Source organism: Schistocerca gregaria, chromosome 1 (assembly GCF_023897955.1).
Source record: "Schistocerca gregaria isolate iqSchGreg1 chromosome 1, iqSchGreg1.2, whole genome shotgun sequence".
NCBI lineage: Eukaryota > Metazoa > Arthropoda > Insecta > Orthoptera > Acrididae > Schistocerca > Schistocerca gregaria.
The window spans coordinates 164,497,546-164,641,724 of record NC_064920.1 but is presented as its reverse complement, the minus strand read 5'-3'; the positions used below and the strand labels follow the sequence as shown (position 1 = coordinate 164,641,724).

Below are 144,179 nucleotides of genomic sequence, written 5' to 3'. Positions count from 1 at the left end.
GATAGTGCTTCCCCTGACAACTGTGAACTTATCTGTGCATCAGAGAAACCTAAGGGCTTTGAACTTCCACGACAGCTGTGGAAAAGCCTAAACAGAATCCGAACATGACATGGACTATGTGCACACAATATACACAAGTGGGGAAAGCTTCCCAACCTGTAACTGTTGGGCACCTAGTCAAACAATACAGCTCATCGCCCAGGGCTGTGAATTAAGAGCCTACCAGGGTAGTCGGACTGACTTCTTCAACGCCACACTGCCCTGTCTCGAATGGATGGTCAATTTGGACGTCAGAATTTGAAGACTTGTGTAACGCAAAATATCTGCTGTGATGTTACATTTATTGTGTTTATGTATTATATTTTATCTGAGTATGTCTCCTTCACTTATGTATTTTATAGTGTATTTTATCATATAATTTTATAATGTAAGAAGTGTAAACCATGTGTGTAGCGCCATACGCTAAATAATAAATAAATAAATAAATAATGCACCAGGCCTACATTTCGCTTAAACGAACTTATCCTCCTCGCTTCTTGTGTATGAAGTAACTGTCCGGTCCCTTAACACTTTGTGATTATAGTGGGATAGCGGCTGCAACGCTTCTACAGATAAATGTATATGCACTCACACAGTCCGCAGTAGGCTGGGGGCGAACAAAACTGTGCATGTTCACATGTGCCTGTCACAGATGTCACTTCCAACTTGTGTAACTGCCGCTACCACCCACTGCTCTGCATTTTAGGGACAAACTGCTGGGATAGTGCACGAATAATTGCCATGTCTGTGTTTGTGTCTCTCCCAAATGCACCATAGAGTACTGCTGTGATAACCTCCATACAGCTTCTGCCGCACAGCTGAACAGTCCAGTAACGCTCAATTCTGTAAAGGAGAGAAATAAAAGAGGCTCCCCCTCCTGCTCCACTTCTGGACGCAAGTGCAGGTCACTGCCTGTGACCACTGTTCTCTGTACTATTTAAGCAGCTCCCCCATATAACTACCACCCACCACCCTCCCCACGCTCCCCCGATTCGTTCACGCGCTCAGCGTGCAGGGGGCAGAGAAGCAAGGTGTCTACCGCTTCAGCTATCCTCTATAAGCGATGGACATATATCAATTAAAAAACTGTAGTCTGATTAAAATTACTTGATAATTGATGTCTGTCACTTGCTGATACAGTGTTGCCACATCAGCTGCTGGCTGCCACTCGATTAAAAGACACACACACACACACACACACACACACACATCAGGTCACTTTGCAAATGCTCTTAATTCAGCAATGTTGGCAGCAGCCTTAATGAGGTGCGACTGAAATGCGTGATGCTCAGTCGGCAGCTAATTTTTAAATGGTCGATTACTGAACTGGCAGACGTCATGTTTTGTAGCCCTGAATTTAAACTCGTGCCCTAGCCTAAACACAAACTTGTGTTGTGCAAAATATCCGAGAAAATGGAGTTCAATACTCTGTGGCAGAACTAAAATCATGATCACTTTCTTCATTGCGATTAAAGTTAACCTCTACGAGCAAACTCGAGAGGGAAAAATTTGAGCTTCAGTGCTAAAAGTAAACCACAATATCTCGCTAACACGGTTACCAGGACCTGTAAGTGCCCTCACAGTGACTACACGAGCCACCGCATTACCATCCTATGAGCAATCCTGATTGATACTTGACTGCAGATTATAGGTGACACAGACAGATTTAAGTAGAAAAACAAATTATAGGAAAAAAATTAGAGGAAATAAAAAAGTCAATACAATTATGAAAGTACGGAGCAATGTACCAGAAATAAAAAATACATTAAACGAATTAACTGAATAAAATAATAATCAAAGCTTTTTGATTAGAGTTAGAATTAAAAAAGATTCGTGTATTTGACAACATTTTAATCTACAACTTTCTACATGTCTAGTTTATACGCTAACCAGTATGCTAGTGCACTACGCTACACAAGTGTGTTAGGTATTTATGATTGTGGTGACCCAGTCATAACGATGAATTGCAGCCGTCTACAATTCGGTTTCACGGAATGTCATGCGAATATTTCATCATTTGTGCGTGTGGGTGTTGTTTTTGATATGGCTATCACGTATGATGAAACGCGAAACAAAAGGGCGAGACCCAGTATTCGGGATCCAAATATATCAAGAAAGAATACCGGACAAGGAACTGGAACGAAATTGAGCAATTGTGGCAGTTTGGCGACAGCGAACGATTCGAGCGTGACGCTGAGCGCTCTGATTGGAGCAAACCAGCTCCAACGCGTGAAGGATCTACTATCAAGTAGTGTTAATTGGACTATGGTAATGCGCCTCCTTCGATTAGCCCTAAGTATTCTAGCACGCCACATGTGCGCGAATTTGTATCCTTCTGGTCGCTTGTAGTACAGCGATAAACTTTTGCCATGCAACTGCAGGTCTAGCACTTGATTGTGTTTCCAGAATGAGATTTTCAGTCTGCAGCGGAGTGTGCTCTGATATGAAACTTCCTGGCAGATGAAAACTGTGTGCCAGACCGAGACTCGAACTCGAGACCTTTTCAAAGAAATAAACGTCTGGAGTTCGAGTCTCGGTCCGGCACACAGTTTTAATCTGACAGGAAATTTCACTTGCTTGTGTGTCACATCTGCTTCCACGGATCGCTAGTACACTGTGCGGTAAGTCAGCCACCGGTCTTAAATACGTTAATAGGACTACAAATCCTGCACACTGTCGTCGGAAGAATTAAATGCAGTAAAACGCCTAGCCGTAATCATCTGGAGCGAGCTGAAGAATACACATATGCCAAGTTCAGGTTTTTGCCGGAGTCTTAAGAGAAGCAAGCAAAAAAAAAAAAAAAAGAAAGAAAGAAAGAAAGATCTCAGACTGACTTTGTGCAGCACGCAAGCGGCCGCAAATCCCGTCCGCATGTTAGCTAACACTACAACTCGAACTGAGTATAAGTACTGGTGTGTTTCTAAAAGACGTATGCGCTCTGCAAATTGCTCCAGCTGGAATATGATAAATATGCATGATTTTGCGAAGCAGTTGCATCAGTGTAAATAATTCTAGGGAGAGTCTGCATGTTGGAAGCTCTGTGACACTGTTAGAATCGTATTATGCCGCTATGTTCCATTTGAAAAACAATGCGATGTATTTCGCACAAAATACTAAACATTCAACAACGACTCTGACGCTATTATGACATCAAACATCTAGTGTAGCGATCACAGAAATACGATAAAGCTTATTAAAGCTTGTGATGATGATGATGATGATGAGGTCCTATACTCCGAAGAGCGTAGGGGATGATGTGAGAGACCAACACCACCGTCTAGGCAAGGTCCTAGCGGAGGTGGTTTGCCATTGCCTTCCTCCGACCGTAATGAATGATGATGATGATGAAGACGACACAACAACACCCAGTCATCTCGAAGCAGAGAAAATCCCTGACCCCACCGGCAATCGAACCCAGGACCCCGTTTACTCGAAGAGAGAACGCTGCCGCAAGACCGCGAGCTGCGGACATTAAGAGATGTACAGGGACGTGTTGATAGACATTCATTCGATATCGACGAACTGCAGATCTTATGCACCAGATTTACTTTGTTCAGTCATCGTATACCAAAGGTGAAGGCTCCTTTCGTCTTTAAAAAAACCTGTATTTGGCATACCGATCATAGAAGAGTTTAGGGTATACAGGCAATCGTTTTTGCATAACGAATGTGAGTGGAAACGGACTCGTAAAGTGTCATGCGGACGGGAGAGCGGTGTACTGATCACATGCCAGTCCATGTCCGCATCCAGTTATGCCTGTGGGCTGAGGATGACACAGTGGCCAGTCGGTACCGTTGGGTCTTCATGGCCTGTTCGGGCGGAGTTTAGTTATTATGCGAGTGGAAAAGGGACGAAGCAATCAATAATACTGCTACCACATAATCCACACTGCGCAGTTGTTTGCGGATAATGTACTTAGATGTAGGCTCCTGTCTACAGCATGATTGCGAAACCAGTAGACTATAACGATTTGCATAGGTCTCATGACTGGTTGGAGTTGGAGCTGAATGTACATGAATGTAACTACTGAAACTAAAATGCCCAAAGAGACCTGTTACTGTTTTGTTATGTCATTGACCACAAATCACCAGAAACAGTACGAATCGTAAAATATCTGGACGTAACCATCTGAACGGTATCGAATTTCTTCCTGCACATTAGTTTGCTATTTTTTCTTGTTGTGAAAGCTCTGTACACAGCCAGTGACGGGTAGAGGGAAGGAAACCTTCTAACTAATGGAACAGTGCTGTGGCATCGTGACGAGATTTCGAGTGAATTAGTAGGGCTCTGTGACTTCGCTGGGGATATCTAGAACCAGGTTTACTCATCAAATTCAGGTTGATGCAAATGGCGTATATTGAATCCTGGAAGATCCGTGCATTCTGACAAAAAGGAGACCGAGAGGTGATCACTTTACCGCTTCTTCTAAGAGTTATTTATAAGTAGACACATTGCGCTCTCCTACATACGTCTCGTGGCTGCAATGAGAGAATTAGGAACTAATGTGAAGGTTTTTCACTGAGGGACATCCAGCAGGAGAAGTTACGTCTTTTCGTTTTTTCTCGATAAATATGTTAGGGGAGGATAGGAAAGAAATAAAGGCGATATTACTGCTATGTTGTGCATCTATATATCGATGGTAGAAGTGTTTTTAGTGGAGGAACTGTTAAAGGCGAGAATATGGGGTGGAAAGCTGTGTCGTCCACGAAGGATCAGCCCTCGTTTATTAAAGATTTTGGTGGTCTACCTGTAATTAAACGGCGCTGTGAAGGTACTGAATAAAAGTCAACCGGCTTTTTAAAATATGTCTTTTTATTTTCATATAAAATGTGACACTGGTTTAGCACAACCTGATAGCGATGAGGATCCACTCCCCTTTTTCTCTCTATTTGCAGTCACGCACGTACAGGACCTGCAACATGCGGTCGAGCATTATCCTGCTAAAATGTAGGGTTTCACAGGGACCGAATGAAGGGTAGAGCCACGGGTCGTAACACATCTGAAATGTGACGTCCACTGTTCAAAGTGCCGTCAAAGTGAACAAGACGTGACCGAGATGTGTAACCAATGGTACCCCATACGATCACGCCGGGTGATACGCCAGTATGGCGATAACGAATACACGCTTCCAAAGTGCGTTCACCGCGATGTCGCCAAACACGGATTCGACCATCATGATTCTGTAAACAGAACCTAGATTCTTCCGAAAATATGACGTTTTGCCATTCTCCTGTCTGTGATGCAGCGTCAAGGGTAACCGCAGCCATCGTCTCCGAGCTGATAGTCCATACTGCTGCAAACGTCGTCGAACTGTTCGTGCAGATGGTTGTCGTCTTACAAACGTCCCCATCTGTTGACTCAGGGATCGAGACGTGGCTACACGATCCGTTACAGCCATGGGGATAAGATGCCTGTCATCTCGACTGCTAGTGATACGATGCCATTGGGATCCAGCACGGCGTTCCTTATTACCCTCCTGAACCCACCGATTCCATATTCTGCTAACAGTCATTGGATCTCGACCAACGACAGCAGCAACGTCGCGATACGACAAACCGCAATCTCGATAGGCTACAATCCGATCTTTATCAAAGTCGGAAACGTGATGGTACGCATTTCTCCTCCTTACACGAGGCATCACAACAACGTCACACCAAGCAACGCCGGTCAACTGCTGTTTGTGTATGAGAAATCGGTTGGAAACTGTCCTCATGTCAGCACGTTGTAGGTGTCGCCACCGGCGCCCACCTTGTGTGAATGCTCTGAAAAGCTAATCATTTGCATATCACAACATCTTCTTCCTGTCGGTTAAGTTTCGCGTCTGTAGCACGTCATCTTCGTTGTGTAGCAACTTTAATGGCCAGTAGTGTATATAAAATGTAGTGAATAAGGTTATGGAATTTCTCTGCGGCACAACATTTCTGACAGACAGACAGAGAGACATGCTTTTCTCATGCAATTCACGAATGATTCTAACTGCAGACGAGAAACAAGTACGCTTGGCATCTCCTAGGAGTGACAATGTATATATCTGTCCGACACGATAGAGATACTTAAAACGAGGGGGGGAGCCATCTGCCATAACTGGAGTGTAACTGGAACACATTCTGTCGGAATAAGAGAAAATAAATACTGAGACTGTCAAACTGTAATTGAACGTTAATTTATAAGATGTATGGAGCCGTGTACCTTTGAAAACTTGCGCGACTATGGAACTAATTCCGTCAGTTTGAGAGAACTGATGATGGATAGACGCAGGGCAAGTCTCGAGAAAGACGTGGTAAACAATACTTGACACCTCCGTCCAATGGCTCCCATGCTTAGGACATACATTCAGCAGAGAGCAGTCATGATAAAATGCCATTTAGGGGTCGTTAGAGAATGCGCGGATAATAGTCACTTCCGGTTCACCACCGCGAGGCTCCTCCGAGCCCCGATGCATGTATTGAAACCAATGAGCAAATACAGCTCTCTTCTCAATTTCCATAAATTTTGTCTGAATATCAGAATATAATCCGGCCATGTTAGCTGAACCACCACATCAATGATCTTGCAGGCAAATCAAACCGTTTTAAAATTTCTATAAGAAAATCAAACAGAGCCTTAGCTTGGTAAGTTGTGTTGAAGATAGTTCTAGACAATAATTCTTCTACTTCTAACAAAGCATCAACAAATCTTATACAGACACTAAATTACTCTTTGGGTGTGTTGTTTCATTGCTGTGATTGTAAAGTACTATGCACTTTTCATATCATCCAACAAGTTTCTCCCTCCCACTAGATGTTCGAATCCTCCCTCGGGCTTGGGTGTGTGTGTTGTTCTTTAGCATAAGTTAGTTTAAATACTGTGTAAGTCTATGGACCGATGACCTCAGAAGTTTGAACTATTTTCTAAGAAGTGTATGACCTAAAGTAGCCAAAATTTCATTTTGTACATCATAGGATGTCCATTTATAAATAGCGCGATTTAGACATGTTAAAAGTTGCTGGTTATCTTCACATTGAAGGCGTAAAAAGCTGTGCAAGTTACAAGTTTCATCAGTATGCCCTCGTATTGCAAACTTCAGCACAGCAAAGTAACAGAAGGAAGATATGATTTTTAGTAAACAGCCTCGGTTTTGTTCCATTTGTGTAAGATTTTCGTATGAAACTGGCTAAATACAATGACACTAATTTGAAGGACTTGAATTTCAACACAGCTTTTCTCTGGCAGGTTGATGTTTCATGCACTTTCAACCTTTATGACCGTTTCTTCCTGTTCGAAAAACCAATTTCGATTAAAGTTTTTTTCCTTAACCTTATTATAATCCATTGGTGGCTCCATGAGGGATGACAACTGCGATCTTTTTTACGCTGGAATAGTAATTTATGTTATTGCCACACTACCGTCAACATCTTTGCCTTCGTTTTGACACACGGCACCACCAACGCTAGGTCTTTGTTCACCATGACAGTGGCGGCTGCTTTACAAGTGCACGTGAAGACCCTAACATTTGACCACTTGCGGATTTATTGGTTATTTTTCTTTGAATTGTGTTACACGTGACACAGCTGCGGTAATCTGAATGAAATATTAGGCACTCAACTCTACCTCTTGTTTTTTTTTTTTTTCTTTATTGTGATTTCATTCCCCTGCCCTGTCAGAGGCACAATCTCCCGCTCTTCAGCAGAGTGACATGACAACTAAAACAAGAATAAAATTCTACCTATAATAGGGCGATAAAAAAGGGAACATAAAACACAGTAAGGGAAGATAACAGAGGTAAAAATACACTGACAGGGAGACGTTCATGGGGGCATAGTTAAAAAAGTCACCATAAAGTTAAAAAACGCAGTTGGCGAGTCTTAAAACACAAAGAAGACACTGAATTTACATGCACAGGTTAAAAGTCGGCCACAGTATTATAAACACTCCATAACGCTGTTCCTTTAGACTCCGTGAAACTTGGCCTCAGAGTAGGGTCCACATCTGTTCGGTTACGCACGTTTTCAGGAACTTTTGCGCATGCGTAGCTGGCATGACGTAATCGCATGATGGGTCAAATAAACACAGATGTGATAAATACATGAGCAGATCATTGCGATGGCGTGCGCAGCCAACCCTTAACTACAAGTTTATGTCAATGCCACTAGGTGGCAACACACTGTGGCAGAGGTTTATCTTCACTCGCTTGGTATAAATCCTGCTAGATGGTAGCACTCAGTACATAGTAAAATTAGATGGGATATCAGTGTATGTCGTAATTATAGCGACAGAAAAACCTTCTTTGTGGGTTTCTGAATGAGTTACAATATATTGAGTTTTTGTTTTTATCTCGCAGTAATCGTTTTGTATTCCTAATAGAAGAGTAGGCTTGTCTAGTGGGTTTCTTGTACCTGTGGTCAAGCGACCATGTTGGGAGGCGTTACTACTTGAATTTAACCGTTTCCTGAAACGGTGGTTTGGGTTTCAAGTTAGTTGTTCACTGTGCATGTAGTAGTACGATCGACAAACAGTGAATGGTCTTTCGTGGGCAGTGTCAACATGAACTCTGTTGTCTCTTTTAAGCGCTAACAGAAAACTGAATTACGATCAAGTTAGCCGCAAAGGAACTAGGGCCTCCCAGACTAGATCTGTTGATCGAGAAAGTGACGAAATGAAATAAGCATGGCTACAAGCAATCATTTTACGAAGTGTACAATGCGCATAAGTTGTTGTGTGGGCGCAACGAGAGAAATGCACTGTGTTATTTCCCATGTCTGATTTTTCAGCCCAGAAGTTATTTCGTGGGCTAATGCAAGTGTTAAGGATTGTACATTTGTCCAAAAAATAATAAAAAAGCACGAAAACTCCCACTTAAACAAAAATGCGAAACTGAGAGTAGCAAAGGTAATACAATATTTTCTTGCTCCAAGTTGTACTTATAGTTACGTACAAAACAACAAAATTGCAAAAAAAAAGGTTCAAATGGCTCTAAAAACTATGGGACTTAACATATATGGTCATCAGTCCCCTAGAACTTATAACTACTTAAACCTAACCATCCTAAGGACAGCACACAACACCCAGTCATCACGAGGCAGAGAAAATCCCTGACCCCGCCGCGAATCGAACTCGGGAACCCGGGAGTGGGAAGCGAGAACGCTACCGCACGACCACGAGCTGCGGACACAAAATTGTATCAAAAACAATTATGCACATTATTATTGACAGTGGCTGCAGTTGTATAAATTTGTTCGTAATTATAAATGTTATACAGTAGATGCAATTTCACGTTTTTCAAGTTCATCTGAATCTAAATACTTGTGAACACCCAAAATTTATACTCACGAGACGCCATTGACCATCACAAACTTTGGCACTTTAAAGGCACATTTTTAGCCATAGCACGTAAATCTATTTTTTTTAATCAGAAAACCCTGTTTAATAAAGCATGAAAGCCATTGCAAGTTATCTTGTGTGCGGTCGCATGTGGTGGCTGGTGAGACACAGAAAGGATATCTAGTCTTTTGTTAATTACTTCTTCTACTATCTGTTCTGGAATGGAGTCGAGGGAGAGCTTCGCGCGTTAAACTTTTTAATTTTATAAAAATTCACTGCGTACTGCAGGGCGCATACTAGTAATCATATAAGGATATTTCCACTGCGCACGGACGAGATGCCGACATGCGGATAATCAACAGACCACTAGTGATTAATTACTGAAGTGCACTATGCTACTTACATTGGGAATACAATATTATGGTTATGATTAACGCTATTGTGATTTCGTTATTTGTTTAATCCATGGTCTTAAAATTTCAACATTATAGGTAAACTGTATTTTCAGTATTTATCTCATTTTAGCTCAGAAATAAAATGGCCCACAAACCTCCTTCTTACGGCGACGAAATTCTCAAAGTATATGTCCGATGCCACCTTATCATGATTTAAATATATTCACTGATTTTTAAATATTTCCATCCATCTCAATTCAGTTCAACAAAAATTATTAAAAAATACCAAAATAATATATATATATATATATATATATATATATATATATATATATAATTTACTGCACCATTATCATTTTTCTTCCCAATTATAACATGTCACTATTAAACTGGCCAGTAAGGGGCGACTGACTGATTCATAATGCGACCGAGTCGCTGCAACACTAACTGGCCACCGACGTTGCCCACATTGTTCCGTATTGGTGGCGTGCAGGGCAGTATTGGTGCACACGCCTGAAACGGTAAGAACTTTGGACATGCAGGTCGAAATAGCTCGTCACGTGCAGAGGTTAGAGCAGTAGCGGAGATGAACTCGCAAATACATCGTCAAACCGGCATCTTTCTCGTAACTGATCATTACATACCCTTAAGCAAAAATGTACATAGAGGTTTAACGGATTTCCTGGTAAAGAGGGAGGGGGGAGTGCAAGTTTGAACTTTTGCGACGAGGGGGCGGGAGGAGCAATGATCCTACTCCCCGAAGTCGGTGCCTCCAGCAGGTAGACGAACATGTAAATTTTTACCTGACAGTAAGACAATAACAGAAAACTATAATACAGATAATAATATTACACTATTGTTATATACCGCCACATAAGATAAACATGTATCACACGCCAATGAAGATGCATTGATGTATAAAACGAAGTGGGGCGCATATAGTATAAAACAAATTGCCTTTCACTCAGCTGCATAGACGACCACATTTCCAAGAATACAGAAACATAAAAAATGTCGAACATACAACGTTTGTCATTAATTTCCAGCTTAGAGTTCAGCTGAAAGAGGGACAATACAACTACAGGAAGATGTGTGTACTTACTCCCTCCAGCCGAGTGTACATCGGTTTCATAGAGAAACATATCACGAATTACCATGACGTTTTCGTGAATTCGCATCTGGAGGAAAAGGATCAGCTATTTTGATGACGAACACCTTCCGTTTGTTTTCGAAGAGCTTGGGTGCAAGAATAAAAACTCGGAAGATAGCGTTCCGTTTATGACATTACTAGGGAGGTTTTTCAACCACGAGTCTTATTCTTGGGTATTTTACGTAAGATGGAGTCAATGCCCATATTACTCTCGGCACTGTTGTATGTACAGTTTCAACTTGCAACCGAGATATGAGCCGGCTTTACTCGTGTTGATAAACGCTATCGCGCAACAGCGCTGTGCAACATGACCACTCGTCTGCAAAGGGCAGTCGCCTACATACAAGTGGCATTACTCAGCAATCGCTCTCTGTCATTCGCTTAGTACGGCAGCGCCAGAATTGAAATGCTCACTCACAAAGTAGTTCCACGTAGTTCTTTATTTTTGTACGAGCACAGTCAATGAGGACACCCGAGGGGAATTAGTAAGTGTGGCACAACGTAAAAAAAAAATTAATAGCCACTTCTCTTACGAGAAAAACAATAATTGTTTAACATACTCCTCATACTTATAACATACACTGACGCTACGAGTAATGAAGATAGGCGTGGTTGTGCCTACTGGTGTCACAGCGTGAAAAATCTGTGCTGCCTTATGAAGGAAAGATTATGGCAGCTGAGCTTATGGCTACGCCACGATAAGCTTTTATATAGGGTGTTTCACAATTCAAGTTACACACTTCTAGAGGTTGTAGAGGGGTTAGTAGATCAACTTTTGCATAGGAACCCACGTCCGGAAACGGTTCGTTTCCATGTTAGAAGTGAAACAAGAAGTATACATTTCACTCATATTTATTGCGATATTACAACAGTTGTGCGATATGACGACCACGATGTTCGGTGCACGCAGTGAATCTGTACAGTAAGTTCGCTTGAACTCTGTCCAGCATGCGTGGTGTAATCCGTGAAGCTAGATCTTCCTCCGACTGGAGTGGGGTCTTGTAAACAAAACTCTTCATGTGGCCCCACTAGCAAAAGTCCAAAGGGGTTAAATCTGGGGATCTTGGAGGCCAAGCATATGGTCCACCTCAACCTATCCACCTACTCCATAGAAAACGTTTAGATGGTTTCGGACGTGAACTGCAAAATGTACTGCCGGGTCATCGTACTGGATCCACAAATCGTGCCAAATTTCCAATGGCACATCTTCCAAAATCTCCGCCAGCACTTGTTGCAGGTATATCAAGTACCTGACACCCGTTATGTGGGAAGAAGGTTGTACGGGCCAGTCAATGACCATCGCAGATACTTGCTCAGACATTGATGGCGAAGATGTGCGTAAATTGTAAGGTGTCAGGCAAATCCAACACCTTCCATGAAAACCCTGACATGATAAGCAAATCCAGTAGTATGTCACATAGCTCCGAATAAATCGTGACATTAAATTAACCAAAGTAATACGAGTAACGAGTGAGCAAATGAAATACCACAGACTAACACAAGAATGCCTAAATGCATGTTATACCTTCCCACCGTGAGACAGGCGCAGTTCCGAGGGGAGAAACGAGAACAGAAGCCGAGAGCAGAGCCGTGTTAAGCTAGAAGGCCCTACGATAAGGGACGGACTTGACACCAACGTCGCCAGCTAACCACTAGGGCCACACCACCCGTAAGTTTTAGCGTGAGACTTTTTCGCGTCTCTGTTACGTTAGGACCACCCCCCAGCTCTTGTTAAAAGATAGAGCCCTCCAGAAGAACAGTATAGATCTTACGATAACGCTAAAAGGACCACACCAGCTGCGAGTTTTAGAGTGAGACTTTTTCGCGTCCCTGTTACGTTGCAAACTTTAAAACATTGCCCCACCACGAAAAGTATAACGTTTCTTATTGGATAGACAGATTTTTTGTAGGCGGAGGTTAAGGTTAACATTGAGACCATTGAGATGAAGACACAGCCAGATAGTTTTTTTTTTAAATCAACTTCGGTAAATGGTAGCAAGGAGAAGTTAGGAGAGGTTTGTTAGTTCCGAGACGGCGAGCTGGATGGCTGCTTCGCCGGCCGCCGCCCCCTTGACGAGCACCAACAAGGTAATGAACGCACGCGATGCCGCATAACAGCGCATAAAGCTTCACTCAGAACTGCATAAGTCTCATCTGTTACACCCCCTTTTTGCGTAATACTAGTGTCGATCGTCAATTAAAGCTCATGGTGTTCACATTTGCCAATTGAAGGAAAAATCTGAAACGCGATGATCTTTCTGTTATATAGTTATTGAGAAGCCACATCAGCTACTGTAATTTACGACAAGTTAGATAAGTAATTAAAGATAATTGAGGGTCACTGTAGACCATTTTGATAGTTTTCTCTTTTGTGAAACTTAATTTAAACCTAGATTATAGATGTGATATGGCATATGTCATCCTTCGATCCATTGTAGAACTTGGAAACCCATTCAGGGAATATTCGTTCACATTTATCTTGAACGCAGTTGGAATTTACCATCCTGTATTAAAACACTTCCTTTTATCAATAGTGCAATTTATAAACAATGTTTTGTGAGTAGTATAAAATTTACAATGGTAAACTTAACTGCTTTTTCGACGTTATTTTACCAGCTAACTAAAAATAGGAAAGCCTTGAACCCCTTCCACTAAATTTAGTTAGTATTAAGATTCTTTTACAGGCAGTGCAGTGGAGCTGACGCTGAGATCATTAAGTATTTGGTTATATCATCGCTAGTGTCACTGAACTCTTCTTAATTCTACATGTCATGTGTGGTCTGGCGTCTCCTTACCATGAATGTTAGAAAATAATCTTGTACACGTGGCTTTGGGGTTTTCTTGATCCCAAATGTGACTATTTCGCGGGTTCAAAACACGTTCCCCGGCGAATACTCTTCATTAGCGAACAAAATTCGCCTTGGAAACTGAGGAAAATCCACGCAACAGTATAAAAACCAAGTACAACAATGGACATGTGGAACAAAATCCGCCGGGAGCATGGCGTGTACCTTCTGAGAGTGATAAAAGTGTGGAGGTGCTGTTCATGCAGAACACGCCAAACAGACGAGTGACACTCATGCAAGTCACGTGCAATGGTTCGAATACTCTTCGGTGGGTTCTCTTCAACTTGAGGAAACCCCTTCTCTTCCAACACGATAGTGCACCGCCTTCTTGGACCACCACAGTTTGCCTTATCGTTTCTGAATTTCTTATTTTCCTGCATTCATTGTTTCACTCTGGCAAACATGCGATGAGAAGAAGTCACACGATTTGGAAAGTACTTGTGGTACAGACGTTGAGCTTCTCTTCCGTTACGGCAAACTTTACCATAAATCAACAACATACCGGTGTACTCTGCGAACGTATACTCAGGCATCCTGTTATTGCAGTACCAGGCAACATAACGTCAACTGACGCATTACCACGAAGCGTGAAAATAAGGTAGATGAAATCTGAGGACATTACGTAACATGGCGTCTTCGTACCATTCATGAATGTGGGTAGCCGTAACTGGCAAACTGCGTAAAAAACAGCAAGCACACGACTGAGTAGCTCTTGTTCTCCTTGTAACATGGAAACGAACCAATTCCGGACATGTGTTCCTATGTAAAACTAGATCTACAATCTCTAAAAGTGTGTAATATGAATCGTGAAACACCCTATACATAAAGAGAGCATCAGATCGCTTTTCCCTCTGATCAGCGTCTGAACTAGTGAGATGTCTCTTCCGTGAATGAAACAATCATTTAGTGACATAGGTCACCAGCAACCCCATATTTAAAGTCACGACTGGGAAGTAGGGTGTTACCATGAGCTGTGCAATAGTTCATTGCTATATTCCTAGAAATAAAACGGCAGACAAGCGACAAAGCAGTCACTTAACGACGGAGAAGAGGATGCCAACAGCATCTATCCGAGCAGATACGATGTTACAAGTCAACTACAAAGAATTTTGTTCAACATTCCATATTCTCTGCCGACTTTGTTAGAGTGCTACTACACATAAACGGCTCTGCAGTATGGGTGTCCAACCCGCGTCCCTCATACGGCCCAAAGCTAGAAACGAAAAAAAATTGTTCCATTTATGTAAGGTTATGATCAATTTAATAGTTTCAATTTGAAACGATGACCCACGTAAGCTAAAAGATTGGACACCCCTGCTCTAGCGCCTTACATCTGCCTCACACAAAACCACCAACACACACGTTTTATATAGTGTTTTTCAACTTCAGCTTAATAAGTAAATTACACATTAAAAGGTGAACGGTACTTCATTTATTTGGCCTCCACAGTGTGTACTCAATTTAGCCGTCCACACATGTTGCTCCAATGTATACTGAATTCTATGGAACGAATATATGAACGGATATTTACAGATATAAGGGCACAAATTGCCACAATTTTGTCCACCATAAATTGTTAACGAATATATTTACAAGTAAATGAGACACTTTTGATTTATCAGTTCATAACATTTCTGAAATTTCATCAAAAGCAAGACACAAAAATGAAATATCCATACCATTAAAACCTATAGATTTTCCCCCATACTCTTTTGGAAATTAACAATCACTTTATTTATGCGAATGTCTTTAGTAAACAAAAAAGAAGAATTTGTTTGAGTCAGCTGGTATCTCATACTCAGTCCCACTGTTCACATTCAAATCTGGGACATGAAAGCAAGATGTCGTTTACATCAGCTTCCTGTTCAGAATCTCAGTTATATGCAGGAGAACTGAAATTGTTGATTCGATGTAGATGGGGAGGAAAAGAGGTGTGGCTTGAAGTGGAGTCGTATGAGCGTAGAAATCGTTGATCGCTCCAAATGTATCCCCCTAAACCACGACTTTGGTGGAATTCGTGGTTGTAACACCGTACAATAATCACCTTTCTTTTGTTGGGACACGTTCCACATCTCTTGCCATTGATGTTTTCGTGGCTCTTGACCTCACGTACGCAGTTTGTATACGGCAATTTCAAATCAAGGACAGTGCCTATGGAAGTAAGTTGCTTCGCCAATTCATCAACTTCCTCATTATAGCAAATGCGAGCGAGGGAATGTAGCCATATCAAATGGATTGTCTGCTCCCTCCGTATAAGGGGCACATATTCCGAAATCGCATTGGTCGTTTTATTCCATCGCCGGTGCTCAATACTATTAAGGACGCTCTGGGAGTCAGAGACACGATTAACATATTTGAGAATGAAATCGAAATTAGAAACTTGAGTGCTTCCAAACGAATCACTGTCTCCTCCGTAAAAATAGTAGCGCTCTTCCAAGCAGATCGAAGGCTTTCCTGACTTGTAGCTGAGAGCATAGAAAAGCTCATTCATTATACTCCTCTTGTGCAATTTTGGCTCCATCGATATGCATTCAACATTAACTAGCCACTGACCTCCAAAGAGACAAATAAAGCTATAAATTATATCAACACTTTCGGAGATGGTCGTCTTAAAATAATAGACAGGAATCTGGCAGCTGAGTGTGTCAAGATGATTTCAACTAAAGGCAAATGCGAAGCACGTCGAATAGAACATATGATAGGAAACTGAGCGTTACAGCTGGTACAGAAGGACGGAAGTTTATTCCTTCTATAGGATGCAGTCCATAATCGGTAAATACAATCTCGACTTCCATAGACAAAACTGGACATGAAAACTATGCCTTGACTGTAAAATTTATCTGACAATATTTGGCGTCTAATGCTCAAGTGCGTATTCCGTGCCACCACTAAAAAGACATTCGTGGGCGCCAAACGCAAGGCTCCAAGCCAGAAACATTGTGATACAGTAGACAAAAAATTGACATGTTCCACATCCACGAGGATCTCCTCATCACGGATCTATGGAACGAAAAAGAAATCTAATCTCTATCTAATATAACCATAATCTTGTCGAGATCGAATAATTCCTCAGCACATACACTCCTGGAAATTGAAATAAGAACACCGTGAATACATTGTCCCAGGAAGGGGAAACTTTATTGACACATTCCTGGGGTCAGATACATCACATGATCACACTGACAGAACCACAGGCACATAGACACAGGCAACAGAGCATGCACAATGTCGGCACTAGTACAGTGTATATCCACCTTTCGCAGCAATGCAGGCTGCTATTCTCCCATGCAGACGATCTTAGAGATGCTGGATGTAGTCCTGTGGAATGGCTTGCCATGCCATTTCCACCTGGCGCCTCAGTTGGACCAGCGTTCGTGCTGGACGTGCAGACCGCGTGAGACGACGCTTCATCCAGTCCCAAACATGCTCAATGGGGGACAGATCCGGAGATCTTGCTGGCCAGGGTAGTTGACTTACACCTTCTAGAGCACGTTGGGTGGCACGGGATACATGCGGACGTGCATTGTCCTGTTGGAATAGCAAGTTCCCTTGCCGGTCTAGGAATGGTAGAACGATGAGTTCGATGACGGTTTGGATGTACCGTGCACTATTCAGTGTCCCCTCGACGATCACCAGAGGTGTACGGCCAGTGAATGAGATCGCTCCCCACACCATGATGCCGGGAGTTGGCCCTGTGTGCCTCGGTCGTACGCAGTCCTGATTGTGGCGCTCACCTGCACGGCGCCAAACACGCATACGACCATCATTGGCACCAAGGCAGAAGCGACTTTCATCGCTGAAGACGACACGTTTCCATTCGTCCCTCCATTCACGCCTGTCGCGTCACCACTGGAGGCGGGCTGCACGATGTTGGGGCGTGAGCGGAAGACGGCCTAACGGCGTGCGGGACCGTAGCCCAGCTTCATGGAGACGGTTGCGAATGGTGCTCGCCGATACCCCAGGAGCAACAGTGTCCCTAATTTGCTGGGAAGTGGCGGTGCGGTCCCCTACGGCACTGCGTAGGATCCTACGGTCTTGGCGTGCATCCGTGCGTCGCTGCGGTCCGGTCCCAGGTCGACGGGTACGTGCACCTTCCGCCGACTACTGGCGTCAACATCGATGTACTGTGGAGACCTCACGCCCCACGTGTTGAGCAATTCGGCGATACGTCCACCCGGCCTCCCGCATGCCCACTATACGCCCTCGCTCAAAGTCCGTCAACTGCACATATGGTTCACGTCCACGCTGTCGCGGCATGCTACCAGTGTTAAAGACTGCGATGGAGCTCCGTATGCCACGGCAAACTGTCTGACACTGACGGCGGCGGTGCACAAATGCTGCGCAGCTAGCGCCATTCGACGGCCAACTCCGCGGTTCCTGGTGTGCCCGCTGTGCCGTGCGTGTGATCATTGCTTGTACAGCCCTCTCGCAGTGTCCGGAGCAAGTATGGTAGGTCTGACACACCGGTGTCAATGTGTTCTTTTTTCCATTTCCAGGAGTGTAGTAAGTAAAGTACTGTAATGTGCTCCTCACCACACACGAGTGCAAGAGTGTATTACATTTAACTCTTCTTCATGCCAGCCTTGATAGCTGCGGATCATCGCGGCAGGTTGGTGACGGAACGGGCCCGGATTCAAATGGCTCTGAGCACTATGGGACTTAACCTCTGAGGCCATCAGTCCCCTAGAACTTAGACCTACTTAAACCTAACTAACCTAAGGACATCACACACATGCATGCCCGAGGCAGGATTCGAACCTGCGACCGTAGCGGTCGCGCGGTTCCAGACTGTAGCACCTAGAACCGCTCGGCTATCCCGTCCGGCGCCCGGATTCGATTCCCAGGCAGGTTGATGATTTTTTCCTCTTGGAGACTGGGTGTTGTTCTGTCCTTCCGTTCGTATCGTCGTTACTGACAAGAAAAATCATCTCCAATACATTGTCGCATCTCTTTCCATTATTGAGATGGCTGAATGAGCCCACCCGAAAGACAACAAAATGAAATAAGAAAAAAAAGACCTTCTTTACACTTAGTATCAGTGGTCCGGATGTGAGGCGCCCAGCTTAGACGAGAGTCAAAGATCATTCCTAGGAATCGACCAAGAGATTTATTTAGAAAGTGTACTTTCTACGCGTGGCGTCCGCATCAAAGCGAGCAGCACTCGATTTGTAAAAGGGATGATCACCAATTTTCTCAGCCAAAATCTAAAGCCCGTTAGTTGAAAGCTGTTGATCGATGTGTTCTGTGGTAGTGAGTAATTCCGTGTTGGTCTGAAGATAGGACTCGGTAGTGGAATAAGCGCATGCATCGTCTGCATACTGCAATCTTTTAGCGGGGAGAGAGGTGATTCTGCGTCCTAAATCATAAGTACGATGTCTGTTCAAAAAATTCCGGAACTTTAACCAAAGAATCTGTTACATTTACCTCTTACTTATTGTGCATGATCATCTTCGAAATGCTCTCCTCCACAATTGATGCACCGCTCCTAACACCGTTTCCGCTTCTGGAAGCAGTCTTTGTACGGCTCATGCTGGATCGCGAGAAGCGCCGTCTGCGAATTTTCTGTTATCTTTCGTTGCAAGCTTTTCAGTGGGGTTTTCAACTCTGGAAATAAGAATAAGTCCGCAGGGGCCAGGTCTGGAGAGTACGAATAATGGTGCCGCACAGTGATTTCGTCTTTTGTGCAATAGTCACGCGCCAACAGGGATGAATGTGCGGGTACATTATCGTGACGCAAGAGCCATGAATTGTCTCGCCGTATTTCAGGCCGTTTCCTTCTCACATCAGTCCGGAACCTCGCTGCTGCTGCTACGGTCGCAGGTTCGAATCCTGCTTCGGGCATGGATGTGTGTGATGTTCTTAGGTTAGTTAGGTTTAGGTTTCTTTGTTACTGTAGCTAGTCTGCCAGAAGCGATATGCCTCTAGGTGTGTATCTTAAAGAGAGTCATCGTTACTCCTGCCAGGTGTTCCTCGAGATTGCTGATGTGTTTTGCCTGGTGACAAGGCATTGGCTACCTTAAGAGAATCAAGTTACTCCTCCCAGTTGCTCACCTGATGACCTCAGATGTTAAGTCCAATAGTGCTTAGAGCCATTTGAACCATTTTTTAACCATGTGGCAGGAATTCATGATGAACTGATCCTTCAAAGTCAAGGAAAACTATCAGCATGGTTTTGACATTTGACCTGTGCTGACGAGCTGTTTTTGCTCTTGGAGAGTCTTTCTCCACCCATTGTGAAAACTGAATCTTTGTCTCTACATCATAACTGTAAACTCACGTTTCATCAGCAATTCTGATTCTTTGTAGGAACATCTTGTTCTCGTTTACGCGATCCAAAAGCTCTTCACAGATTGCGAGGCAATGGTCTTTCACGTCTTGAGTCATGAGCCGTGGGACGAACTTGGTGGCAACACGATGCATTCCAAGATGCTGTGTCAGGATTTCACGACATGATCCAACTGAAATGTTGTATTCTTCTGCAATCTCTCGGACAGTCAGTCATCGATTTGCATGCACAACTCTGTTGACATTCGTGACATGATCGTCATCAGTAGACATGGAAAGGCGTCCTAACGGGAGTCACTTGTAACTTCCGTCAGGCTATTTTTAAACCATGTGAACCATTCATAACACCAAATAGGACTTAAGCCCTCATCATCATTGGGTTCCTGCATCATTTGGTGTGTCCCTGAGTTTTCCGCAAAATTTTAGGCAGACACATTGCAACTCTGACTCCGACATCTCGAAATTCGCAAACTGTGCGACACAATGTTCTGCTTAATACAGCACTAGACAATAATTAACAGACATAGAACAATGAAACTTATGCTGGCATAAGATGTTGCCAGCGCACCGGTTCGGCAAAGAGGTTACAAGAAGATCGATAATAGACGCTGAATCAAGCGAACCTGTCGGGAGAGAGGCCAAAGACAGACTCGCAAGTAATTCGTCGCCAACGCCCTCTCGAGTATTTAGATTTCCGCCGCGGACCAGAGGCTCAGTCAGCCAGAGACAGCCACAGCCCAATCGCAGAGTCATTCGGAGTCGCAGTATTTAGCTCAGAGCCAGTCAGTACGTAGTGACCTGAGTAGTGTACACAGCGGGACTTGTACTTCACCTGCAGTGAGACTAACGTTGACTATTACAGAAGAGCTTGTACCACAACAACTTGCTTTAAGATAAATAGCTCTCTGTTTACATTAATAAAGAACCCTGTTAATGCATGCGTGCGGTTTTGTTGTAGAAAGAGGATACCGGCCACCAAACAATATCGTCTCCTTGCTTCTCATGATACAAGACACTACAGTGGCAACGAGACGACACGAAAAAGCTTCCGACAGTTACACATTAACCACAGGCGTTTGCAGGAATGCCAACCGCATATAGTACGTACACAACCCCTGATGCGAAATTACGAATCTTCCGGAATTTTCTGGACAGACCTCGTATACAGAGTATACAAATGCGGGCTTAAACTTGCACGTTGTGGCAAGCCCTGGGACACATGGAAAGGTCCGAGCAAGTAGCCCTTGACTCTGGCGTAGAGTGCTCTTAGAGCGACGACGGTATTGATACCATAAATCATACTACGACTGTTTCGTTTGAAAGGCCGTAGTGATATTCTTAACAAGCGAACACAGATTGCCCATAACCCTTTGCCTTTTCTGAACCAGTATTATTACTATTCTTTCCAGTGTTTCTGCAAACAATGACGACAAAGCGATCGGTCGCTAGTTAAAGGCCGTATTTCAATCTTTCCCACTTTTCAGAACTGGAACTATGACTTGTGTCTTCCGTGCTGCCATGAATTTGTGTTTCCTCCAATATCTATCAAAAACGTACAAGAGCAAATCTTTCGCTACCATGGCCAGGCTTGCAAGCATAGAGAAACGAATAAAATTAACAGCAGGACAACTGTACTCATCGAGTTCTTGTTGAGAGTAAGGACGAAGCACGGCATGACGTCGCTCATCTTCAACAGGTGACGGAATACTTGGGAATGGAAACGTGGGAGGAGCTAGCTGATCGATAAGAGTCCTCTAACCAGGCGTTGGTAGTAGGAACAGGGGAAGACAATAGGCTATTTTTAAAAGCTTTTGTTTTAAACCAATTGCTTGACATGCTGGTTGCTTTATTAAGCGAAAGTTGAAACGTAACAAAATTGTCCTTTTATTTTTTTTCAGTAAATTTTGAAGCACGTTTACTCCTGGCCTTCTGAAGAAGTTCTCCACAGTAGGATTCTGGCGATAGGTTTTCATAACAAGACTGCGTTTTACAACTCCTCGAAAGCATTCAGGATTCCGTGAAAGAAGGGAATACAGCTTCATAACAGTGAACTCCTTTTTGTTAGGAGTGCTGACATCCGCAGAGCGTCTTCTTCCCGTTAATCACAACGCATGTTTTCGAGTGTCCGTCGAACTGTGCCGTTATACAGAGGGGTCCAAAAAAATGTATCCACTGTTTAAAAGTCATTAGCTAGCAAACTATTTGATGGAGATGCCTCATCTTAGGTAGTGTAATAGTTTGTAGTTCCGGCAATCGTCACACAAGCGTTGTATTGCGTTATTTTGTTTTGTCAGATGATAGTCGCCAGATAGTCAGTGTTTTGTTCTTAGTTGCACCTAGTTACTCGAGTAAACATGGCTGGCGCAAGGCTTACATTCGATGAAACGAAGTCACTTCAGAAGTGTTATTTTAAGTACGAAAACATTAATGAGGTTCAACGGCAATGGCGAAACGAGTATCAAACAGAGCCACCGACACGTTTAACGATTCGTCGTATTCGAAACAAGTTTGAAGCCGAAGGCTGTGTTAAAGATGTACACAAACGACGATCTGGACGACCTGTAACAATAAGTCCAGCTAACTGCCGTCGTGTGTTACAACAATTCACTTGCTCACCACAGAAGTCTGTGAGATAGTGTGCCCGTGAAACTGGAGTGAGTCGCTCAACTGTTCGGCGAATTTTGAGGACAGCAAAGTGGAAGTGCTACATCCCACGATTGCTACACGCAATGAACGAGGAAGACCCAGATCGTAGAAACCAGTACTGCGAGTGGTTTACTAACATGGTGCGCAACTATGAAGAGTTTGCACAGATGATTGTGTGGTTGATGAGGCACAGTTCAAACTCAATGGTATAGTAAATCGCCACAATTGCATCTACTGGGCCACCGAAACTCCGAACGTCCATGTAGACAAAGCCGTGAATTTGCCAGGAGTAAACGTGTGGTGTGGGTTGTCTTACCGGGATTTGATTGGGCCATTCTTCTTTGACGGCACAGTTACCGGTGAGGTGTACCTTCAGAAGCTTCAGACATCCATTTTACCTGCCACCCGAGACTTGTATGTAGACAGAAGAGTTTACTTTCAACAAGATGGTGCCCGAGCCCACTACCAAAATCGTGTTAGGGCGTATCTCCACGAAAATCTACCAGGAAGATGGATAGCCCGTAGAGATGCTGTGGAGTATCCACCACGTTCCCCGGACCTAACTCCTCTGGCCTTTTACCTGTGGGGAACACTAAAGGACGTCGTTTATCGACAAAAGCCACGCACATTGGATAAACGTCGAGAATCCATCGTACATTCATGTGCAAATATCCGACTGAACATATTGCAGTAAGTAGTTCGTGCTGCAGTTCGGCGGCATCGTTTGCGTGTGGATGTTAATGGTGACCATTTCGAACACCTACAGTGATATCTTTAAGCTGGACTTTAAGCTACACTTTCACCAAGAATGAGTCAACTCCGTCAATTAGTTTTAAACATTGGATACATTTTTTGGACCCCTCTGTATTTGTCCCAAGTGGCTTCTGCAATTTTCCATTTCCTAGTAGAGCAGCATATCTGTGTAGTATCAACGTTTATATTAATATGGAACTGTTCTAGGAGATGACAGGTTTACACCTATTGCAGAACGTCTGCTGAATATACGTGAATATACCATACTAAAACCTTCATCAGTGACTATCAATAGCTTATTATCTTCAGTACCATTCATCAAAGTCCTGCCATGTCTCCTCCCCACACTATTTTATGGAAACCCAACCCTCTACCTGATCTAAAGTGTGGCTAAAGTTGGCTTATTAAGTGTTGCCAGTCATCTTCCACAATACTGCCCACAGCTCGTGGTCTTGCAACAGTCAATGGGAGGCACTCCAGAAGACCACACCTCCCTCTCACCTTAGCAGCGCCCTCACTCTGGGGTCAATATAGTGTCGAGCACGCAAGAGTGTAGCCCCATTTCCTGACCTCATTTGAAGCAGTCAGCCTCACCATGTAGAACCAACAAGTTGTCTAAGTCCGGATGAAATGGTACTGTTGTTTAAGTCGAACATAGTACCTCAAGAAAAAATGGTTCATATGGCTCTGAGCACTATGGGACTCAACAGCTGTGGTCATCAGTCCCCTAGAACTTAGAACTACTTAAACCTAACTAACCTAAGGACATCACACACATCCATGCCCGAGGCAGGATTCGAACCTGCGACCGTAGCAGTCGCACGGTTCCGGACTGCGCGCCTAGAACCGCGAGACCACCGCGGCCGGCAAGTACCTCAAGAGAACAGTATGCTACATACTTTAGCAAGTGATGCTTTCATAGTCAATGACTGTATAAATCACCAAACACTCTTGTGGCAAAGAAGTGTGTCAAAGTTAAATATATCTTTTATTCATTTGTATGACAAAATGATCAAATATTTCATGTGTTTGATGAGCTTTCGCCAAAGCAATCAAAGAATCCTCAGTTATGGCTGGACGAAAGTAGTTTCGTCTGGTCATAACAGTTGTTTCTTACATTGAGCGCATATGGTTGATGTGGTAACGAATGGTTCACCAATATAACAATGGCATCCTTCCTAGTGAGATGGTCCTCCCTTATAATGGAATAGTTTTTAAAATGAACAGTCACCTGAGACTTGAACCATGTTTCGCATAACAGGACTATATCAGGCTCTTTGCAAGCTTTCTTTGTTGGGAGTAACAACGTCTGTAACATGTAATATCTTTTCGACTAGTTCAGTGTGAACTCGAGGCTGTCGTTGATTCTGTTCCTGCTGACGTGTGAGCATCAGGCAGATAAGGAGTCTGGCTTATAGGTGTGACTGAACGTTGCGTGGGGTACAGGAGGCTGTGTTACTGAAGCTACTCACGTACATTACCGTTTGCTTACTTCCGCCTGCCGACGGTAAGGTCGGTGAGCGGTGCTTGTCTGCTGAGGCGCAACCACACATTGGTTGCTGTCTCTTCTCCCGCGCTGTTGACGCTACATGCTGGCGGGCAGCAGCGGAAAAATCGTGTGTTTTGAAAATCTAGAAGACAACAATTCGTCAGAGCAGCAATGATCAGCGTAGGCGTAAGAAAGAAATGCTGTCCCCGAGGATGCGTAGGTTGGCATACGAACAATAGCCAGAGCTTCCCTGAAATCAATTTAAACATACCATTTCAGATGAGAATACCTAGAGGTTGTACCGAGATCTTCTCATCAGAAATAGCTAGAAATAGGCCATTATTAACCAACATGCTACAGCATATCACTTCCCTCTACATACTACAAATTATTTTCACCACGCTCATTGTATTACATTTTCTTTTTTGTTCTTTGACACTTGCATTATATAAATTATATTCTCATCAACTAGATCGTAACAAATTATATGGAACAATTTTAACAATTGTTAAGCATTCAATTCGCTGTAACCTCAGACAAATCTTTATGTATTATGTTCTTTATATTATTATTAAAAAAAGCATTAACAACTGTATACCAATGAGATTGTAACAATGAGAAGTCTTTCCTATTAGATTCAGGAGCATTCGACTCACCTTACATTTCAAAGCGGTGGGTTACTCTGTACTGTTAATGAAATAGCCGGCCGGAGTGGCCAAGCGGTTCTAGGCGCTACAGTCTGGAACCGCGCGACCGCTACGGTCGCAGGTTCAAATCCTGCCTCGGGCATGGATGTGTGTGATGTCCTTAGGTTAGTTAGGTTTAAGTAGTTCTAGGGGACTGATGACCTCAGATGTTAAGTCCCATACTGCTTAGAGCCATTTGAACCATTTCAACACAAAGGTGATTATTCTGTTAGGTACACAAATCGCCCAAACGCTCTTCTGTAGAACCAAGTTTTTATGTGCGGCGTTTTGGAACGTATAAGTCGCTGTCGCATGCGTACCGGTATACTCTATACAGATAGTTATCGTATCTCCCTTGTTCACACTATACTGTGACCTGATTCTAGCATTTGGACCTCTTCGGTTTTAAACCCTCCCTTCAGTCTGGTAACAGCGCCTGTGTTTCGACTAATTCCGTTGTTCTGTATGGCTTCGTGGCAGGTTTTGTCATATATACTGAAGTAACATCGCCACATGTACTGCAGTCACATTTAAGTATTCCTTCAAGGTTGCTTTTTAATGTTGGTTTGCTTGAAGTATTTCTCTTTAGTGTCGCTTTGCAGCCAGCGAATGTTTAAAACTGATACCGATACACAGTATGTTTAGTAACGGTGTGAGTGAGGTTATTTTTAGCCAAGGTTAATCCTTTCATTCGGAAGCCGCTGTACGTGTGTTTACCCCACAGCTGTTGGTCCAGTTGGCGGATGTTACAATTGCACGTGTAGGCGTGCGTCAAAAGCCGCCTGTAAATGTTCTTTACTGGGTTTTCGAGTCTAGTTCCCTTCATTCGTTTCGCTTTCGGATATCGTATTTTGTTTTTCGATGAATCTGTTCAGGCTTTTCTTTTGTATTTGGTCTTTCTCTCTCTCTCTCTCTCTCTCTCTCTCTCCTTTTTTTTTTTTTTTTTTTTTTGTCCTAGTGCTCCCGTAGACATTATTCCTTGTGCACCTTCTCATTCTTATTTGGGTGCTGTCTGACTCGTTGTCATCTGAATCATCATTAAATGATAGTGTGCTTGATGGCAATTCTGGTGTTCGTTTTTCTGTATGCTGTGTATAAGACTACTGTGCCGTTTCCATCTCTTTTGCGCTGATTCGTGTGGTCGTTTTTAAAGTTCAGATCACTATGGTCTGTGTCTTCATCCGAATGATCTGCTCTCTGTTGATACCAGATTATTTAAAGAATCGAACTCCGGTGTACAAAACACGACGTCTGATTACTTTTCGAATGGGTTAATGTGAAAATATTTGACGTTAAGTCTAGAAAAGGTTTGAAACTATACTTAGTTTGTTGGAAGTCACTAAGTGTTCCCATTATTACGCGCTGGATGAATATAGTCTGAGTAAATTGCTGTCCATTTCAAGAAAAAGCGTATTTTTTACGCATCTCAATGTTTCCTACCTCATTTCTCCTGAACTACATGTCATACTATTATTTAGTATGGCGGGTAAATTCACTTATATGTTTGCTAAGTGTGTTACGATTGCGACCAGAGTTGGTAGCACAGAAGTAAGAAATTAAAACGTCATGCCTCATGTTGAAGTATTACTGGGCTCCATTTTAAACAGAAGATAGTTTTTCACGCATCTAAATGTCTATGACATTATAATTGCTGAACTCTGTTCTACAACGATAGGTACATTCGGTGGTATATGTAGATATTGTCTGCAAACTGTGGTGCGAATACAGGAGGTAATAAAGAAGTAATAAATTAAAAGTCATGTCTTATTCTGAAGTTTTCCTGCAAGAAGACAAAATGTAGTAAGCGATAACCTTTTCCCCCCTTCATATATTTTTTTTTTGGGGGGAGGGGGGAGGGAGATACCAGCGAGAAAGTATCGTAAAGGTTTGGCATTATGTGTAGAGTTTATTGGAAGTCGCTAAGTTCTCCGTTTTCAAATACTATATGAGTAAAGTCCGGGTATTTGCGTGCCATCACTTACGTTGCCGAAAGACAAACACACAGCTACTAACCGTAATACTTGAATTATTACGTTAAACTTTTAACGTAAGATTATGCCTCTTGAAGAGTAGATTATGACAGAATTTTAAAGTCTTGAAACTGGTCAATAATTGCGGGAAGTTGCCCCTGGTAGCCGTTAGATAGGCAACCTGAAACTTGTTTTAGGTTGCGGGACAGTCAGTTATACAGACAGCAATAATTCTTGTCGTTGAAACCTGCGTTTTTCTGCGTGGCAACTGATGATTCTGTTCTTCTCCTGGCATGATGTTTGGCATTCCTGGTCATTTGTTCTCTTGCTGGTAGTCAGTATACATAACTATATTTTCTCGTCAGGTTGCGTTGTTTCTGCGACCGCGTTTTCAGTACTAGCATCTCCCAGCATATTTGTCACACACGCAACTGGTCCAGTGTACTTGGCGGTGTTACTCATTGTGTTGCTGTAATTGTTTTTGTTTTCTAAGGCAAGACACTTTTCTGCTTTTGCACTTCCGAGCATCACTGTTCCCCTGCTGGGACTGATTGGAGCAGGATGTTCTTCTTCTACACCCTCCACCAATCGTCGATGTACCATTGCGCCTGGCGTAATTAACAACAGTCTGGTCACGTGGCTACAGGAACACTCCGTCACAGTATGAGCTCAGCTGCACAGTGCAAAAGTGCACGATTCCCCGCCATAGACTACGAGAGCCCCACTCACTGTTATATATGAGGACGTGGCTAGAGATTTTTATTTTGAAAATCATGACGCCATAGTTTTATTATATCGCATGTCTTCTCCTCTTGTATCAATTTATATTGACACACAGTCAACATAGGTTTAGAAAAAATCGTTCCTGTGTTATTCACATGCAGTGTTGAGCGCTATTGACAAGGGATTTCATATCGATTCCGTATTTCTGGATTTCCGGAAGGCTTTTGACACGGTACCACACAAGCACCTTGTAATGAAATTGCGTGCTTGTGGAATATCGTCTCAGTTATGTGACTGGATTTGTGATTTCCTGTCAGATAGGTCATAGTTCGTAGTAACTGATGGAAAGTCATCGAGTAAAACAGAAGTGTTTTCTAGCGTTCCTCTAGGTGGTGTTATAGGCCCTTTGCTGTTCCTTATCTGTAAAAACAATCTGAGCAGCCGTCTTCGGTTGTTTGCAGATGACGCTGTCATTTATCGACTAATAAAGTCATCAGAAGATCAAAACCAACTGCAAAACGATTTGGAAAGGATAACTGAATGGTGCGAAAAGTGGCAGTTGACCCTAAAAACGAAAAGTGTGAGGTCATCCATATGAGTGCTAAAAGAAACTCGTTAAACTTCGGTTGCACGATAAATCAGTCTAATCTAAAAGCCATAAATTTAACTAAATACCTAGGTATTACAATTACGATCAGCTTAAATTGGAAGGAACACATAGAAATGTTGTGGGAAGGGCTAACCAAAAACTGCGTTTTATTGTCAGGACACTTAGAATATGTAACAGGAGACTGCCTACACTACGCTCGTCTGTCTTCTTTTATAATACTGCTGCGCGGTGTGGGTTCCTTACCAGATAGGACTGACGGAGTTCATCGAAAAAGTTCAAAGAAAGGCAGCACTTTTTGTATCATAGCGAAATATGGGAGAGAGTGTCACAGAAATGATACAGGATTTGGGCTGGACAACATTAAAAGAAAGGCGTATTTCGTTGCTACGGAATTTTCTCACGAAATTCCAATCACCAACTTTCTTCTCCAAAAGCGAAAACATTTTGTTGACGCCAACCTACATAGGGAGGAACGATCACCACGATAAAAATAGGGAAATTAGAGCTCGTACGGAAAGATATAGATGTTCATTCTTTCCGCGCGCTACACGAGATTGGAATAATAGATAATTTTGGTTCAAATGGCTCAGAGCACTATGGGACTTAACATCTACGGCCATCAGTCCCTTAGAACTTAGAACTACTGAAACCTAACTAACCTAAGGACAGCACACAACACCCAGTCAGAGAATTGTGAAGGTGGTTCGATGAACCCTCTGCCAGGCACTTACATGTGATTTACCGAGTATCCATGTAGATGTATCGCACGTTTTCTCCTCATGGATCACTCGATATGTCAATGATGTGTGCAGAAGGTCTGTTTCACTGATAATTTCACGTAGTAGTTACTGATTTTACAGTGTATATTCTAAATTCTCAGGTGTCTTATGCCATCCCTGCATTTATTAGTGCCACATTGCTGACATCACAGTCGAACTGACTGAATTTTAATGGTACTGAGCAGTTTTTTATAATTTTACTGAAGTATTCTTGGTTATTCTTCTTTAAACACGTACTATTCTGGAACGAGTCCACTGAATTTTGTAGGCTACTTCATCTGTGAGTCTCACTATCTCCAATAGCCATTCACGAATGTCATAGCCTGCAGCTCTGACAGGAGCATTGGTTTAAGTGACGTATCTAGCAAATAGCAGTTATAAGAGTCGAGGGACATGAAAGGGAAGCAGTGGTTGGGAAGAGAGTGAGACACAGTTGTAACCTCTCTCCGATGCTATTCAATCTGTATATTGAGCGAGCAGTAAACGAAACAAAAGAAAAGTTCGGAGTAGCTATTCAAATCCATGGAGAAGAAATAAAAACTTTGAGGTTCGCCGACGACATTGTAATTCTGTCACAGACAGTAAAGGACCTGGAAGAGCAGCTGAACGGAATGGACAGTGTCTTGAGGGTATAAGATGAACAACAACAAAAGCAAAACGAGAATAATGGAATGTAGTCGAATTAAGTCGGGCGATGATGAGGGAATTAGATTAGGAAATGAGACACTTAAAGTAGTAAACGAGTTTTGCTATTTGGGGAGCAAAATAACTGATGATGGTCGAAGTAGAGAGGATTAAAAATGTAGACTGGCAATGGCAAGGAAAGCGTTTCTGAAGAAGAGAAATTAGTTAACATCGAGTATTGATTTAAGTGTCAGGAAGTCGTTTCTGAAACTATTTGTATGGAGTGTAGCCATGTATGGAAGTGAAACATGGACGATAAATAGTTTAGACAAGAAGAGAATAGAAGCTTTCGAAATGTGGTGCTACAGAAGAATGCTGAAGATTAGATGGGTAGATCACATAACTAATGAGGAGGTACATCTACATCTACATCCATACTCCGCAAGCCACCTGACGGTGTGTGGCGGAGGGTACCCTGAGTACCTCTATCGGTTCTCCCTTCTATTCCAGTCTCGTATTGTTCGTGGAAAGAAGGGTTGCCGGTATGCTTCTGTGTGGGCTCTAATCTCTATGATTTTATCTTCATGGTCTCTTCGCGAGATATACGTAGGAGGGAGCAATATACTGCTTGACTCTTCGGTGAAGGTATGTTCTCGAAACTTTAACAAAAACCCGTACCGAGCAACTGAGCGTCTCTCCTGCAGATTTTTCCACTGGAGTTTATCTATCATCTCCCTAACGCTTTCACGATTACTAAATGATCCTGTAACGAATCGCGCTGCTCTCCGTTGGATCTTCTCTATCTATTCTATCAACCCTATCTGGTACGGATCCCACACTGCTGAGCAGTATTCAAGCAGTGGGCGAACAAGCGTACTGTAACCTACTTTATTTGTTTTCGGATTGCATTTCCTTAGGATTCTTCCAATGAATCTCAGTCTGGCAACTGCTTTACCGACTATCAACTTTATATGATAATTCCATTTTAAATAACTCCTAACACGTACTCCCAGATAATTTATGGAATTAACTGCTTCCAGTTGCTGACCTGCTATTTTGTAGCTAAATGATAAGGGATCTATCTTTCTATGTAATCGCAGCACATTACACTTGTCTACATTGAGATTCAATTGCCATTCCCTGCACCATGCGTCAATTCGCTGCAGATCCTCCTGCATTTCAGTACAATTTTCCATTGTTACAAGCTCTCGATACACCACAGCATTATCTGTAAAAAGCCTCAGTGAACTTCCGATGTCATCCATCAGGTCATTTATGTATATTGTGAATAGCAACGGTCCTATGACACTCCCCTGCGGCACACCTGAAATCACTCTTACTTCGGAGGACTTCCCTCCATTGAGAATGACACGTTGCGTTCTGTATTGAATAGAATCGTGGAGAAGAGGAGTTTGTGGCACAACTTGACTAGAAGAAGGGATCGGTAGGTAGGACATGTTCTGAGGCCTCAAGGGATCACGTATTTACTACTGGAGGGTAGTGTGGAGTGTAAAAATCGTAGAGGGAGACTAAGAGACGAATACACTAAGCAGATTCAGAAGGATGTAGGCTGCAGTAGGTACTGGGAGATGATGAAGCTTGCACAGGATAGAGTAGCATGGAGAGTTGCATCAAACCAGTCTCAGGACTGAAGACCACAACAACAACAACATTTAGAAACATACAATAATCTCCTACGTTTCGCTCCCATAATTGTTGCGAGGACAAGATTAAACTAATATTATAGCGCACACAGAGGCATTTGATTCCAAGAAGCCATAACAACTGGTACATTGGGAAGAACTCTCTACCATGCACTTCACTATGGTTTACAGACTGTAGCTGTAGATGTACAGGGTGATTACAATTAAAGTTTCAAAACGCTGTAGAAATAACCCCACTGGTCAGAATGGCGTCAAATTGCAACGGAATATTGTCGGAGAATGGGGGAAAACGTATGACAGACGAAAAAAGTAGTGTGAAAATTGATCAATAGATGGCGCTGTATGTGCCAGAATACGTAAATGGAAAACACCTATCATGCGCACGACCCATTGAAGTTGGTATAAACATGTAGGTACACAGCTTTAACCTCCTTTCGCGTCTGCGACGTTCGCCAGAACTGTCTCAGTGTAGGTTCGCTCTCGGCTTGTCAGGCTGTATTACAAGAATGATGACTGCGCGTACGTCGCTCTGCAAGTTCCGGACACTGAAGGGTTCAAAAAGGCGTTCGTTCGATGACTGCCATGGGTCTGGAGAAAATGATTCGGAAACTCGAAAACACGGGTTCTTTTAGTGTACAGCCTGGTAGAGGGAGGAAACGAATTGATTCGACGTCAGTGGAAGCAGTGGCCACAGCAATGTAGGAGGAGACGTGTAGTGGTGTGCAAGCATGTAGTGCATAGAGAATTGCCCGAACATTGGACATACACGTGAGTTCGGTGCGTAAAATCCTACGAAACATCCTTCTTTGCTATCCATTCAAAATTACCCATGTGCACGAATTGCGTCCTGTTGACCTGCCAGCAAGAGAGACCTTTGATTCAGAATTTCTTTCTCGAATGGAATTGGACAATAATTGGCTGTGGAAGATTTTGTGGACAGACGAAATCCAGAATTTCTTGCTCGAATGGAAGTGGACAATGATTGGCTGTGGAAGATTTTGTGGACAGACGAAGCCCACTTCCATCTGACAGGATATGTCAATACACAGAATAGTCGAATATGGGCAATGGAAAATCCACATGCAAATCAACCAGTACCACTTCATACTGAAAAGGTCACTGTGTGGTGAGGGTTTATCATAGGGCCACATTTTTTCGAAGAGACTGGTGCTTCTTGTCATGTTACCTTTACCATCACTGGTAAGCGCTATGAGTTTCTTTTGTCACGTCATTCCAGCTCTCCAACAGTGTGGATGGGATTATTTTTATGCAAGATGACGCACCTCTGCACATTACAAACCCAGTTAAGCAGCTATTGAAGCCCCATTTCGGAAATGCTAGAATTATTAGCCGCCATTTCCCTATAGTCTAGCCTTCCCGATCACCTAATCTTAATCCGTGCGACTTCTGGCTGTGGGGCTATCTGAAAGATGTTGTGTTCAGTGTTCCGATTGCGAACTTAGCTGCATTGAAGGCGCGCACTGCGCAACACATTCTGAACGTGACCCCGGAAACACTTCGATCAGATGTGGAACATTCTGTTTCTCGACTTCAACTTGTTGCAGAAAACGGTGAACAGCGTACTGAACATGTTTTGCGCCAGTCACACGGAAATTAATAATCCGATTTGATTTTGATTGATGCTTTTTACGTGGTTTTTGGCCGCAGGATAATTAAAAACCGATATGAGTAATGCTTTTTATGCGGTTTTTGGCCTAGGACAATTGAAAATAGATTTTTCCCGTCCGATGTGATAAGACCTTGCCGTGGTTGATGGGCTTACGTAACTAACAGTATTACATCTGTACATCCATGCACACTGAGCAGTACAGTTTGTTTAACGTCAAACATACACCTTACGCATTGTTGTATGATTCATTTGTCATTTGTAATGGACCACTATTACATTTTGATGCTTACAGCGCCATCTATTGCTACATATTATATTCTGCAATACGTTTTCCCCCTTCTCCGATAATATTCCATTGCAATTTGGAGTCATTCTGACCAGTGGTGTTACTTCTACAGCGGTTTGAATGTTTAACTTTAATTATAATGACACTGAAATCAAAGGCGAATTTCTCTGTCCTGGCTCTCCCAGTTGAGCTTGTGACCATTCTAGCGACTTACGTTTCGTTGATATTCTTTGACGATACAGCTGAACAGTGGATTTTCACCTTAGCAGTCAAGTGTGACAACCATCCGTTGTGCTCATTTGCGATGCACAAGGCTACATAGTCGAAGCGCCACACACACACGGTTGCGCTCCACAATACTCAGCAGCAGACTTGCTAAAACAAGCTTGAAAAATCCCCTGAAACACACACTCGTACCGGCCAGGTTACCAGAGCAATGGTAGCTAAACGCCGCGCAGATTCGGTTTGTACCTGGCAGCAGCCTCCACTACGGAATACAGAACTTCCGGCAACAGACAGGTAGCTGGCTCACGTGACGTCACGTAGACGGTGACGCGCCAGGGCTGAGTCCGGCTTCAAATGATCCTGGAAAATCTGTACGTTACGTCCGATATTTCGAACGTTCGTTCTCCTAAACGCGCCTGACACACGAGCGAGAGATAGCAGCGATCCATCGTCAGGGGCCCTATTCCGTATCATTCATACCGATCGGTGTAGTAGGTTTGTCTCGGTTGTGACGTCATTTCCGGTTCTTTATCAAAATATCCTATTCAGTAAGCTTCTGAGACCTGTTACCGAACGGCCCTCCCACCGACTTGACGACAATTGTACCGAGGGGTTTGGGATTTCGGTGTGGCCCTGTCGATCGGTGAGCTGTGGTTTACGTGCACCTATTATGTACACATATTTATCGGTTTTAGTTTTGGATTTAGTGATTGTGTTACTAAAGAATCACCAGAGGACGCAGGTGGTTGGAAAGTGAGTTCATAATAGACTATTTTTCTTTGTTAGAAATATGGTTGGTTGGTTGTTTGGGGGAAGAGACCAAACTGCGAGGTCATCGGTCTCAGCGGATTACGGAAGGACGGGGAAGGAAGTCGGCCGTGCCCTTTCGAAGGAACCATCCCGGCATTTGCCTGGAGAGATTTAGGGTAATCACGGAAAACCTAAATCAGGATGGCCGGACGCGGGATTGAACCGTCGTCCTCCCGAATGCGAGTCCAGTGTGCTAACCAGTGCGCCACCTCGCTCGGTTTAGAAATATGGTTGGGTTAGGTTGTTACTGTGAATGATTACATCCAAAAAAACGTTTTCGGTCAATATTCTCTCCAAATCTGTGTTATTTGTTTGCAAAAAAGAGTTTAAAGATCATTAAATATCAAGACATCGGTTGTGCTTACTTATATTACATGAGTGTGAACTGACATTACTAGTGATTTTGTGTACTTTTTCCCACAAATGGTTTAGTTAGTAATGATCTAAACGTGTTTAAAACTTTCAAGTAACAATGGAAAGCACTTATGTGAAGCCTGTTGTTGGAAACCTTCCAAATCATCATGCATTTATGACTTACGCATCACCCTTTGGCAACGAAGTCAGCCTAGGTTTCTTAGGCCAATATTACAAGAATTGAGCACAAAATTTCTGTTGTTTGCCGTGGCCAAGTAGTTAGCGGGTGGGAATGCTTTTTCAAAGGACATGGTTTTGTGCCCAGGTGCGTGAAAAAAATTTTTTTTTCTTCATCATAAGCAACACGTTCTGAGACATTGTTATTCGTGTAAGTTAAAGATTTTTCTCCAGTATTCGTTATTACTTACATGTAAGACCGCACTTCGTGATTTCTGTGTATTTAAAAAACGGAATATGAAATTGCTGGAGATGAAATTGCTGTGAGTGAAACAACCGACAGTGACCTTTATATTTTTTCTTGTCAGAAATAATTCACAATTTTTTCCTAATATGTAGCGATTTCCGATTTGCGGCTAGACAGGAATCTAAGAGCACAACTTACATTACTGGGAATGTAACTAGCAGCGGTCATCTTCATAATCTTGCTGGTCACAATTGTTTATGTGCGATCGAATCCTCAACAACAGTAGACAGAAATGAGGTATCGAATATATTGCTTCCCCCTACTTATACCGCCCGAGGAGATCACGAATGTAAAGTTAGAGAGATTCGAGCGCGCACGGAGGCTTTCAGACAGTCGTTCTTCCCGCGAACCATACGCGACTGGAACAGAAAAGGGAGGTAACGACAGTGGAACGTAAAGTGCCCTCCGCCACACACCGTTGGGTGGCTTGCGGAGTATAAATGTAGATGTAGATGTAGAAAGATGTCCGCCGTACTATTTTTAGACTATAGCACCATATACGAAACATTTTCATTCATGAGATGCATGTTATAAACTTCGACGAACTGCAGGAGCTCTCGAAAATACGTTTTTTTCTATTTTGTTAAAAAATGGTTCAAATGGCTCTGAGCACTATGGGACTTAACATCTATGATCATCAGTCCCCTAGAAATTAGAACTACTTAAACCTAACTATCCTAAGGACATCGCACAACACCCAGTTATAAGGAGGCAGAGAAAATCCCTCACCCCGCCGGGAATCGAACCCGGGAACCCGGGCGCGGGAAGCGAGAACGCTACCGCACGACCACGAGCTGCGGACTTCAAGCTTGTGTTTAAGACCCAAATCGTTGACGTATCATATAGGAAAGTGGGCAACTTGATCATTTGCATCTCTAGGAGTGAGTTATAACCACATTCTGTTTATCTTCTTATTCTCTGAAACTGTCAAAATCAATTTTTCGGGTGTTTTTATAGATTTATTAGTACAATGTGGTACTACACACTATTCCTAACTCATTTTCCGAAAAGTAAAATCCAAAACACACGTCAGTGTGAATGAGATCAAAAATTGGTTCAAATGGCTCTGCGCACTATGGGACTTAGTATCTGTGGCCATCAGTCCCCTAGAACTTACAACTACTTAAACCAAACTAACCTAAGGACATCACACACATCCATGCCCGAGGAAGGATTCGAACCTGCGACGGTAGCAGTCGCGCGGTTCCGGTCTGAGCGCCTTAACCGCGAGACCACCGCGGTCGGCAGTCTGAATGAGAGTAAGATGACATAGTGCGGCATTTTCGACAATCTGCAGAATACAGTCAAATACGCTATCATTATTATGCACGCATAGAGACATGCGGTCAGGGAAACTGTAAAAATTTCTATGAATTTCACCTGAGAATCATGGAAATAGATTTACTGCGCCTGATACTGTTAAGGAGGAGGCAAGAGCGATGAAGACGGGCACGTGAGCTCGATGGAATGCGGCGTCATGCGTTATGGCAACGTAAACGCAATTTTCGGTACCTGGAAGAATAGCACGCCTGTGTCGTCTGCTAGCTTCGTGGCGCTGTGCGCGCCACAGTGCGCATGCGCGGATCTGCGGCCTCTTGCTTTTGATTGGCTTGCGCAACGCGAACTGACAACAGCGCTTCGGTTCTCTAAACCCGAACGGTATCGCTACCAAAATGCGTACTGGATAATGCAGGGGCTCTAATTCGAGTACTAGACCTTTCGGTGCTCTTGAGTACCGAAACGATCGGCATAGTGGCGGAAAGATACAGAATAGGCACCCAGGTCGTGCTATCTGTTCGCAGATGTTACGTGTGTAAACGAGTAACAGATCACAACGATAGATCGCTGACAGCTAGGAATTCGCATTCAATCCAATGAATAGCTTGCGATGTGTTGCATTGTGGTTGCCTGGCCGAGACTCGTTGGTCTAGTTATTAAGCGTGACTGTGCTTTGTTTCGTTTCGCTTTGCTCACATTGAGTAACAGTTGTGCTTTGGATCTGTAGTTATTCAGGGAGCATGAACGACACTAAAAGTGATGTTGAAGCAAGAATTGTCACTTGCATTAAAAAGACTACAAAAATAAAACATCGATTTTGTAGTAATAAGCATCTTGTTGTTTCTGCTGTGAACGTAGAACTTTGTGGGAAACTATTAATAATAATAATAATAATAATAATAATAACCCCCCATGAACAATGGACCTTGCTGTTGGTGGGGAGGCTTGCTTGCCTCAACGATACAGATAGCCGTACTGTAGGTGCAACCACAACAGAGGGGTAGCTGTTGAGAGGCCAGACAAACGTGTGTTTCCTGAAGAGGGGCAGCAGACGTTTCAGTAACTGGAGGGGCAACAGTCTAGATGATTGACTGATCTGGCCTTTTAACACTAACCAAAACGGCCTAGTTTGGAGTAGCTATTCAAATCCATGGAGAAGAAATAAAAACTTTGAGGTTCGCCAATGACACTGTAATTCTGTCAGATGGTTAGATCACGTAACTAATGAGGAGGTATTGAATAGAATTCGAGAGAAGAGAAATTTGTGGCACAACTTTGGTAGAAGAAGGGATAGGTTATTAGGGTATATTCTGAGGCATCAAGGGATCACCAAGTTAGTATTGTAGGACAGCGTGGAAGGTAAAAATCGTAGAGGGAGACCAAGAGATGAATACACTAAACAGATTCAGAAGGATGTAGGTTGTAGTAGGTACTGGCAGATGAAGAAGCTTGCACAGGGCAGAGTAGCATGGAGAGCTGCATCAAACCAGTCTCTGGACTGAATACCACAACAACAACAACAACAATAATAATAATAATCATAATAGTCAGGATATACTGCGCTTCTTCTTGTGATTTTCTATTATTTATTAAAGAACTGCAAGCATAATTAAAAGTTTTTAACTTCTAAAGACGATGACATAATATTAACTGCACTTATAATTCAAATGTTTAAGGCATAGCTGTTATGCAGCTATGCTCAAGTGTCTTGGCATTTCATGTAATCTAATTCTCCCTCAAACTATTAGGATCAAGAATTATGGAAATCAAACTTTGCCAATATTGATAACATTTCTGTACACACATCGAGACTGCAAAACCATTGTGCAAATATTTGTAGTTCAACTACAAAACTAATAAATGAATAACTGTAGCAGCACGTTGGTAAGATATACACAACCCACTTCTCATTCTCTGGAACGTAACCTACAGTTCCCAAGAGAAGCCTTTTAAAACACGTTGAATAAATTTCAGTTCTTGTTTCTTTTGTTTATTTATTTTGTAAGTATCAGCGGAGCTACGGGGACAAATTACCACTGTTGTTAAAGATAACAGTTCGTTTTCCATAGCAATTACTCACGAGACATTATGTTGTCTGTACTTCATCGGATTATTCCTACTTCCTTTCTTGAGTACTAGTGAGACTTCCAACTTACTAGTCCTTAGGTATGTATCTTTCGTCAAGCGTGTGTATATGTATGGCTGTCAAGTAACTGGCACAGTTAGCTTACGTGTCAAAAACGATGTTTCAACTAAATTTCTTGGGATCCATCTTGACTTAAAATGAACATGGAAGAGTCATACTTATTTCAATTGCGCTAAGTTAACTCACGCTATATATTTGTTAGGTATACTAAAGTCTTGTGTTTGTGATAAGCTGTTACTCAATGCATTCTAGGCCAGCGATAATGAACAAAGGCCAAACCGATGAAGTAAAATTTGTACGAGGCTGGGTACAAACTGATTATCATGGATAAAGTTGAGACTTAATATGTCTCTAGAGCATACTATGCCATTTGCCACACCCACTTGACATATACTACTTTCTTATGGAGCAATTCCTCTGGCACAAAAAAAGTTCTCATTTCGAGAAAGAAGGCAATCAGAAGCATCTGTGGAGTCAGAAATAAAGAGTCTTATAGACCATATTTCAAAAAAACTGAAAATACCAACAGTTACATTACATATCTCTTTATACTAAGTTTTCTCATAAGCACAAAAGAACACCAACACAGTCACAAACTACAAGCTGTCCAGCAGAAAAGGCCCAACAACCAGTACACAGGATCGATGACACCATTAGTCACTACATGCTAATTGCTTTCGAGTTCCTGCTGCAGAGAAAACCACCACCTGTGCCTTCCCCTAAACATACTGAAAAACTTACACCTAATATACTTTTTAATTGGTGCATATTATTAAATATGTTGCCAGCACAGCTGTATGTTGGAAACATTTATTACTGAATAAGCTTCAGACTGATTCTCTTATGAGAGGGCTTAGTTGTTGTAGAGAAATTGGTAGTGCATACTATCTTGTATCAGTTTAGTTGGTCATAGATTCTGAAAAGAAATTAAAACATAATAAGTGTATTAAAATGAGATTTGCATAGTTTGGGGACTTCTGTGCAGAAGACCTGGCACTAACCTCTGAAGAAACAACTGATGAACAAGTGTTGTATTAGGAATACAGTGATTAGAACAGTTTCATGAACATGCAAGTAAAATAAAAACCTCTCAGAATAAGTGTCCTGATCCACAGGGTGAACTTGAATTCCACCAACAAACTTTCAGAGGTGCTAGTATGGGTCAAACCAAGAAAAAAATGGCCAGTATGCATGGGCCCTAAAATGCACACCTTAAAAGGTACAAACACTTATGCATCATCACCACTTTGAGACATCTCTTTTACTGAAAGCTCGTTTTTTTCTTATTTTAAGAGGCGATAGTGTGGACCAAAGAAAGAAGAAAATTTCCAATAAGCATGGGCTCTAAAATGCAGACCTTAAGGGGTTTGAGTACTTATTCATCTTTGCTCCTCTGAAGTGCATCTCTTCTACTGAGCAAGTGCTCATAGCTCTTTAGGTATGCGTTTTCGAGGCCATGTTTACAGCACTTTTTCCTGTTTGACCCATTCTACCTTCTCACAAACTATGTAAAGCAAACAGCTTGCAGCAGAAGACTTGTGTCTCACAGGAGTCAAGGTGAGCAAATGCTCTTAACTCTTAAAAGTTTTTGGAGCTACATTTCTTTCTTGTTTTGGTCCATACTACCACCTCTGATTCATGATGTACATAAGAGGCTACGTATCACAATGTTTATTAAATTTCACAAACTGGTAGCATAAATGTAAACCACTTGTTGACACTAAAGATGAGTTCACTGCAAGTGGGATAAACAGTGACTTTATATGTACTTAGTCTGTGCTTAGGTACCTTAAAACAAACATCTAATTTAATATTTCAAATTGCTGTTGAAAGATACCAGTTTCTTCAATCGTTTATGTGTAATAACTCTGAAAGTTAGTTCGTAAGAAGTGGGAATCTAAGAAAAATGTTTAACCAGCTTTTGGAAATGATGGTTACCTATGCTCTCTTTTCTGAGACATGTCATTGTGGTAAAGATGTAAAAGAAATCACTTCGAAAACATGACAAATTTTGAAAAATAGGTTAACAAACGATTACTCTAAAATGAAACAAAACCTCATTATAAACAACAGTAGACAGCAGTTACTTAAATTTTCAAAAGAAACTTATTTCAATGTACTAGTATTTCTTTTCTTTATTAATTTCCATTTCTAAACGTTAGTTTTTCCGTGTTAAGTGACATAGAAATTGAATTTTTTGACATTAGATCAAGCTCCAGGGTGCACATTTTACAAAATCTTGCAAATGAAGAAAGCAGTCATCTTTAATGAATATTTTGTTAATTAATATTGCGAAAAAGTGTTTATAGCTTTTACTTGTCATTCTCTATTCCCCTACAGCATAACGTAATCTGTATGAAAGGTGCAATATTTGACGGTTTATACGTTTGCACCAAAATTTCATACTGGACATTGCACTGTGAAACGCCAGCTCTTTCATGCCTGCACCTCTGCATAGCACTCAGGCTGTGACGTCACTAGTGGCAGCCCATGGCCAATGATAAACAGTGGCTTGAGCGCAAGTCTGTATGCAGTCAGCGATGTAGCATTAGTTAATTGGTTGATTTGGCAATGTAGTGTTAGTTGATTGGTTAATTGGGAATGAATCAAACAGCGAGGTCATCGGTCCCACCGAATTAGGAATGGATGGGGAAGGAAATCGGCCGTGCCCTTTCAAAGAAACCATCCCGCATTTGCCTGGAGCGATTTAGAGAAATCGCAGGAAACCTAAATCAGTATGACCTGATGTAGGTTTGAACCTCCATCCTCCCGAATGCGAGTCCAGTGTGCTAACCGCGACGCCACCTCGCTCGGTTAATGTTAGTGGCCAGTGATAAGTACTCTTCAGAGCCCTTTGGTCAAACTTTTGACTGTGTACTAGGGATGCTCTTTGCAAAATTCTTTGATGGAAGGTAGAGCGAGGTGTGTTATTACATGACGATTAGCTTGCTTTAGTGCATTTAAGACATAAAAATGACGAAGTATATTTGGTGTGTGTCTACCACCACAGTGATCATTGCAAAGTGTCAGGAAAGTTATTCACAATTCAAAGCATGAGGATTACAAAAACCGCAAATAGCGGTTAGTACCTAAAAAAAAAAGTTGCAGCAATCAGCCGCATTCGAAGATGCTGCACTGTGAAAGCTGTGAAGCTTACATATATAAGGGAAGGATGTGGAAGAAGATGGAATGTGAGAAGCCAAGTGTACGAAAGTGAAATAAGTGTATTTATTTGTACTCTAAACAACTTTACCTTCATACATTCTTCATTTTTTGGTTGACATGTTTCTGGAATAATACGTAGAATAGTACACGGGGATTCGAGTACTATATTGCAAGCTGGAATAGCTTTCGCCTGGTGCTAAAAATTTTAACTTAGCAATGAGACGATCTTTAGCAGAAACAGCATTCATGATTTAATCTGTGAAACACTGTACCAAACACATATTTTTTCTCGATGCTTTGCGAGAATTTAATCTCATGATCAAGTACAAATATTTACATAGGTATATTATGTGATGTTTCTGAAAATCAGACAAAAGAAATCTGTCCGACTCCAGTAAACCATAAGAACCAGCCTCAGGGACAGAGAGACAGAATTACACACATACAAAAAGCACCATATAACATATATGTATGTGACTTTCCCTTTGATAATGAGAGTAAATTCTCGAAAAGTGTCATATCATGCCCAAAAATATGTAATTAGCGCAGTGTTTCATTGTTTAAATCGTGAATCACACAGTTGCAGGTTTTCTAAAATCATGTATTATAGCAAATAAAATTAAGAAATGATATTTCTTAAATGAGTCTTGTTCTTTGTGTCCTCTCGCTGTAGCTCATGTAGCTAAATTTAGTGAACACTTTGAGCTTCTTCTCCCGCTGTGCACGGTTTCACTGGCTATCGTTTCCAGCTCTTTTTTTTTTTTCTCCAAGCAGTGCACTCGCTAAAAACATATGTTGTTGTCATCTGTTTGGATCCATTTCCGAACATGTATGACAACAAATTTTACGGTCAGCTCCAGTGAAGAAGTTTAATCAAAGAAGTTCGACAAAATCGTTGACAAAGTATGTGTTTGTGTCGGCCGACAATTAACACTACATTACTGTCGTCACACAGACATGCGCTTAGATCTGTATTTATCGTTGCCTAGAATGCAGCATATGGCAAATGCGAAAGACAGACTGCGATGTGCACGTCTCTGTACATCGTACTGCAGGGCTTACTTGAGCAGCAGTGTCCCTGGCAGGGAGCGAGTATCTATTAGACACGAATTTAATAATTCTTAACTGCGACTTTAAATGTGTGCAACTTCTCAATAGTACATGACAAAGTTAAGACCTTCATTGGGTACGTTTTCATTGATATTCTGATTTTCCATGGGCCCTGGATAGAGCCGAGCATTTGCGAAGTATGATGGACAAGGCGACTGATGTGACATCGCAAGTTCATATTGGGCTGAGGATCGCCCTGTGGAAGTGGCTTTGTAATATTCATAGACTGCTCATCCGAATGTTTGCCCAACAGGTGTGATGCAGACCACAAATATCTGTGGTATAAGAACAGTGCACGTGACATAAGACAGCCTGTACGTGTGCTGATGGTGTGGTAGGGGAGGGATAATGATAGTGTTTTTTTTCTCTTGAGACTTGATCCTCACAAGATTAGCACGTAGTAAATGTAGTAATTGGAGAGAAGACTGCCTCTGTCTTACGGACGTCCATTCTGTGATGGAGATTCTACAATGAATAAAGAATTGCGTGAAACCATTCCAATTTACTTGCCACAGTCAAGCTTAAAGTGGTGAGGTTATTTGCCATCACTTGGTCACAATTATTCTGTGGGCAGGAATGGGGCCCTGTGCTTGCATGTAGTAAATGAAAACTCATAGGTTGCTCATACTCAGTTGAATGAAACTTAATTATAGTGTCTCACTTACCTTTTAACTTAGTCTGCTGTAAATTCAAAGTCGTTACCCCCTCCTAAAACATGAAATAGTTCTTGCTTTGTTCAAAACCGTGAGATGAGAACATAACGTTCTGTCTGCTTGATGACAGTCTGAATCTTCTACTTGTAGATTTTAGCACCCACGTAGGTTTTTATGAGGGCTATTTTTGTTTCAACCACCGATCTGGCACCAAAAAAATCCACAGTGAAAATCATAGATGTTTTGTTTAAGATATTTAGCTTCACCTTCCAGCTACGTCTCTACATACTCGCTGCTCAGACTTAGACATTTGTTATAGTGTGGCATAAACACTCCGAAACCCTCAGCACAGAAAGCACACACCAGTGATTTCCGCCAATTCCCTTTGCTGGTCTGCAGCTTGTTTTCTGTACCAAATCGCTGTTCTCACAGCCAGCGGTTCACGTGAGTGAAGAGATGAAAATCAGAGGGATCCAAGTCTGGGGTGTATGGTGGTGGTCAAACACTCCTCATCGAAAAAGCTGCAGGACTGTCTTCATTGCACCTGCACTGTATGGGCGAGAAATGTCATGAAGAGAATGCATGGCAGTTACGTTATGTGGGCTGCATGAAATCAGGCGAAACCCTGCAGAACGCACCTCGCACTTGGCCGGAGGCACTACTTTTCTAATCATCTTCATGCTTCCTGTGGGTTCAGAACTGAAATGTGTGGCCTGACGTGAGTAATGGCCACACTATAGACACTGAAAACCCATCAGTGCCAAGTTTGACCGGATTTTCACTGTGGCTTTAATTTCGTAACCGATTGGGGACTGAAAAAGAAATAGCACTCCATTTCTCTGTGTTCAGTTACAGTATAAGCGCTTATCAATCTACGTCTTTCAATTTATTTTTGTATATACGCTATCATACTTTGTATTAAGACGCTAGGTAGTGCTACAGTGTACGGCAGACATCTTGTGATGTGTTGTGGGTTGGACTCGTGACCCATGTATGGTACTTTCTGATGCATCGACAGTCACGTATCAAGTTACAGACTCGAGACATTAGTAATATGGAGTTCTTCTCTACATGCTATCAGGTTTAAAGTACTTAAAAGGGAGGTCGATGGGTGCTGTTTCACCGACTGCTGATTCTACAGCTGCATATGCATCTACGTGATTACTCTTCAATTCACAATTAGGTGCCTGGCAAAGGGTTCATCGAATCACCTTTAAGCTACTTCTCTATAATTCCACTCTCGTACAGCACGTGGGGAAAAAGATTGCTTAAATCTTTCTGTTCGAGTTCTTATTTTCTTTTGATGACAAAATATTTTCACACTCTGAGGAGAAAGTTGGTGACTGAAATTTCATGAGAAGGTTCTGCTACAGCAAAAACACCTTTGTTTTAACGAGATATTGTGCAAAGTAATCTCGCACATTACTATGGTGTTAGGTAAAAAGTGATATTCATGAATTACATTTCCGCTATGCTTTTTTAATGGTCTTTTGTACATGAAACCTTACAAATCTGAAGAGACATTCTCATCGCAAGCTGGAAGGTATAAGTAGGTTCTCTAATAGTATTGAGCAAAATAAGAAAAAAATGACTAGTAAATATGGGCTCTGAATTCTGAAGATAGCATACATTAAGGGCTATCAGTTCTTGCTCATCTTCACTACTGTGCAACACATCTCTTCTACTGAACAAGTGCTCATAGCTCTTAAGGTAGGCGTTTTACATCCCATGTTTACTAGACATTTTATCTCGCGGTATTGCAAACAAAGAAGTACTCATAGCTCTTAGAACATGCATTTTGGAGCTCATATTTACTGGACGTTTTTGCTATGAATGACCTTTACCGTCATATCATCTTTGGATACCCTGTATAGCTAAGTAAGCTGTGATTTACACTTAAGTTTTTGGTAACGTTTTGGAGGTGATTCAAATGGTCGAAGGAAGGATAAAATGATAAATTTATGTCTACCCTCTATACTGAGTCTGGTCCACATATGACCTCATGGCCCAGACAGTTTTCATCAGTAATTCCAAGGCTCACCACATTCTCCAGATGGTTGCACCTTCCACGATTAATTCTGGCCAGAAGATGATGGGAACAAAACTCATTGAAACGTTGCGACAAGACGACGCCACCACTTGAGTGATAACCCGAGAAGAATTCATCAGTGGGATACGCCGAGAAAGACTGCAATCGCATATTTCCTTTCCCATTCCACTTGCAAATAGAACGAGGGAGAAATGGCTGTCTATATGTCTCCATATCAGGCCTGATTTCTCATACCTTATCTTTGTAGTCCTTATACTTAATGTGTATTGGAGGCAACAGGATCTTTCTACAGTCAGCTTCAAATGCTGGTTTCCTAAATATTCTCAATTGTGTTCCTCAAAAAGATTATCACCTTGCCTCCAAGGTTTAACATTTGAGTTCCCGAAGCATATCCATAACGTTTATGTGATGTACGAACCTGAGTAACAAATCTAGTACCTGCCTCTGAATTGCTTCATGGCCTTCCTTTAATCCTATGTGGTATGGATCCCAAGTGCTCGAATAGTACTGAAGAACAGGTCACACTAGCTTCCCATATGAGGTCTCCTCTACAGATGAACCATACTTTCCTAGAATTCTCCAAATAAACCGAGGTCGACAATTCATCTTTCCTACTAAACTTCTCACATACTCGTTCCATTTCATATCGCTTTGCAACATTGCCCCCAGATAATTAAACAAAGAGATTGTGTTGGGCAGAATACTACTAATGCTATATCCAAACATTATGGGTCTCTTTTTCCTACTCATCCACATTCACTTACATTTTTTTACATTTAGAGCTAGCTGCCATTCATCACACCAACTAGAAATTTTGTCTAAGAGATTTTGTATCCTCCTACAGTCACTGAACTTCAACATCTTACCGTATACCACAGAATCATCATTAAACAACCTCAGATTGCTGCCGCCCCCCCCCCCCCCTGGCCGCTAAATCACTTACCTACATACAAATAATAGTGGTCCTATCACACTTCCCAGGTGCACTCCTAATACCATCACCTCTGATGAACAATCATTATCGAGGACAACATACTAGGTTCTATAACTTATGAAATATTCAAGCCACTCACATATCTGTGAACCTATTCCATATGTCCATACCTTCTTCAACAGCCATCACCGGCGTACTGCCTCAAACGCTTTTCAGAAATATAGAAATATGGAATCTGCCTATTTCCCTTCATCCACAGATTCATAGTATATCATGTCAAAAAAGGGCAAAGTGAGTTTCAAATGCGTAATGCTTTCTGAAACCATGCTGATTGGTGGACAGAAGCTTCTCAGTCACAAGAAAATTTATTATCCTCAAACTGAGAATATGTTAAAGGATTTTGCAGCAAAATGATGTTAAGGATATTGGTCTGTAATTTTGCAGATCCATTGTTTTGCCCTTCTCATACACAGGAGTCACCTGCGCTTTTTCCAGTCGCTTGGGACTTTATGTTGGGCAAGAGATTAGCTATCAATGCAAGCTGAATGAGGGGTCAATGCTGTAAGTACTCTTTGAAAAATTGGGATTCCATCCGAACCTGGTGACTTAACTATTTTCAACTCTTTCAGTTGTTTCCAGCGATCTCCATAGAGATCACTAGTTGTTTCCCTTGGGGTGCTTATTACCACGTCGTCCATACAGAAGTCTGTTCGATAGTCAACCAAAGATATGTTTGTATGATTCTCCTGCGTGAACAATTTCTTTTATGTGAAATTTAAAACTTTGGCTTTCGTATCTGCAGCTGCCACTCTAGACTGGTCAACAAGTGACTGGATGAAAACCTTAGACTCCTTAGCTATTTTACATAGGACCAGAATTTCCTCAGGTTCTCTACCAGATCTTATGCTAAGGTATGAGAGTGGTAGAAGTTGGATGCTTCACGTGTAGATCTTTTCAGAGACTCAGTAATCTCTTCTAATCTCTGCTTGTTGTCATTTGCACAGTCTCTTTTGAACCAAGAGTGCAAGAGCTTGTACTTCCTCAGCATTTTCCGAATCTCTTTATTAAACAGTGGCAAGTCTTCTCCATCCTTAATCCACCTACTGGTCACATAATACTCCAGACCACGATTTACAGTCTGCTTAAACTTTGGCCATAATTCCTCTAAGTCCATCTTAATGGAACGAACTGGTGTCAGGTGACTGACTAAATGAGATACTACCAAGTGCTAATCCTTCATTTCCTGGATATCATATTTGTACTTTCTGTTGACTCATGAAGAGATAGGGATTGAACCACTTGGAGAGCAGTCCCCAGCCCCTGAAACAATATAACTTCAGAAGCAGTAACTCATGCCTGATTAGATCATATGCTTCAGATAAATTTAAGAGTATCACACAGCTTAATGTGTTTATGTCCAAGGCATTATTGACCATTTCCATGAATGGAAAGATTGCTGTTTTTGTTGATTTGTTCTTCCTAAACCAGTTTTGAGCATTAATCAACATTTCATTTTAATTCAGGAAATCTTCCAGTCTGAAATTAAGAAAAGTGAAATTTGTTGTCAACTGTATAACTGACAAAGTTGTGCCAGAAAGGCACCCGGGCATTAGCTGACCATCGTGAATAATTTTTGTAGTATACAGTTTGCTGAATAATCACAGTTGAAGGAATTTTAATTCAGATATAATTAAGACCAGTAGTTCTACATTTATTAATTCTTTTTTATGCATTTTAGCTTTATCCATCAGCAGAATCTTGGTTCAGATAAAAACAAAAGCATTACATACTTACTTTGTTGACTTGCTTGTGTTAATTGGAAGTCAACCATATAACTACGTAATTATTTATCTGAACCAGGACTCTGATGATAGGTGGCTCCAAAACGTGTAAAAATTTATTAATGAATGAAGGAATACTAATTTCTAGTTTTCTCTGCATTACAACTCCTTCATCTGCGACCAATCTAGCAAACTGCAGACTCACAAATTAAAAAAAAAGAGCAATAAAAGCAGAACAACTGTCTTTGAGAGCAATGATAAATTGAAAACACTGATATCCCATCCTGTCTCCTTGCATTCCATTGACAACATTTGTTAATGCTGCCATTTGAAAAAAAGCACTTTAAATGCCTTGTCGTTCCATAGTGCTAATTTCGAACTTTATTTTTTATGAACTAGATGGTAGTACAACACACCAATAATTTTTTATGACTTACTTTTTCCTTTTCTCGAATAGTGGCTTGAGATTTACTTTTTCGAAACAACATGGCAATGTTCCTGGTGATATTAAGATTCTGGGAAAATGTGACAGAGTTTTAAGCTCAATTCACACTACACTTCAATGGAATGGAACACAACGTCAAGTGACGTCACCATCATAACGCCCCTTCGACTAGAAGGCCATGGCTTAGTACAGTACCTAAAGGTAAAAGTGAGGTTATGAGATACTGTCCATGATACAAGAAGTCAGAATATTTTGTCACATGTAAGGAACAACCAATGATAAATTTAATTAATGGTCAAAGCAAAATGCAAGACTTATGTTCTTGAACAGCTTTATATATTTAACTACTGAGAAGTGAAACAACATTTCAAAAGATCGACATTTATTTACTAGTGACAATTTATACATACAAACACATCAAACAATATTTATAAAGGAATAAAATAGAGCCTGTTTACCGTATCCATTTTTAAGTAACAAATAATGTCATAAACAACTGTCTCTGTTTTTTGCAACTTTCGGTAACAGTGTGAGAAATTCATGCAAAGAGAAGCAGGTCTCGACTAGGACTACTGCAGCGCTTAAAAAACCTAAAGTTCTTACATAATATCTTTTTCTGTGTTCTGTGTTAGTTAATAAACTTTTAATGTTCATGGTACCCAAGTGTTTACATTTTGTGTGATATTGTGGCTGATTTGCTTGAACAGACAAACGTAATTACTTTGGGTGGTTATTTCCTTAGTTGTGCCGACATTGGTCATTCCAGCATGATAAGCCTACAGAGACCAGAAGAAGCAGTATGAACACTCAAGAGCGACCAAAGAATTTTTTCAAGCTATAAAAATTCAAGACTCAGTAGGCACAGAGGATCTGTCAGTGTTGCAATTTGTCATGAGACTGTCACCCTTCTGGCCTCACAACCCAACTCTCCGGTTTGCACAGGCAGAAGGAAGCTTTCATTATGCAGGAGTAACTACTGATTCAACCAGATTTGCTATAGTGGTTAGTCAACTCGACCTCTATTAGGCAACTTATGTGACAATCACAATTACAGCACAACACACACAAAATTTTTATGACAAACGTGATTCACTAAGTGTCCACATAACAAGAAGAATGTGTGTGTGAGCTTGTAAGACAGGAAGACACTGGAGGCAGGAAGCTGTCACAGTACCTGAAACAACTACACAGTGTAGTCGATACGGGAAGTGTACCTGGCATCTTGCTACGTACGGTTCGGAGTGGCCGCATTCTGGACCAAGTTAAAGCTGTAATAGCGTCTAATCAAACAGAAATGCCATTAGATAATGTGACAGATCTGGCTGATAAGATTCAAGTTGCAGTGATGTCACCATCAATCAATGCAGTAGCAGCACCATGCAACATTCCTTCATCATCAGCAGAGACTCATGCACATTATGATTGACTGTCAGATGAAGACGAAACTCTGGCTAAACAGATTATTAAACTACTATGTCGTCTCAGCTCCAGCAATCACAGATGATACTGTCACAGAAGATCGCATAGTTATTCCATGATGAAATCTTTGGTCCTCAGTGGCGCGGAGCAGTCCCCTGTGATATGCTGGTCTCACCAAAAGTTTGGAAATCAGGCACTCAAGTGCATCTCGCCTTACACCTACCCAAACTGCAGTGGCAAAAAAATGGTTCAAATGGCTCTGAGCACGATGGGACTTAACTGCTGAGGTCATCTGTCCCCTAGAACTAAGAACTACTTAAAACTAAGCAGCCTAAGGACATCACACACATCCATGTCCGAGGCAGGATTCGAACTTGCGACTGTAGCGGTCGCGCGGTTCCAGACTGTAGCGCCTAGAACCGCTCGGCCAATCTGGCCGGCCTGCAGTGGCAGTCAGACACAAATGCATCCCAGTGCTGTGTGGTGGCTCAATGTCTTAACATTAGTGATCGGAAGACTAGACACAATTTTTTAATGCTTGTTCAGATTTGTGCATTTATCCTCAGATTCACCTATACTTACTGACCCCCAACTACATTCTGCCATTCTTTTGCAAACAACTCATTGATAGCCATGGATTGTAAGGAATATACCAAGCTGGATCTGGGGCTGTGATGCGCCTTCATTTGGAATTTGGAATTTTATAGTTGCTGCTGTCACTGAGTCAATAACTGGAGTCATTTCCCTGCTGTGTTACCACTTTCTGCCTGATGTGGCAAAAACGAGGCTTACTGACAGCATGACTAGACTTTCAGCTGCTGGGTTCCAATGCAGTGCAGTGACACACAACACCAAACTCATTCATGCAGTAGCAAGCAATACGCTGAGTTGCTTGACCAGTCCAGCCATAACGTGACTACCAGCCAAGCGAGGTACATCACAACACCATGCATTACACGAAAAAGACTGGTGGCCCAACACTTTCATGCCACTCTAGGCGTTTAGCTCCTGAATGCCTCACTATCGGAAGGGCAGAATTTGACTCAATGTTCAGGGAAGGTATTATTAGTTCTTCCAGCAGTTTTTAGTACTCATCTTTCGATCTAGTATCCAAGAAGTGTGGCACATTGCGCCCATGTAGTGAGTATCGTGCACTTAATCCAAGAACAATATCCGACAGTTACCCAGCAGTTCCCGTTAAGAGGATACAACTGTGCTCTCTGTTATGCAACTGTGTTTAGCGTACTGGACTGCATGAAGGCCTTTACACGAATTTCATTGGCAGACAAAGACGTTACAAAGACAGCCATAATCACTCCATCCAGCTTGCTTGCGAGTCTTTGTATGACATTTTGTTTGCACCACACTGCTCAGTCTTGGCAGCCGTTCATTGATTCTGTGTTGCAAGGATTGTCATTCTCGTCTTTTCAGCCACAGCAGAACAGTGTGGTGTTAAATACTGCCTTAGACTGTCAAATTTTGTCATCAGAAACATTGCCACTACCTGAGAAAGTAGAAGCCACCATAAAGCTCTCATGGCCAGAAACAAACAAAGAGTACACCATTCCTTGTAAACGCTGAATTTTTATCAGCACCATCCACCACCATTCAGCCGAGTTGCAATAACTGCTGACTGCAACACTTCTGCTTTTGAGGTAGCAAAGCGAAGCATAGAAAATACTACACTCCTGTCACACCCCACATTGGATGCACCTCTCGTGATGATAGTTGATGCTAGCCGGACAGCTATCAGTGCAGTGTTGTTGCAGCAAACCAATGGCATCCACATGTCTTCTGCTCCACAAGCTCTCTCCTTCACAATAAAAATGGACTGCTTATCGTGAGCTTCTTACTGTTTATGAATCAAATATTTTCAGCTACAGTTGGAAACCAGAGAGTTCACAATATTTATGCAACACAAGCCACTTGTCTACATCTTTAAACAGAACAACAACAACAAGCATTCATTGCGACAACACAGACCTATGGAATTCACTGTGCCCAGTTCAACACTGACTTTCGCCACATTTCTGGCGTTAACAACTTGGTTACTGGCTGACTGTCATGAGTGGAACAAATGTTACAGTATTGATTTTTTCCAACATTCGTAGGCACTAGAATCTGATTAGTAACTCCAGAAACTACAGAACGATGCATTGTCTACCCTTCAGTTACAGCTCGTCGACATTCCTGGTTGAGGTGTGAAGCCTTATTGTGGAATTTCAACTGGAAGGTCTCACTCTTTTCGGCAACTCACATTTTACACATGTGCTTTTGACAGCCCCCACAACCTATGCCCCTCTGGCATTGGACCATCAACTCATCTGGTTTCAAAATATTTTATCTGGCCTAGTATGCAAAATTATTGTCATAAGTAAGCTTGGACATGTCTTCAATGTGAGTGCAGTAAGATATTCTGTCATGTGCATGAGCCAGTTGGAGATTTTCCAGATACTATAACGCTTCACACACATGCATGTCGATATAGTAGATGCCAACTCTGTTCTGCAATTGTAAAATTTAAATAATTTTTCGGTTTTCAGATATCTGACTTCGGTTGCCGAAGAACACATAATGGAAAAAATCCAAGTTGGCATGGCACATTTGCAGTGTGCTAAAAAAAAAAAAAAAAAAAGCAGAATAAAAAAATAAAGACTAAGAAGAAGCAGAAGCGCAAAATCAACTTCTGTAACAAAAAGTGAGCACGATGAAAAATAGGGCAACTTCCGATGTTAGCATACGACGATACCATTTCCCACCAACGTCAACGTCAAAACTTTTTTCCGGGAAGCCTAACTTTTATGTAGCGATCCTTCCCGTCCCTTTTCGTTGACGACCTGTGCGAATGCCGCCATTTGAAATACATTTTGGAATATTTTGATTGTGGAATGTTTTGAAGTTCCGCTTAGTCCCGTAAAGTTCTTAATTTACGTTATGTGAAGAAAAAGTAGAAGAATTTACAGATTCTGCCTAACGTCAAAAGGACTGCAGACTTTTTAAAAGCCTCTTCAGTGTTGCTAGACTGGCTCAATGGAGAAATCGTGGAAACTATCATTTCAGTAACGATGATGACCTTGGAATGTTTCATGGGTTTTAGGGAATGTACGAATTCTTAATGTAATGAAATTGCAATTTCGAACAAATGCAGGCAATAGTAAATAATTTAAAGTCAGGAAGCTATCTACAGGACTTTAGCCACGCTTCGTTCAATTAACATTAGCGTTGTGGAACCCAAGGTGGTGGAACCTTCGCTATGTACTCGCACGGCCGCCTCTATTACAGGCGGCCGTGGTACTCGTGGACTGGTTAAACAGTAATAATCCTTGGTTTAATCCTCGGTAGGTGGGGGGAGCGCACAAAGACTGTAGGGGTAAAAAAAAGGAAAGGAAGTTGACACAAGTGTACGTCAGATGTAAATACTATAAACAGTGCTAGAACACAGTACAAGTATGGGGAACACGGATACAAAACTTAATTTTCGCAAAGCTGTTGTACAACTTACCTCCAAAACACAGGTAAAGATCAAGTTACCAATAATGACATATTGAGCGTCGTCTGCAAGTTTATGTGTCAGAAACAACAGTTCGTTTGTAAATATATTTGTAGCAAGAAGATGTACACTTTGTAAAAGTAATTATCAGGAGTGTTTTCGAAACATATGTTTCCGAAGTCATTATTTCTTTTAAAAAAATGAAATTCAAATTAACATACGTGTGTCAAAACGAAAGTTTGTTTTTATATTTGATGCTTCTTGCAGCCAATTGACGCAGGAGATGACAGTTTCTGGGATCAATTTTGGTCGGAAAATGTGACAAACGTGCAGGATGTGTTTACATTAGTTCCTGCACCAGAAATTCGAGCTTTGCGCGAAGAAGCGCCGTCGAATTTGGCGACACTATGTTACAAAGCGGTTGAGAAATTGGTTAAAGCCGTGGATAACAGCTGTCGTACACAGCATGAACAACAAACTGGTAAAGTAAAAACTCCTATTATTTAACCTAACATATTAAAATTCTGATGAAAACAAAATGTGAATGAGAGCTGTAAACTGTAAATAATGTTAATGAAACTCCCAAATTAAATGCTTTCTTTGAGGTATTCTGTTCTCAACACTTTCTACAAAAAGGCAGTTTTATTACTAGTGGTACATTCATTGTAGCTTACGATTGTAGGGTAAAAAAATTGTGTGTAATGAAGAAAAATACCTTGCTTAGTCTACTAATAAAACTGCTATTTTGTGTATATATCCAACTATTATCTTCTTAATTGATGTCAACAGTCTGTTATCATAATTTTGTAAAATATATGACAAAGTTAGGTCTGTTTAATCCTCAGTTTACCACTGAATATTAATAAGTTATAGGAAGATTAGGAAGAAATTTGGAAAGGAATTCTAATCATGGTAGCAATGTTTACATATTTGGAAATGTGTAGAATCAGTTGATTTTACCTTATTATCAGAAAAGAACACATTTATCTTTTCTGTAGATAAAGAAGTGAGGCTTTGTTAACACTAATATTTCTGCCCTCTAAATGTTGTGGGTCACTTATGTAGTTTGCCCAGTTTGTTCACCCAATTCTAATTTATATTGGAAGCAGTTGATTGTGTTTCACAGAATGTAGATTGTCTACTGTTTGTCTTGCAACAGGCTAACTGTGTTAACTGAAGTGTTAGATACTGCTTCACCAACTCTCAACTAATCTGACATCTTCCGACCTAACCTTGATGTCAGGTTACATTAGAGGCTCGCCTGTTAACACAGCCTACATTCTAAAATCTAACACAGATAAAAAAAAATTTAAAAAAAAATGTGAGTGTTCTCTCTGAATGTGTACGTATGATGTAACATTGTGGCATGTAATCTGAGAAACTGACATTTAGTATCAATAAGTTTGGTGGACCCAACTGATTTGTAGCCTTTAGTTTCTCAATGCTCACATCAGATTGCTTTCTCTTGCAACGACAGACACACTCAAGAGAATCTTTCGCATTAAACCAGAGTGCTCATCAACCTGGTGGTTTGTGTTAACACCAGTGTTCCGTGCATCACAATAACAGGGTGACGGCGAGTCAGATATGGTTGATAGAAGAAGGGGGCTGGGTTGTCAGTTTGCCATTACTCATGTGAGCAGTCTGACTCTGGCTGCAACTGTTTAAGAGTCCTTAAGTGTGTATAAATTTCCACAAACTTCTGTAATGCATGCTGTTGTGTAATTATGGAACTTATCCCATTTTGCTAGCTTGAAACATTGTATTGTATAAATTAAACATGCTGCATAGAGAAACAACAAAAAGCAGTGTGACATTTAGATTACCATTCCCAGTTGTTGTCTGCAACTAACTGTAGTAAATATCACCAGCAGTAGCAGAACAATATGGCAATGGTGGACAGAACAGATGGCATCACTACACTTGATCTCTGATCAGTTATTGATATAGTAGCATGTCATGTTTACAACTAGCTGCCAATCACTGTTCTTCTGACCAGTAGATAGGCATCAACCTGTAGTAGGTGGTGCAACCTTAACTGTGAAGTAGTTTCACTAGAAAGACATATAAAGAATTATAAAAATGTGAAAGTGACAGTGAATGACATTCAGAGAAGCTAAAGCAGTATTTCAGAGCTGTCAAACAAACCCAGTGATGTAGAACAGAGTTTAACAAAACAATAGAACTAAAGGCAAAGGTTCATGCTGGAATGTTTCCTTTGGTTAGGCCATGGTTGATGCCCTGGCCTATGCTCACGTAATCCTATCTTACTTTGTTTTATATATGTATATACCATTTGTGTAATGTATCTGACCTGTTTGTACCATTGTACTGAATGGGCTATCTAAGAATAAATAAATGAAATAAATGTCTCAATTAAAAAAAAAAAAAAAAAAACATGCTTAAAGTGTTCACTGTCTGTAGCATTAGAACTGTCATAAGCCCATGCACAGAATCATAATTTACTTTGGTCACATCTTAAGAACATTAGTGGTGAAAATATTTGTGGGAATTTTTGTGTTTGAATAAATAACAGTAGACTGCAAGCATATTTAATGACCAGTATTTCTTCATAAACCTAATTTCCATTGTAGATTTTATGGTTGTGTTGTGCCAATAGTATACATTTCAATAGTGGTGCTGCCAAAAAGCAGTTGAATTTTTTTTAAAAAAATGGCACAGGTAGCATTTCTCACATTTCATATGGAATTTGTCAAGTATACGCTTTTAGACTTTCAAGAAAGTCATTAGTAGAGACTGCTATGGATGTAAGCAGGGGGTAGGAGAAGTCTTCAAAATCTGAAATTACATCAACGCCACCACACACTGTTATATCAACTTGGTATCATGTGTGAATGTAGACTCTGCTGGCATGTACTACTGATGAATAGCTTTTGGGCTTCCAGCTGGTTGGAAGTGTTAAAATAATGTGACATTTCAAAGAGGGTCACCAGATAATTACATTCTTCAAAGTGTCATGTTATTTTAACACTGCCACACAGCTGGAAACCTGAGAGTTTTCCTTCGACTTGGTATCAGTTTGAAGAGAACCAGAACATGTAATTTTACTGAGCAATAGAAAATGGGCTACAGAAGTATGTTTGATGCAAGTGTAGGATTTGACAAGTGACAAGAAAAAATGTGACAGATGCCATAAACAGCAGGAAGATGTGATATTATTGATCTTTTTCAAGGAGGCTAAGCTGCAGATCAGTCTGTCGCCACAACCAGGTTTTCTTTAATATCAGATTTGTTGTCTTCACCAACTCAAAACCAAACTGTCACCTTCAAAGTTAACCTAGACTTCGGGCAAAGCTCCTGATCAATCTGTTAAGATACAATTTTTTTTTATACCAAAATTGTTGGCCTCACCAACTAACAACAAAACTGCGAATATATGCACTGAAAGGTGACGTGACAGGTATCATTAATATTATGCCACTGGCCAAAGCTAGACGATTCATATCGAACATTCCTCTTGACCCAGCAAGTGTACCCAGAATCATTAGTCAGGAAATATCGGAACTACTCTGCTGTTCACCAGTATTTTCCTTGCAACTGAAAATACTGCATTGCTATGCCTTCTAAAAACTTCACATAGCATTGCTTCTCCCATTCATAAGTCATGGCAATAGCAAAATAATTACAAGTCTCAAAATATAATCTTTCAGTTAAGTACTTTGTAGTTACGGTACCTAATATGGGACTGCGATTAAAAAAACATTTTTCAATATTTCTGTGTTTAATTTTGTAAGAAATTGTGCTTTGTTCCTCCATTTCACCCACTTCCCCAAAAATTGATGAAAGTGCCCCCTTCCATCCTACTCTCCAGCTTGGATGTAAGTAATAACCTGGCATAGAGCGATAGATGTTCCATTTTATGCGAAGAACTAGCTCTCATCCAAGTGCATGAGAAATGAAACTATAGAATTCTTTGCTGTGTCAGTAAAAAAGAAAGTAAGTTTGCAGAATGCATAATTTAAAAAAGAGCTCTAGTGACATAGAGCATTATTAGTCATGAAGGGAATTCTCTGTAGTCAGTTCATCCCATAATCCAACAGAGACCTCATATTATCCAACTTCAAATAAATAAAAAACAGTTTACAGTATCAGACTAAAAAGCTCAGTTCTATCTACACTGCACTTAGGACTATTTCTCAGTGTTGATACAAAGTTGAGATTTTTAGCATGCTATGCATACTTTCTCTCATTACTGCCCCTCTGGCATAAGCAAAGGTCAAGCTAATCTGTACCTTCATGTAACAGAAACTTTTTGTTGAATATAAATATGTTAGGGATTAAAGGTAACAGCTCACTGAATAATAGAGCTGCTGGGTCATAAAGTGGCACATAAACAAGATGAGAACTTTCCTAGGTTTTGTGCAGCACCATTTTCCAAATTATACAGGGTGACACGTATCTCTATCTCTGTCTCTCTCTGGGAGAAATGAGGCAGGAAGTGGAGGCAGGGGGAGTTGTGTGTGACACATTAGTATTGTGAGATCAAAGTATGTGTTCCAAGGACATTTTGTATTTTTGTAAATCAGAACGCAATTGTTGGGGTGAAGTATCCAGTTAACGCTGATTGTGAAGCACATTGTACTCCAGTGGCATCACTGGCCTATCCTGTGATATCAGAGACAGTTCCACATGTGAAAGCATTACTCTCATGTATCTTCTGTAACTTCTCCACAATATTTTATTTCAGCATGACCACCAAGCATTTGTCCACCCATATAAATGGCCACCTCCAAAATGTGGCCATGAACAGAGTTGATCATACAGTGGCAGAACATGCTGCTTTATTTCAATGGCTGCTTCACAACCTGTGCAATCTGGATACTTCTCCCAAACACAAGATCTTTCTACAGTATATTTTCCATATTTGCAGTTGTATTGCCATGATAAGAATCATTCAACTGAGGAGCAACGTTTTGTGATCATTAGGGAAACAAGAATGAACAACTGATATTGTTTCTTCTTGACAAATTCCATTTTTTGGAAATTCAGTATTTCCAAACATGATATTTACCACAAATAGGCTTTCTTAATTATGTGTGCTGGCACCAAATTAAAAAAATTTAAAGCCAAGTCCTTTGATAACACACAAACTCAATAACCATCAACTAAAAAATTATTAAACTGTAATGAGTCAAATCAATGAAATAATTGCAGTAAATATTGTGAAAATAGGAGCTAAGAGAATTCAGTTATTGATATATAGATGATGCACTTCAGTTTCGTTATATTGCTGTAGGAGACTTGCTAGTTTTATATTCAGTGGAATTTCATCTGTCTTTGTGGAATGTGTTTCAGCTGCATTTACTATTCTCTTTACTACGTACTGAGAAGGTATTTGACATTGCCACTACATTTTTCGGATGTAAGCATTTATCAGAAATAGTGATCCATCTAAATTCTCTGACACTCGCAAGAAGGCAAGTACTAATGGTTAAGAGATTGATTTGCGTTCTGGAGCAGTAGAGTTAAAAATTTCCAGATAAATGTATTTTCCATGGTTTCCGTAAGTCACTTGAGATTATTTCCATGAATAGACTTTGGCCAATTTATGTTCTCCATTTGCTTCAAGTAAGCCAGTGCTGCATTTGTAATTATTTTCATGTTCTGTTGAACTTTTAATAAACCTTTCCTTTTACTTGCAGTGAAACCAAGGATGATACAAAATTTAAAAAAGTAATACAGCCTAGAGTGGAAGGCATTAATCCAGTTTGTTAGGATAATAAGATTTCGAATACAGAACAAATCTGAGAGGCCTAATGTCATAGGGGTCTATCCCACAAGCTTCTAAATCTGAGAAAGGAAAAAAAAAAGTTACAGAAACAGTTTTTGCCAGATGTTGTATTGCTATACCATTTTCAGTTCCACGTGTCATCCACAATTTCAAATAGCTAGAAAATACGAGATACTGAATCTGAAAATAAAACCAATCACTTTATTCTCTGCTACCATTAGTGTGGTATATAAGCAGGATATCACTTCAGAAGACCTTATGGGTTCTGAACTTTGTTACATGAATACCAACATTGTTGACACAAAGCTGTATGGGATAAAAGATTTTTTTATTAGCTAACTTTAAAATGTCTGTACTTGCTATTAATCCAAACCGTAATCCAAATCTTCAGTATTTTTAACCCCCTTTGTCATTTGTGTTTCAACTGCATTACGCTTTGCCTCATGATGAAGTTTTAAAGCCAGGGATATTTCTTAGTTTTCTGAAGTGTTCCACTCATTGTTTCCTTTGCGTGTTTCATACACAAGCAGTTTAAATGAAATACTGAATTCTGTATGAAAGGCTTTCGAATATATTATGTGGTGTTGGACAATAATCTCTTGTCACATTAACTTTTATATATTCAATACATCTCAGCTATGAGCTTCATTTCGTTTATATACACCTTCTTGGCAACTTTGTTTATATCATATGCACCTTCTTGGCAATATCACTGTGAGAACAATGATAGTGCTATTTTGGGAATGTGGTCCCTGATAGATTCCAGCAAAATTGCAGTAGTTTTGCTTGTCTCTATTTGCATACTTACCTGATAAAATTGGGTTGGTGCATAGTTTCCTTATTCTGAAATGCCTAAGCCATCTCCCCCCCCCCCCCGCCCTCTCTCTCTCTCCCCCCCCTCCACCCCCCCCCCCCTCCATGTTAGATGATGTTTTACACATGGTAAGTTTAATGAAATTCTGACAATGTCAGAAAAATCTTTCATTCAGACTCCTTTGTATGCAGTACCTTGTAATTTTACATTATACTTAAGAACACTACACCTTCTTGCTAAAGAATCACTTTAGTCACATTTATAATCATAAATGCACTCTTCAAGTGAAAGTAAACCAATTACAAATGAATTCTGAATGTTTTATTCGTTTGAATTATGAAAATTTTGAAAAACCTATCATTTTTGTATTTTTATCTAATGACATGAAAGATAGTTTTTAGTTTTAGACTTTACCATATGTAAATTATCCACACAGCAAATAGGAAGATGTTCTTTCATTGTTGGATTTACATAATCATCACCACTATTTCTTTCCCTTTTGATGACACTTTTTTTTCCTGGCATTCTGTTTTATTTTTGCTTATCCCTGCCATTACATTGTGCCAGAACTGCAACTCGATTGGGGTGAGGGACTGTGTCTGATGAAGTAGGCAAGGAGAGAAAAACGAGATATGAAGCATAAGAGAGGTTTAGGGAATATGGCTGACATGTGGTGGAGAGAGACTGCAAAAATGTGGGAAATTAAGGAGATGGGACCTGGATAAACTGAAAGAACCAGAGGTTGTACAGAGTTTCAGGCAGAGCATAAGGGAACAATTGACAGGAATAGGGGAAAGAAATACGGTAGAAGAAGAATGGGTAGCTTTGAGGGATGAAGTAGTGAAGGCAGCAGAGGATCAAGTAGGTAAAAAGACGAGGGCTGCTAGAAATCCTTGGGTAACAGAAGAAATATTGAATTTAATTGATGAAAGGAGAAAATATAAAAATGCAGTAAATGAAGCAGGCAAAAAGGAATACAAACGTCTCAAAAATGAGATCAACAGGAAGTGCAAAATGGCTAAACAGGGATGGCTAGAGGACAAATGTAAGGATGTAGAGGCTTATCTCACTAGGGGTAAGATAGATACTGCCTACAGGAAAATTAAAGAGACCTTTGGGGAGAAGAGAACCACGTGTATGATTATCAAGAGCTCAGATGGCAACCCAGTTCTAAGCAAAGAAGGGAAGGCAGAAAGGTGGAAGGAGTATATAGAAGGTTTATACAAGGGTGATGTACTTGAGGACAATATTATGGAAATGGAAGAGGATGTAGATGAAGACGAAATGGGAGATACGATACTGCGTGAAGAGTTTGACAGAGCACTGAAAGACCTAAGTCGAAACAAGGCCCCCGGAGTAGATAACATTCCATTAGAACTACTGACGGCCTTGGGAGAGCCAGTCATGACAAAACTCTACCAGCTGGTGAGCAAGATGTATGAGACAGGCGAAATACCCTCAGACTTCAAGAAGAATATAATAATTCCAATCCCAAAGAAAGCAGGTGCTAACAGATGTGAAAATTACCGAACTATCAGTTTAATAAGCCACGGCTGCAAAATACTAACGCGAATTCTTTACAGACGAATGGAAAAACTGGTAGATGCAGACCTCGGGGAGGATCAGTTTGGATTCCGTTGAAATGTTGGAACACATGAGGCAATACTGACCTTACGACTTATCTTAGAAGAAAGATTAAGAAAAGGCAAACCTACGTTTCTAGCATTTGTAGACTTAGAGAAAGCTTTTGACAATGTTGACTGGAATACTCTTTTTCAAATTCTAAAGGTGGCAGGGGTAAAATACAGGGAGCGAAAAGCTATTTACAATTTGTACAGAAACCAGATGGCAGTCATAAGAGTCGAGGGGCACGAAAGGGAAGCAGTGGTTGGGAAAGGAGTGAGACACGGTTGTAGCCTCTCCCCGATGTTATTCAATCTGTATATTGAGCAAGCAGTAAAGGAAACAAAAGAAAAATTTGGAGTAGGTATTAAAATTCATGGAGACGAAGTAAAAACTTTGAGGTTCGCCGATGACATTGTAATTCTGTCAGAGACGGCAAAGGACTTGGAAGAGCAGTTGAACGGAATGGACAATGTCTTGAAAGGAGGATATAAGATGAACATCAACAAAAGCAAAACGAGGATAATGGAATGTAGTCCAATTAAATCGGGTGATGCTGAGGGAATTAGATTAGGAAATGAGACACTTAAAGTAGTAAAGGAGTTTTGCTATTTAGGAAGTAAAATAACTGATGATGGTTGAAGTAGAGAGGATATAAAATGTAGACTGGCAATGGCAAGGAAAGCGTTTCTGAAGAAGAGAAATTTGTTAACATCGAATATAGATTTAAGTGTCAGGAAGTTATTTCTGAAAATATTTGTTTGGAGTGTAGCCATGTATGGAAGTGAAACATGGACGATAACTAGTTTGGACAAGAAGAGAATAGAAGCTTTCGAAATGTGGTGCTACAGAAGAATACTGAAGATAAGGTGGATAGATCACGTAACTAATGAGGAGGTATTGAATAGGATTGGGGAGAAGAGAAGTTTGTGGCACAACTTGACTAGAAGAAGGGATCGATTTGTAGGACATGTTTTGAGGCATCAAGGGATCACAAATTTAGCATTGGAGGGCAGTGTGGAGGGTAAAAATCGTAGAGGGAGACCGAGAGATGAGTACACTAAGCAGATTCAGAAGGATGCAGGTTGCAGTAGGTACTGGGAGATGAAGAAGCTTGCACAGGATAGAGTAGCATGGAGAGCTGCATCAAACCAGTCTCAGGACTGAAGACCACAACAACAACAACGTGGTGGAGAGAGGGTGCAGGTGTATCGAATAGTATCTATCTCTGGCACTCGTGAGAGACTTATAACCACAGGTAGAGGGAGTTGCGTGCTGCACATAGTGATGTGGAGACTAGGGATGATGGAGATTGTGGCCAGGATGATTATATGTTCGAATATATGTTGCAACGACAACTCTTGCATATATAATTTGTAGAAACTAGTGTAGGGCAGAAGAACCCAGATGGCACAGGTAGTGAAGTGGGCATTGAAATGAAGCGTGTTGTGCTTAGCAGTGTGTTCTGCCAGAGGGTGGTCAACTTGGCTCTTGGTCACAATTTGGCGGTGACCATTCATTTGAGTAGACAGCTAGTTGGGAATATGCATGCATAAAATGCTTTGCAGAAGTTACAACAGAGCTGGTATGTTACTTGACTCATTTTGCAGGTGGCGCTGCCTCTGGCAGAATAGGATAAACTTATGATGGGACTCAACTAGCATGTGCTTGGTAGTTGTACTGGACAACATGGCATTGGAAATATGTTTGTGGATCGATTCTAAGGCTAGTGCCTGTCTCTGAGTGTTGTAAGACTTTCAATATGTTGGACAAGGGATTTCTCCACTGCATATGAGTTACTTGATGTAGTTATAGAAAACAAATAATTGCTGTTCATAAGAGAAATTTAAGGTGAAGTTTAAAAAAAATTACTTGAAGCACAACATGCAGAACTTTGAAGAAAGCGGGGAAAAAAAGCTCTTCAAAATGTGAAAGATTAAAATATCTTAACCAAGAAAATTTTTCTAGTTATAATTTGGAAGCTCTGGAATTTAAATAGGTTGAATCATTGGTTTTGTGCTGTGGTACTTGTAGCTTAATAACAGTAATCTTCTAGGATTTTTTTATGGTACTGAATGATGACAAAAATGTTGCTTTATGTTTGTGTCTAATAAACACTACATGATTCAGAGTCACTCGAAACTTTTCTCAAGGAACTTAGATATGTAGTACAGAGATCATAATACATTTCCAAAGTAAAAAGATTGAAATACGTAAAAGCTTAACTGTTTCCCACATCATCTCCACCTTGGAATCTCTCTGGAGTGACGATAAACTGAACTGATGAAGCGATTGCCTTCCATTTATAAAGAATAAAGTGCATCTAACAACACTGTCTTTTCAATTACAAAACTTTAGCGTGTCACTATTATCACAGGAGTCAGAAATATGTTCAGTTGTGTATCAGTTCATCTCCAGTTTTAAGATGAGAAGAGGTGCAATTTGTGTGACAGATGATTCTAGGAATATGCTACAGACCTCTATATATCACTCACATAGGGATCGTGAGGATAAGATTGGGGTAATTACATTCAAACAATAATTCTTCCTGGATCGGGTACAATGGGATATACTCTCTCCCATGCACATCATGATAGTTTGTGGAGTACAGATGTATATGCAGACAGTTTTACAATGATAATTAATTGCTCTGTTGCGCACTGGTTCAGCATCCTCCTTGGGCATGGAGGATGTTGGCTATAAGTTGGTAGTGTCAGCTTTGATGAGTAGGGATACATGTTGTAATGGGGTAGTGATGGTAGAGAGAGGATGAAGTAAGTGGTTTGTGTCTTTGATGAAGGGAAGCTAGGCTGCAGGCAAAGGTTGTTCAACAAGACCTGAGAGTGTGAGCACACTAACCAGCTACAATATGGCATTCGGGATTGACAGATGCCTAGCTTTTGGGAAACATGCAGAAGATGGCTGAAGTAGGGAGTAGTCATAGTCCAGAAGGAGAAGGATTTAGGGGACGGGCTGCTCTGCACATTAACTTAAATTTCATCCCATCTCCCTGCCAGTTATATATGGGACTGCTCCCCCCAGGGCATCAGGTCTGACAGTTGTCTGAAGAGCCTCAGGTTTCAAAACTGATGCCCTGAGGAACAGACAAGTTAATGTCCTTAGCTGATGATACTGATTTCGATATTTTTCCCAATAGCTTTTGAAGAGTGCTAGACTATTTGTTTCAGCAAGACAGTGATCGATTCCTTCTGTTGATTTTGACCAACTAAGCAAGTGTCTGATCTCATTGAATGTATATCTTTTTACTGCAGATCTCAGAAAGTGAAACTTTTGGATCAGAATTTTAGCTTTTGAAGAAGATTTTGCTCAAGTAGGGATTGATCAGAACTGACATGGCAGCAACTGGTTTGGAAATGTTGCCAAGTTTACCTAAGAATTTCTCCAGTGTTCCTCTTCCATTTATGAAAATGTGTCAAATTTCACAACTGACATGATCTCTGAAGCGATGCAGCTTAATAAAATGAGTTACTACATGTGAGAGACCAAAAGATAAGACAAATCAGTTTTCAGCATTGTCTGATATGCGCAGTCCTTTGTTAAACAAAAAAAGAGGAAGAAAAATAGATCAAAAGGTGACACTTTTTGTGGAGTGAATATTTATTCCATAACTATGATAATGATTATCCTCAAAGCTCTGGAATTCAGTGGTGTTTTGTATTTCAGGACATTGAAATTCAAAATAAAATGCTCTTAAGAAAACATGTTGTAATACAAAACTAATGATATGTGGACCTTATTGTCTTGTATCATTTTCTTAACATGAATGGCATTAAATGTCTGAAAAGTGTCTGCCATATGCTTTACTACATTGTTTAACTTTTTGGAAAACTGTCTGTCTTCACCCATATGTTTTTCGTAAACGTATGTTTAGATGTTACTTTTGTCTTTGTTTACTTTTTTTCAGTAACATTTAGAAACTTGTTTTATAATGATGTTTGTTATCTCTGCCACAGTTATCATTGTGTTACTATACAGTTACTGATAGTTTTTATTTTTTGCTTCCGTATTGCCACTTATTTCAGATTTATATATTATACAGGGTGATCAGAAACAGTCTAAAAAGCTTGTGTGTTGCAGGGTAAATTGGGCTCAGAAATAATTATTAGGAAAAAAATTCGATAGATCGAAGCATTTCAAAGTTAATTAGCATTGAACTTAGCCAATCAGGTCATTGCACACACAAATTCAAGTGGCCCACAAGATGCAATTAGTATCAGTTGTCTTCATAGCATACATGATAGCACACGAAACTGCTCAGCCTTTGGTTTGGGTTCGGTTCTTACCACCTCCCGTGTCCAATTTTTTTGTATCACTCTGTTATTTAGTTTTTGGAAACCAAATGAAGAACATGTTTGGCAACATTCTCTCTGGCATGCCATCTGAAATTGCATGTACAATGGCCCGACTGGCTAACTTCAATGCTAATTAACTCAGAAACAACACAACGTGTTGCTATTTTTGCTTAACAGTTATTCCTCAGCACAACATATCCCGCAAAACCATTACAAGCTTTTTAGACTGTTTGTGAGCATCCTGCATGAATATGATGTATATCCCTTTCAGTTCATAAATGTTATCTTAAAATGTTATGAAAATAATCACACAAATGTTATATTAAATTTTGATTGCAGTTCTCAATTGTGTCCGTCTCCTGACACGTGTACTGCCATATATATTTGAAGACCCTGACTGGCGAGGATTCTTTTGGTCTAGTTTGCCTGGGCAGGCTCAAGGGGAAGAGGAAGACCAGGCTATGCCACTGGCGCAGTCCTTAATAAGTGCGATCTGTGTAAGTAAATTTAGCATCTCTTGGTGTAGAGAATAATGTCTTATCATGACAAATATTGATATATATTTTCAGCATCCCAGCTTCTTCCTGCCTAGGTCAAATACTTGTATTCAGCACCAATTGTAGGCACCCACTCAAGTCACCCTACTCTAATTCCATCACCGGCATATCCTATCCTGTCAGAAGCAGGGCCACCTGTAAAATCAATCACATCATGTACCAAGAATCTTTATATGGGCATGACAACAAGCAAATAAAAAGTAAGTCAATTGCTGCTGTCAAACTGTGGCCTTGTACAGTGTTGGCCAGACAGTCCCCTCCCCCTCTATACCAGTATCTCCGAACTACATAGATGGAAGTTTTTCTTTCAATTCATCCTTCTACTACCAGTTCTCCTGTTCTCAGTCTCTACTAGCTTGTATTCTACACTCACCCCCATCCCTGTTCTCATGCCTCCTTCGTTCTCTGTTCTGTCTCCCCCCTCCTTATTTCAACCCATTCCTTTACTTCACTGTGTCTGTATGCAGTTTCCCTTGACTGTGCCATGTTCTTAACTTTGACCTTGCTGTCTCTCCCTTCTAACTCCCAACCAACTTTGCTGCTCCTTGCTCCTCTCGCCCATTCCACCAGAAATAACCACTCACTTTTGCCAGGCTGCAATGCCAATACAATGTAGCTGTGCATTTGTGTGCCTTATTTGTTAGCTCTGCAGAAGGTAGTTGTCTGAAGCCTAACAACGATTTGAGCCTTTTTTATGTGCCTGTCAACTGATCAGTGCCTGTACTATATGCTTCAGAAAGGAAAAGAAACAATAAATACTAAATGTAGTTGTTTACACTACTGTCTTGCACTCAGATCTGTTCTGTTGATGGGTCATATAATAATTATTTATAGATATGCTCCAGTTGGATTAATTGATTAACAGGGGCTAAAAACTATGTGAAACATAGAAGATGTGAGATTGTCACTGCTCTTAATAGTTACGCTATGCTAAAATTGGAAATAATAGATTGAAATAGATGTGGGGCTTTTGTCACTTTTTCATGTGTGCATCAATTAACAAGAATGAGCAAAAGTAAAGTAAGGAGTTGATTTGTTTGTTCCTCTTCAGTCCAGTTAGCCTGAAGCATAACAGTTCAATTTTAGTCTAATGAGATTCCTTTGGGTAAACAGTACATACATCTGTCAACTGACAGTTTTTATAACTTTTAATAATAATTCTGCATGCTTTGTATTGGTGTATTGAATCCATGAAAAATGTAGTATTTTTTCCTTCAAGTGATTCTTTACCTTTTTATATCATCCTTGATGAATTTAAATGGTTTTGCCACAGGTATAAAGTTTTGACTTTACATATTGTGCCAAAATTAGGCCATACGTGCTCTGAAAGAGCTGTGTTGTCTGACATTGATATTATCCTTTCATTATATACATTGAGTACAGTGAATGCATTTAGAGAACAGTGTTATTCATAGTCACGATACAAATGATAATGTGAAATCCAAGTGACACTTATAACTTATTTTTCCTGCAAATCATTTAAAATATGCCAGTTTTCTTTTGTCCTTATATCACGAATAAAGCAAGTACAACAGCAGTTTATGACCGTGCACTTGTACGGTACTGAGTGACGACAAAAGTGTTGCTTTATGTATGTGTCTAATAAACAATATATATTCAAAGTCAGTCATCCTGGAACTTTTTTCAAGAAACTTAGATATAAAGAACAGAGATTATAATATGTTTCCAAAGTAGAAAGATTGAATTATGCAAAAAAAACTTAACTGTTTCCCCCATCATATCATACCTCCAGAGGTATGACAAGCTGAACTGATAAAGTGATTTGCCTTCCATATATAATGAGTAAAATGAATCTAACAACACGTCCTAGGAGTCAGAGATATATTCAGTGATGTATCAGTTTATCTCCAATTTTGAAGCGCGATAAGATGCCATTTGTCTGACAGATGTAAGGACTGTTTTACTATGATAATTAAATGCCAGGTTGCACCGTGGTTTGGAGTCCACTTTAAATTATAGGTACCCTCCCCCCTCCCCAACTCTTTCCTGGGTAAGTCAGTTTAAAGGTCAGAGGAATGAAATGGCAATCTGTCCCTAATGTGATCATTTGTAGTAAAGCACTGTAGTGTTAAAATCAAACTTCAAGTAATTCCTTCTGTTGATGTCTGGGATTCCCACAGTGAAAATATTTTATGGAGTAGCTCGTATTCATTCTTAATGGATGTGAATAGGCTGAAGGTCAATATTTACTCTTCCAGTGTTTTAACAGATAGTGTGCATTATTAGAGACAAGTGAGGAAATGCCAAAGTTAAGATCATGTGAAATCTCTCTCTATCTTTAACTTGTCTGTCGTATAGAATTATTGTGACATCAACTGGTCACAGATGTCTTGAAAATACCATGATTCAGAGCAGTTAGGATCTCAATTTAGAGGCTGTCTGTTTTCAACTTGATACAGAGAATATGCATCTAAAATATAGAGCTTAAATTCACTACCACTTAGATATTCTGTAACATGACTTGCACACCTTTCAGTTTTCACACAGTTACGCTAATATTGCTTTTTTATTCTTTCTTCATGTGCCTATATCAATTATTGTTTCAGGATCTGCTGTTTTGCCCTGATTTTACTGTGGCCTCCAATAGAAAGTCGGGTCCGGTATGTAGTTGCAAGTAGTTTGTCATATTATACAGGTAGTATGAGGAGTTGATTTCCTGTCTTAACATTTTGATCATTGCAGGACAAAGCTGAGGACTTACAGGCAATTGATAGTTGTGAATATATATGGGAATCAGGTGTAGGTTTTGCTCAGTCACCTCCACATCATCCTCATTTAGAAGCGAACAGGACTGAACTACTGAAACTGCTTTTAACTTGCTTCAGTGAAACTATGTACCAGCCACCAGTTGGTAAGTATTGCGTATAAATGATAGCTCTGTACTGTGCATAATGTTTGCAATTGTTTGTGTTGTAGTTAAAGGAAAAATTGTTGAGTGTTTACTATAAACAACATGCTATTCCATGGTATTCAGAAATATGTTTCATTTTTACATAAGTGCTCTGTAATTTGTTTTGTTGTAGAATAGTTGGTATTTCATGAATACATAACTCTTAAATTAAACATGAACAAATTCTAGTTTTAAAAGAAATTGAATAACTCAGCTGTGCCTATGGAAAAACTGTTTTTGGTGAAACTAATTGTAATGGAAACCTTCGATATGAATGTGGGTACTAATGGTGATTATAAAGAGAATATTGATAAACATGAAGGACCTGATAACTGGGCTGTATGAATGTGGAATGTCTCTATGGTATTTTGTTCGTATGAACATATTATTAGTGGTGGGTACAAATGTGTGGCATTGCCACAAGAACAACAAATGAACAAAAGGCAGTGTATACAGAATAATGCGAAAGGAGCAAGCCTGACAGCAGTTGCACTAAGTAAACCAGTTGGTTAACTTGTGTTGCCATGCAAGAGTGCTAAAGCATAATGGGACAAATTACATGTGTGATCTGAATACACAAGCATAGAACATTTAGATATGTTAATCGAACCAGAAAATTTTGGCACACACGTTTCCAAGCTGCAAAAGGTATTTATACATCTAAATGATGAATTAATTAAACATGGTGAGAAAAATATTAAATGAATATTAAATTGTCAAATCTGATCCAAACAAGGAAATGAATATGATAATTTTGAAGGTATCTGGGACATAAGACGATGCTTCCAATTCATGAAAAAGGAAACAAAATAATAGCTAAGACTTTGGGCCCTGAGCCATAGCACATGAAGCTCTACCACAAGGCCTAACTGTTTTTAGCGTATTTTAATGTACAACAACTCTTAAATTGTTTTTGTTATTGTAATTACATTACCCTTATTGAAAATCCTGAACTTCTTAGTTTGAAGCTATGTATAATACTTTGTTCTTTTAATTAATATTTGCTTTCAATTATAGCATTATTTTTGAAAAGAGGAAAAATTGGTCAAGGATATACGCACTTAATGCTCAGAAGGAAAACTATATTATTTTAAACAAGGATTTCAATAATTATTTATACTGCTTGTTTTAATACATTCACCTCCTTTGGCTTTATTTTAAGATGCAATTTTGATCTTTGTATGATAAATTTTGAAACACAGTAGTTTGTACAATGCCACTTTGCATTCACTACACTCATAGCTTGTGTCTTTGTGCCACACTTTCCCAGTCAGCTTTTTGCCTCTCAGAGAACACACTACACATTGTTTTTGCTTCTGTTTCTTGCCTATTTCTGTCTCAGTCTTTTCCAGAAAATGGTTGTCAGTTGATAGTCTGGAGAGTGCACAGATAATTGTCATAAACTGTGATGTTGTGAGGCATGTTCCAGTTACCTTGTTGTACAATATACTTGAATTTGTTATCACCATTAGTATTGTGTGGAATGACAACTTTCTCCACCACTTCACAGTTTGATGCTCAAAAGCCCCATATGATAGTCGTTGGTCTGATAAGTCAACACCCAACTTGTTTTTATTATAGTCCACCACACAGGCTGATTTTGACTTCTCTCTGCCTCTCTTATCAATATACATCACAATCTGAGCAGTATGCCTTGTACTTATCATGTGCACATTTCCTTTGTTCTTCCAACAGAATGCCAAGATATTTCCTTTATGCCTAAAACTCAGTTCACCTCCTGAACTTTCGGCTCTTTTATTGCAGAAGGTAATCCCTGTCTAGATTTTCTTGTAGTTCCCACAAGAGCAGTTTTTGCAGCTTCCAGTTCTGAAGCAAGGACTGGACTGGTGTAGAATCTGTCTGTAAACAAAGTGTAACATTTACCTGACAAATTCCCAAGCAATGTATCTACGAGTGTCACTGTGTCAGACCTCTCACCTGCATAAACGGAAAAATTCCAGGCATAAGCTGTCTCTCTCTCTCTCTCTCTCTCTCTCTCTCTCTCTCTCTGACAACATGTACAGTTTTATGCCATATTTGGCTTCTGTGGCATTTACTGCTTGAAATACACATGGCCACGAAATTTGCACATCCCTTCTGCAATTGTAATGTTTTGAGAGGGTGTATATGCTCGCTTGAAATTAGCAGATAGCATAGCCAGGTGGAGTCTCACCTTGTGCAGTGGGTCATAGTCAGCTTCTCCTTTTTCCTTAGCAACTGAATTGTCACTGATGTGAAAGTTTCTCCAAATAGAAAGAAACCTGTCATGGCTCAGGATGTTTGGACAGAAATTACATGACACAACAGGATTCTTGGACCAGTGCTCTTGTATACGGGCTCTCACACTTACACACATATAGACTACAATTGCCAGGACCTTTTATATTTCTATGAGAGTAACTCCTTTCAACTTTGATAGCGAGCAGGTAGGGGAAAGGGAAATCGTGCTCCTTAATTTCTTTATGCTTTGTTTTGCATACAGATTAGTTTGCTGCTTTATATGATTCACCATACTGTCTGCAAGTAAACACGAAAAGAAGTCTGGTCTAAACTGGTACGGTTGCACTTTCCAGTGTCCAGAATCACAATGATGCGAATTTCTCGGTCTCGCCCTCACCCTCACACCTCATGTGTGGTATGAGCAGGAACAATGGCAATACATGCTTCTGAAGAGCTTTAAATCTATTATAAAAGTAGTATTTGCAAATAAAATCAATTACTACAGTAGTTACATATTGAAAGCTCTTTCAGTTGAAATCTGAATTAAAATATTGCGTATCTTGTTATCTGCATTCATTACTTGAAGACTCAGAATTTTCTTCTTGAATATAGTCGAGGTCATCATCAGAATCAAGAAAATCATCATCCTCCGAAATATCATCATCACTTTCTTCAAACTCGCACGATAACTCAAAAGAGATTTCATCATCCGTCAAACCACGCTTCACCTTGATGATGCAACTGAGCGCACACATGGCAGAATATTTCCACTCGCAAAGCCTTACAGAAAAAAAGGAGTGGTTCTCCCTTGTCTGGCATGCCCGCACCATCTAGCATCAAATACTTCAACTCTAGCCTCTGCCGTGCCTCCCAGACCGTTGGGGTCCTATGAACACGTAAAGGAAGGAAGGGGAAGATCGAGCACAAGCGCCCCTACATTTATGGGCGTCAGATTTTTGGGATGATCAGGCATGCTTGTATTTTTATGGGTGTTGACTCCTAAGTGTTAAGTGAAAATGTCAAAAGACTAAACAAAAGTAAAAATTTCCTCTTAATAAGTATGAAAAACTTGTCAGCACTAACATGAGTTAGAAGATTAAGTGAAGGTGAGAGAAGCAACACTATTTAATGTACGTTGCATCAGGCCTAGATAACAGTACAATAATTTTACTTCTTGAGGAGGTCGAGAGAGTGCTGTAGCTCACATAAGATCTTGCCATGTCCATATGAATCACAATATTTATGTTTAAACTGTTGCAGACTGCAGGACTTGTTTATTGCTTCGATATGTGTTGGATGACAGTCACATATCGGAGCACATTCACATCTAATGATACTAGCGCATTGCTGCTAGATCTGAGCTATGATAAAGCTGCTATAATAGTCACCTATCACAGAGTGAGTCAAACATTGCTGTGCTCTGATGTAGGTAGAAACTTCACTGATGCATATAAATGATATTCTGACAGTGGTGATATTAAGCTTAACATTCCAAATAAAGAATACTTTGTTTTGTACTTTAAATCTCTTCTTCCTTAAGCAATTTCATTAAGAAAGCAAGGCACTGGCGCTGATTTCACTTATTTTGTTATGATTATCATTCCCATCCATGTAGATGGTTGCCAACATAATATTTTCACACTTTGAAGGGAAAGTTGGTGACTGAAATTTCATGAGAAGATCCTGCTGCAATGAGAAATGCCTTCATTTTAATGATTACCAACCCAATTCACATATCACATCAGTGGCACTCTCCTTCCTATTTTGTGCCCTTTGTTGAACTTTTTAGATGCCCTCCATCGATTCTATATGTTGTGAATACCACACCACACAGCAGTACTCCAGAAAAGGACCTACAAGCTTAGTGTAGGTGTCTCTTTAGTACATGAAATATGTGACTAAAAGGTAAAAATATTTAATTATAGTCCAACTTATTTATGTGAATATGAATATGAACAGTATGCAGGACTCAAAAATGCAATTTACGCTGCGCCTCACTGATTGGTGGAGAATTTATTATAATATCCAATGGTACTCATTCTCAACTTGTCCATCAGAAATGACTGATGACAATCCTCAAACCCTGTCTGTACTGGGAAAATGAGCGCACCACATCACAAGGTGAGGATCTGGAAAATTTATAGTAGGGCTTGTTACTCACTTTCACATTGACATCCTCTTCTTTGTGGACATATCATATATGTGTGTGTGTGTGTGTGTGTGTGTGTGTGTGTGTGTGTGTGTGTGTGTGTGTGTGTTTGTGTATGTGTGTGTGCGTGTGTGTGTGTGTGTGCGCGCGCGCGCATATACCTATCCTTTTTTCCCCCTAAGGTAAGTCTTTCCGCTCCCGGCATTGGAATGACTCCTTACCCTCTCCCTTAAAACCCATATCCTTTCATCTTTCCTTTTCCTTCCCTCTTTCCTGACGAAGCAACCACCTGTTGCGAAAGCTTGTAATTTTGTGTGTGTGTGTTTGTGTGTTATTTTATTGTGCCTGTCTACCGGCGCTTTCCCATTTGGTAAGTCTTGGAATCTTTGTTTTTAATATATTTTTCCCATGTGGAAGTTTCTTATATATACAACTTCACTTAACATTTCCTGAAGGATTTCAATTGAAGCTGCATCATCTTTGTCCAGTACTGAGGCAGAACTGTCAAAATTTTTTCATAGTATTCGATTGCAGCAAGCAATCTGTATGCACAACAAAGCATAAAGAAATTAAGGAGCACAAATTACCTTTCCCGTACCTGCTCGCTATCAAAGTGGAAAGGAGTTACTCTCATAGAAATATAAAAGTTTCTGGCAATTGTAGTCCATATGTGTGTAAGTGTGAGACCCCGTATACGAGAGCACTGGTCCAAGAATCCTGTGGTACATTTGGATTTTTGGTCCTGAATTCTGTAGCAACTAGAACTTGACAAGACCAGGAATGAGTCGAGAACCAGCAGAAACTGGCTGAAGGCATCAACTGTGAGTTGCCGAGAGTAAACAGGGAGACAGAACAATCAGAATCGCTAAAATGTGCAGCACCAATAAAGCACATCTTCTGCTGTTTCAGCTAACGTTGCAAGGTGGGTGTATCTCTGCAGCAGTGTTTCTAGTGGTGACACCAGCACCTGCAGATGTAGCAGCGCTGTTTAGCAGATGTCATTGAGCTCCGTCTGGACAAATCTTCTGTCCGTAGGGCTTTCAAGCTCACTGGGCCAGGATATTGGGCCCCTCCCCCCTGAAATGGACATGAATGGATGGAAGAATCCTGGACAATGCTTTCGAAGGTGAACTGGCAGCCTGATTGGTGTCCCGGCACTGGAGCTCACTGACTGGAAGAGGCAATGTGGAGGGGGGGTTGGGGGGCGAGGAGTAGCAGTGTGGATGACAGTAGCCGAGATGGGCGAGGTTGCGATGACCACCACCTCCATGCCCTCATCCACAGGAAGCACCAGAGGTGCCCTGGAGAGCGAGTTGTAACCTTGTGGGTGCAGGATCGGCAAAGGTTGGCATTCCATGTCCAATTGAGTAACCGACAGTGGTGCAGCCGAAAGGTGTGGATGGAATTGCTTGGTATGATTGTGCTCTGAACCTCTTGAGTGTCAGCTGTCATTATGGGTGGTATTAATGGGAAGCACCCCCTCCTCCCTGTTCTCAACATACTTCCTGTCATTTAATGACTGTTGTTAAACATCAATTAGAATGGACAGGGACTGCGATTGCTGTGTTCGGATGAGGGCTGACTTGGCATCCCTTCGCTCACAGCTGCAATCGGCGCTGACTTCGGTCGCGCAGCTTGAGGCTGTTGCCAATGGGCACCACTGTGGGGAGCCGGACTCGGGTATCACGGGGATGTCAACCTCATCCCGTCTGTCCCCAGATCGGTCTGCCGCTGTGGTTGCCCCGGTTGCTGCCCGCAGTGGGGCTGAGCCCTCGCCTGTGGTTGATTGGGAGGTCGTTCCAAGGCGTGGCAGGCAGCGAAAGGCGTCCCCGGAGGCTGATCAGAAAGCCTCCCCGGTGTGTCTGACAAACCGGTTTCAGGCACTGTCTCTGGCTGAGCCAGATGCAGCTGCCTGCCCTGTTTCAGAGGATCATTCTCAGCCTTCAAGGTCCGGGCAATCGCAGAGGGTGGGCTTATTGGTGGTTGGGAGCTCCAATGTTAGGCGCGTAATGGGGCCCCTTAGGGATATGGCGGCTAAGGAGGGGAAGAAATCCAGTGTGCACTCCGTGTGCATTCCGGGAGGAGTCATTCCTGATGTGGAAAGGGTCCTTCCGGATGCCATGAAGAGCACAGGGTGCAGCCAGCTGCAGGTGGTGGCACATGTCGGCACTAATGACGTGTGTCGCTTTGGATCTGAGGAAATTCTCTCTGGATTCCAGCGGCTATCTGATTTGGTGAAGGCTGCCGGTCTTGCTTACGAGATGAAGGCAGAGCTCACCATCTGCAGCATCGTTGACAGAACCGACTGCGGACCTTTGGTGCAGAGCCGGGTGGAGGGTCTGAATCAGAGGCTCAGACGGTTTTGCGACCGTATTGGCTGCAGATTCCTTGACTTGCGCCATAGGGTGGTGGGGTTTCGGGTTCCGCTGAATAGGTCAGGAGTTCACTACACTCAGCTGGCGGCTACACGGGTAGCGGAGGCTGTGTGGCGTGGACTGGGCGGTTTTTTAGGTTAGAAGGCCTCGGGAAAGTGCGGGATGGGCTGCAATGTCAAAGGGTGCTTGGCAATTACAGGACGTGCTTGGATCAAGGAACAGTCGGAATTATAGTTGTAAACTGTTGTAGTTGCGCTGGAAAAGTCCCTGAGCTTCAAGCGCTAATAGAAAGCACAGAAGCTGATATCGTTATAGGTACAGAAAGCTGGCTAAAGCCTGAAATAAGTTCTGCAGAAATTTTTACGAAGTCTCAGACGGTGTTCAGGAAAGATAGATTAGGCAGAATTGGTGGAGGAGTGTTGGTGTCTGTCAGTAGTGGTTTATCTTGTAGTGAAGTCGAAGTAGATACTCCGAGCGAATTGGTGTGGGTGGAGGTTATACTTAACAGCCGAATTAAGTTAATAATTGGCTCCTTCTACCGACCCCCAGACTCCGATGATACAGTTGCGGAACAGTTCAGAGAAAGTTTGAGTCTCGTAACAAATAAATACCCCACTCATACGGTTATAGTTAGTGGGGACTTCAACCTACCTTCGGTATGTTGGCAAAAATACTTGTTCAAAACCGGTGGTAGGCAGAAAACGTCTTCCGAGATTGTCCTAAATGCATTCTCCGAAAATTATTTAGAGCAGTTAGTCCACGAACCCACGCGAATTGTAAATGGTTGCAAAAACACACTTGACCTCTTGGCCACAAACAATCCAGAGCTGATAGAGAGCATCATGACTGATACAGGGATTAGTGATCACAAGGTCATTGTAGCTAGGCTCAATACCATTTCTTCCAAATCCATCAGAAACAAACGCAAAATAATTTTATTTAAAAAAGCGGATAAAGTGCCACTAGAGGCCTTCCTAAAAGACAATTTCCATTCCTTCCGAACTGACTATGCGAATGTAGACGAGATGTGGCTCAAATTCAAAGATATAGTAGCAACAGCAATTGAGATATTCATACCTCATAAATTGGTAAGAGATGGAACGGATCCCCCGTGGTACACAAAAAAGGTCCGAACGCTGTTGCAGAGGCAACGGAAAAGGCATGCGAAGTTCAGAAGAACGCGAAATCCTGAAGATGGGCTAAAATTTACAGACGCTCGAAATTTGGCACGTACTTCGATGCGAGATGCCTTTAATAGGTTCCACAACGAAACATTGTCTCGAAATTTGGTAGAAAATCCGAAGAAATTCTGGTTGTATGTAAAGTACACAAGCGGCAAGACGCAGTCAATACCTTCGCTGCACAGTGCCGATGGTACTGTTATCGACGACTGTGCCGCTAAAGCGGAGTTATTGAACGCAGTTTTCCGAAATTCCTTCACCAGGGAAGACGAATGGAATATTCCAGAATTTGAAACACGAACATCTGCTAGCATGAGTTTCTTAGAAGTAGATACCTTAGGGGTTGCGAAGCAACTCAAATCGCTTGATACGGGCAAGTCTTCAGGTCCAGATTGTATACCGATTAGGTTCCTTTCAGATTACGCTGATACTATAGCTCCCTACTTAGCACTCATATACAACCGCTCGCTCACCGATAGATCTGTACCTACAGATTGGAAAATTGCGCAGGTCGCACCAGTGTTCAAGAAGGGTAGTAGGAGTAATCCATTTAACTACAGACCTATATCATTGACGTCGGTTTGCAGTAGGGTTTTGGAGCATATACTGTATTCAAACATTATGAATCACCTCGAAGGGAACGATTTATTGAGACGTAATCAGCATGGCTTCAGAAAACATCGCTCTTGTGCAACGCAGCTAGCTCTTTATTCGCACGAAGTAATGGCCGCTATCGACAGGGGATCTCAAGTTGATTCCGTATTTCTAGATTTCCGGAAAGCTTTTGACACCGTTCCTCACAAGCGACTTCTAATCAAGCTGCGGAGCTATGGGGTATCGTCTCAGTTGTGCGACTGGATTCGTGATTTCCTGTCAGGAAGGTCGCAGTTCGTAGTAATAGACGGCAAATCATCGAGTAAAACTGAAGTGATATCAGGTGTTCCCCAGGGAAGCGTCCTGGGACCTCTGCTGTTCCTGATCTATATAAATGACCTGGGTGACAATCTGAGCAGTTCTCTTAGGTTGTTCGCAGATGATGCTGTAATTTACCGTCTAGTAAGGTCATCCGAAGACCAGTATCAGCTGCAAAGCGATTTAGAAAAGATTGCTGTATGGTGTGTCAGGTGGCAGTTGACGCTAAACAACGAAAAGTGTGAGATGATCCACATGAGTTCCAAAAGAAATCCGTTGGAATTCGATTACTCGATAAATAGTACAATTCTCAAGGCTGTCAATTCAACTAAGTACCTGGGTGTTAAAATTACGAACAACTTCAGTTGGAAGGACCACATAGATAATATTGTCGGGAAGGCGAGCCAAAGGTTGCGTTTCATTGGCAGGACACTTAGAAGATGCAACAAGTCCACTAAAGAGACAGCTTACACTACACTCGTTCGTCCTCTGTTAGAATATTGCTGCGCGGTGTGGGATCCTTACCAGGTGGGATTGACGGAGGACATCGAGAGGGTGCAAAGAAGGGCAGCTCGTTTTGTATTATCGCGTTATAGGGGAGAGAGTGTGGCAGATATGATACACGAGTTGGGATGGAAGTCATTACAGCATAGACGTTTTTCGTCGCGGCGAGAGCTTTTTACGAAATTTCAGTCACCAACTTTCTCTTCCGAATGCGAAAATATTTTGTTGAGCCCAACCTACATAGGAAGGAATGATCATCAAAATAAAATAAGAGAAATCAGAGCTCGAACAGAAAGGTTTAGGTGTTCGTTTTTCCCGCTCGCTGTTCGGGAGTGGAATAGTAGAGAGATAGTATGATTGTGGTTCGATGAACCCTCTGCCAAGCACTTAAATGTGAATTGCAGAGTAGTCATGTAGATGTAGATGTAGATATATTAAAGCATCTCTGAGTGGACTATATAAAACTGCAATAAGATTGCAGTATACATCATATTTATACAATTATATAAAAAAAAAACAGTACTGGTTCAAGAAGTGGATAGTAAGTAACTCAACTGCAACGTATACTGATGAGCCAAAACATTATGACCACCTGCTTTTAATAGCTTGTTTGTCCATCTTTGGAACAAAATATCAGTTATCCAATAGTTTGTTGGTAGGCTTGTGGAGGCATGTGGCATCAGATGTCTATGTACATAATTTTGTAAATAACAGGCCGCTGATTTTCGTATGCATTGACGGCATCTGATAGCGACTCAAATGGGTTCCATAGGATTTACATCAGGTGAATTTGGTTTTCGAGACATCAATGGGAGTTCACTATATTTCTCTTCAAACCACTCTAGCACAGTTCTGGCTCCAAGAATGTCTCCCATAGAGTAATGCTGCTCAAACCAGCCTGCATCAGTGTTGCATTAAACATTTCGAGCCGCCATTTACCTTAATGACATTTGTGGAGACGACCATCAACCTAGTGTAGCAAAATTATGATTCACCTGAAGAGGAGCAGACAAGTTTCCATTAGTTGATAGTTGTATCTCGATGGTCCCGTGCCCACTGCAATCATAAATGACAATGTTGTTGGGTCAACACATGAATACACAGGATGGTCTGCTGTTCAACAATGCACGTTGAACGGTGTGCTCCAGAACACTTGTGCATGCACTAGCACCGTACTCTTTCAGCAAAGATGCCACAGCCCACAATCTGTCCTACTCTACAGAGCAGACAAGCCTCCAAACCCCAATTTCTGTGAATAGTTGTGGATGTCCAACCATTTAGCATCTAGATGTAGTTTCATTGTCCTACCTCTTTCCTCAGATGCTCATTGTAGTAGCTCATAAACATCTGACCAGCTTCACCATTTTTGAGATACTCGTTTACAGCCTCTGCGTAATAATAATCTGCCCTTTGGCAAAGTTACTTATCTCGGTGGATTTCTCCATCTGAAAGCCCAAATCTTCACTAGGGTGATCCCCTGCCCCTGTCTGCTCCGTTACGTACTTTTGTTACCACATCATGTGACCACAATGCCACCAGTGGTCATAATGTTTTAGCTTATCAGTACAGAAACATCTACTACTACTACTACTACTACTACTACTACTACACACACACACACACACACACACACACACACACACACACACACACACATTGCCTGCCAAGAACACAGCAAATGTTTTAATTAATATTTAGATAAAACAACCACAGACTGTCCACAGTCTGATTACCAGTTTCGTGAAGTGTTTGACTGTGGCACTGAGCAGTGATTTTAACCCATAATTATGATTACCTGATGATGTTAACATCTGATGATACTGGTAATAGTGAATCAAACTGCGTGTGATGTGTGGCTACTTTCTCTGAATATTAAAAATAAAAGCACAGACTTCTAGCTTTCTGGACAGTTAGAAACTTTGTCAGGATGAGAGGTAAGTCATGAAATAAAAAATAAAAAATAAATTAGCAAACGAACAAGAAAGGCTGGCATACTGGTCATAAAAAGGATGGTAAAGCTAGTCTAAATTTTGAACTTCAACCATGTCAGATTAACTGTTTGGAGTGGATTTTCCATCCAGTTAGTTCTGATGTATCTGGGCTTTCTTGTTTTTGTTTCCCCCCACACAGACTTTTTGTAAACTAAATCTAGAACTCGTACAGTTGTTTTGTATCAGTAGCTGCTAAGTAAGAGGCCTCTCTCAGAAATAATGTGTTTTGTAAATGGATATTTAGGAAAAAGGGCCAGATTCTCTTTCTAAACCCATTCAATGTTTTTTCCATTATTTAATAAACTGTTACAGAATATTAAATTTTACAAATTTTTATTTAAGAATTATAAAAAATACAATTTATTCATTAACAAGACAAATTACAAAGGGCTTTCATAAAAATCAAGATATTTCAGAATACCACAGAATTGCATTTGGATTCAGTGAACCCTCAGCAATTTTTCCTCTTTATTACATGAGTTTCTATGTTGTTTATATGACAGTAGTGAAGTTCTCTTGCTGGTCAACTGTACCTCAGTTCATAAAGGGTTTCATCCACTACTGAAGACCTTCCGTTATTGTGTCTTCACTGATTTTCATTATAAGGGCATTAGGCTGTGGTCTAAGGCTTCTTCTGTGCCTTACCTTTTTGTTTTGTTATGCTGCAGACATCCACACAGAATATGAATACATCATTTTTTGATTTTCAAATTCAAAGAAGTGCAGCAAGTTGAGCTTTTTGTATACTGTTACATACTTGTTATAAATGTGGAAAATTGTGTGTTACTGCAGAGGAGTAGGGAAAACAATCCTGTAATGTTTGAATACAGCACTGGCATTCTGCTGCCTGACAGTAACAGTGATTAAATACCCAGGTATAATGATGCAAAGCAACATAAAATGGAATGATTATTTTAGATTGATTTTAGGGAAGGTGAATGGTCAGTTCATGGGGAGAATTCTAGGAAAATGTAGCTCATCTGCAAATGTAACAAAGCACAGAACACTTGCATGATCCACTCTTGGAGGGATTTTATGGTATGGAAGGGTTGGCAGCTGTCAAAACGCAGTACTGCACCAAAAACTGTCGTGTTGTTACCGGCACAATTTCTTCCATCCATTTCACTCCTTAGACTCACACTGTATTATCCGATTACCCTTACAACCTTATAATGATTACACCCACCCATTTCCCTTGTCATTTCCCATTTATTAACATCATCCCTACCCTAATTGACCAGTGCTCCATCTTTCTGCGCCAGTTTTCAGAGTGTATTCCGTACACTGGTCAAAACCCATTCCCACAACCTGTGACCTTCACCTGTCAGATTCTGCTAGTCCCTATCCCTTACAAACCTGGTACTGCAGAAACACCTCTACAGTTTCCGCAAGACACTACTGCTCTGCTGCCCCTAGTAGACATACATCATCTCAGAGATAGAAATCCTTGCACTCCAATATCTGGAACAGCATTTCAGATACCACCTCCATAAATTGTCCAACCTGTTGACATCCTACACTCACCTCGTGGCTCGACTATCCATCAACACCTATCCTACTCACAATGAACCCTTTTGTAATCCAAATCCGTGCCTAGCTGACCTGTTCAGTTTCTCACATCCTCCAAAATTCCCTTCCAGCATCACTCAAAACTCAGAACCCAAGCAAATTCAAAATGCAGATATTAACCTTTCCACCAAAAACATTTGTCCCACAAAAGTTTTGTCCCACCCGTAGGCCTTCAGCCCTGCACCCAAGTTTAACCATAATGGATCTGTCAAAGACCTACTTCCCTGCTCCCAATGCCTACAATGGAAACCCTTCTTTGCCACCAATAGCTCTAAGCAAAGCTAGCCTAATTCCAACATTGAACGTTCTTTCTCACAGTTCATACCACCATCCATGAGCCTCCACCCCCTTCCCACCTAACCAGCCCATGGTCACCTTCCATGAACTCCTTACCTCTAGCTTGATCTTATTATTCCTTTCTAAGAACAGTACGCATTCATCAGAAGAAAGGAAAGATGAACACAACATGAAAACAGATCCTGACTTAATTGCCCTCACTGCAGACAAAACCTCCACCACTGTCGTGATGAGTCACAGAAACTACCTGACAAAATGCATCTGTCAACTGTCTGATTCCTGCATCTACAGGTTGTGCTAAAATAATTCCATCCCATAAGTCCAGCATAACGTCCAATCACTACCGAAATTCATAAGCCCTTTCCTGAACCTCTCCAGTAAGTCCCTCCTGACCTATATAACACCCTGTGCACCCATCTACTGCATCCTCTCCAGAGTCCACAAATCCAGCAATCCTGGACATCCCACTGTTGCTGTCTACTGTGCTCCAACTGGAAGAATTTCCACTCTTCCAACCAACTGCCCAAAACCTAGCCTTCCACATCAGAGACATTATCTACATTCTTCACCGACTTTACACCATCCCCATCTCTTTCCCTCATGGATCCCTACTCATCACTATTGATGCCACCTACCTATACACCAACAGCCCTAATGCACATCACCTTGTCATTATCGAGCATTACATCTCTCAACATCCTGAAGACTTCAAACCAGCCACTTCATTCCGTACACTCCTTACCAACTATATCCTGACCCACAACTACTAACTACTTTTCCTTTGTAGGTATGCAAACAAATCTGCAGGATAACCATGGGCACCAGCATGGCACCTTCCTATGCAAATCTGTTTATGGACCATACAGGAAACCTCCATAGCCTCCCAAAACTCCCAACTCCTAGTCTGGTTCAGGCTAATCATATATTAAAGATATGAACTCAGGTCCAAGACACCCTATCCACATTCCTTCGCAACCTCCACACCTTCTCTCACATCCAGGTCACCTATCCTACCCAATGCACCATCTACTTGGACATTAACTTCCACCTCTCTGATGGTTTCACCCACACCTCTGTCCACATTGTACCCACTAACCATCAACAGTACCTGCATTTTGAAAGCTGCCACACCTTCCATACCAAAAAATCCCACTCGTATAGCCTAGCCACCCATAGCCGACGTATTTGCAGTGATGAGAACTGCCTTGCCCAGTATGCTGCAGACCTCTCAAAGGCCTTCACAGACAGGCAATAACTCCCCCCCCCCCCCCCCCCCCCCCAAACCTAGTTCACAAATGGATTTGCTGTGTTCTCTCTCTCTCTCTCTCTCTCTCTCTCTCTCTCTCTCTCTCTCTCTCTCTCTCTCTCTCCTCTCTCTCTCTCACACACACACACACACACACACACACACACACACACACACACACACACACACAATCCGCTCATCACCCCCCCCCCCCCCCCCTCGAGAGAATCAGATACAAGGGAGTGGGCCCTCATCACTCAGTATCACCCTGGATTGGAACAACTGATACATATTTTTCACCAGGGCTTTGATTATCTCTCTTGAAATGAGCGACATTGAACACAAGATACTTGCCATTCCTCAGAAGTTTATGTTTCATTGTCCACCCAATGCAAACGTCGTAGTTGCTATGCCAATCCCACTCCCAATCCATTACCATGGGGATTGTATGCCTGTGGCAGACCAAGGTAAAGGACCTGTCCAATCCATGCACACATCACATTGTACTGTAGTCTGCCACAGGCTTATCCTATCCCATCAGAGGCCAGGCCACCTGTAAAAGCAACCATGTCATATACCAACTCTGCTGCAAATGATCGACAGCTTTCTATGTCAGTATGACTACCAACCAGCTGTCCAACAAAATGAATGACGATCACCAAACTGTTGCCAAGAACGAAGTTGACCACCTGGTGGCACTACATGCTCCTGAGAACAACATGATCAGTTTAAGTTTCTGCTTTACAATCTGGGACATCTGGGTTCTTCCCACCTGCACCAGCTACTCTGAACTACACAGATGGGCGTTCTCCTTCAAACATATCCTCCACTCCTGTAATAATACTGGCCTCAATCTCTGGTAACTATCTGTCCCCATACGGGTTACCTTTAATCCCAAGTATTCACATTCCTTTTTAAAAGTGTGATGAAACATAGGCAGAATTCTTGTGAAGGATGTGGTTGATTTGTTTCAGTACAGGGCGGTGGTGTGTAGTTAGGGAGGGAAAAGGGGAAGCTCCTTCTTTGTGACTTGTTGATGAGTGAATGTAGTCTGTGAGAATTCGTTGTTGTGTGGTGGTTGTGTGGTGCTGCTCAAACAGGGCTCCCTATAAGTTACACAACAGTGTTTTGTCTGATTTTTCATAGCCAAACGAAGAGTGGTAAATGGACAAATTTGGTATAAAATAGACCAGCATGGGGTCTAGTTTTGTACTGAATGATTTATTTTCTTGAAAATAATCAGACAATGCAGGAAAAAAATACTGATTTGATGGAAAGGGAAATAAACAAATGGAGTATCATTTGAGGTTTGTTTTTGAAAAGAAAAGAAAAAAAAGAAACAGTTAACTGCTTTAAAGTAATAAAGGTAATTATGAAAAAAAGTAGTTATTAAATAGAAATTTGAAATATTTCATGAGCAGCTGCTGCTAGCTATGTAAATGAAGTCTCAGAATCCTTAACCATTTGAGGTCTAACTTCTTTGCACATGAAAAGTTACATCAGTGTGTTTTTTGGACTGGGAAAATGGTTTCCATCGAATCAAGAACTAAATTCAGGACATTTGAAGAACAGAAGATGCTAAGAAAGTGATTGAGGTTGCTTTCTGAGAAAACTTGGAAAAAAAGTCAAATGTTTTATGAAATGATTGGCCAGAAAGAAATACAATAGACTAGAGAAAAAGAAATAAAATAGATTAGAGGAAGAATTTACTGGTGCTCAAAATCACAAACAGCAAATGAGATGCAGCAAAAGTTTCTCTAATCTGTTTTATTTCTTATTTTTAGACAAATAATTTCACAATGCATCTGACTGGTATTTATTTTTCAAAATTAATTTTTTTGGCTTGATTTGGGTAGTGGTTCTTGAGGAACCATCAGAGAAGGATGCCTGTCTGGAAATGTGGCTTCCTTAGAAGGGGAGGACCAAGCGAAATTAAATGGAGTGAGGGAGTTGAAATTGTGTGTAGAGGGGGAGGGGGGGGGGGGGTTGTGGCATGAGTGCATGCAGTATCCAACATATTATTTTTGCAACTATATCTCATTTCATTCATACTTTTAGTGTGCTGTGGTGTGTATATTCTGCCTGCTGATATATTTTTCTTGTTGCAGATATACATACCGCACCAAATAGGTGGATTCAGTACTTCACAAGTGCTGAGAATCGCCATGCTTTACCACTGTTTACTTCTTTATTGAACACTGTATGTGCATATGATCCAGTAGGTCTTGGTGTTCCTTACAACCATTTACTTTTCTCTGATTCTATGGAACCTTTAGTAGATACAGCCTTGCAGATATTGATAGTAACTTTAGATCATGATACAACCAGCAGTGCCCCTGAAGGAGAAGAGGTAAAGATCTGAAATTCAGTTTATACCTGTAATTTTTTTTTAATAGCCTAAGGGATCACTTTTTAAATTAATGCAATCTGTACATGTAGGTTCCTGTACCAGACAATCTTTTTATAAATTATCTGTCAAGAATACACAGGGATGAAGATTTTCATTTTGTTCTCCATGGATTTACCAGACTTCTTAACAATCCTCTGGTACAAACATACTTACCCAACTCAACAAAAAAAGTGCAGTTTCATCAAGAGCTTCTGGTCTTTTTTTGGAAAATGTGTGACTACAACAAGGTATTGTTACATTCTTAAGCTCATGTAATTCATTAATTTGTATTGCATCTGCAGTGTCAGTGAGAATGATATAACAAGAATCTCTCTCTCTCTTTCTCTCCCTCCCCCCCCTTCTTCCCCTCCCCCCTACTTGTTTAGCAGCAGGAATAGAGTAATGTGCAAAAGTAATTATTATTTTTCTAACAAAAATGGTACTGAAAAAGTGATGTAATGTAGTATTGTAGTGTGAAATTATGAGCCCAAAGAAAATGAGTTGATTAGAAGATGCACAAAAAACAATAGAAGAAGAAATAAGGAGCAATCAAATGTGATTGCATTTGGTGTGGGAAACAGGTGAGGGGTATAATCCTAAAGACGAAAAGAGTGTCAGGGACACAGGGAACTACTGATAAATAACGTAAGAGTTACTACTGATAAATGAGAAAGAAGGGATGACAGACAACACTTGGACTGATTTCTCAGTTGTCAGCTTTGTACATGCTGTTTTAACTGGTGACTGGAATTAATTATACTACTACTTTGTTTGTTGAGGTGACAGCAAATCAGTATCTTCATATGCACGAATGAAAGCTACTAGTTCTATAGAAATCACTAACATTTTTAATATAACTGACAAAATGTATTGGGTAGTAAGTGTAAAGATGTAAAACAACCCCTGCTCCCAATCCCTTACCTCATGGCTCATACCCCTGTAATAGTCCTAGATGCAAGACCTGTCCCATACATCCTCCTACCACCACCTACTCCAGTCCAGTCACTAACATTATCTATCACGTCAAACGCAGGGCTACTGTGAAACCAGTCATATGATCTACAAGCTAAGCTGCAACCGCTGTGCTGCACTCTATGTAGGCATGACAACCAACAAGCTGTCTGTCCACATGAACGGCCACCTACTAACTGTGGCCAAAAACCAAGTGGACCTCCCTGTAGCTGAACATGCTGCCAAACATGATACCCCTCATCTCAGTGACTGCTTCACAGCCTGTGCCATATGGATCCTTCCCACCAACACCAGCTTTTCTGAATTGCGCAGGTGGGAACTTTCCCTGCAATACAGCCTACGTTCCCATAACCCTCCTGATCTCAACCTTCGTTAGTCACTGTCCTCACCCATCCAACCTGTTCCCTGCTCTAATTCCAGCACTACACAGCCGTCATTTCACCGCCACATCCAGTCATTAAAAAAATTTTTTTTTTTAATTTTTATTTCTCTCCTGTCCGCTACTTACACCCCTCCCCCCTCCGCACCTTCTCTCCTGCCCTCCGTCTAAACTGCAACACTTTACTGTCCACCACTCCAACCATACTATGCCTCTCCCTCCCCACCCCAGCCTCCTCCATACCCCACCCAGTCGCCACTCCCATCTGCTGCTCGCAGTGTAGTTTCAGCTCTCTGAGACTGCAGATGTGTGTGCAAGTTGCGCCTGCCTGAGTGTGTGCGTGTGTGTATGTGTCTACTGCTGACAAAGGTCTTAATGGCCAAAAGCTATGATTGTGTGACTCTTTTTATTGTGCCTATCGTAGCTCAGCATTTCCTCTATAGGGTGAGTATCAACTTTCCTTCTCTCGTATTGTTTTTTTTTTTTTTTTTTTACAACAGTGAAGAAAACAAGAGCTTAATTCAAATAAAAGTGTATGTGTCTTGAAGGTGATACAACAGAAGATGCTGTAACACTGTATGAATGCCTAGTTTTGCAGCCATATAACCTGATACATTTTTCTTGAGCTATCAGTGGTGCCGGTGGTTGGTGACTCGGTCACAGGTTTGAATCCTGCTTTGGGCATGGATGTGTGTGATGTCCTTAGGTTAGTTAGGTTTAGGTAGTTCTAAGTTCTTGGGGACTGATGACCTCAGATGTTAAGTCCCGTAGTGTTCAGAGCCATTTTTTCACCACTTGACGGTTATCATGGACCACTTGCCTTAAAGCTCATAGACATGCAACTACTGATTAAGTGGACACTTGAGAAAATTTCCTCATCTTTTAGCACTGCAAACTGAGGATTTGAAGTAAGGATTGTTGAAATAGCCATTCTATTATTTATTGTAACATTCTGAGAAACTTCTGTCTTAAAAGCATTTTGTGTGTATCAAAGTGGTTATAGTTGACATGTGTTGATATTTTGATTACCTCTCAGAGTTGCAATCGAGATATGAAATCTAATCACTCAAAAGATACTGAAAAAAGTACATTGACCTAAAATGAATAGATTGTCAAAAATGTACTTTTTTACATAAACAACTCTCCTTGCGTTTGTACTACATTCATTTGTGATTGAAATTAGGCTCAATTTACTGTAAACCAGTTTCATGATTCTTCAGTTGGTATCATTATAGTTGTAGGATTCTCATTCCAGCTTTTGATAGTTTGTTGCAAAAATAATTTTCTCAAGTTTTGTCATAGAAAGAAATTTAAAAATGATTTTTCTCGATTGAGCATACAAAGATATCTATCTATGGAATATTCTCCCTGATGTATATATTTCAAACATTCAGGGCATTGACATAGCAGCAGGTGTTCTGGCAATGAATCTGTATTGCATAAAGCCTTTTATCCTAAAGGGAAACCTGATTCCAATTCAGTTGATGGACATCGTTATTAAACTTAAATTACTTATCATAATACCCGCGAATTTTGGGTTTGGCTCCTTAAAATCTCATGCTGTACTGTGTAAAGTATCTTAAAAGTAACTTACCTGGTAACAATATTATGTAAAGAAAAGTCGCTGCTCAGCATGTAGTGGAGATGCTGAATCGCAGATAGGCACAACAAAAAGACTGTCACAAATAGAGCTTTTTATATTCCATCCTGGATTTTCCACTGATCTGATAAGTTTATTAATGAATGGTATGCCTCTTATCTTCTGTTAGATAATTAGATGTAAATTATATTTTATGGATTTGCTCTCATCTGTTTAATTTAAATTAAAAACCCAAGAAACTTTTTTGTATGAGCAATATTTATTTATGTCTTATGAATTTAATTTTAAATAACATAATTTACTTTCAGAAATTCCTATACTATGTTTTGAAGAGCAGTGATGTTCTTGAAATTTTGGTGCCAATTCTCTATCATCTCAATGATTCAAGGGCTGATCAATGTAAGCAGGCATCATCTTGCTTGACACTTCATTTCTACAGTATTCCAGTTTTATGAACACAGTTTCAGATATTTCCTAATCACAACTGTTCTGATTTTTCTCCTTAGCTCGTGTGGGCCTGATGCACATTGGAGTATTTATATTGCTCCTGCTCAGTGGAGAGAGAAATTTTGGTGTCCGTTTAAACAAACCTTACACTGCTACAATACCAATGGATATACCTGTGTTTACTGGTAAATTAATTATTTGATGTGAATTTGGCATATTTATTTAAACTATGTACATAAATACTGATGTATTTTTTCCCTTTTTCAGGAACACATGCAGATCTCTTAATTATTGTTTTTCACAAGATTATTACTACTGGACATCAGCGTTTGCAGCCTTTATTTGACTGCCTTCTGACGATCCTTGTTAATGGTACTGAACCTTTCTTGAAAAGAATTCGTAATTATTGAAGGAAATTTTAATTTCATTTTTGTAATTTTGAAAATATTTTTATGTTTCAGTGTCACCATATTTGAAAACCCTGTCTATGGTTGCAAGCACAAAACTGTTACATTTGTTGGAAGCATTTAGTACTCCATGGTTCCTATTTTCATCTCCAACAAATCACCATTTAGTTTTCTTTTTACTTGAAATCTTTAATAACATCATACAGTACCAGTTCGATGGTAAGTTTTGTTACAAGTTCCATAATATAGTGTGGCTATATTGATTTGAATCTGAATTCCTGTTGTTTATGTGGTATCAAACTGCTCAAAATGATTCCATATCTTTACTGGGTTACATGCTAAACAAATCTTAACAATATAACTATGGAAACAGTTGCTCTAGTTTTCTTCACAATGTATCTGTAACTGCTACTGCTGCAAGCAAGAGATTGGTTTCAGTAGTGAAGAAGGGAACTTATTAAGTAGAAGTTGTTGGCATAACACTCAATTTATTGATTTGTTAGAAACATTTCAGATAAAAGTTTTCCATTTTTATAATGTCTATTTCATTGGAGGATTTAAAGATTTTTCTGCTAACAAGGCAAATGACACACCAAAGAAGTCAATAAATCTTCAGTAGTTATTGTGTGTTCATGGGGAAAATGTGTGTTGCACTGTTTTGTTATTTGAAATTTTTAAATCTCATCCAGTGCCATCCCCCAACAAATCTTTCCTTGTCATCCTGTAAGTTCTCCCCTGGCCCAGAATTCTGTATGATTTTTCCATAACTTTCTCCAGGAGGAGGAGCCACTGGCTCTGAAAGCTTGCACATTTCTATAGCCTAAGTTTTTAAATGTGATAATAATAAATGGTTTCTGTGAAACTTGTAAACTTTATATTCCTATAAATTTTTAGAGCTCTGCATCAATCAAAAGAAGGATTAATAACAGTTTTTGGGCCTCTGATGATGATGATGATGATGATTACTACAATAAAATTACTTGAGCCTTATTTTGCTTGTGACTGTGTAGTGGCATGTGATTAGGTGGATTTTGAATATACAGTTAGGACTCATATTTTAAATATGAGAATATGAATTTTAAATAAGAGAATGATGCAAGAAAAAATTTCATATGTTGTGCCAAAAGGAAAAAAAAAAAAATACTGCACAAAACAAGTTTGAGTGTGGAATACTGAATTAGAATCTTGGCAATAGGTTTATCTATGGATTAACTTTTAGGCATTATAACAGATTTGTTTGTGCTATTTTGGAACACTGTTTAGAGTGAAAGAAGGTGAAGAAATATTTGGAGAAAGGTAACTTTAGCTGAAATTGAAAAAGTAATTGAAATATAACCCGTGTACCGCTTAAAGCCATTCAATCTTTATATACTCTGTTCATCATAAGAATAAATCTGATGTAAACAAACACAAGCACAGTGTTTGGTCAGAAGCTGTAGCACACATACATGGTGGTGTTATGCTCTTGGAACTAGGCCCTACTTACGCATTATATTTTAATACTAAGTTATGTTAAATGAAACTTTTAAGATATTCTAAAGTATTAACAGCCAGCAAGGTTTTTCTCAATCATACTTTAGCTATACAGTTTTTATTTCAAAAATTATGTACAGTCACAGTGTCTGATATGTAGCAGAATTGGTATCATAGTAGATTGGGTTTTCTGGTTCATATATCACCATGGTCTTTTTTTCGTTCAACTTGAAGTACCTATCTCATAATTGTAAAAATTCTTAATCATTTTTTGTGAATAATGCATGTCTTCTTGTTTCTAATTACATATTGCACACAAAATCCCTGTTTTAATTTCAAATACAAATTCCTAATTATCAATATTTTATGAAAGAGTGTCAGTAATGGTTGCTTAAATTAAGAAAACATAATTTAATTTCTTAGGAAAAAAATGAAAAACCAAATAATTTTTATTTGGACTATGTCCACTGTGTTATACGACAGATGTAGTCTCTCAACCAGAGTGATAAGGGTCGTAGAAATATGGAAAACAATGATTTTCACGCCATCAAGCACACCATACAAAGGCTGTATTTTTACATTTGCCACTCTACTGTTACACTATGAACCCAACAAAACTGATCTGGAGCCAAGTTAAGGGATTAATCATGAGAAATATCAAGACTGCCAGACGTACTGGAACTAACGCACGCAGCTTTTTCACGTTACTGCCGAATGCTGGTGGGATATAGAACGACATGTCATAAAAGAAGAGAAAATGTGGTGCCTCGATGGTTTCATGGACTCTGTTGGTGATTGACTCATTACCAACATAGCAGATGACAATTTCACAACTGAAATGTATTTATCAGATTGGGATAAGGAAGGAGTTAAGAGACTAATTAATACCTTCAGTGGCTTCGGTATTAAGCAATACGTGAAATCCCAAGCAGTATGCTTTTGCATGACATGTAGTTCACTTAGAAAATTTAACCATCTCTAAGTTAGGCATTTTCATCACTCTTGTTCATAATGAGAATACTATGTTAGGTGGGAATGAGAGCATTATATGCTTTCAGTCACATCACCCAAGAAACATGCAGTAGTGCTGGAGTTTTTCCTAATATTATTTCATTTTCTTTAAAAATTAAATAACATTTGAAGCCATATTGTTTCTCTGCTGGTCTCTCTAACATCTGAACTGCAACTGCTCGTATCATCGCAGATTAGTTGGACAGCACTGGCAAGCCAGCTGGTCCAAGTTTAATGAGCCAGTAAAGCTTTTGTTCTGCATTATCGCTGAGTCTGTGTGTGAGTAACATGGCATAAAACATATTCTTATGATCCTACTTGACTGTACAGGACACAGCTTGGCTACCACTCCACACGAAACAAAATCCATTGAGATTCAAGCAAACGTGAAAGAATACATGGTGCAATGTTTACATCAGGTTTATTCTTATTATGAACAGAGAATAAAAGTAAACAGGTTAAGTTCTAGATGACAGAAAACATTGGAAACATATGAGAGAACTTTGTTGCTTTACTGTTGAATCAAAAGCTAGTGAACATGAAGCCATGTATATTGAAGAGTCATTTTCAGAAGTGGAAGTGGGAGAAATCTACACTGTATTGTGTATAAATAGTTTAGTGGAAACTGAAATTACAATTGAAATTTATTGTTATTTAAGCAACATATAAAAGCTTGCATTGAAAATTAATGACAACATTGGTGGTGGTGGTGGTGGTGGTGGTGGTGGTGGTGGTGGTGGTGGTGGTGGGAGGAAGATGGAGGAGGTGCAGTTGAAAGAGTAATTATAAAAACAAAGTTTACTGGAGAAAGAGACAAAAAAGATTTTGATTCAAAAACAGGTTATAGAATCGAAGAGTATTTCTCAAAATATCCATATAATAAATGTTAATTTGCCCTACTGGTCTGTGACTATCAGGGTGCTCTTAAGTTATTTTATGGCAGTGATCGCTATCCTGCAACAACAACAAAAAATGCTTTAGGGCTACCTAAGATTTTACTGTTACACTGAGGAAAGCTTTGCAAGAACAATTCGCCATGAAGACCACCGGTCTGAATGAAAGCAGAAATGGGAAGAGTCTCTTGAAGAGTATTTTCTGATGTTGAAAGATGTTAACAACTCTATTACAGTGTGCAATATATGAGAGATAAAGGTGATTCTGGAATAAAATGTTTGCTTTATGGTGTGGGAAATGTGAAAGATTGTAAGGAAAAATGGAGCATTATGAAAGAGCTGTTAAGTCGTTGCCAAAAAGAAATAACAAAAAATACAGCAACAATATAGTAAAAGACTAGAGTTATGGGAACACCAAATGCACAGTTTGGGAGACATAAAAGTTTAGCTTAAGGAACATCTGGAACAATTTTAATCAAATATGGTAGTATATATATGACTCACTGTTTATATAAACATAGAGGAGGGGTTGGTGATGAGAAGATGTGACATGTAAAAATATTTGATAGCTACCAATATTAATATCAAATCTATAGTTTTTGGTGACACTAGACTTATTGGTAAAAGTCACTGTGACGTTGCATAGATAGAGTTGTGAATGGCAAGGGGGAGGTTGTGAAGACAGGACAATGACATATCAGGATACCACTGTACTGCCTGAAACAGTTTCTATCAGAATTGCCACACACATCACTTGCTATCTGGACAGATTTACTGCAGAAATAAGGGGTGAAAAGGCATGGCATAAAAGCATAACTGAGGAACATCCAACCAGATTTGATATATGCATGACTCATTGTTTGTATAAAAATTTTGTATGAATGAGATACCGCAAGCAGTGGGGGTAGGGGGAGAGGGGGTGAAAAGGTGTGACATGTAGAAACATCTGAAAATCACCAAAGTGGCGCCAACTTGAAAGACTTGCACCAGACGAATGATCTACCTGGTGGGAGGCCCTAGCCACACGGCATTTCCATTTACCTGAAAATGATCTTTAGTATTTCATTCCTGTAATTAGTTTACTTGGAATACTTCAAAAGTGTGAAGTGCAATCTGTCTTATGTGTATTGTCCATTGGACCAACTGCATCGTGAGAATGAGTATGTACTGTGGTGGGAGGGAAGAATAAGAAATCACGTAGTGAGCAAACTTATAGGTGCTAATTTCAAAGTAATGTTGCAGGAAATAACTCTGCAGTCAAGTAGAAAGAGCTTAATAATCAATGATATCACTCAAGGATCTGATCTAGTATAAAGAAAGTGACAACAAATAAAGGTGTCACTACAGTAGCTTACATGACAGTGTGGGTTTTCAGATAACAGTGACATCCGACCTTAAACAGATTACTTTTCTATGTACTCTCTCAACTCAAGGTGAAAAATACACCAAATAACAACAAACAGTTTAACAGGAAATAAACATACCTACAACAAGCCATGTTAATCCATTTAACACAGTAAACTGAACAGGACAGTCATAGTGTTGCAGCCACTGACCCATATGCTAGCACACCAGGTACATGGCATCTATCGTGCGTAGTCAGTATCACCATTTACCCATCTCAGAACACAAAAAAAGTTACCACTTTGTACTAGTAATTAAGAAACCAATGCATCTGTCATAGAAAATTACTAGGGATCAGTTAAGTTACTAGCACATTGGGATTGTGACACGTTCCACATCATTACGAAGTGTCGTATTCATGATCTATGGAACAAGTATTAATCTAATCTAATCAAACCTTTGCTTCAAACTTGGGTGTAATAACACCTTGGCTTTATTGTCTTTATCGTCAATAACAATACAGTTTTAGGTGCGTGATTGAGTACCTGCAATATCAGGCACACACAAATCAGTAATGCATGCAAAAAAGAAAAAAAGAAACAGAAATCCTGTCACCATGACTTTCAGCCTTAATTTTAAATGAATCAAAAACAATGCCTCTTCCAGTGCTGATGTAGTGTGAACCCACTATAACCCTATATGAAAAAAAATAAAAGGTCACTCATTACATCAACACAAGGGAGTAGTAACATAATCCATCTTTTCTATGATTTCGTTATTAGAATGGCTGCTGTAGTGTCCAACGTTTATCACTAAATCCAGTCTTCACCTCTTCCAGGTTTATTTTGCTGTAAGTTCGGAATTAGCTACTTTTCTGTTTAGGAATTATTGATATGTGTTTGTATCAGTGCAGCGAGTTTGCTGCTCACCCACAGTTGTAAATTAACATGAATCTTGCATTGGCAGTAGTATCTCAGTTCATGCATCTTTAAAGCAACAAATCGCAACTGCTTACTGAGAAATGAGCTAACCATTCATTGTATTTCTCACTACTTATTTCAACAGAATATAAATGGATCACCACTTGCAATATACACGGTTATCTTTTCCAGTGTGTACAAACTCTAGGGTGATCAATGGGAGGATATGGAACAAAAAAGTTCTAATGAACTTATGTCCAGAAATGCATGGTTGCCATGCATTTATTAATCATTCTTTGTTTCAGAGTCTGTGGTCTAATATGCACTGTACCATGCAGCCACAGTTAAAATATGTGTGGTTTCCTCCTAGAGGGTGGTACTGTATCTCATACGTCATGCCCCAGTGCCCACTTCTGCCATAGTCATTGGTAATGTTGTGTCCGATTAACTTCTCTTGCTGATTCGTCTTGCAGTGGGTGTGATACAGAATTGTACTCAATGGCTCCATACTCAAATCACAAGCTTGCCAAAATAGTGTTTACTTATGGAAAGGCAAATGGCAATAGGCAGCTGACAGCAAGGTTTTATCAAGAGACCTATCTACACCAACAACCACCACAGCATTCAATGTTTGCTGCAGTGTTTCACTGTTTGCCTGAGACAGAGGTATTTTAGGAAGCAGGAAATTATGAAGGAAGTACCTGAAATGTTCGGACATCCCAGACTTGGAGGAAAATGTGATTACACTGTGGAAGGTGGCTGCCATGCCTGTACCAGGCAGTTGACCCACCAGGACAGGGTATGCCAGATATCAGCGTGGAACATTCTTCATGACAATTGCTACTACACCTATCACTTACAGTGTGTGCAGGGCTTACTAGCAACAGACTTTCCACATCAGGAGCAGTTTTGTCACTGGTTTCTTCACCAGGTAACCACGATTCCGGGATTCGTGTCATCCTTCTTATTTACAGATGAAGCAACCTTTACACGGAGTGGTATCTTTAACTTTTATAAGTCATCTGTGGGATAATATGCAGAGCATCTGTGGGATAGTCTGCAGAACCTCCATGGTATGGTGACAGTGAATCATCAGCACCGGTGCAGCCGGAAAGCGTGGGCTAGGATAATTGGCCATTGTATTTTGGGACCAGTCTTCTTTTCACATCACCTAACAGGCCAGAACAATCGGTGTAGTTTTTACAGGTGACTATGCCTCCCCTGCTGAAAGAACTGCCTTTGATGATTCAAAGGGCTATGTGGCCACTACATGATGATGCCCCAGCCCATTTTGCTGTTAATGCTTGGATGAATCTCAGTTGTGTCTTCACTGGTTGATGGATCAGATTGGAGGGGGGAGGGGAGGGGGGGCTGTCCAGCTCCATGACCTGCTTATTCACTGGATCTCAAACTGTGTGATTTCTGATTATGGTTCAATCTCAAAAGTTTTGCATATGCAGAGCCCATTTCAGATGTGGAGACAGTAGAGCAGCATATTCGTGCACCATTCAGATGCAGCCTGGCTGATGTGAACATGTCAGAGAGAACATGCTACTTCATGTACAAGCATGCATTGAGGCACATGGAAACTATTTGCAACACAAACTGTAACTGTGTCTGCATGGTACAGTGGATATTAGACTGCAATCTCTGCAAGAATGTATGATCGAATAAATGGTTTATAGCATGGAAACCATGCTTTTCCTGACATAAGTTCATTAGACCCTTTTTATTCCCTACCCTCTCATCAACAAATTCCAAGAGTTTGTACACAGCGGAAAGAATCACCCTGTTAGTGGCAATCAGTCCAGTACCATTATTGTAAGTTCCAGTCTTAAATCAGTGATTTCTACTTACTGTATCAAACATTTTGACAATTGACAGACTACAAAAATTATTCTCTCTCAAATAGTTTTCCAAATACTGGCTATCTATTTAATGCAATATGAAACTAATAGATGGAATAAGTCTGTTTCAACTCCTGACTTTCAAAACTTATTTGATAACCTTAAACTTCAGATTAGTATTGAAGATACCACTTTGCAATCCTGTTAAAGACCCCCCACATGGGTCACCCTATTGAAATCTTATACTTAACTTGCAGTTTGGGCATGGTATAGACCCAACCTGGTCAAGGTCTGGTACACAATTTGGCAGGTCAAGTCCCAATAATCAACTGCATATATGCCTCATATTAAACTGTCAAGGGAACATTCTACAAAGTATATGGCACACTACTTCCCCCTGTGACAATAGGGTTTTTCTTTTGAGAAGCCCTACAAAGAAATGTACCACGCTACTTCCCCCTGTGACAATAGGGTTTTTCTGTTGAGAAGCCTTCGGTGTTCTCAATTGCAGCCAACTTTTGGGCTTAACATGATCTTTGCCACTGGAAGCTCCCATTTTTGACTAGTACTGGCTGTGATCATCCCAGCGTTGATGCTGCAACATATACAACAAACATATATAAGTTGCCACACAGATAAATTTCCAAATGTAATCCTTGTTTCAATGTTTATTGGCAACTGGATGCCAAGCAAGAGGAAAGGTGAATTACAAATTGTGCTTCTGACAAAGCACAGTCACAGAAGCAAGCCAATAATTTTGCCTGCATATTTTTAGGCTTAAGATCATGTCTCATGGCCAAATACTGAAGATACTGGTACATTTAACATCCTCTCTAGAGTCGCATGGTGAAAAGCAGCAGTCCTTTTTCTCAAAACAGCAATCAGTTACTAACAGGATTACTAGTTCCCTCAGAATTCAGATGAAACTGGAGGTTGAAATTTGCTATGGATACGGATGAGAGATGTGCATGAACATGTGTGAAATATCTTTAAAAGTATGTAAACATATATCTGGAACATTTAGCCATTTTTTGACATAATCACCATTTCTGTCGATGTATTTTTGTAGATGCTGTGTCAGTTTTTGTATGCCTATGTCATACAAGCTCACCACCATGCTGTTTAGAAAGTTATAAACCTATTCTTTCACCTTGTCGTCAGGGGTGAGTCAGTGGGACCACAATTAATGCTGACAGGTACTGCGAGATTCTGAAAAAACTCGAATGGGCAATTCAGAACTGGAGAAGAGTAATGTTGAGCAAGGGCATGCACATTCTCCGTGACAACACTCACCAGCACATCACTCGGCAAACCATTGGTCTTCTGCAACAGTTTCAGTGGAACATAATAACCCACCCATCCTATAGTCCTGACTTGTTGCGCAGTAACTATCACCTGTTCCCTAGGTTAAAAGAACATTTGGCTGGATAGCGATTCAGTTCCGACAACGAAGTGAAAGAAGAGGTTCATAACTGTCTGAACAGCATGGCGGCAAGCTGGTATGACATGGGCATAGAAAAACTGCCACTGCATCTACAAAAATGCATCGACAGAAATGTTGAGTATGTCGAAAAACAGCTAAATGTTCAAGCTGTGAACTGATGTAAACCATTGTAGAAATAAACAGGTCTATGTACTGTGCAACTTTTTCATAAGCTATTGACTTCCTTTTTCCCAGTTTCTCACGTAATAAACAATTGTTTCAGAACTTTCTTATAGTTATGTCTGCACAATGATGATACTATGTAAACTCTGTCGTGTTTTCACAAAAGAAGGAAATTTTAATGTGGCAAAGAGAGAAATGTAAATCTTACTCAAAATTCACCATTCTTGAGGCTTCTCTGAAAGTTACAAATGGTTAAAATATCAGACAAAAAGAAATTTCTGCTTTTGTTGAATTTTCAGTGGAATTATTTCGAGATACTAACCAAATTAGAGGTGACGGCAAATCTTTTTAAATGGTCACTATGAAAGGTTGAGCATGGAGGGATTCCACACAATATTTACAAAAAATGAGAGTGTAAGCCTCAGTTTAGAGTGGCACTTCCCCTACAGCACCTGCCTGCAACCCCCCCACCAGCACCACCTCCACTACCTCTCCTCCCCAAGTGTGCCCTGCCAGGTGAGCATCTACCTGCCACGTTATTCTACATGAACTCTACCCTGTACCACTATTAGTTAATTCCTTTTCTGTCCCACGTGCAAATAGAGCAAAGGAAAATCTCTTGTCTGTATGGCTTCATACCAGCCCTAATTTCTTTATTTCATCTTCATAGTCATTATGTGAAATATATGTTGACAGCAGTAAAATCTTTCTGCAGTCAGCTTCCAATACTGGTTCTTTAAATTTTCTCAATAATGTTTTTCAAAAAGACTGTTGCTTTCCCTTCATGGATTCCCATTTGAGCTCCGGAAGTATCTCCATAATACCAGCACTGTGCTTGAACTTACTGATAACAAACCTAGAAACCTAGCAGCCCATCTCTGAATTGCTTCGATGTCTTCCTTTAATCTGAGCGGGTGGAGATCTCAAACATCTCAGCAGTATTCAAGAATAGGTTGCACTAGTGTCCTATACGTGGTCTTCTTTACAGAGGAACCACACTTTCCCAAAATTCCCCTAATATACTGAAGTCAACCAATTGCCTTCCATACTACAATCCTTAAAACTCATTTCATTTCATATTGCTTTGCAATGTTACGCCTGGATATTTAATCGATGTGGCTCTGTTAAGCAGCAAATGACTAATGCTGCGTTTCATCATCACAGGTTTGTTTCTCCTACTCATCCGCATCAACTTCAATTTTTCTATAATTAGTGCTAGCTGTGATTCAAAATTTGAAGTATCAGCACTGTTAAGAAAAGGATAGGTTGCTACCCCCATAAAGATGACACAGTGAGTTGCAGACTGGCACAATAAAAAGACTGTTACACACCGAGCTCTCCGTTGAAGATTTCTTCAGAAAAGGAAAGAAGAAATGAAAATACACACATTCGCACCTCATGCATAATGACCAGCTCTCTCTGGCCACTGCAGCCAAAATGCAATGTGTCATTTAGAGCAGAAGCAGCAATCTGGAGTGGGGTGGGAAAGGTAGAGGGATAGCAGGGTGCTGGCCGGGAAAGAGAAGTCACTGCTGCCTGACCGAACATAGACTAGCAGGGACTAGATGGTGAAAAGACAAGGCTGCCTAATGCAGCATCAGGAGACTGAGGGGCAGCAAAGGGAAGAGGGGGAATGAGGACTGTGAAGGAGAGCAGCAGAGAGGGGAAAAGGCTGGTGGTGTTGACACAGAGCAGAGCACAATGAGCATGGGGCACTTGAACTGGCAGGAAGCGAGAGGACAGAGGGGTAAAATGTGTTGGTTGAAGGGTTTGGAGATCATAGGTTACCTTAGGCTGTTAGACTGGGATGGTTTCTGGAGTGGAGAACGTGTTGTAAGGATAACTGCCATCTGCGTAGTTCAAAGAAGCTGGTGGTGGAGGAGAGGAAGGCAGATGGCCTAGGTATTGAAGCAGGCATTGAAATGAAGCACATTATGTTCAGCTGCATGTTGTGCCACAGGGTGGTCCACTTTACTCTTTGCCACAATTTGGTGGTGGCTGTTCATCCTGGTAAACAGCTGCTTAGTAGTCATACCAATATAAAAAGCTGTGCAATGATTTAGCAGGGCTGGGATATGACATGGTTGTTTTCACAGGGGGGCCCAGCCTCTGATGGGCTATGATAGTCCTGTGACAGGACTGAAATATGATTCCTGGGGAAAGGGGATGGGATTGAGAGTAGCTTAGACATGGACTAGGATTATGTGTAGGTTGGGTGGGGTATGGAACACTATGTTAGGAGGTTGGGAAGGATCTTGGGCATAATGTCCCTTAATGCAGGGCATGATGATTGATCATTGAAGCCCTGATGAAAGATGTGGTTCAATTGTTCCAGTCCAAGGTGGTACAAGGTAATGAAGGGGGACATAGTTAGGGTGAGCAGCAATCCATCCTCTTCAAAATTTTGTTGATTTTGCAACCTGGAGTTCACATTTTTTGAATGTTGAGGGGGGGGGGGGGGGGGTGAATTAAGTCTGGGAAATGCATGCTTTACGTGTGGTCAGTTAGATCTTGCATGCTCACAAGTAGGACAGCTGCAAAATTTCTTACGCAGAAGACAAAAAGACCAAAAATATTGTATATCTCAAGGCAATTAAATAAACTTATGCACAAAAAGTCTGTCTTTTATTTATTTTGTAGTTGTAAATGTATCTGCTTTGTATAGGTTTTCCTACTTATAAAGAGTGAGGCAATGCATTGCATTCAAAATGCAGCTAGTGCAGTATAAAATGAAGTTCATAGTTAATAGTAGTGAAAGGAAGGTGAAAAACAGACGATATCTAAAATATATTTTTGTGGTGATACAGATGCCCATGCTTGATGGTGGATGGTAAATATATTAGTTTGAGATAGTACAATACAAGAACCCGAATTGATTTGATCATGAGTGCGTTTGATACTATTGTAAGTAGACAAACCTAACAAACATGTAGATGTATGTCATGAAAGGTGGGGACAGGAAGATCTACTAATGCAATGGATTTTGTGTGATGTGAAATGTACACTGATTTTGTCAGTGCAAATGTAAAGATATGTATGACGGGAGCATATATTTCAAGTTGAGCCAGCCTTGGCTAAATGTGGGTGCACCAGGTTACAAAATTAGCAGATGTGGTTTGCATTATAACTGTCTACAACCTGGGAAAACTTGAAACATTTGTCCCTACTTCTGTATCAAAATTCTTTATACATTATACATTAACATCAGTGAATTGCGATCTGAATCTGAACCTGCTTCCTGTTACCATCCAAAATCTAATTTCAGAGTCTCTGTCTCACAATGTTGTAACACATCTGGTATCTTCCCATGTCTCCAGGTCTTTTCAAAATACAGCTCTTGTAATTCTAGAACAGTGTATTTGTGATTACTAGCTGAAATTTATTCCAGAACTCAAGCAGTCTTATTCTACTCTCATTCCTATACCACACCCATATTCATCCAAACCTCTGTCTTCGATGATTATTAGAATTTTGTCTCCCTTTACATACTGAGTTAACCATTCAGTGCCCTCATATTCTCTCTCTCTTCACTATCTGCTTTTGACATCAGTATATATACCTAAATTGTTGTTGCTGTTGGTTTGCTTTTGATTCCGATGAGAGTAATCCATTCATGTAACTGTTCACAGCAACTTACTCCTTACCGTATTTTCATTGTCTGTTGTTGTGGTCTTCAGTCCTGAGACTGGTTTGATGCAGCTGTCCATGCTACCCTATCCTGTGCCAGCTTCTTCATCTCCCAGTACTTACTGCAATCCACATCCTTCTGAATCTGCTTAGTGTATTCATCTCTTGGTCTTCCTCTACAATTTTTACCCTCCACACTGCCCTCCAACGCTAACTTGGTGATCCCTTGATGCCTCAGAACATGTCCTACTAACCGGTCCCTTCTTTTTGTCAAGTTGTGCCACATACTCCTCTTCTCCCCAATTCTATTCAAACAACTTCATCATTAGTTATGCGATCTACCCATCTAATCTTCAGCATTCTTCTGTAGCACCACATTTCGAGAGCTTCTATTCTCTTCTTGTCCAGACTATTTATATTCCATGTTTCACTTCCATACATGTCTACACTCCATACAAATACTTTCAGAAACGACTTCCTGACACTTAAATCTATACTCGATGTTAACAAATTTATCTTCTTCAGAAACGCTTTCCTTGCCATTGCCAGTCTACATTTTATATCCTCTCTACTTCGACCATCATCAGTTATTTTTCTCCCCAAATAGGAAAACTCCTTTACTACTTTTAAATGTCTCATTTCCTAATCTAATTCCCTCAGCATCACTCGGCTTAATTCGACTACATTCCATTATCCTCGATTTGCTTTTGCTGATGTTCATCTTATACCCTCCTTTCAAGACACTGTCCATTCCACTCAACTGCTCTTCCAAGTCCTTTGCTGTCTCTGACACAATTACAATGTCATCGGCGAACCTCAACATTTTTATTTCTTCTCCATGGATTTTAATACCTACTCCGAATTTTTCTTTTGTTTCCTTCACTGCTTGCTCAATATACAGATTGAATAACATCAGGGAGAGGCTACAACCCTGTCTCACTCCCTTCTCAACCACTGCTTCCCTTTCATGTCCCTCAACTCTTATAACTGCCATCTGTTTTCTGTACAAATTGTAAATAGCCTTTCGCTCCCTGTATTTTATCCCTGCCACCTTTAGAATTTGAAAGAGAATATTCCAGTCAACATTTTCAAAAGCTTTCTCTAATTCTACAAATGCTAGAAACGGTTTGACTCTCCTTAATCTTTCTTCTAAGATAAGTCGTAGGGTCAGCATTGCCTCACGTGTTCCAATATTTCTATGGAATCCAAACTGATCTTCCCCGAGGTCGGCTTCTACCAGTTTTTCCATTTGTCTGTAAAGAATTCGCATTAGTATTCTGCTGCTGTGACTTATTAAACTGATAGTATGGTAATTTTCACATCTGTGAACACCTGCTTTCTTTGGGATTGGAATTATTATATTCTTCTTGAAGTCTGAGGGTATTTCGCCTGTCTCATACATCTTGCTCAGCAGATGGTAGACTTTTGTCAGGACTGGATCTCCCAAGGCCATCAGTAGTTCTAATGGAATGTTGTCTACTTCGGGGGCCTTGTTTCAACTCAGGTCTTTCAGTGCTCTGTCAAACTCTTCACGCAGTATCGTATCTCCCATTTCGTCTTCATCTACATCCTCTTCCATTTCCATAATATTGTCCTCAAGTACATCACCCTTGTATAGACCCTCTAAATACTCCTTCCACCTTTCTGCTTTCCCTTCTTTGCTTAGAACTGGGTTTCCATCTGAGCTCTTGATATTCATACAAATGGTTCTCTTTTCTGCAAAGGTATCTTTAATTTTCCTGAACGCAGTATCTATCTTACCCCTAGTGAGATAAGCCTCTACATCCTTACATTTGTCATCTAGCCATCCCTGCTTAGCCATTTTGCACTTCCTGTCAATATCATTTTTGAGACTTATGTATTTCTTCTTGGCTGCTGCATTTTTATATTTTCTCCTTTCATCAATTAGGTTCAATATTTCTTCTGTTACCCAAGGAGTTCTACTAGCCCTTGTATTTTTACCTACTTGATCCTCTGCTGCCTTCACTACTTCATCCCTCAGAGCTACCCATTCTTCTTCTACTGTACTTCTTTCTCCCATTCCTGTCAATTGGTCCCTTATGCTCTCCCTGAAACTCTGTACAACCTCTGGTTTAGTCAGTTTATCCAGGTCCCATCTCCTTAAATTCCCACCTTTTTGCAGTTTCTTCAGTTTTAATCTACAGTTCATAACCAATAGTTTGTGGTCAGAGTCTGCATCTGCCCCTGGAAATGTCTTACAATTTAAAACCTGGTTCCTAAATCTCTGTCTTTCCATTATATAATCTATCTGATACCTTTCAGTATCTCCAGGATTCTTCCATGTATATAACCTTCTTTCATGATTCTTGAACCAGGGCTTCTACCAGGCGGCTTCCTCTTTCGTGTCTTAGCCCCCAATCCATATTCACCTATGATGTTTCCTTCTCTCCCTTTTCCTGAATATATATATTTTTATCTCATCATACATTTCTTCAATTTCTTCATCATCTGCAGAGCTAGTTGGCATATAAACTTGTACAACTGTAGTAGTCGTGGGCTTCGTGTCTATCTTGACCACAATAATTCGTTCACTATGCTGTTTGTAGTTGCATACCCGCACTCCTATTTTTTTTATTCATTATCAAACCTACTCCTTCATTACCCCTATTTGATTTTGTGTTTATAACCCTGTATTCACCTGACCAAAAGTCTTGTTCCTCCTGCCACCGAACTTCACCAATTCCCACTATATCTAACTTTAACCTATCCATTTCCCTTTTTAGATTTTTTAATGTACCTGCTCGGTTAAGGGATCTGACATTCCACGCTCCGATCTGTAGAACGCCACTTTTCTTTTTCCTTATTTTCATATTCATAACAAATCCTATTCCAGGTACACATTGTTCTTCTGATGCTCATATTAACTTATATTAATCTGACTAAAAGTCCATTTCACTTCAATAACTAGTATTAAATCTATATTGAGCCTTTGCATTTTTCTTTTGAGATTTTATTTTTAGTGTATACGTGATCTATTTGAAATTTTCAGGGAACTCCAATCTTGTGTACACAATTATTCGCAAGAGGCAAGTTTTCCATGCATTGGCCAATCTTCCATCAGATTATGGGACTATTTCAAAGTCCCTCAGTAAAAGAACTCGCCGTCACCTACCAAGCACGTCATCTGCCGAGAATGTAAAGGACCTTCCTAGTATGGAGGGATCACATCCAGCATTGCCTGCTGAACCTGGAACACTTAAGGCAACACTTCCAGACACACCAGGTAAATTTTAGAAAAAAAAATTCAACACATATAAAGTACATAAGCATATGCGTCGGAGCAGTAACACACCTATTTCTTGAAAGTACACCATAGTTTGTCACTAAAAAGAGTTATTAAGTGTGATACAACCAAAAGTGATGATTTCAAGCTCTCAGATCTTTTCTTCTTTTGTAGGAAGGCTCAAAGGAGGCATGATTAAAGTAATTAATTTTTTCAGCATCTTGATTGCACCATAATTAAAAGGGGGAAAAATCTGGATAGTTGTTGCAAAGTAAGGTAAAATGAATAATTGAAAATGTTTTTGTGAGTTAGTAATTTACAAAAAAATTATACAACAGTTGGAACTTAAATAGTGGCAACTATTTGTTCACAACCAATACAAAAGATTTACATGTTTGCATCTGTTGCTGTCCTTCAAAGTAGTCACCAGCATTGTGTAGAACCTGCTGTCAGTGATGTGGAAGGTATAGTATAGTGTTAGCAGAGCCAGTTCTGTTGATGGTGCGAATGGAGCAGTCTGCTGCCTGTCGAATCTCTGGTACAGTTCTGAAGCGAACGCCACAAAGTAGTTCCTTCATCTTCGGAATCAAATAAAAGTCACAAGGACTTAAGTCCGGGGAGTATGGTGGATGGTACAGTACTTCCCAGTACCATTGACCGAACAGAGCAGCCACAGATTGCGCTGTATGCGCCCGCGCATTGCTGTGCAAAATGATGGGTGGGTTGTGCAGAAAGTGTCACCGCTTCTTTCACAAAGCTGGTCACAGGAGATGCTCGAAAACTGAACAGTGATACGACTTGAGTCCTTTTGACTTTGATTTGATTCCAAAGATAAAGGAACCACTTTGTGGCATTCACTTCAGAACTGTTCCAGAGATTTGACAGGCAGTAGACCGCTCCATTCGCACCATCAACAGAACAGGCTCTGCTAACGGTATACTATGCATTCCACATCACTGTCAATGGGTCCTACACAATGCTGGTAGTGGACTGATGACCTCAGATATTAAGTCGCATAGTGCTCAGAGCCATTTGAACCATTTGAACAATGCTGGTGACTACTTTAAAGGACATTAACAGGTACAAACATGTAACTCGTTTGTATTGGTTGTGAATAAATAGTTGCCACTATTTAAATCCAAACAATACTATTTCATAGGTTACCACTCTTTCTCAATGTTAATCGTGTGCTTTCATGCGTACAGTTGAGTTTTTGATTCCATTTTATGCACAGTATAATGACAACTGATCCAGTCATCTTGTTCAGGCATTGCAAGTTGAGCTCTTATGCATAGACTCTTATCTACACAGTTAAGTATTACTGACATTGTGCCACTGTTTATAGCACAGTTCGACTCCTGGAACAGGTACATTCTTTGGTACTCATTTGTTTTTGATGCCTTTTTAGGAAGGTCATCATACTGAAAAATCAACCTTTCTCTTGGCAGAGCTTATCCCACATGTTTATTTTGTGAATCATCATCTCACCATAGAGGATATCACATGATCTCTAAGGTTTTCTTGGCTTCTCAGCACACTGAACTTCCAAGTAAGTTGTTGAGAAAAGTGAGCATCAAAGTGCGCAATTGCCACCAGGAGTCAAATTTAGCTATTAATAGCCATGCGTCAACAACTAGACTAAACAGTCTGGGTGGAGTCTGGGCAGTAAGTAAGCAGCTTAACAACAGAGCTCATGGCACCAGAAGCAGGTGGCTGGTTTGATGTATTGTTAGTTCTCCTTTTTAATCTGTGTTTTTAATTATAGATCACAAATAATGACATAAAAATGAAATACTAGAGATGAAATTCTACTGTGTCATGATGACAGATGCTTGAAATCATAGTGTTTGTACCAGTCTTTGATCACAAGTTCAAAGGCTGACGTAAAAACTCCAATTTGAAATATGAAAACTGCAATTTGAAATATAAAAATCCTCTTCGTGTCGCCCCCCCCCCCCCCCCCCCCCCCTTTTTTTTATTGTGAAGCGATTTATATGTACAATGTGAACTTGGATCACAGTGACCACAGGAACATAAATCACAGTCCGTCCCAATGTCCATCCAGCAACCTGTTAACTGTTCTACCTAACTTGTTGTTGTTGTTGTTGTTGTTGTGGTGGTCTTCAGTCCTGAGACTGGTTTGATGCAGCTGTCCATGCTACCATATCCTGTGCAAGCTTCTTCATCTCCCAGTACCTACTGCAAGCTACATCCTTCTGAATCTGCTTGGTGTATTCATCTCTTGGTCTCCCTCTATGATTTTTACCCTCCACGCTGCCCTCCAATACTAAATTGGTGATCCCTTGATGCCTCAGAACATGCCCTACAAACTGATCCCTTCTTTTGGTCAAGTTGTGCCACAGACTTCTCTTCTCCCCAGTCCTATTCAATACTTCCTCATTAGTTATGTGATCTACCCATCTAATCTTCAGCATTCTTCTGTAGCACAACATTTCGAAAGCTTCTATTCTCTTCTTGTCCAAACTATTTATCGTCCATGTTTCACTTCCATACATGGCTACACTCCATACAAATACTTTCAGAAAAGACTTCCTGACACTTAAATCTATACTCGACGTTAACAAATTTCTCTTCTTCAGAAACGCTTTCCTTGCCTACCTAACTTAATATTCAAAACAAAGATTCCAAGACTTACCAAGCGGGAAAGCGCCGGCAGACAGGCACATGAACAAAACACACACACAGAATTGCTAGCTTTCGCAACCGATGGTTGCTTCTTCAGGAAGGAGAGGGAAAGACGAAAGGATGTGGGTTTTAAGGGAGAGGGTAAGGAGTCATTCCAATCCCGGGAGCGGAAAGACTTCCCTTAGGGGAAAAAAAAGGACAGATGTACACTTGCACGCACACACACACACACACACACACACACACACACACACACACACACACACACACACACACACACACACACACACACACATATATATATATCCATCCGCACATCTGTGCGGATGGATGTGTGTGTGTGTGTGTGTGTGGTGTGCGTGTGTGTGTGTGTGTGTGCGTGCGTGCGTGCGAGTGTACATCTGTCCTTTTTTTCCCCTAAGGGAAGTCTTTCCGCTCCCGGGATTGGAATGACTCCTTACCCTCTCCCTTAAAACCCACATCCTTTCGTCTTTCCCTCTCCTTCCTGAAGAAGCAACCATCGGTTGCGAAAGCTAGCAATTCTGTGTGTGTGTTTTGTTCATGTGCCTGTCTGCCGGCGCTTTCCCGCTTGGTAAGTCTTGGAATCTTTGTTTTAAATATATTTTTTCCCATGTGGAAGTTTCTTTCTATTTTATTTACATCATCATTAACTTAATATTCAAATATTGTTGATGTTGATGCTGAAAGACACAACGAAATGTCAAATAAACTACAGCTATCATAGCGATGCACTCATTTTCACATAATAAGGGGAGACATTTAATTGTTTCACACTAAATATCTTTTGATACATTACTAGGGACTGGAAAATGTAGCATCTATTTTTTTTGCAAAATTCATGTCTATTTTTGCCGAAATTCCATCTACTTTCTTTGTTCATAAATGATTACACACACAAATTTAAAAGGTTGTCACACTACATGAGCTAAGACAAACAAATTATCAGTTCTTTGAAACTGACTGTCAAAAAAGTGCTGATTGGGAACTTCTTGACTGGAATGTTTGCCTTTGCGAAAACTTGTAACACCTTTTTCTTCTGAAATGGACTTTGTTTTCTTCATTTGTCGGCAGCATTTAAGCTTTCAAAAATGATTGTTCCATTGAAAATCAGCAGTATTTTCCCACCAGTTAAGTGAATGCCACTCTGATATGAAGTTTTTCTCTGTACATTCCCCCCCCCCCCCCCCCCCCCCCCCCCCTCCAATTTGAAGATTAGTAAATCTGCAGACTACTAGTTTCAACTTTTTATGGGCATTCATAGCCATACGACCCAAGCTTGACAACACTACAGATAGAACTGACAAGGCACTAGCATAGAAGTAGAATCGAACATATGGTAACTTGTTTTTAACGTTAGGGGAAGAAATTCAGTGCTGCCAAAAAATGTTACAGATTTTATTTTCCGATCATATATCTCAGAGGGCAGGCACTATAGTGCCATTACAGCCTATAGGCTGTAATGGCAGATGCCGGCGAGTGTAAACAGGCTATAATTTTGACCACCACAGAGGAAGGAGCAGTGCAGACTCCATCTCCGTTTTGCTGGGCAGCAGCCTGCAGCAGACCTGACACATTATCACAGGGATTGCCAGTCTCTGCTGATGTTGTAAGGGTTGTAATCAAAATCCTTGGTGGACCAGGATTAGTCACTTCACTTATTAAAAAACAGAAAACAACAAGCAATGCACTACACAAAGCATTCACGTGCGGCTACCGCGCAGTTGCTTCTTGGATTTAGCAAAATATTGTTAACGATGTAGCTCAGGTGTGACCTCTGGTGGTACTTGATGCAGCTACAGTTCAAAACATCTGCCATCTAATTTGTCACATTAAAACTGCCCACATTATACTATTTTTTGAGCTTTAGCTAACAGGCACACACATGGGTTTCTTTCTTATAAAATGCTTGGTTCCATGACTGACTACTATGTTGCATTATACAATGTGAATCTTAAACAGACCATTCAACTGTCCACATTGGCATGGCACGAAATCGCGGAGCACATTGGTGCATCATTGCGTTTGTACGTTAAATTTTGCAAGTAGGTTGTTGGGCACATTATCTTTCCAAATTGTGGTTTGCCAGATGATGTTCAATGCTAGTAACTACTTACATTTTTGATATTGTATGCAAAAACATAACTATGTCAAACTAGCTCTGATAAATAGCTCATCTGGATACAACTTGTTATGAAACAGTGTTTATTAAGTAATTTCACATTTCAAGGCAAAATTCTCATCTATTTCTCATTTATCCCAAAATGCAAATTTTTCCGGTCCCTGTGCACTCCAAACATTGCTAATGTATATTCAGCTTCACAAACCCACAGCGCAACTCATAAAACAGTGACCAATGTGTGTTTCAGACCTTTCAGTTACTGAGATAGACATATTATAGGAACATTGTTACTGTTAGTCACGGAGGAAACAGGTCATGAAATATCTTTAATTTATCCAGAGATGTTTAAAGTGAAAATGTTTGGTGCAGCTTCATGTGTGTATATCTGTAAGGAACATTATTTTAGTCTCTCTCTCTCTCTCTCTCTCTCTCTCTCTCTCTCTCTCTCTCTCTCTCTCTCTCTCTCTCTCTCTCTCTCTCTCTCTCACTCACTCATTCACAGAGAGAGAGAGAGAGAGAGAGAGAGAGAGAGAGAGAGAGAGAGGAAGGGGGGGGGGGGCACTGGATTGAACCCAAGGTCTCGTTGTACTTGCCATACTGCTCCTCAGCTTCTACATGATCTGTGCTTATTTAAATCAGAGGTGTACATCAGAAATGTTGATTGAACAAATATTTTAACTGTCTAACCTCTTTGTTTCTCACCTAGGTATTGATAAAATGACTGAGAAAGAATCCGCTCACCCATCAGTACAACAACTGTGTGACTTAAGTGCTGCAGCAGCTGTTAATGGAATTATGCCAAATGAGCCTCTGCAGACTGCAGGGTCTCAGCCAGCTAGCCAGCAGGGAGGCACTACTGATAGTGTGAGACAGGTAGATGGTGAGGAGCAGCCACCACGACCAAAAAGTGTGGTTAGTTTGTTCTCATTTTACTTGATTTATTACTTAATACATATAAGATGCATGGATTGATCCCAGATATGTAGTTTACTGTTTACAGTATTGTTTATTGAATTGAAAGCCTTTGTCAGGTTTAAAAATATGCCTGCAATCTGCATCCTGTGGTACAACAGATAGTAGGCTTCATGGAAGAACTGTGTAATTACTGCAGCCATGTCTATCTCTTTTTTTTAATGGTGCTAAGAATCTAATAGCAGTTTGTTTTGTGAGAAAAAGGCACTAATGTGGGACAGGGTAATACTTTCAAGTATCTTACTAAAGGTGGGACTTTAATGATATTCATCTGCAGTAAATAAAAGAAAGTATTTTTGCTAAGAATATCTGTACTGTGTCTTCCATTACAATTTGTGGATATAAAGGAACATTACATATACAATTACAGTTTGTACATTCAACATAACAGTGCATGAACTCTATCTGACAGCAAAAAATGACAGTTCCTCAGATTCTGACAGATCACAAGACTCTTTCTTGCATTTTGTGACATCATTTTCATTGTCATGGCATGCTTTTTACTCAGTAGCACTCTCCACCTTCCAAGTCAGGACACCGCAGCATGGAATAATTCCCAAGCCATCAGGTACCACAGTGCATAGTAAACTGCTACTGTCACCCCACCTTGAAGATGCAAAGTGTCTGTGCATACCAGTTTACATGCATAAGCAATAACAAAAGCTTCCAAACAGCTTACAGTTGTAAACGACTTAACTAATAAAAATACTTTCAACTGTCATGATAATCATTCTTCGGTTAGGTTGACATTACATAAAACATTGCTTTACCAAAGTGATATGTTGCACCACACTACATAATTTTATATTAATTGCAACATTTTTGCTGGTTATAGTGTAATCTATTCTACTAGAGCATATGTCATTTACTCTTTTCTATTGAAATTTGCGTCTATGTTGAAGTCGCCAAATGTGGAAAGGTGCTTAGGGCCAGCCCAATCAACTACACTATTATATCTATCCTTGGAGCACATAAAATCAGCATTTGGTGGACTATATGCCTCAGTCACTTACGCTTTACTAACTTAAAATCATTACCGTGGAACAGAACACCTGGCATTTCAATTGACCTTTTTTGTCCATTGTTAAAGACAGGAAGTTTTTTAAGTGCTGTATGTTAACGTATTCAAATCACCATATCACCACCTTTATGGCATTGCCTGCAATTACTTGCTATTAATTTGCCGTCTAAATTATTTTACTAAAATTTAGTCCATGTTCAGTTAGTAATAATACCTGTGGCAAGTGTTCCTGTATGAATTTTTGCAATATGTCAATTTATCCTTTCATGCAGATTTATCACTTTGAGTCAACATTTATTTAAGTTACATTTTTGCAATAAGCTGTTGAATGATCCAGGACTTTTGGACCATTTTACAATGATTGGTTACTTCACACCCTGGCTTTACACTAAGTGCATAGTATTCAGTCACATCTGAACTATTTTTTGTTTCAAAAATTTTGTTGACAGGGAACCAGAAACTTTATTAAATTTCATTAACTGATTATTAACGAATCTGTCAACAGTTGCAGTATTTATATTTGGCAACTAGTTCCAAACCTTACAGGTTCATTTTCAAGCCTGCCCCACTGTGGCTGCTCTGAAATTGTCCGAACTTTATAATAAACGCCGAAGTTCATTATTAAGATCGGGCACCTTCAGTGCAATGTCAGTACGCCAGGCTTGAAAATGGACCTGTAAGGTTTGACACTAGTCGCCAAACATATACACTGTAACTTTTGACAGCTTTGTAAATAAAAAGTTTGAGACATTGGAACTACATACTTGAGCACTAATAAGATGATAGTTTATCCTAATATTTTCTTACAAACTTTGTCATTAATAACCCATCACACTTTTGCATGAATAATTTGTCTTTATTACTGTCCTTTGAGGATCACTTTGGCACAAATATGACTGCATTATGGTGCAAGGAACACTTATCAGCTTATTGATAAAAAATCTATGACGGGTAGCTAAGTTGGATCTGAAGCAAACAGAAAATTTTTCTTCATGACATTTCCACAGACAAATTTTTATTTGGATACTTGTCGCATGTAGAGTGTAAAACAATATGTATCCTTGGTGTTGCTAAACTTAATTATTCTTCATGTATATTCTCAAATGTAATTTCAATATTATGCTGTGTTGTTCAAATTAAAATGCCACCTTTAAATGTGAGGGGAGGGAAGCATTTTAATTACCACTGATGCTGAGTAAGGAAAAAATATACAGTTTCTCATGTTCTGACTATAGTTGGACAGCGGTAATAGTGAATTCTCAATCATACCATCATAGCAATTTAACGGTTTGTGCCTCCACCATTCACAAGTATAAAGATGAGTGAAAACTAGAAAATTTCAATCACAGTTAATGAAAGTTCAGAGAATAACTTAGCTCCTCCATATGATGAGATACTCAACTTTGATATCCTGAGCGGTTGTTGCTTCAGAAAGCCCCAGAATTCTGCTTCACTGTTGTACTAATCTGTAAATAAAACACCAAGTATATCACTTTTCTTGTCATATTCTGTGACCGGTTATCATTTACATTAGTGGAATATGTATTGGCCATCTGATAGCTTCCAAAAGACAATAATGCAGACTGACTTTGTGACTCTTGTGCAACTTCCTTTTATATAAAACTAAATTATTGAATACGTAATTGCATGTAAGATTTACAAAATAACAAATAAGTTAAGAGATAATTTTAGTTAATTATATCAAAAAATGGCCCACATATTGTCCTGTATGTTTTGATATTCAATTTGGAAAAGTTTACTTACTTTCATACATAGTTTCAAAGAATTAACAATACAATGGTTCATGGTGTGGGTTCCTGTTGTCATGTCCTAGTTCATCAACCATGGGCAACACATGAGTGGCCAAGTAAGTGGTCCTGACAGTCGGAATACCAGTTACTTTGGAATAAGGCTGGGCATCTCGGACATATTCTGAGTCACAGTAACCTTTGTGCTCAGATGGCAAAGACTAACAAATCCACTGGTTAGTCCCTCAAATGTTAGGGGTAAAACTCAATGGGACCCGCGGCAAGTAAGGCTAGCAACCTGCTTCCCTAGAACTTTAAATATGATGCTGGCAACAATCAGAGCAAAATGCCTTGGACCTTTGGAGGTGATGGACTCCCACCTCTAATTGACAAACCAGGAACTCCTGAGATACGACTCGGCAAACGAATGGTAACAAGATGGGGAGCAATTAATATAAATGGAGGCTACTCTGGGAAGAAGGTAGAATTGGCAGAGGCTGCAAGTAAGATGGGGTTGGACATTTTAGCTGTTAGTGACATTTGGGTAAGGGGTGAGAAAGAAGAGGAAGTGGGAGAATACAAGGTCTACCTGTCAGGAGTCAAAGCAGGAATGGCACAATGGGGTGTAGGGCTTTGCATCAGGAAAGAAATGGAACCCATTGTAGTTGCAATAAGGTATGTAAACGAACGACTGATGTGGATAGATTTGACAATATCTAACAAGAAAATTAGGATTATGTCAGTATATTCGCATTGTGAAGGGACAGATCAAGATAAGATGAATAGTTTTTATGACGCACTCAGTGATGTAGTTGTTAGAGTAAAGGACAAGGACAGTATTCTGCTCTTGGGTGATTTTAATGCCAGGATTGGAAATCGAACAGAAGGGTATGAAAAGGTTATGGGTAAATTTGGAGAGGATATGGAGGGCAACAGGAATGGTAAACAACTCTTGTATTTCTGTGCCAGTATGAGCTTAGTAATCACAAACTCCTTTTTTAAATATAAGAACATTCACCAGTATACTTGGGAAGTCACGGGAACCAGATCTGTCATTGACTATATAACAACAGATCAGGAATTCAGGAAGGCTGTGAGGGACACATGTGTATTCAGGGGATTCTTTGATGACACTAATCATTATTTAATCTGTAGTGAAATTGGGATTGTGAGGCCGAAAGTGCAGGAGGTCAGGTCCATATGTAGGAGGATAAGACTGGAGAAACTTCAAGATAAGGAAATCGGGCACAAGTACATGACAGTGATCTCAAAAAGGTACCAGTTAGTTGAATGTAGTCAATTACAGTCACTGGAAAAGGAATGGACAAGGTACAGGGACACAGTACTAGAAGTGGCTAAAGAATGTCTTGGAACAGTAGTGTGTAAAGGTAGGATGAAGCAAATAGCTTGGTGGAATAACAGAGTCAAGGCAGCCTGTAAAAGGAAAAAGAAGGCATATCAAAAATGGCTACATTCTAGAACTCAGGTAGACAGAGAAAGTTATGTTTAAGAAAGAAACAAAGCCAAACAGACAATGGCAGCATCCAAGAAGAAATCTTGGGAAGACTTTGGAAACAGGTTGGGGACTATGGGTCAAGTTGCTGGAAAACCATTCTGGAGTGTAATTAGCAGTCTTCGAAAGGGAGGTAAGAAGGAAATGACAAGTATTTTGGACAGGTAGGAAAACTGCTGGTGAATCCTGTGGATGCCTTGGGCAGATGGAGGGAATATTTTGAAGAGTTGCTTAATGTAGGTGAAAATATGATCAGTAATGCTTCAGATTTCGATGTACAATGGGATATGAATGATGATGGAAATAGGATCACATTTGAGGAAGTGGAGAAAATGGTCAATAGATTGCAGTGCAATAAAGCAGCTGGGGTGGATGAAATTAAGTCGGAACTCATCAAAAACAGTGGAATGTCAGGTCTTAAATGGCTACACAGGATAATTGAAATGGCATGGGAGTTGGCACAGGTTCCATCAGACTGGACAAAAGCAGTAATCACACCAATCTTTAAACATGGAAACAGAAAAGATTGTAACTACTACAGAGGTATCTCTTTAATCAGCGCTGGGGGTAAAATCTTCTCAGGTATTGTTGAAAGGAAAGTGCGAGTATTAGTCAAGGACCAATTGGATGAAAATCAGTTTAGGTTTAGGCCTCTTAGAGGTTGTCAGGACCAGATCTTTAGCTTACTGCAAATAATGGAGAAGTGTTATGAGTGGAACAGGGAATTGTATCTGTTTTATAGATCTAGAAAAGGCATATTACCGGGTTCCTAGTAGGAAGTTATTGTCTGTTCTACGAGATTATGGAATAGGAGGCAAACTTCTGCAAGCAATTAAAGGTCTTTACATAGGTAGTCAGGCAGCATTTAGAGTTGACGGTAAATTGAGTTCATGGTTCAGAGTAGTTTCAGGGGTAAGACAAGGCTGCAACCTGTCTCCACTGTTGTTCATATTATTTATGGATCATATGTTGAAAATAATAGACTGGCTGGGTGAGATCAAGATGTGTGAACACAAAATAAGCAGTCTTGTATATGTGGATGACTTAGTTGTGATGGCAGATTCGATTGAAAGTTTGCAAAGTAATATTTCAGAGCTAGATCAGAAATGTAAGGACTGTGGTATGAAGATTAGCATCTCCAAAACGGATTGAGTGCCAAATAGGAGGAACAAAGTTAGAACAGGTGGACGATTTCAAGTACTTAGGATGCATATTCTCACAGGATGGCAACATAGTGAAAGAACTGGAAGTGAGGTGTAGCAAAGCTAATGCATTGAGCGCTCAGCTAAGATCTACTCCCTTCTGCAAGAAGGAAGTCAGTACCAAGACTAAGTTATCTGTGTACCGTTCAATCTTTCGACCAACTTTGTTGTATGGGAGCGAAAGCTGGGTGGATTCAGGTTACCTTATCAACAAGGTTGACGTTACGGATATGAAAGTAGCTAGGATGATTGCAGGTACTAGTAGATGGGAACAATGGCAGAAGGGTGTCCACGATGAGGAAATCAAAGAAAAATGGGAATGAACTATATAGATGTAGCAGTCAGGGCGAACAGGCTTAGATGGTGGGGTCATGTTACACGCATGAGAGAAGCAAGGTTACCCAAGAGACTCATGGGCTCAGCAGTAGAGGGTAGGAGGAGTCGGGGCAGACCAAGAAGGTACCTGGATTCGGTTAAGAATGATTTTGAAGTAATAGGCTTAACATTAGAAGAGGCACCAATGTTAGCACTGAACAGGGGATCGTGGTGGAATTTTATAAGAGGGACTATGCTCCAGACTGAATGCAGAGAGGCATAATCAGTCTTAAATGATGATGATGATGATGATGATGATGATGATGATGATGATGATGATGATATAGTACAACAATTTAAATTACATTTAATTAATTATAAACAAATTACTTTGAATAAAATATTATTAACAGTATTTTGGTTCAGTTTCAAGTAGAGCTATCATATTAATTGATAATAATGTATAAGCATTGTAGCTTTCAGAAATAAGGGAGAGGTAAATAAAATCCAGAAAGTTAAAAATTTAAGCTAAAATTACCTCTTCAGAGCATGCTGACATGAGGAAGAAATTTCATATAGGAATGGGATGGTAGTCCCAATAAAAATTATATATGTAACATGCAACTGATTAAATTTATGCATGACACCTTTTATAATAACTGGCATTTATGATGAGTTTGCCATCTTAAACGAGCATTTTTTTTTAATTGGCTGACTATGCACTTTTTTATGCTGTTTCTGAACTATCTCAAATGCAGAATGGTGCAGTTGTTATTGCTGTTTCTGTTGGCTCTTCTAAACTCGGTGATGTGCTCACTAGTGAGACTTTTAGTAAAGAACATAGTTTCATGTCAGTACACACACAATGTAACCATCTTCCTCCTCCTTGCATTTTTCTGTCTTCTTTTGTGCCCTGCTCTACCTCTTCCACACCCCTCCATTTTGACTATATAGACTTCAACAACAGTTTGTCACAATTGCTTTCCCTTTAGTGAAGCATTGATTGCTGAAAATAGCTGGATAATCAATCCAACATGAGACAGCAGGTATATTATCAATGTTGGTAGACAATTCACCTTTCATTTTACTTACAAACCAGTTCTTTTTCAGACGTAGTCAGTTGAATCCTCTAAAGCAACAATAAAGCAGAGACTGTTTTAGATATCTAACATACACTACTGGAATAATTTGGTTGAAATCAACCGTGAACACCTCCCCCCACCCCCACCCTCTCTGGGCCTCACAGTTCTTTCGTGAGTTTGTGCATGGCACGCATGGGGCCCCAAGCTATTGCAGCCCTGTCTTCCTTACGGGGCTACACTTCTTTCCCCATCCCCCTCCCACCTGCCCATTCTCACTCCTTCCCCTCTGCCCCCTTGTTCCCCTCGTTTGGTGTTGTTACTTATGTTGACCTGCCTATCCATCTGATTTCCTGTATTCCTTGCCCCTTCCTTAGTTGTTTTAGCCCCCCTCTGCTCTGCTAGGTCACCAGCACATGGAGCCAGTCAGTGTGATGGGGCTGTTATATACCCATCTGGCTAAGCCCCATGGCAACACAAGGATCACACTTCTGATACCTGAGTTCTTGCCTCCCCATGTATGCTTAGTTGTGGTTGCTTGTCATTCTGGAACATAAGAACTCCTGATAACGGCCACTGTGCCAGAAGCTCCTTGCTGTGGCTGGGTGGTGACTTTTTTGTGTATGATACTCTCTTTGGAGGAAGGGGAGGGGGAGGGAGAGATCATCAGTCTTCTGACTGGTTTGATTTCGCCCTTCGCGAATTCCTCTCCTGTGCCTGCCTCTTCATCTCAGAGCAGTACTTGCAATCTATGAGATGAATTACTTGCTGGATGTATGCCAAACTCTGTCTTCCTCTACAATTTTTTCCCTCTACAGACCCCTCTAGTACCATGGAAGTCATTCCCTGGTGTCTTAACACATGTTCTATCATCCTGTCCCTTCTCCTCATCATTGTTTTCCATATATTCCTTTACTCTCCAATTCTGCATGGAACCTCCTCATTCCTTGTCTTATCAGTCAATCTAATTTTCCTACATTCATCTGTGCACCACTTCTCAAATGTTTCGATTCTCTTCTGTTCCAATTTTCACACAGTCCATGTTTCACTACCATACAATGCTGTACTCCAGATATACATTCTCAGAATTTTTTTCCTCAAATTAACTCCTGTGTTTGATACTAGTAGACTTCTCTTGGCCAAGAATGACCTTTTTTCCATTCCTAGTCTGCTTTTGAAGTCCTCCTTGCTCTGTCCATCATTGTTTATTTTACTGCCAAGGTGGCAGAATTCCTTAACTTCATCTACTTCATGACCATCAATCCTGATGTTCAGCTTCTGCTACTTCTCATTACTTTTGTTTGTTTTTGGTTTTCTCTCAGTCCATATTCTGTAGTCATCAGATTGTTCATTCCATCTGCAGATCATGTAATTCTTCTTCACTTTCACTCAGGATAGCAATGTCATCAGTGAATCGTATCATTGATATCCTGTCACCTCGAATTTTAATTCCACTTTTGAACTATTCATTTATTTCCATCATTGCTTCTTCAATGTACAGATTGAACCTGGGGGGAGGGGGGGAGAAAGACTACATCCCTGTCTTTTTTTAATCCGAGCACTTCGTTCCTGATTATCCACTCTTATTATTCCCTCTTGGCTCCTGTACATATTGTGTATTATCCATCTCTCCCTATAGCTTACCCCTATTTATCTCAGAATTTTGATCACCTTACATTGTCGAACACTTTTTCCAGGTTGACAAATCGTATGAACGTGAACGTGTCTTGATTTTTCTTTAGTCTTGCTTCTGTTATCAAACGCGAGTTAGTGTTGCCTCTTTGGTGCCTTTTCTAAAACCAAGCTGATCATCATCTAGGACATCCTAAATTTTCTTTTCCATTCTTCCCTATATTATTCTTGTCAGCAACTTGGATGCATGAGCTGTTAAGCTGATTGTGTGATAATTATTGAACTTGTCAACTCTTGCAGTCTTTGGAATTGTGTGGATGATATTTTTCCAGAAGTAGATGGTATGTTGCCAGACTATAGATTCTACACACCAACGTGAATAGTCATTGTGTTGCCAATTTTCCCCAATGATTATAGAAATTCTGATGGAATTTTATCTATCTATTCTATCTTATTTGGTTGTTAGTCCTCCACCACTCTTTTAAATTCTGATTCTAATACTGGATGCCCTATATCTTCTAAATTGACTCCTGCTTCTTCTTCTATCACATCAGACAAATTTTCCCCCTCATAGAGGCCCTCAGTGTATTCTTTCCACCTATCCACTCTCTCCTCTTCATTTAACAGTGGAATTCTCATTGCACTCTTAATGTTACCACCCTTGTTTTTAATATCACAAAAGGTTGTTTTGACTTTCCTGTATGCTGAGTCTGTCCTTCTGACAATCATTTCTTTTTCGATTTCTTCACATTTTTCAGGTAACCATTTCATCTTAGCTTCCTTGCACTTCCTACTTATTTTATTCCTCAGCGACTTGTATTTCTGTAGTCTTGAGATTTCCAGAACATTTTTGTGTTTCCTCCTTTCATCATTCAGTTGAAGTATTTCTTCTGTTACTCATGCTTTCTTCACTGGTACCTTCTTTGTATCTGTTTTTCTTTCCAACATCTGTTATGGCCCTTTTTATGATACATAGCAAGCTCCAAAAAACTGGTCATTCTTCTACAGTTATCTCTTTGCTTAGTAATGGGGATCGTTGAAAGCTGCTTCTTATGCCCCTCCGCTTTCCCTTCCCTGGCTACACCCTGGGAGAAGGGCCAGGCTCACCTGCTTGAGGAGAAACACTTTCCTCGCTATCTTGTCTAGACTAAGGAGGATGGGGACACAATCTCTGCCAAAAGGCTGTTATTTTTAGTGGAAAATATCAAAGACAAGTTTGGTGAAGGGGAGTCTCCCAGTAAGATGTCTTGGGTTCAATGTTGATTGAAACTACTTGTGCCACCCAGTCTGCAGCCCTTCGTGCTTGCGATCATCTTGGCAACATTCCGGTGTCCATTACTCATCTGCAGTCTTTGAATATGGTTCAGGAGGTCATTTTTCATAGGGACCTCATCCTTCAAACTGATGAGAAACTCCAGGCTAAACTGGAACAGTTGGGCATTGATTTTGTTTGGCGTTTTCATAAATGTCATAAGGACAGTCGCACTGATACTGGCACCATTATTCTGGCTTTTGAGAGATACCCTCTCAGAGAATGTCAAGGTTATATGTTATCGGTGTGACGTAAAGTTGTATGTCCTCTCATCTATGAGGTGTTTTCGGTGCTCGCATTTCAGGCATAGGTCTTACTGCTGTACAGTGGACCATCTACATGGTGAATGTGGACACCAACTCCATGAGGGAGCTGCTGTGTTCTGCCACTCATGTGTACTGTCATGACTATCACCCTCCTCACTCACCAGGCTGCCCAGCTTATAAGAAGGAAAGAAGATCCAGGAGTATAACTTTCATCATAATTTATCTTACACTGAGGTTCATCATAAATATGACCAACTTCACTCTGTGTTGATGAGTTCCACCATTGCATCTGTTATTGTTATGTCCTTTCCCCTCCTCCGTCTTTCTCACTCCAATTCTGGCCCCCTCTTCTTTCCCTCTCCCCTGCAGATTCTTTGGTGCCTGCCAGTGATGGGGCTCAATCCTGGGATCCGTCCCCATCGTCTCTCAGGCTGGAGGCCTGCTGCCACAACTCAGCTACGGGACACACAGTTCTTGTGCCACTAGGTAGCTCACCCTCTTGCAGTTTTGGATCATGCAGAAGCCTGCTGTACCCTGCTCTCTATAACCTCTGAAAGAGAAGAAAAAGAAAGAACATAAGTAGCAGGACATTGCTGCCCGCCCCCCCCCCCCCCCCTTTCCCGGTGCCCCCAGAGGTGCCATCTCCTTCATTGGAAACTGAGTCTGACTCTTATTTATGGATGTCATCCCGTCATCATTGATGATGTATGGTGACCCAGTGATGTGATTGGCTCCACCCCATTCACTTCCTGTTTGGATGTCTGCTCCATGCATATTGACTGGAACTTTAATGGATACTACTGTCACCTCCCGTAGTTGCAATCCCTTATTGTCTTTTACTTGACAGGTTGTGCTATTCTCTAGGAGTCTCATTTTACTGCTACTCACTCACCAACCCTTCATAGATTCTGAGCTTTGTCAGAACCGGCTTGGCCTTTTAAAGGTTCTGCTGTTGTTTGCATCTTGGGATGTGAGGACTTTGTTAGTTGCTGGTCTCAGTTTCATACTACACTGAAAGCAGTTGCTGTCCAGGTCCAGTTGGACTCACTTGTGGCTTTACATTAAATCCCTTTTTGCTCAGTCATGGACTGACCCTTGTAAGGCTACCCCACCCGTCTAACAAAACTTAGCGCAATCAAGGAGGCTCCCACCACATTGTGTTCTTCTTCTGCCATCCTCTGTCATCTTCATATTGGCCATACTAGGTTGACCCATGGTTTCTTACACTGCATTGAGCCACCCACTAAATATGCCCTCCCGCCTTCCTTGTCTCAAGTGTTAGCAAACACCCCTCACATGGTTATGTCTGTCCTTAGTTTTCTTTTCAGGAATCAGTCCCTCAGTTAATGTTGACCATGTCTCCACAGTGACCAGGTTCTCCCTCCCTTTTTTCCTTATGTTTTGCCTGTTTTTTTGTGTCATTTTGTTTCCCCCTTTTCTTGTGTCTTCTTCCCTTGGTGTTGTCCCCATTGTGTCATGATCATCATATGTTGGGATCGGAAGGTGTTGGTGGCAGTACTTGTGCCCCAACATGTGACGCATTTCTAGGGCTGCCCTGCACTCTCAACCCCCCCTCCCCCCTCACCCTTCTGATCTTGCCTCTTTCTGCTCCCCAAACATTCATTTTACCCCTTAGTTTGCTCATTTTCACTTCCCGTTGGCTGGACCATTCTGTTTGTATTGTTTCTCCCTTGGTTTCTGCCTCCTTAAATAATGGGAATGATGAGTTTTTGTTCCCCTCCCCCCTCCCTCCCCCCCTCCCTCCCCCCCTCCCTCCCCCCCCCCTTCCAACCAACCAGCCAACAAACAGTGAACCATTAATGCCAGTAGAGTAACACCCATCTGTCCACATTTATTACACATGAACCACTGATCACATATACCTAATCTGTCTAAACAATTGCCATACTCCCCAAGATTTATATTGTTATGCACAGTGTTATGTACATATAATTTTATACAGCTTCAGATCAGTACTGATGCCTAATGTGGCTCCTGTGTAGAGTAGCCATTTGCTTGATAGCCATCTCATTGTAATGCTGTCATGACAACTGGGATATCAAGTAAAACATGACATGCAATCCAGCAAGACCATTGTAGTCTTAAAATAAAACTGGCTGACATAATAAACCAAAGCAAAGCTGAATTACTTACACATTGGGAATAAGATTGAATGATTGCACAATGTGGTGGTGGCGGTGGTATTTCTGAGGCTGCCGTGCCTGTTGCTATGTAAAGTTTTGCCCATACTGAACTGAAGGAGTGGTATAACCAGATTATTTTATATGCAGTGTACTCGATACTTTGCTGAATGATGTGGACTACTTTTGTGGCATTAATATTAATTCATTTTCAGCCAGCAACACCCAGTTCTCCCACAGCTTCAGTGCATTCTGCAACTATGTCGCACTCCCTGCGTAAAGTATCAGATTCATCAGTGTCAAATGTGAGTTTACAGAGGTCTGCCTCCCAGGTAAGTACCAACAGTTAGTGAGATTTTGTCTTGTTTAATATACACTGTACTGTTGCTACTTGTGCACTGAGAAACAAAACACTGGTTTAGTTATGTTCTTATTAATGTTTTGGTCAGACAAAGTAAATTAGTGGCTCCAATGTTGTTATGACAAGACACCTGTTTATTCACATGCATCAAAAAATAATTATCTTTTTAATGCCCCATTTTACATATTTTGCCTTGATATTTGCAAGGACTTAGTGAGGAAAGGAATTTTATTCAGTAGGTTATCATACAGCAGATTTATCTGTGCATGGAAGAACCTTTTACACCATTTCAAGCAACGGAAAATCCAGGATGGAATAATGACAGTATAAAGAAAATGATAGATTGATACTCACTATATAGAGGAGATGTTGAGTTGCAGACAGGCACAACAGAAAGTTTGTTAAACATGTGAGCTTTCAGCCAAAAGGCCTTCTCCAGAAGTAGGCAACACACACACACACACACACACACACACACACACACACACACACACACACACACACACACACACACACACACGACCACTTTCTCTGGCCACTGTGGCTGGACTGCGAGCAACTGCGCGTGATGGGAGAAGTAATCTGGGTGGAGGGGTAAGGAGGAGGCTAGGGTAGGGAGGGACAGAGATAGCAGGGTAGGGGAGGAGGACAGTAAAATTCTTCTTGCTACTGTTGAACACATCCTTCTTCCGGCGACTATGATCAACTATATCCTCTCCCACTATTACTCCTCCTTTGAAAGCATCACCTACAAACAAATCCTTGATAGCAGTGGGCACTTGCATGGCACCCTCCTATACCAACATATTCATCTAGAGGAATCCTTCCTAACCACTAATCCCGGGTTTGATTCCTGGCAGGGTCAGGGATTTTCTCTGCCTCGTGATGACTGGGTGTTGTGTGCTGTCCTTAGGTTAGTTAGGTTTAAGTAGTTCAAAGTTCTAGGGGACTGATGACCATAGATGTTAAGTCCCATAGTGCTCAAATCCATTTGAACCTAACCACTCAGAATCTCTAACCCCTTTTGTTCAGATTCATTGAGGGTGAGAACACACTATCCACTTTTCTTGCAAAACTTCGGACACCTTCTTGCCCATTCACTTCACCTGGTCTCACTCACCCAACAAGCCACCTTAAATAGATCATCTGTGTCTTACCTCTCCAATTATCCATCAACTCCCAGAGTCCCACCAGCAGGCCACAAAGGACCATCTCCCTCCCCCCCCCCCCTCGTGATTCAGTACTACACAAGATTGGAACAACTGAATCACATTCTCTGGCCAGGTTTCAACTACCTCTTGTTGCACCCAGAAATGAGGATAACCCTTCCCACTAACCTTTGCAGAATTCCACTGGCCACTGAACTTGTGCAATATCATCATCCATCCTTACTCTTTCTTCATGGCTCGTGTCCCTGTAATAGACGTAGATGCAAAATCTGTTGCATACATCCTCCTACCACCACCTGCTCCAATACGGTCACAAGCATCGTCTACACATCAATGGCAGGGATAGTTGTGAAAGCACTTATGTGATTTACAAACTAAGCTGCAACTACTGTGCTGCGTTCTACACGGGCATGACAGCCAACAAGCTGTCTGTCTGCGTGAATGTCCACTGACAAGAAACAGGACCACCTGGTTGCTGAGCACGCTGCCTGACATAGCATTCTTCACTTCATTTCAAACAGTTGAAAATCTGGAATGCAGTAACAGTGTGAAGTGGATAGATTGCTATTCACCACATAGAAGAGATATTCAGTGGCAGGCGGGCGCATTTAAAAGTAGAGTGTTGGAAAATACAGTCTTTTTGGACAAAGTCCTTCATCACATGAGAGACAAATGCACACACATTTACACATGCACAACTCGCACCCACACAGCCGCTGTTGTCTCGAGGCCCTGTGGTGTGACAGTACCAAGAGGTGAAAGTGGCTAGCTGTGCATTAGATTTATACATGTATGCATACATTTTTAATCTGACGGGAAGGTAAATCTTTATCACATAATTTGTTGCAAAGTGAAAGCTGTAACTAATCAATGATTTTGGGTCCTGGACCAGCACACATTTATAATCTATTGGGCACACACACATCAGTATACTTGGCTGTAGAGACAAGTTTCATAGGGGGAATAGAACAACTGAGGTGGTTTTCCATACATTGATAACATTGCATACTTAACCATGCGTGACCTGAAATATACTGTACAGAGAGAGGTGAAAGGTTTTTGGAGAAGTCCTGGCAGTGTGGCTGGGTGAATTCGTAGTGTTTGTGTGTTTTGTTCATGTGCCTGTCTGCCGGCGCTTTCCCGCTTGGTAAGTCTTGGAATCTTTGTTTTTAATATATTTTTCCCATGTGGAAGTTTCTTTCTATTTTATTTACATCACTGATATTTTGATAGACAAACCCACTCTTAAGTTTTAAGGAATGAACTGCAGTCTAACCTGCTGGTACTCCACAATATAAACCTAAAGTGGGTGGGGTACAATTTAACCCCCCACACTTCCATTACAGTATGAAATTAATGATTTGTTGATGCTTCAGGGTGTTTGCAGTAAGCCAGTGCCATATTTTAGTCAAGTTGTCCCATAAACGTCTCTTTTTTCCATATTTCATTCAGTACCTTCTCATTAGTTATTCAATTTATTCATCTAATTTTCAGTATCTTTCCATAGCATAACAATGCAAAAGCTTCTATTCTTCCCTTGCATGAACTGCTTTCAGTCCTATACGAGGTACACTCCAGACAGAAATTGATATTCATTTTATACAAATTTCTCATTTTCAGAAAAGCTGTTCTTGTATTACCAGCAAACATTTTCTGTCCTACTTAAGCCATCGTCTGGCAAAAATCAAACAATGGAAAATCCAGAATGGAATGTAACAATATTTTGAAAAGGAAAGTTGCTACTACTCACCATACAGCGGAGACGCTGAGTCACAGATAGGCACAATAAAAAGACTGTCACAATATAAGCTTTCGGCCAACAAGACCTTTCTCAAAAATAGATCTCTCTCTCTCTCTCTCTCTCTCTCTCTCTCTCTCTCTCTCTCTCTCACACACACACACACACACACACACACACACACACACACACACACACACACACGGAAACGCAGCTCGCACACACTGGCAGCATGGCTTCAGCTGCCAGAGGATGCAGTCCTTTGTGTGTGTGTGTGTGTGTGTGTGTGTGTGTGTGTGTGTGTGTGTATTCATTGTGCCTATATGCGACTCAGCATCTCCACTATATGGTGAGTAGCAACTTTCCTTTTCATAATATTGTTATTTCAGCCATCGTCTGCTGTTTTGCTGCCCAAATAGCAGAACTCATCTACTATTTGTAATCTCTCATTTCCTAATTTAATTCGCCATTATTTTTGTTTTAGTTTTATTAATATTCATCTTATAACATTTTCTCAAAGCACTATCCCTTCTGTTTTGCTGCTTCTCCAAGTCTTTTGCTGTCTGTGACAGAATTACAATGTTGTCAGAAAACTGCACAATTTGTATTTCTTCTTTCTAAACTTTAATTCAATTTCTAAATCTCTCCTTGGTTCCTTTACTTCTTGCTCAATGTGCAATTTGAATAACATAGAGGATAGGCTACAACTTCACCTTTGCTTTTGTGGCTTTCAGCTATTACAATTGCAGCATGGTTTCTGTACAAAACTTTGTGCTCCCTCTATTTTAACCCCTGCTACCTTCAGAATTTCAGAGAATCCATAAACATTGTCAAAACCTTTCTGTATGCATGGGTGCTGTAAATGTTCAATTGCCTTTCTTCATACTGTCTTCTAAGGTAAGGCAACAGATCAATATGGCCTCATGTGTTCCTACATTTCTCCAGTACTGACACTGTTCTTCCCCTATGTCAGCTTCTACTAGTTGTTTCACTGTTACATGACTTAATTCATGTCAGTGTTTTGCAGACCTGACATATTGAACTAATAGTTCAGTACTAGCCGCACCTGTTAGCACCTGTGTTCTTTGGAATAGTAATTATGACAGTATTCTTGAGGTCTGAGGTGTTTTGTCTGTCTGATATATCTTGCATACAAAGTGAATTAGTTTTGTCATGGCTGGCTTTCCCAAGTAAGGATCTCAATTATTCTGATGGCATGTCATCTACTCTGGGGACCTTCTTTAAATTTCATAGCTCTGTCAAGTTGTTCTTGCAGTATCATCTCTCTCAAACTCATCTTCATTTTCTCCCTCTTCTCTTTCTAGAATATTGTCTTAAAGTTTGTTTCTGTTATAAGATCCTCTATTTAATCCTTCCACCTTCCACCTTTCAGCCTTCTCTTCTTTGCTAAGCACAGTCTCCTCATCTGAGCTCCTGATATTCATACACCTGCTTCCCTTTCCTCCAAAGGTCTCTTTAATCTTTCTGTAGATGGTACCTAGGTATACTGCTTCTACAGCCATGCACTTGTCTGCCAGTCATTCCTGCTTAGCCAAGTTGAACTTTCTGCCACTTTCATTTTTTAGACCTATGTATTCCATTTTGCCTATTTTATTTGATGTATTTTTGTATTTTTGCCTTTCATCTAGTAGATTCAATACCCCATGTGTTATCCAAAAGTTTCTGCTGGGCCCTGTCTTTTTGCCTATTTGATCCGCTACTGCCTTTACTATTTTGTCTTTCTAGGACACTTACTTGTCTTGTACTGTGTTGCTTACATCTGTTTCAGGCAATAATTGCCTAACCTGTTAGAACTGCTTTGTAGTTTAAAATCTGGTTTTTAATATCTGTGTTACAATTATGCAATTTGTTCAAAACCTTGTGGTGTCTCAAGTCTCTTCCACTTGTCTGACCCTCTTTCATGATTTTTAATCAAAGTATTATCAATGATTAAATTGTGCTCGGTGCTAAATTTTACCTCGCATAGTCGTGAGAACATGCTGAAAAGTAATGCCTCCAAATTATTTATGTGAGAATTCTTAAATCTTTTTAAGTAAAACCAGTTTTATTTATATTCTACATTTTTATTCTTTGCGTCTACATATTTATTCCCCAACATAGTCACCCTGGCGATGAACACACTTCTCCCAATGAGAGTACTTTGTTGGGACTGTCACTGTAGAATATTTAATTTTGTTGGTAGACCCAAATGTCATAGTGCTAGTGTGTGGTTTGTTATTGTCATGCTGAATGAGAGGGTGCTCCATATGTGGATGAACTCCTCTGCAGTCAGAAACTCGATGGTGGCATGCTGTTTCCCCACACACCGACATAATTAATTTACACTTCAACATGTTGCACGATAAAATTTCAAGCCCTGTGGCTGTAAGAGGTTGGTAACTATGTATACATAGAGAATAAAGATTTAAAATGTTAATAACATTTGTTTAAACTTTAAGAGTTTTCACATAAAAAAATTGAAGGCATTATTTTCAGAGGACACATATATTTTTATTTTATTTATTTATTTATTTCAGACTATGATATCAAAACTGTCCCTCTTCCAGTGTTGGCTCCTGTCACTCTAACTTCCCCTACTAGTTTTTTGGTAGAAATATCATGGAAAACTGATTTCAATTTAGACACCAGTGGACTAAAAATGCTACTTCTGAGTGTTCAATGATCACGTATCAAGAGGTTATATACTTTCAACATACCAGTTAATCATTTAACTCGAGCAGGTACTTGCCCAACCAGAATAAAAAATTGGATGTGTTCCGAACTATATTTCTGTCAAAACTAGAAGTCTCCAACACACCAATGTTTATCACTGGTACTGTATGGCTAAATAAATCTGAAACTAGTGATTCACGGCTTAGGTGTCGCAAACTTCCTTCAGATCAGACAAGCTTCCAAAATTGCAACACATTCCCAGTCAGTGTCAATAATTAACTAATAATACCATTCCTGCAATCCAGAGAGAGTATAAGAACAAAAATTTCAACCTCATTAAACAACCAGAGAAGTATGCATTTTTAGCCATCTTGCTAACAGCAGCTTTGGCTGCTTTTGCTGATGGCTATCACAGCTCTTCCTAGTGACCAGTTTCTTGGCTTTTGTTGATAACAGCCATCAATGGATTGTCCGCCTTGCTGTGTCTCTTTCATCATCTTTGGCTCCAATTCCCTTTTCTCTTACGTATATATAACACAAAACACTTCATGGTTAAAACCTTATCATTAAGAAAATGTAAATTAAGCCTTTCCTGGTGGACAGTACTTGTTATCGTGCCATAATATTGTACTTGGGGCTATCATAATTCCTGGGAACAGAAGCACTCCACTTTGCCCTATCACAGTGGGTAGGATTTTGGGTAGACCGCCCTCATGTCAGGGCATGATGAAATGTAGTTAAAGCCCTGCTGAAGGTTGTGGTTGAGCTATTCAAGGGCAGAGTAATACGGGCTGATCAGAGGGAGTGCTGGTCAGTGGCCACTTAACAGGTTTACTGGTATCAAATGAGTAGACACCACAGAAGATCTGTGTATGGGTGAGCTGAATAGAATATTAGCTGTCACCAATGGCTGTGTAAGATTATCGGTATATTTCGACAACTCCTGGTTGTCACTGCAGATTTGGCATCCACAGGTGGTGAGGCTGTTAAGGAAGAGACTTCCTGACATGGAACAAGTGACAGGTGTCAAAGTGGAGGTACCGTTTGAGGTTGGTGCACTTGATATGAACAGAGGTATTTATGGAGTTATGTGAGAGTGGAAATTGACATATAGGAAGGTTGTTTGTTGAAATTGGAAGGACCAGGTGAAGTTGATTTGGGAGTAGGTGTTGATGTTATGAGGGAGCGCCGGCAGACAGGCACAATGAACAAAACAACACACACACACACACACACACACCCATCCGCACATACACAGACACAAGCAGACATATTTAAAGGCAAAGAGTAAGGGCAGAGATGTCAGTCGAGGCGGAAGTACAGAGGCAAAGAAGTTGTTGAAAGACAGGTGAGGTATGAGCGGCGGCAACTTGAAATTAGCGGAGGTTGAGGCCTGGCGGATATCGAAAAGAGAGGATATACTGAAGGGCGAGTTCCCATCTCCGGAGTTCGGATAGGTTGGTGTTGGTGGGAAGTATCCAGTTAACTCGGACGGTGTAACACTGTGCCAAGATGTTCTGGCCATGCACCAAGGCATGTTTAGCCACAGGGTGATCCTCATTACCAACAAACACTGTCTACCTGTGTCCATTCATGCGAATGGACAGTTTGTTGCTGGTCATTCCCACATAGAAAGTGTCACAGTGCAGGCAGGTCAGTTGGTAAATCACGTGGGTGCTTTCACACGTGGCTCTCCCTTTGATCGTGTACACCTTCCGGGTTACAGGACTGGAGTAGGTGGTGGTAGAGGGTGCATAGGACAGGTTTTACACCGGGGGCGGTTGCAAGGGTAGGAGCCAGAGGATAGGGAAGGTGGTTTGGGGATTTCATAGGGATGAACCAAGAGGTTACGAAGGTTAGGTGGACGGCGGAAAGACACTCTTGGTGGAGTGGGGAGGATTTCGTGAAGGATGGATCCCATTTCGGGGCAGGATTTTAGGAAGTCGTATCCCTGCTGGAGAGCCACATTGAGTCTGATCCAGTCCCGGGAAGTATCCTGTCACAAGTGGGGCGCTTTTGGGGTTCTTCTGTGAGAGGTTCTGGGTTTGAGGGGATGAGGAAGTAGCTTTGGTTATCTGCTTCTGTACCAGGTCGGGAGGGTAGTTGCGGGATACGAAAGCTGTTTTCAGGTTGTTGGTGTAATGGTCGAGGGATTCAGGATTGGAGCAGATTCGTTTGCCACGAAGGCCTAGGCTGTATGGAAGGGACCGTTTGATATGGAATGTGTGGCAGCTGTCATAATGGAGGTACTGTTGCTTGTTGGTGGGTTTGATGTGGACGGACGTGTGAAGCTGGCCATTGGACAGATGGTCAACGTCAAGGAAAGTGGCATGGGATTTGGAGTAGGACCAGGTGAATCTGATGGAACCAAAGGAGTTGAGGTTGGAGAGGAAATTCTGGAGTTGTTCTTCACTGTGAGTCCAGATCATGAAGATGTCATCAATAAATCTGTACCAAACTTTGGGTTGGCAGGCTTGGGTAACCAAGAAGGCTTCCTCTAAGCGACCCATGAATAGGTTGGCATACGAGGGGGCTATCCTGGTACCCATGGCTGTTCCCTTTAATTGTTGGTATATCTGGCCTTCAAAAGTGAAGTAGTTGTGGGTCAGGATGAAGCTGGCTAAGGTGACAAGGAAAGAGGTTTTAGGTAGGGTGGCAGGTGATCGGTGTGAAAGGAAGTGCTCCATTGCAGCGAGGCCCTGGACGTGCGGGATATTTGTGTATAGGGAAGTGGCATCAGTGGTTACAAGGATGGTTTCCGGGGGTAACAAACTGGGTACGGATTCCAGGCGTTCAAGAAAGTGGTTGGTGTCTTTGATGAAGGATGGGAGACTGCATGTAATGAGTTGAAGGTGTTGATCTACATAGGCAGAGATACGTTCTATGGGGGCTTGGTAACCAGCTACAATGGGGCGGCCAGGATGTTTGGGTTTGTGAATTTTAGGAAGAAGGTAGAAGGTAGAGGTGCGGGGTGTTGGTGGGGTCAGGAGTTTGATGGAGTCAGGTGAAAGGTTTTGTAGGGGGCCTAAGGTTCTGAGGATTCCTTGAAGCTCCGCCTGGACATCAGGAATGGGATTACCTTGGCAAACTTTGTATGTAGAGTCGTCTGAAAGCTGATGCAGTCCCTCAGCCACATACTCCCGACGATAAAGTACCACGGTCGTGGAACCCTTGTCAGCCGGAAGAATGATGATGGATCGGTCAGCTTTCAGATCACGGATAGCCTGGGCTTCAGCTGTGGTGATGTTGGGAGTAGGATTAAGGTTTTTCAAGAAAGATTGAGAGGCAAGGCTGGAAGTGAGAAATTCCTGGAAGGTTTGGAGAGGGTGATTTTGAGGAAGAGGAGGTGGGTCCCGCTGTGACGGAGGACGGAACTGTTCCAGGCAGGGTTCAATTTGGATAGTGTCTTGGGGAGTTGGATCATTAGGAGTGGGATCAGGATTATTTTTCTTCGTGGCAAAGTGATATTTCCAGCAGAGACTACGAGTGTAGGACAGTAAATCTTTGACAAGGGCAGTTTGGTTGAACTTGGGAGTGGGGCTGAAGGTGAGGCCTTTGGATAGGACAGAGGTTTCGGATTGGGAGAGGGGTTTGGAGGAAAGGTTAACTACTGAATTGGGGTGTTGTGGTTCCAGATTGTGTTGACTAGAATTTTGAGGTATTGGGGGGAGTGGAGCTGGAAGTGGGAGATTGAGTAGATGGGAGAGACTGGGTCTGTGTGCAATAAGAGGAGGTTGAGGTTTGTTGGAAAGGTTGTGGAGGGTGAGTGAGTTGCCTTTCCGGAGGTGGTAAACCAGGAGATTGGATAGTTGTGGGTCAGTATGTGGTTGGCTAGGAGTATTAAGAAAGAGGTGGTGAGTTTGGCATCAGGACGACATTGGCAAAGGTAGTGTTGCATGGGCACAAGTTCATTGGCATGGGGGAAGTTGGTGTACATGGACGTTGCATTTGCACTGACCATCGAAGAGTCTGAAGATAAAAAGACAGGAACTTTAGAGAGTGGTGAAGGAAATGAGCAGTGCCTTGAATGTGGGATTGGAGGTTATAGACAATACTAAGGCCTTGACAAGATGCTTGTATGTTGAAGTGTTGGAAAGTTGCCAAAGATTATCAGCAACATAGTCACTATGATTCATGATCACTTCGGTAGTGCCTTTGTCAGCAGGAAGGATGATAAGGACTGGACTGGTTTTCAGGTTAGAGGTAGCTGTGTGTTTCATAGGAGTGTTGTTGAACTCTCTGGGGAGGAATTCAGGAAAGGGAGGTGAGGCCAGGATGGAAGTGAGGAATTCCTGAAAGATTACCAGGGTATGACTGTGTGGGAGAGGAGGTACCCAGTTGGAGGGAGGTTTGAACTGTTTTAAGCAAGGTTCTATGTGGGGTTCTGGTTAGCTGCTGTCAGTCGGGTGTATGGTGAAGAAATTGTTTGCACTGCAGAGAATGAGTAAAGAAGGAAGGTGTTCAGCGTGGTTTGGGGCTAAAGGTGAGGTTTTTCGAAAATGCTAAGACTTCTGCAGGGGCCAGAGCTGTGGCAGAAACGTTGACAACAGTGTTACAGGATGGGTACTCAAGAGTAGTGCATTTTATGAAGGGTCGAGGAAGTTTTGGGGAATGTAAAGTGTGGAGTAAGTCAGTGAAGCATGGTAGGGGAGCTATGAGGGATTGATTGGGAGGTGGGATTGGTGGTGGGGGGAGGGGGGGGGCAGAACAGATTGGAAGGCTTTTTATTGGCTGTAAGTACTCTCATGTGGGCATAAGAGAGCAGTAGCTGGGACTGCTTCCTCAGACAGTGCTTGGGGTGCCGTTCCAACTGTTTAAGTGCGAGGGTTCCTGTTGTAGTGAAGCCATTCAGGTAGTTGTGGTTACAGAGTCAAAGGATTTTGCAGAAGTAGTAGATGCTGTCAAGTATGATTATGAAGTAGCAGATAGGTGAGAGTGAGGGGCTGATGGAATTGGAACAGAAAACGATTATTGCACTGGGATGGGTGATAACCTGAGATGCCAATTTTAATGTCAAGCTGGTTGGTTGGGGTTCCATGTACCAGACAAGATTTCAGAAAGAGGATGTGCGATTGGAATTTTTCAATGAGAAATGACTCTTCAGAACTTTCAAAGGTAAAATGGGTAGGAATTCATGGTTGGAGTCACTTAAAAAGAAAAATTGAAGATAAGAAGTTGAAAACTTATGGTCAAAGTGTTACAGCAGAAATAATAATTTATTAGATACTTAATATTTTATTCCCCTGTATTACCTTTCTGGTTAGTTTACCAATGCTTCAATCTTTTGTTTATTTCTCATTCATGTTGTGTCTTTTATTACAACAGTGCACAAATTTCCACTGTCATTAAATATCCAGAAGAAACAATTCTATTTTTTTTTCACTGAATGTAATGCACCCTCTACTTGTTATTGTACCTCTTCCTGCCACATCATTATTAATTTTTTTTTTTTTTTTTTTTTGCTTTCATGGTTATCATTTATTATTTTATGCCTTTTGAATATTTGTTTGTTTTGTTTGTTTTTAATTTATGTTGCTGACACATTATTTGCATGAACTTAGCGACAAAGCATCCGGCTGACAGAAGCGCACTCTCTTGTCCAGGGGAGTGTTGGAGGTCAGTGGATACCCACAGCTGAGTGGGTAAATTCTTGGAAGTGTAAACTTCCTTTGCAAACAATAATGAGGCTGCTTCAAGTCTTGGTACCTCAGGTTGAGAAGATATGTATTGACAAGTAAGTCACAGTATATCACTTTATAGTTGAGCAATAGCACAAATTTTATCTATTGCACTAGTCTGAGGCTATTGTTTGTATATTTTGTAGGGGACTGACAGATGAAAGTGAGATCCTAAAATTTCTGCAGCATGGCACCCTGGTAGGCCTACTTCCAGTTCCACATCCAATTCTTATTCGAAAATATCAAGCAAACACTGGAACTACTACATGGTTTCGTACTTATATGTGGGGTGTTATTTATCTACGGTTAGTATGTTAGATTAATCTATGCTTTGAATTCTCTCATTAAAATAATATACTAAAAGGAATAGTACTAGAATTTATCAAGAAACAAAAAAGAGTCTTTTATTAATTTGTATCGATTTGTTCATCTTTCAGGAATGTGGATCCACCAATATGGTATGACACAGATGTTAAATTATTTGAAATTCAGCGAGTTTAATTTTCCACATTTATTTTAATATACCTGATAATTATAACAAAAAAAGGCTGAATATTTCAAATTAAAGTTTGTAGAACAGAAGATAATTGAAATATTTCTATTTGATAGTAGATACAAGAAGAATATTTATTTATTATGAAAAATAAGAATTGCCTGTAATACACAGAGCTGAACTATTAATTTGTGCCACTGTACAGTGCAGGTACTGTGAACTATTTTTGAGAGTTACCGTTCATTTGATGCCACTGTTATCACAGATGTTTTTGCCACATATCTTGTGAAATCTTTGATACATTTGTGTTGTACTCATTTATATTTTCCCCAACTGGATGTCATACTTTTTTCACTACTTCACAATGCACTGCAAGAGTTTGTTTCTATACTTAATGCTTCTTTGAAGAAATTGTACACCTATACATAATTAGTTCAGTAACATCTCAAAATATTGATTTAATGCTTCTTATAGTTAGTATTTATTTATTTTTTACTTGTATCACTGCCATGTATCATTTGATTTGCAAAAGAGGGGGCAAGGGGATACCATAGCACAGTATACCCGATATTGTTGGTGCTGAAGAGTGCCAAATGATAGTGCAGCCCTTGGTTACGATGCATATCAAAGTGGTTTATACTATTATTGGTCTTTCCTCTGTCTGTTGTTCTGAATTGACAGTGATATCTGTGTGTTAAGATGTCCATTTTATTAATGTGGTATGTAACAGTTTACGTAAGGTATTTATGATACACCTGCATTTCATAAGTAGTAAGTATCTAGTCAAAACATTTTATGGGAGACCCTATGGTTTGGAGTCAAACATCAGGGATTCTTCTGTAAGCTTATAGCAATGAGAATTCATTGCTAATTTTCATACATCATTTGCATTAGGCATAGCTTAATTACTCAATGAGAGAGACAGTTTTCAGTGGTTGTATTGTATGTACCTGCCTTTTATAGTTAGTTGACAGCAGTATGTTGACATTTCTGTCGGCATCTGTTGCAGAGAACACATTTGTATAATGCTGTACTAAGAAGTTATTCAGTGACACATCTTGTCAATAATAATTTATAAAGTTCCTAAGCAAATAATTATTTTGTGTTAAATATAACAAATATGTTTGTCACTCAGACAGTAGTGTATATTTTATGATTCACCTGAGAAACTTACTTAGTTTTATAAATAAAAACTGGCATCACAAAAATACCCTATTCAGTTCCTGATGTATAAGTATGTACAATTGTGCAGGCTTCAAGTTTCCGTGGTAATAGAATACAGAACAATCAAGTGAAATCCAAGAAGAAAAGTAGAAAATGACATCAGTTCAGGTTAGCAAATAGTTTACAGTGTTGTGTGTTATTCATTACATATTATTATTATGACATCAGAAGTGTATAGAATTGTGTGTGTAATCAAACAGAATGGTATAAATATATTTAGAGAGAATTTGTGTAGCAGGAGTTGAGGCTATTCCAAGAATAGCTCCTAATTATACTTAAAATCCATGCATTTTAGTTTTCTCCTGTAAAGCCATAAATGCTAACTCTTCACTTTCTCCATTCTTTGTCTGTGTGTTAATTCAGAATCATCTTAACATTTTGCAGAATATCACCTACCTGTACCTCCATTTTCTGCTTACTTGTATTCATCATAATTTGTTAATGTTCCTTCTCTCATATTTTACTTTGATTACTAATAAGTTGGGTTGACAATCAGAGACACTGCAGGCAGAGGTTGCCATTATTTTTTAACAGAGTATGTTCTGTGGACCTGGTCAATTATGCATACTCTGACTGTGACTGCTGGTCTTCATTGGTATTATTCTCAAAGGTGGTACTTTATTTTCACATTTCTTCTATGGTTTTACTATTCTTCCAGATAGTTTCAGTTTGTATCATCTTGTCAGTAATTTCTTCGATATTTTTATGTCAGCCCTACCAGTGCAGTTCAGGATCTCATTTCCCTGTCTTTCGTGTGATTTAAACATAATCAAACTGTTCCTTAATGTTTCTCTATCAAGTTTTTAAATGCACTCCATCTTAAATATAGCAGCTAATGGGTGCTGATGTACTCTTCTCTCATTTATTCATATTTCATTTAATTTTTTCCAGTTCTCACTGTGTGGCATGTCCTGCTGAGTTAGCTAGTCAATGCTCTTACTAGCTGCTTGACCTGTTGCATACCTTCTCGCCAACAATTTTTATTGACATCTCAGGAATGAGTCTTTTGCCATGATTTCTATTTCTTATAGTACTGTTTGTTTGTTCTGGTGTAGGATTTTGAGAAATCAATCCTTAATTTTAACATATTTTCTACCTTTCGCTTTCTTTCATCCAGAGCCTCCATGGCAAATACACTATGGTACTGAAAGTTGCAGACTGTGTCAGTTTTTACAACATATGGTAATGAATGGATTGTGGTAGCCATTACAATTCACTGTTTTAATACAGGTAGTGGCAGGAATTGATTGTTTTGGAAAAAGTAACAGAAAAAATAAATAAAGTAGAAAATACTTGTTTAATGCAATTGCTGAGCGAGCTATTTCATTTTTATGTAACTCTGTTAGCATGTGGATTGTTTATGTACACAAAGTATATAATATTTTGGTTTGTAACTCAAAGACAATATTGACAGAGTTCTGATAGTGGATTCAGTTTGTTTCTATCAACTATACTAATAAATAAGACAATGCTGCTAAGGCATCAATGTGTAGCCTTCTAGACAAAACCACTGAGGATAAGAAATTAAATCTTCTGAAAAAATACGTGTTGTGAATTAAAATGAAGACACTCAGACTAAAGAAATGTGCAATTCCATGTTATTAAAAGTTGATTTATTCTTATAACAAGGTTAACGTCACAAAGTCAAAACAATATTGGATACCAGTGCTATGGTTTTATGAACATAAATAATTTGTTCAGGTAGACTTTGATTCTTCCTACAAAATTATTTTGCTAACTTGCACCTAGCTGTGCAATCAAAGGCAGTAAATTCAGGAATGTAAAATTTGGAACACACAAAATGCACCCAGAAAAGATGGCTGTAAATTAGGATTTGTGCAAAACATTTCAAAATTATTCTGCCGATGATATGTTCCAAGGAAACTACCATCAATGTCATTCCTCTGCCCTCTCTCGTAAAATGCTTATTGTGTAAAGGCTGCTTCTGTGTACATGTGAATTTTAGAATACTAAATACATACATCAATTTTAAAGATTAACTCTGTACATATCACAGTGTACAAACTTGAAGATGCCTTTTATTAAGCATTTTAATATATAACATTGAACAACAGATTTATTGCTTCATCTGTTGAAATTTTGTTTACAATGTGAAATATGTTACAGTGATGGCATGATAATTACTGTATTACTAAAAATGGATATCATGTAGCGGAAAAATCTGTTGATAGTGTTGTGTGTGTAGCATTTGCTATTATGTAGTATATGTTGTCAATGTTCTGTTATTAAGTTTGTGCACTATTATAATGTAAACTTAATTTATTAGATTTGCTAGGCAGGTTACACATAATGGTGGACTAGATTTTGTGCTTTGCTTTGTGTGTGTGTGTGTGTGTGTGTGTGTGTGTGTGTGTGTGTGTGTGTGTGTGTGTGTGTGTGTGCACCCGCATATAAATTTATTCAAACTACTTCCTTGACAGCATTGATGTTTGTATTATGTTTCAACAGATTCCTAAAGTTTTGAAGATATATCATTATATGCACCAGATTAAAGACTATTTATTATGTGTCAAGAGTTCACTCTTTTCTTGATATTTATTTCCAAACATCATGCTACAACATCGTATCAGGGTTAAATGATTGTTTTCTCACCATGTTGGGAAGTCTTAAATAATATCAAATACACCTGAATATCTTAGGCACCTTTTGCATCCCAGTCCCCCATCATTTACATATTTGTGTAGTGTAGCATTACTCAATTTTGGACATAAGTTTCTTCAGTTGAAAAATAAGTTAAAAAGGATTCAAAAGCTCAGATACTAGCATAACTTCAGTTACATATGTAGCTTGTTTGTATTTCTCAGTTGAATTTGTAGAAGAATTAATTGTTCTAGCTGGTGTTTCCTAACTTTGTTTTTGGCAGATAAATAATAACTCGTCAGTTGAAACTGGAACAGATGAGAGTTGGTCAAACACATATGCACTGCAGAAAACTGTGACACTCAAACTTTTTCATTTCTTGTGTGTAATAGGTTAGGTAAAAGAACAAAGTCTGGAAAGAGAGCTAAATGTTGCCCAACGCCCAAATTTAATGGTACATGGAAGCGATCAATATTGTTCTAAGCAGAAATTAATCTGAAGGTTGATTTGGGCACTACTGTCATCTACTATGCATTATCCTGGTGCTGGATATATGTGCCCACCTTTACCAACCTTAGAAACAGTGTACTGAGTCAGTCGTAGAATTACTTACAAACTAGGATAGAAAACTAATCACTTGTTAGGTTCATATTTTTGCATGATTAATAATCTGACAAATATGAAAAGCCATTTATGTGACATAAAAGAACCTAGGTGCCCAGATATTCAAACCCCAAAACCTTCAGGTTATTATTCTGAGGCTTAATTCAAACTACTACCAAGCTATTTAATGTGTGGATGCATTGCCGTAAACAGTTGTCTAAATGGAGTGATATTATATTTTGTTGGAAGGATTGGCAGTAAACTGAGAAGTCCTAGTACATATAGTACCTTATATTAGTCCTTCAATACTAATCTCAGAAATTAGATGCTGTCTTGGATTTAATATTCTTGCAGCCCAATATCCATCTTCTGTGTTCCCTGATCCTATAACAATGAATGTCAAAGGAAATGTTGCTGAGGGACATTCTACAGCACTGCTATAAAGGAAAATAATATCTGCAAATGGAAGATAAAGTGGACCAAATATTTAAAAAAACAATGATGAGTTTAATTCAGAGAAGACAAAAGATGATAACAATTAATTCATAGAGTAATTTGTTTTCTGCAGAGTGATGTAGAGTAGTATTATCAAAGTAGCATCACCTACACACAGTCTGTTTCAAAATCAACATTCTTTGTTTGCTATATTAGATGTGTTAAAGTGTACATTCCACTTATTTATACTGAGTACTGAGCTTGGATAAAATGTAGCAAGGAGTTGTATTATATCTTAATTTTCTTAAATGTGTTTGTCATTCATCTTGTACACTGCTGGAAAAAATAATGGTGCACTCTCAAGAACTGTTTCACTTTAAAAAAGACTGTAGTAAGAGATACGGCAGTGTTGTTATTGTGGTCGATTTAATGCAGCTATCTGTGTTAGTCTATCCTGGGCAAGCATCATCATCTCTGCATAACTACTGCAACCTAGATCCATTTGAACAATCTTACTGTAGTCAATCCTTGGCCTCCCTCATACAAGTGCCCCCCCCCCTCCCCCATTTCCCACCATTATGAAACTGATAATTTCTTGATGTCCCAAGATGTGTCCTTACAAATGATCCCTTCTTTTTATCAAGATGAACAATAAATTTCTTTTCTTCCCAAATTTGATTCAGTAACTCATTTGTTTCAAATAACTTCCTGGAATTCAGCCAGGTAACACTTTCAGCAACCGCCAATATTTCGGCGGAAGAACACCCCACCATTTTCAAGGCATCGCTGAAAGTGTTACCTGGCTGTATTCCCGAAAGTTATTTGAAAGTTGTATATGGCAGGAGAAACAAAGGTCTCACATTTAATAATTCTGGTGTTTGACACTTCACAGCATGCAATATCCCAACAGTCACATAAAAAACATCTTGCACCAGTGCTCTGCTTCAACAGTGGTTTCAGAACTTACATCCTCATGGATGTAGTAAACCTTTTTTTCTCTTCTCCCACACCCCCTTTCTTTGCAGCCAAATGTGATGCGGTTGCATCTTGGGTAACTGCACTAGTACTGCTCAGCAGATCTGTGCCGCACGAATGCAATCATCAGTCTTATATAGGTGGGACTTAGTCATACCCTGACCACAGAGGCTGGCTTTGAATTCAAGGGAAGCTGAGGTCAAATTCGTCAGCAGCTAGCCAGGTTTAGGTTTTCTGTGGTTTCGCTAAATCAGTTAAATCGAATGCAAAGATGAGTTTTGACAAGGTACTTTGCTGAATTTCTTCCCCATCCTGGTCCAGTATGAGCTTGTGCTCCATCTTTAAAGACATTGGGTTGTTAATATCTTAATATTTCTTTCTTCATTCGTGCAATGTTACTGATGAAATACACTTGTGCTGTAAAATGCGTATGGTATGTTCCATAGACCCATGCTGAAAGCATTGAAATAATACTGAAGCAATGTGATCAACATATCTGCACCCCTCAACAGCCCAGTTGAGCTACTGTAATGCCCATTGGGCAATTTTATTCAAATAGGCTTAGGTCTGCAACAGATGCACACAAGTGTTGTGATGCCATATATAGCTACATCCTAACATCTCTTCTGACTCAACTATTCACTTCTAACAGCGCAACAGTGACTGCCCCAGCACATTACTCAGTAGCACCACAACCTCTCTAAATGCACATATTATCTATATTCCACAGAACACAGAAAAAATTAGTGTAGAGATATTTTTCCAGCAGTGTACAGACAAAACATCAGTATCTAATGCTGTTCATGTTGCACCTTTATATTGTGTAAGTTTTGGATAAATTCCTTTTTGTCTTAATTTCAGAGTTATTTTATGTAAGACGTCGAGTAAATCATACTTTGTTAAATTTTGTTTTCTTTGTGCAAGTAAAACATGCTTCCTATTAAATTTTGTTTTTCTTTGAGCAAGTTTATTGCATTGTATTTCCTTTACTTTCCAGCTGGCAATATGCATAAGTTACTTATATACTGAATATTATTATACCTTAAAAAAATTTAAGCTGTTTTCATACTTACATCACCCAAACATAGGAACTTACATACTAGATGACATAGATTTACAAGTATAGGCCAAAAATGAATCTTATGAGAACTTGGGGAGAGCCATTAAGGGAGTAGACCAGTTGCTACTTGATTTTGGAACCGATAGTCATGATATTGTTTTTTTTCTTTCAATAAAATCACCAACAAATTACAAATCATACTTTAAAGTTTTGTTGTACACCCTTAAGATTGTATTATGTATTTTTTAAGTAAAAAAACTTTCACCCAGAGGACTCTACAAGACATCAATCAAAGGCCTTCGCAGAGTGCGAGAGCAGATGGTGGGAGATCTGATCACCACAACTTTGAACCTAGAACAAAATTTCAATCACTGCTTTGAAGTGATGATA

The 144,179-nt window shown here is 40.4% G+C and overlaps 1 protein-coding gene across 2 annotated transcripts; it reads left to right on the top strand.

Moving 5' to 3' along the window:
- The first annotated feature begins 54,010 nt into the window (after positions 1-54,010).
- LOC126336011 (protein HID1) lies at positions 54,011-143,690 on the top strand. 2 transcript variants are annotated; one of them, XM_049999501.1, is made up of 17 exons: positions 54,011-54,244; positions 54,487-54,700; positions 67,061-67,218; positions 69,846-69,899; positions 69,982-70,150; positions 86,742-86,983; positions 87,073-87,270; positions 90,282-90,372; positions 90,480-90,605; positions 90,688-90,792; positions 90,882-91,046; positions 106,559-106,792; positions 112,285-112,490; positions 124,995-125,111; positions 136,324-136,454; positions 136,545-136,703; positions 136,836-143,690. In XM_049999501.1, exons 1-17 carry the CDS (start codon positions 54,179-54,181, stop codon positions 136,897-136,899), a joined length of 2,499 nt encoding a protein of 832 aa, XP_049855458.1. In that variant the 5' UTR covers positions 54,011-54,178; the 3' UTR covers positions 136,900-143,690. The 2 variants fall into 2 exon arrangements, with proteins under 2 accessions (XP_049855458.1, XP_049855449.1); XM_049999492.1 differs by having other exon boundaries at positions 54,012-54,244; positions 136,282-136,454.
- The last annotated feature ends 489 nt before the right edge of the window (positions 143,691-144,179 follow it).

What these genes read in the sequence shown, in the direction of transcription:
- LOC126336011 (XM_049999492.1), top strand. Translation starts at nt 54,179, where the DNA reads ATGGGGAACACGGATACAAAACTTAATTTTCGCAAAGCTGTTGTACAA. An exon ending in TCTGACGATCCTTGTTAATG is followed by an intron (nt 90,793 to 90,881) that starts GTACTGAACCTT and finishes TTTATGTTTCAG; the next exon opens with TGTCACCATATTTGAAAACC. An exon ending in AACACTTCCAGACACACCAG is followed by an intron (nt 106,793 to 112,284) that starts GTAAATTTTAGA and finishes TTTCTCACCTAG; the next exon opens with GTATTGATAAAATGACTGAG.